The sequence below is a fragment of the Prionailurus bengalensis genome, chromosome A3 (assembly GCF_016509475.1).
Source record: "Prionailurus bengalensis isolate Pbe53 chromosome A3, Fcat_Pben_1.1_paternal_pri, whole genome shotgun sequence".
Lineage (NCBI taxonomy): Eukaryota > Metazoa > Chordata > Mammalia > Carnivora > Felidae > Prionailurus > Prionailurus bengalensis.
The window spans coordinates 27,029,737-27,139,718 of NC_057354.1; the positions used below are offsets into that span (position 1 = coordinate 27,029,737).

Genomic DNA, 109,982 nt, shown 5'->3' on the forward strand with positions numbered 1-109,982 from the left:
AAACTGCAAGATCATGACCTGAGCTGAAGTTGGATGTTCAACTGACTGAGCCATCCAAGAGCCCCTAATTTTGTATACTTTTCACTTAACATTACACCACAAGCATTACCTCATCATCTAAATCTCAGCAAACATGTTTTTAAAAACGTGTTTTCCAGGGAGCCTTGATGGCTTAGTGGCTTAAGTGTCTGACTTTGGCTCAGGTTATGATCTCATAGTTTGTGGGTTCAAGCCCTGCGTGCAGCTGTGTGCCGACAGCTCAGAGCCTGAAGCCTGCTAAGGGTTCTGTGTCTCCCTCTCTCTCTGCCCCTCCCCTGTTCGCACTCTGTTTTTCTCTCTCTCTCAAAAAGAAATAAACATTTAAAAAATTAAAAAAATAATCATCAAAAAAACAGTGTTTTCCAATTAAAACAATGTAGTCATGTTAGATAACACAGAAAAGTATTAAAAAAAAAAAGAGAATCACCCATAATTTGACTACTCAACAATAACTACCTTTTGAACTCTGGTATAATTCCTTCTATTACATCTTGCATGTAACATATATTTTATAAATCACAATTTTTGTAACTTTTAAGTGTTATGTTTGGAGCCTTTTCCCACTATATTAAATATACCTCAGTTAACAATCTTAATGTGGGAATTTAACCCATGCAAACCGTCACCCTATTTATTGCCCTTCTTAGTTTTAATGTTTCTTTCTGGTGTTATAAATAACCTTGCACAAACATCTCTGTGGATAAATCTTTGGATGCATTTCACTTCTTAAATTCAATTCCAATCAAAGATCATTTCTCAATGATCTTCCCAGACTGGCGTTTAAGGCTTTTGGTAAATATTGCAAAATTCCCTTCCCAAAAGGCTCTATCCATCTTTCCAAAATATAAATCTCTTCACGTCCTTTCCTGGCTGGCTCCTCCAGTGTCTATGCAGTGTCCTGAACACGCATTTACACATTTACATTCAGTCTCTGCTACCACCACTCCCTTCTCAGCCATCCCAATTTATTTCTAGAACACACCATTGACTCTCAGGTTAGACCTCCATGCCTTTGCTCAGGCAGTGCCTGCTGCCTAAAATGCCCCTTACCTCCCTTCTCTTCCAGGCAAAATCCTTTTCTCCTTTTAAGGACCAGTTCAATAAAGCCCATGTCTCTGGGCTGGGTTGATCTGCCCTCTGCTGGACCCCCAAAGCACATCATAGACTTCCATGATGATAATTTTCATATTGACACTGGAGGTTTCAAAAAGGAAAGCAGATCACATCCTGCCCCAGTTTAAAACTCTCCCATTGAACACAATAGAAAGTTCAGAAATTGGCCCCATACACTTGGGAATGTAGATTATGATAATACAGACATATCAAATGAGTTGGGATAAGATGATAGTCATGGGGTAACTGGGTAGTTATTTGGAAAAAAAAAAAATTGTGGATTCCTGCCTCACAGCCTATATACCAAAGTGACTTTATGATGGCACAGGATTGAAATATAAAATATGAAGCCAAGTAAAAGCTAGATGAGTACAGATAATTTTTTTTCTAATATTGAATTGAAGAAAGTCTTCCTAAGAATGTCATAGAACCTGGAAGCCACAAAGGAAAAGACTGATACATTAAAATACATACGAAGTAAAAGTTTGTCCATGGTAATAAACTGGAAAAATATTTACAGCTTAGATGTAGAAAAAAAGGATAAAAATTCCTATAAATCAATGAGACAAAACTCAATGGAAAGACCAACTGAAAAAAAGGCCAAATGAAATGAATAGAGAATTCACCACAACAAACTCCCCCCAGAAGAAGACTCATCAATACGAAAAACTGCTCAACTTCACTCTTGGTGAAAAAATAAAAAGAAGAAAGAAAAATAAAAGTGCCTCTTCGTTTTTATCTATCTCAGTGGCCACACACTGCAGTTCAGGATGTGAGGACAAGGCACTCTCATATTTCACTGACAGGAGAGGACAAACTGGTACAATTGATGGGAGAGGACTTTGCCAATATCTATTATAACAAAACAAAAACAAGTTCGTGTACTCACTGGCATTCTACTTCCAGGAATGTACCTAACATAAACTCCCACATACGCAGAATAACGAATGGATGAGTTATACTATTGTTTGTAATAAGAAAGGAATGGAGACTACCCAAATGTACCCAAAGAGAATATTAGGCAAGTAAATTAAGGCAGGTATTTATATAAAGTTGTGTGTTAATTTTAAAAATCGAGGCAGGGGCGCCTGGGTGGCTCAGTCGGTTAAGCGGCTGGCTTCGGCTCAGGTCATGATCTCGCGGTCCGTGAGTTCGAGCCCCACGTCGGGCTCTGTGCTGACCGCTCAGAGCCTGGAGCCTGTTTCAGATTCTGTGTCTCCCTCTCTCTGACCCTCCCCTGTTCATGCTCTGTCTCTCCCTGCCTCAAAAATAAAATGTTAAAAAAAAATTTTTTTTAAATCGAGGCAGACCAAAAATGTAGAGCTCAGCCAGAAGAGCAAGATGTAGAAGTGTCTATAGCAAGCTAGCATTTGTGTAAAAAATCTGTACACATAATTTGCTTGTGAATACAGTGACCATCTCTGAAAGACTACAGAAGAAAGTGATTGATGTGGGGGGAACTGTGGATTGGAAAGCAGACGTGGGAAGAGGACTTACTTTTCTCATTCTATGCTCTCTGTATATTTTTATTTTTTAAAAGGAGTTTTTTTAGTTTATTTATTTATTTTGAGAGAGAGAGAGGGAGGGGCAGTGAGAGAGAGAGAGAGACAGAGGGAGAGAGAGAATCCCAAGCAGGCTCTGCGCTGTCAGTGCCGAGCCTGATGTGGGGCTTGATCCCACAAACCATGAGGTCATGACCTGAGCCGAAATGAAGAGTTGGTTGCTTAACCAACTCAGCCACCCAGGAGCCCTTTGTATATTTCTAATCTTCAGTGTTCCCGTATACCTATTTTTAATTAATTAATTTAACATAAAACACCTCTCAATGTTTAGAGTCAAGTCTAACTCACTTCTATGGTCAACTTTCCAACCTCCTGCCATGCCACATTTCCCCTCCCTCAACTTGCTTCTCCAGTTTCTGGAACATGTCAACATCTTCCTGTTCTGAAGAACATTCTGCATTAAGCTGTTCCCTCTACCGAGGTTGCTGTTCTCTAGTTTCTCACCATGGGTCAGCATTTCCTTATATTTTAAGTCTTGGGTTCTAGGTCTCTTTTCCAAGAGGCCACCCCTGGCCATCCCACATAAGCAATTGTTGAACAAATCCCTCTCTCACTGGGCTGGCAGGGCAGGGTTTACATCCCTGGGTACCCAGTCTAAAGCAGCACACGCCCTTCACTCTATGACAATAACCTGATTTACTTCTTTCATAGCACTAGTCACTATTTGAAATTTCCTTGTTTGTGTATTTTCTTAGTTGTTTACTGTCTCCAGCTCAAGGGTTTAAGTCTTCATGAAAGCGGGGATCATGTCTTGTCTTGTTTCTATCTTCAGCAACCCAAATGATAAACATTTGTTGAATACATTTATGCAGCATATACTATGGACCACACACTGTGCTACAGATTTTACAAACAACAACTCTTTCAATCCTCACAATAACTCAGTGAGGGAGGTTGTGTTTTCACCTATTTCACAGTAAGGAAATTGAGGCACAGAGCAGTTGAATAACTTCCCCAGCTGACAGAGTTGGAATCCCAGACACAACGTTCTTAGTTATAACGCGACGCTTTTTAGATATATAAACACAGATAGAGGACACTGACTAAATGAACGCACCGAAATGTGAACATAAACGTTGACTTTTTTGGGGGTTTTTTTGCGTCTCCATATTCCCCAGATCTGCCGCAAGGGGGCGCTCCCTCCCAGGTCTTGACGCCAGTCCTCAAGGCGCGCACTCCCTTTGCGTCTCGGGCTCGCGCGCGCTGCCGCGGCACCGGAAGTGACTGAGCTTGCAAGTTCCCCCGGTCTCTTCAGGGGAAACTGAGGCCGGCTCGTTCGGAAGAGACAGCACGAGCCGTCAGCCAGGTAGGCCGGCCCGGGTCCGCAGCGCGGAACTTGGCTACGAAGAGCCCTCGCGTCTGGAAACTACCTGGCCGATGAAGGGGGGACGTGGCCCCCCACGGCTCGCGGGGCTCGCAGGTGAGAGCACCGCCTCCCCTGTGCGTGGCAGGCGCTGCGCCCAATGGGAGCCCTCGCCGTCCCGCTTCCGTGCCGACTGGACTTACTGATTGGCTACGCCGGGGCGGACCGCCGGGGGCGAGACCCCTCCTTCTTGAAAGGGCTAGGGGGCGCCCCTGAGGGAGAGCGGTTGCCTGGCAACGGGGCGGTGGCCCGGCGGGTACCCGGCCTAGCGCGCGGGAGAAGCCACCAGGCCGCAGCCCACCCGCCCCGGGCTCCGGAGACGTGCAGCCCCCGGCCCCCAAGGCCTCCCGGGGGCGCCAGGAAGCCACCTTGGGCCTGTCCTCAGGAAAACGTGGTCTCAGCTGGGCGGGGGGTGGGGGGAGACGTTCGAGCAGGCCTCAGGCCCTCTCCCTGACCTGAGGAGAGGCCCGGAGCCTCACCCTCACCCCCTCTTTGTGCAGGGCGCCGGCGGCCATTGTGTCCGTGCGGGGAATGGAGGACCCGGCAATCCCCCACCACCGCCGCTACGTCCAGGGCCTTTGGGGAATTCAAAGAAAATCGGCGGTGTTTCTGGGGGGTCCCCGGCCGTCAGCCTCCCGGAAAGGCCCGGGGATGGCCTTTCCGAAGTCAGACCGCAGATCCGAGGCAGTTTCCCCCTCCTTCTGTCCCTTCTCGAAACCTTGAACCCCATTGAGAAGTACCTTCAGGGTTTCGGAAGCCTTACCCCGGGCTGGTACTTAAATAGAAACGACAACAACAACAAAAAACCTAAACCCCACACCAGCCACCTCCGGGAGAGTTCTCCTGGCTCCCAGTAGGAGGCGGAGAGCCAAGGGGCGTGCAAGAGCGAGGGGGCTGGGCTCTCGGGTGGCAGGAGGCCGCTGCCGAGTGGCCGCCCTCGATCCGGGCGATGGAGGAGGAAGCAAGCGAGGGGGCCGGTTCCTGAGCTTCGTAATTCCTGTATCGCCTTCTGGGCTCCCAGCCTGCCGGGTCGCATGATCCCTCCGGCCAGAGCTCCTTTTTTTGCCAGCCGCCGTGAGGCCGGCTGAGTTGCCGGCATCCCGGCTGCCACCTCTTCTCCCGACCTATGTTACAAAAGATCTTCCGGGGGTTGCACCTGCCTGCGGTCGCCTGAGACGGATTTGAATGTAGGTGGTGCGGGGGTGGGGATGGGGGGCAGACTGCCCGTGCGGGTGACTTTCTGAGGAAGGCATTTCGGAGAAAAAGGGGTGGCTGGAGTAAAAAAAAGAAAAAAGAAAAAAAAGCCTGTGTGATGATTCAGAAAGAGCCCACTGGTGCTTTCAATTTGACTTCATTGAAGTCTCCTGGAAGCTAGACCCAGACCTTCCTAAGGGCCACAAAGAAACCAGTTCTGGTACCTCTAGGGGGAATGGGATATTGTAGGGTAAATGGCATGCATATTAATTTTTTTTTTTCCTGAAGCTCTTTCTCTTCCATCAGAACCTTATCTTGGCTTTGGATCTCAGAAGAGAACCACCAAGCAGAGACCAGACTCAGTGAGTGAGCAGGTGTTTTGGACAATGGACTGGTCGAGCCCATCCCTATTATAAAAATGTCTCAGAGCAACCGGGAGCTGGTGGTTGACTTTCTCTCCTACAAGCTTTCCCAGAAAGGATACAGCTGGAGTCAGTTTAGTGATGTGGAAGAGAACAGAACTGAGGCCCCAGAAGGGACTGAATCAGAGATGGAGACCCCCAGTGCCATCAATGGCAACCCATCCTGGCACTTGGCGGACAGCCCTGCGGTGAATGGAGCCACTGGCCACAGCAGCAGCTTGGATGCCCGGGAGGTGATCCCCATGGCAGCGGTGAAGCAGGCGCTGAGGGAGGCCGGGGATGAGTTTGAACTGAGGTACCGGCGGGCATTCAGCGACCTGACATCCCAGCTTCACATCACCCCAGGGACAGCATATCAGAGCTTTGAGCAGGTAGTGAACGAACTCTTCCGGGATGGGGTGAACTGGGGTCGCATTGTGGCCTTTTTCTCCTTCGGTGGGGCACTGTGCGTGGAAAGCGTAGACAAGGAGATGCAGGTATTGGTGAGTCGGATCGCAACTTGGATGGCCACTTACCTGAACGACCACCTAGAGCCTTGGATCCAGGAGAACGGCGGCTGGGTAAGGACCACGCCCCTTGTGTGTCCCTTTCTCGTGGCTTCTGGTCAGAGAGATCCCTAACAGCCTCTCCCCTGCTTCTCCATACTGTTGTGCCGGGTGATTATTGGAGGTATTGTTTGTTAAGGAGATGTGACCGGCCTCCTTGCACCACAAGAGGTTAGCTGTTCTCAAATACAGATGACCTAGATCTTGAAGGACCAGGCAGCTTTCATTCCGGTCACCCTCACGGCCCCGCTCTTTCATACTTGTGTTCCAGTTTCCCAGCGGAAGAAGACAGCCTGTGTGTTTATTTGGCCCCAAATCTTTGCGAGTGGGAAGTGAGTCCAGTCGGTGCTCCCCTCACCACAGAAAGGGCTGCCGAGTGTAATGCCTGTGAGCCCCTCCATTCTTACTCCCCCCGGGATGGCAGTCCTGTCCTGGGCTTCCCTCCCACAACTCAAGTTCCCCTTTATTTCAGCGTTTGCATACATGTTCCTCTCCTCTCAGAACAGGGCACGGCCAGGCAGAAGTTCCCACTGGCTTGGATGGCTGAGGATGGTCAGATTCTAGGGCAATGTAAGCTGTGCCAGTGGGCTGGCCGTGTTTGCGCTGCTCCCCTATGTTCCTTTGCTCCCAAGTGTGTAACTTTCTGCATGGCTGGCCTGTTTGCCGAGCTCTTGCTGTGTCACGCATTAAGCCCGGGGACTTTGCACCTCGCTGCCTGGGGTCGGTTGGGGAGCTCCAGCTGTTCTGCCTGTTGCTTTCCGGCCAGGGCCCTGGGGCCTCTTCATGGAGCACTGTGTGCTGGCAAAGCAAGAACCCGGTCTTTGGGACATTGAGATTCAGTGACAGACTTCGGGAACAGACTGACCTAGGCTTCAGTGCCAGCCCGGTCACTTAACCAGCTGTGTGACCTTGGACAGGCCAGTTTACCTTGAGCCTCGGTTTCTTCCACTAAAAAAACGTGGCAAGCCCTCTTTGCCTTGTAGGATATTGTAAATCTCGGAGCTAATGTGCGCAGTGACTGGCACCAGCAAGTTTCCATAGTAGTAGTTGTTACTGGTTCCAGACGCACTTTCTAGGCCCAGGAGTCATGCCTCATTCCTTTCTTAGGGAGGAAGAATTCTCTTGCCCATCACCAAATTAGGAGGAGACAGTGGTGAGAGGTTCTTTACCAATGGTCATTATAGGCAGTTTTTGCTCTTCCACAGTGAGATGGGTCCTAATTTCCTTGCTTCTGTCCCTGCGTAGGGGAGGTGCAGGGCTTCTGAGAGGTATTTGGTCCCCTCAGAATACCCAGAAAATTGAGCAGGCTTTGGGAAATAAGTCATCTATTGAAGGAGCTGAGGTGGAAGGGGCCTTGCACCGGGGACTCTGGAATGTCAAGAATGCAAATTATCCATAGGCTGGGCCTAGGGCGTGGCACTTCAGTTTACCTCTGAGCAAGAGACCTCCTAGTTTGCCCTGGAACCCTTCCCCCGTCTTATTTCCCATTTATTTGCAACTTCATTAACTCTTCCTGCTGCTAGTTCTTGTAAAATACAAAGGGGTCAAGTCAGTAGAGGTCAGATGACTGGGGTGGGGTTGGGGAGGTAAAGGTGGAGAGCTCTCCAGCTAAGGCCGACCAGACTTGAAAGCCATTCTGTAAATGAACTCCCTGGGGGGATAAATGATTAAATAGTTCCTGTTGGTTTGTGTGATGACCTCGCCGTTCCCTCCTGCTTTGATTCTCTTTGGGGGCAAATATTTGTTCAGCTGATTCCAGGAGGGATGGGATTCCAGCGCTTTAGACACACCCTCTGAGGCATCTCCTAGTAGACTTGGGCCTTATGCCCACCTTGCCCAACTATTGTCTTTGGCCAATGGTGCTAATACCAGGTGGGTTGTTGCCAGCTATTAACAAAAGACAGTCTGGGAGAGGAGCCTGTTCCGTCGGCCAGCCTCTGCAGAGGGCTACGTGGATCAGAGAATTGCCAGTCGCCCAGTATTGTACGTAGAAAGGTTTTAGACACAGCAGCATAGGGTGAGTTCATCATATCGCCCCTGGATTGAAATTCCATCTCTGTCTCTTTGCTCAAGGATTTTCAGAGCCCGTTAGACAACATACCATATGTTACTTCCTCTTGGTGAACAGAGGGGTCGTGTGCAGAAGAGCAAGTTATGTCAGCACCATTTCTCGGCACACATGCTCCCTGAGGCCAGGACATAAAGAACATTTGGCTGGGGATCCTTTGGCTAGAAGCTACCCACCCATCCTGTTTGAGCTGCACAGACTGGCTGCTGCAGTGGCATCTCAAAACCTTCCTGGAGGCTGTGGTGGATCCACGAGTGTAGGACTTCTGGGCCATTATCACCTTGGGGTATGCTCTAAATTTAGCATCCCTACCGGAAAGGGGAAGGAAATGAACCTTTATGGAGTACATCTTATGTATGAGGCATTGTGTTGGGTCTTTTATTTACGCAACCAAAATTTATTGAGCATCTACCATGAGGCAGGCACTGTGCTGGCCGTAAGCTGCACGTGGTATCTTCCCTCGTGGAAATGACATGCTATTTCTTAGAACCCACACAATAACTTTCCAAGGTAGGGGGGTTTATTCCCAGTTGACATGTGAAACTCCTGATAGCTAAATGACTGGCTCCAGGTATCCCTCAACCAGTTAAGTGACTGAGTGAGAGTTTATACCTAGGTCAGCTTGACTCCAAAGCTTGAAGTCTTTTCCATCCCATATCAGGTTGTCCTGGGAGTAATAAAGTGATCCAGACATGCTGGCACAGAAAGCCAGAGATGCAGTAAGACCAAACAAAACATGCCTGTGGAGGTACTCACTCTGGTCTGTGATGCTGGCATTGTGCAGGTAGAACAGTGCCTTTGTTGGCCATAGCAGGTCCCAGGTAGTCTGATTCTGGCACTGGTAAAACTCAAGTGGGTATTAAAGGTTTTGCCTAGCCAGAGTGACCTTCTTGTTAGTTTTTTCATTGTTAAACCCTCTCAGGCTTAGATAAGAATCATGTGCATGTGGGGAGAAGGTGGCCTGCTTCAGATCTGTCTACTTAATTGTGGGTGGGTTCCAAGGACTGGAATTTCAGTCACAGCCACACCACGGCCTTACTGGAGTCACATGGCAAGATGCTGAACCTGTTTGTCTCTGTTGTCCATCCATCTCTCTCACCTGTAAAATAGAATAATGATAGCCACCTGCCATAGCTTGACTCTAGTAAAGGATCTAGAACAAAAGCCCTTCCTGGGCTTTAATTGTAGGGTGGAAGAAGCACCTCTTTAATGAGTGGGCTCTCTTCCTCAGAAAACTGAACTTTGGCCTCAGAGTTTCTCAAGAAACAAAGCCAGCTCCTGAGATAATCATCTAGATTGGAATATGATGTGACCTTCTCTGTAGGAACAGAGTGTTTCTGGGGCTTTCAATGGGAATGTGGACAGCTTTAGGGTGAGGACCCAGGTAGACTAGGCCATTTTGGGATCGCTGTGCCTGGGAAACCCCTAAGCCTGATGGAAATACCATTGCTGAGAGCAATGAACAGTGTGTGGGGAGAGGAAGCGTAATTTGGCCTTTCCCAGGTTGCATGGCTCTGTGATCTTCTAGTTTCTATAGGTTTCTTCTTGCCTATTCTGGCTTCTTGGCATGGGTATATGCTTAGCTGAAGCACCTCAGTGACCTTTGCAGATCTCAGCAGCTGTTGGCAGTTCTGCGGTTTTCTTGGGGAAACCCCATTAGAAACCCCAAACGTGGAAATTTTTAGTAATCTCATTCAGGTCCCAAAGTGAGGTAGAAATGTCTCAGGGACTCCACCTCAAAACACCCAATTCTCCTGGATGTACATTTGACATTGCTTTTAAAATTCTGTCACCATCACAGAATTTTCCAGACTTCCTGGGACTAATTTCCCCAGTGGCCCCATGGAGCCCTTCAGCCTCTGCTAGAAAATTACCCAGGTGTTTTTTCAGGGGGTCTTGACAGAACCCAGAAGATTTTCTTTTCTTTTGTGTGGACAATCACCACATTTGTTTGGGCTGCAGGAAGCAGCGGTTGTCAGCTGTCCTTTCCCCAGCAGGTATCTGTCCTGAGACCGATGGACTTCAGCAATTTTGCGTACCTACAGCCTTCCATCATGGGGCTTTCTTTCAGCAACCATGGTCTTGTCCGGGTTTAGCCTGGATAGATTTAGGGGTAATTCCCAGTGAGCTGCTCTTCGACAGAAGCATAATCTCCTACTACCTTAATTAGCAGGGCCCTGTCCCCACCCCCAACCTCCAACCTAATTCCACAGAGTCCTCCCTCGGGACTCCCTCTTTTTTCTTTGAAGGAGTCACTCTGCTCCTGGAGCCACTTCTCTTCTGTCCCTATAGCCGACAGTCTGTCTTCCCCGTTCCCAGTTGGCAGACCTGAGTCAGACAATCCCACTGGGTCTTTTTGTTTAGCCTGGGGAAGAGAAGACTCAGGAGAATATGATCACCAGTTTCAAATATCTGGGAAGAGGGCCTAAGCCTTTTTTTATTGGTAAAATACCCAGCAGAACTCGAATAAATGAGAGAAAAAAACAGTGGTAATATTAAATGAGTGTGAAGAAGACATTTCTAACACGATCATATCTCTGCCAGATTTAGGGGTTTTCCTGAAGGTCAAGTCTGCATCTTGCCCAGAGGTCTTGGGCATAGCAGGCACCTAATGAAAGAGATGCCCACTAAATTTCTGAAGAAACACAGCTATCAAACCAGAAACCAGAATAATAGTAATGGAAACTCCTTTACCTGATGGTTCAGTCATTGATTCAAACAGTGTTTATTGAGCTTCTATGCACAGGCTGTCCTAGGTACTAGGGGTACTGCCTTAAGTAAAATGAAGTTTTGCCCTTGTGATGCTCACATTCTAGCGGGGAGAGACGGACAACAAACATATAGTTATGCGTATATGACATATCAAGTGAGAGTAAGCGCTGTGAAGAAAATAAAGCAGGTTGAAGTATAGGGCATGCCTAGCAAGGGAGGTGGGGCTGCAGTTTTAAGAGTGGTTAGGGAAGGCCTCACCAAAAAGTAATATTTGAGCCCAAACCTGAAGAATGTGGCAGGAGAAGAACTAGCAAGAGGGAGAGTGGTTGGGATTGAAGGGGGAGAGGTGGCCAAAAGCCAGATTGCACAGGGCATCACAGGCCACGATGAGGACTTGGCTGTGGTTGAATGAGTGAGAGACCAGAAAAAAGTTTGGAGCATGGGTAAAGTGATCTGAATTCTGCAAGGGCTGCAGCCAGGAACCCTGTGATGAGGTTGGTGCAACTGCCAGGTTAGAAAGAATAGTGGTTTGGATCAGGAGCCGGAAGTGGGAGTTGTAAGAAGGGACTAAGAGCATATGGCCAAGCTTGCGCAAGGCATGTTGATGGAGGCCACATTTTTTAACCACTAGGAGGTCATGAAATCGAGGCTAAATAAGCTAGATGTTCTTCAGCGATAGTTCTGTCCAAATGTGGTATCCTGAATGGTTGTCCTCCATTCTAGCAATATTTCTGTTCGAAATGTTGTCTGGGCCTCGGTCCTAGCTCACCCACATCTAGCTGTGTGACCTTGGGCAAGCTTCTTGAATTCTCTGAACCTTGGGGCAGATGATATCTGCTTCATCAGGTCATGACAAAGACCTTATGAGGCGTGCCCAAGATGTGTAGAGCCTGGCACATGTTGTTAGCATAATGCCTATCATTTTTACCCCAGAACTCAAGTCAGAAACCCATTCAGCATGGATTCTCCTTTTTTGGGCTCCATGCCCCTCCAGCACATCCTCAGGGCAGGGTCCTAGCAGTGTTTTTGTCATGGCAGGAGTCCATGGTGTTTCTGTGCTGTGGTGGTACAAGCACTGGTCATAGAGTCAGGATCCTTGTTCTGTCATTCTGCTCTGACTCACTGTCTTACCTTGGCCAACTCACTTCACCCCCAGGCTCCAGTTTCCCCCCAAATCTGTAGGACAGAGGGTTGAAGTGGACAGTCTAGGTAGGAATCTGGTTGTCACTGGCCTTAAGCCTTGTGGCCAATTCCACCATTAAGGCATATTAATTACATTTGAGGATGGCTCTTTCCTATCAACAGCTACAGCACTTGAGCTATAAAAATTAAGTAATTCCAGTGTCAATACAGGGTACTTTCTCACTGACCCCACAGTAATAATATTCTACATTTATGTAGCACTTTGCAACTTCCAAAGTGCTTTCATATCCACCTTGCCTTTTTGATGCATATAGCCACGCAGCGGGGTGAGCCGGAGGGAAATCAGGCTGAGAGAGGTGAAATGGCTTGCCCAAGGTTACACATCGGGAGGAAGAGGCAGGGTTTGGATTTGTGGATCACTTGACCACTTACTTGCTGTGTGACCGTGGACAAGTCTTTTAACTTGTAAATAGCCGCAATAATAGTGCCTTGTTCTGAAGACTCAGTGAGTTAATCTACTTCTTAATGTTCTCAGAGTAGTGACTATCAGTATCAGCAGCAAACAGCAGCCACGTCCTAGGGCTCCTTCTGGCTTCCCGTTTATTACATATTGATTTTTGCAAATAGTGTTTTTGCAGAAAGAAACTGCCTCTGGGACCTTCTGGTACTTGGTTTCATCCCTGATGAGACTCTCAGGCCAAGCTGGAGCCTTACAGCTAGCTCCAAGCTACAAGGCTTTTTGGGCAGACTCCAGAGCTCCCCTCGGAACTAGAGGTTTTTCTCTCGCTCTTCAGGAAATGCCATTGCAATGACTTCCATGGACTGCTTCCTGTCCCAGCCCTGCAGCCGATTCCTGCTGGTGAGAGTGTAGAAACTGGAAAGTAATGTCCCTAAAGACTCCCCCCTCCCCACAAACTACTTTTTTTGGACGTGTCCCTCCCTTTCCTCTTGTCAGTTACTTTCTTTGCTCCCTCCCCCTTCACCCTTCACCTAGCTTCTCTCCCCAGCCCTTGGTCAACCCTTTAAGATTTGAAAATGCATTTCCAGTTAGTTCTGTCAGAACAGTTCTGTTCTGGGGGCCGGCCAGAACTCCATCTCTCTCCCAGGCTCCATCACTCAGTAGCAGTTTCAGTCTGGGACTCCCCCTAGAGGGACATTAAGCCTGTCACTTGCAGTGCCTTGTGTCATCCATTAACCCTGAGTTTCCCCTGAGGTCCCTACCCCCCCCCCCCATCCCCCTGCACAGGATGGAGACTCCTAAGAGAGATCTTAGAGGTTTGGCACGTATAAATCCTGCCTCTTGGAGACTGATGACGGAGGATGGAGTGAAGTGGAGTCGGCCCCTCCCCCCTTCACCTTTCAAGAGGAAGCTAAAAGGTTGAAAACCTTGTTGGACAATCATCTGAGGAATGGGAGCTAGCTTGGGAGGGGATTGGAACGCACTCAACTATGCCTCAGATCCTTTGTTCCGCTCTTGAAAGGGAAACATTCCCCTCCCTCCTCCCTGGCCACACACACGTGCCTTTGTTCCCCCCGGTCAGGCCAGGCGGAGCCAGGAACACAGTGTCCCTTCCAAGGAGCCTGACTTGTCTCCCCAGAGGCTGGCTTCCTGGTCAGCAGGATTGAGATTTTTGCTCAGGAACCCCCCCCCCCCCCCCAGCCTCTTGTCCTTTCCATGGAAGAGTCTTTCTCTCAGCAGCTGAAAACTTGACTACAGAGCTGTCCAGGGACTTCCCTGGAATTATTCCATGGGATGCCCACATCCCAGGATTAAACAGTCCCTCCCTCTTATTCCACTTGGTGATTAATATTATTGTTAACATTACTATTAATAGCACCTAACATTTATCAAGTGCTTACTCTATGCCAGGCATTGTTCAGAGTGCTTTATATGTATTTATTTATTCCATTCGTCTAGCTGCACTTTGAAGTTGGTACTGTTATTAACCCCATTTTACAAGTGAGGAAACTGAGGTACAGAGAAGTTAAGCAACTTACGCAAGGTAGCACAGGTAGAGGTAGTAAGTGGCAAAGCCTGGGAGAGTAGTTTCCAAGCTCCCACTTTTAAGTACTCGGCCCCTGCCCCGCATTGTACCAGTGTTTAGATGATGGTGGGTATTTATCCAGTGCCACTCACGTGACAGGCCTTTTACCAACATCATCTCTTTGTTACTGTCCCAACAACTTTACCATTATAGGACACTGAGATTTGGAGGGTTTACTTAGCAGGAGGCAGAGTCAGGATTTGAAACCAAGACCATCTTACTCCAAACCCTGTGTTCTTTTTCTCTACCCTTCTTAAAAGCCCTACAAGGTTATCTTCATTCTATGGTTGAGAAAAACTGAGGCTCGGAGAAAAGTGACATGCTCTGGGCCTCATAAGCTAATACCAGGGCGACCTGGGCTTCAAACTCGAGGTGACACTTTTAACACTTTACTGCCTTAGTAGTCTGTAGCGTGATGATAGTAGCTTTTATGTGCGTGTGAACGCTGTGTAATTTGTATACATCATTTCACAGCGAGGTAGGTGAGGTGGGTATGTTTAGACCCATTTCAGGAAGGAAACTAAGGCAAGGACTCTTGTCCCACAGTAAATGGCAGAGTCAGTCTTACAAGTCTTTTTCTGGCTTTTAAGGCCTGAATGCTATATATAATGTCTGCCTTCCCTAAGACTGTTCATTGCTTGAAGCTGTCCTTAGAGTTTTATTTCATTTGTTAAAGCAGCAGGTACTGATGAATGTTTTACATGTGCTAAGTGCTGGGGATACTGTGGGTACTGGGGTGAGTAGACCTGGGTCCCGTCCCTCAGTGGTCTGTTTCCGTGCCCCACACCTGGGGCCTTGCTAGTATCCTTCTGCCATCTGAGTCAGGCTATATGTATCACCCGTCTACCCCCTCTATTGCCAGACACACCAGGCAAGGTTCATTATAGTTAGTGTGTACTGATCACCTTCCACACACCCATAGATAAAACTCCGGACTCAGACTTGAAGCTTAGCTTGATTTCTTGCTCTACTACATAAGTACTAGGCATATCAGTTTCAAGTTCTCACCCTTAAATCTGAGAGAATACCAACTCATCAGAGTAAGGGAGGCTTAAGCAAGAAAGTGAAATTTAAAAGTGCTTTTTAATAATAATAACAGATACTGTGTGTTGAGTGTTTGCTCTGTGCCAAGTGCTACATTTATGCCCTTGATGTTAACCATCTTGTTTGGTCCTCACAACTGTGTCAAGACAGAGAATCCAGAGCTTCAAGAGGCTCTATAGGGGCGCCTGGGTGGCTCAGTCAGTTAAGTGTCTGACTTCAGCTTAGGTCACGATCTCACAGTTCTTGGGTTCGAACCCCGCGTCGGGCTCTGCTGACAGCTCAGAGCCTAGAGCCCGCTTCAGATTCTGTGTCTCCCCCTCTCTCTGCCCCTCCCCAGCTAGCACTCTGTCTCTGTCTCTCAAAAAAGAAAATAAAAATGTTGAAAAATAATAATAATTAAAAAAAAAAAGAGGCTCTATAATATGTCCACACTAACATACCTTACAGGAGGCAGATCTGGGTCTCGCACTCAGATGTATCTGGTGCCAAAGCCTACCCTCAAGCCACTGCGTCATTGCTTCTTTGCAGGTCTGGACTGGCTTATTTTACCCTGAGTTCCTGGCACAGGGCCTGAGGTTGGGTAAGGGCTTGGCCAGCATCTGCTCAATGAACATGAGGTTATTATTAGATGCAGGTTAGGTGACAAAAATGTCTGTGTCCCTAAGGAAGCAAACTCATTTGCAGCAGGAGGAATAGACCCGAAACACTCGGTGAATGGCTCCAGGCAAACTGTGCCAAATCTGTGGTGTCGTTTCCAGAAGCAGAAGAGGGCAGACCCACTGGCTGCATCCCACAGATGCCCTGGAACTCTGCCAAACCAGGCCACTTCCACCATCAGCTATTCAATTGATGACTCGGTCCAGAGGCCTCCACTCCCAGGCTGCATCATCAATATGCGCCTTCTCCCTTGCCAACTGCACTGCCAACCCAGACCCTCTCCTGCGCCAATAGTGGAAAGTGTCAGGAGGGGAAAGATCACCAAAGGCTTGAATAATAGCCTTCTCAGCAGTGTGGCTTTGTGCAATGCAATGCACACTGAATCCTCAGTTTCCCCATCTGTAAAGTGAAGATAAGAGTCATCCCTTAATGAAGATAATAGTAGTAATGTCTTTCTCATGGAATTGCTTTTTCTTCAGCCTGGATCACTCTTCTCCTAGATCTGATCAGGGCTGTCATCTTACCATTTAAGTCTCGACTGAAATTATCACCTCTGGAGAAGGCACCCATGTTTACATGTTTACCGTCTGTCTCCTCCAGTAAAATCTCAGTCCCCTAGAGTGTAGGAGTTTTGTCTCATTTTTTCCTTCATCCCCAGCATCTAGCAGAGTGCTTGGCATGTAGGAGACACTCAGCAAATATTTCTTAAATGAGTGAGTGACCCTGTAGCCCACCTAGCACAGTGCCTGACGCAGTATACTCAGTCAATGTTAGGCATCATTATTACCTATTAGGAAGATGTGGACCATGAAGGCTTTCAGTAGTTGGAAGGAATGTGCAAGGGCATCCTTGGTAGGTAAGAACCACTCGGGCAGATCTGGAGGGTAGAAAGTGATGCGTTTGGGAGGTAGCGAGAGGGCAGACTGGCTGAAGAGGGTCTGGGTTGTGAGTAAAGCTGGTCAGGGAAAAGGGAGCAGTGACTGATGGCAGAAGTCTCTGGGCAGAGGGATAGGGATGGTTGACAGTACAGGTGGGCCCAGTGGGGAGAGGCCCAATACCAGAGGGATGCAGCCAGGTCTCCAGTGACGCCTGGGAAAGAGAATCTCTTGCCAGCTGGGACACAGCAGGGAAAACTGCAGGGAGATAAAAGCCAGAGGCACCTGTGACCTGTGGATCAGGTAGGCTGCCCGGGTTGTTATTTTGGGGCTCTGGGGCAGGTGCAGATTCAAAGGCTTGATTGAAGCCTTTTGGCAACTCTTGTCTCAGTAGGGTAAACATCACCTGTCTCCTGCCACCTGTGGCAACAATGCCAGGAAGGTACCCTAGGAAGGCCCAAAGGGGCCCAACTTTTTTGCTGCCCTCATGGAGCAAGAAATACCCACCATGACAGGCCACTCCTTCCCTGTCGTACAACCCCCTTTCTGAAGGTCTCAGGTGGCAATAAGACACCTCCTGCCCAAGAGGCCTCCATGGTTCTGGCCCATGGAAGGCAGGGGCAGGGCTTTGGGAGCCGTTGACAGCTGGGCCCAGCTGGGGGAAGGGATCAGTTTGGGAGCAGGTGCAGATTTCAGGGAGGGCGGGGCCTGAAGGGAAGTAGGGATCTTGGTAGACTACAAAATTGCCCTCCCCATCCCCCAGCCACAGCTGGCTTCTCTAGGAACCTGATGACCTAGTTACAATGCTTAGAAATTGTTAGCTTAGCTTGCAATTTAGGGCTGTACCAGTCTCTCCTTTCTGAGGCTTCTTAGGTCCAAAAGGTGCCCTGGCATTCCCCCAAGGGGGTTCCATGTGAAGGATATGCACTGTATCACATGTACGGGCTTCTTGTCCAAGAAAGGAAAGAACCAATCAGGTTTCTCCCTTCTTCCTTGATGTGCCCTTCACCCACCCAAGGGAGAAAAGACTCCCCTGCCCCCACCCATGCCCACTTCTTTCTCTCTCTGGGGGGTTGATGGGTGGCAAACAAAGGTCACAAACCTCTTACCTGGAGGTTCTGTAGAGAGGGAGACTCCTATTCCCCTAGAGATAGCTTGAGCACACCTAACCATTTCCTCCTTACCTTCTCATCTGTGTGATGTTAAGGCTGGATGGAAGGGGGTGAAGAAGAATCTTTTGGGGGCTCTGGAGGCTCCAGCCTTGCCAGGCAATAGCTGCTCCTGGTGTTCCTGGTGTCTGCCTCTCCATGGCCTCCTTCAGACAAATTTCATCACTGTTAAGAGGCACAAAATTTGGCAAACCAGTACTGGAGCCTACTTGCCCTATAGTTATCCTTGGACAAATTACTTATCTCCCCTAGCCTTAGTTTCCTCATTTATAAGAAGGAGGTAATAATATATAGTGCTTTTCTTGAAAGACTCTTGGGAGCATGAAAATAACTGGTAAGATACATGGAACACTTAGCATGGGGGCTGGCATATAGTAAATATACTAAGTATGACAGCTACTATTACTGCTATTATTATCAGAGTGTCTTCACAGGTGGTCAAGTTGCTGTGGTCACTATTGGCGCTACTCTCCAAGAGAAAACTTTTAGGTTGAGAGAGTATGTGGATATCCTTTGAACCAAGAGCTTGAAGATTTTAAGATCCTGAAGCTGAGGACAGTGGTCTATAACCTTGTCCTCCACCTCCTCCACAAGTGCCCCAAGTCATGCTCTGTTCACAGTAATCGTGGCTGACCTGGCATTTGGCAATAGGGCGTATTTGATCTTTGCTGAGTACCTCCAGGAAGGCAGGGCCCTCCTCCTCTGCATTATTTACCGCTTTGTCCCTAGAACCTGCCACAGAACCTGGAACATAGAAAGCACTCAATCATTATTTGTTGACTGAGTGGAAGGCTTAGTGAGTTGAATAAAGTATATAGAAGTTGGGGCGCCTGGCTGGCTCCATCTGGAGCGTGTGACTCTTGATCTTGAGGTTATAAGTTTGAGCCCCACGTTGGGTGTAGATAGTACTTAAAAATAAAATATTTTAAATAAAATAAAAATAGAAGTACAGAGAAGCACACCTAGCACATAGTAGGTGTGTGACATGTGTTTGAACGATTAAACAAAGTGTTGTGAGGCCTCTGAGTTTGTCCAGGATGGCTCCACTCCTCGTTTGCTGTGTGGCCATAAGCCTCTTGCCCAACCTCTGCCTGTTGCCTCATCTGTTGCAGAAAGATAACACCCGCCTTGCCTCCCTCGTGGGCTAGCTGTGAGGCCCAGGGAGATGATAGATGAAAAAGCACTTTGAGAACTATAAATATTTGGTCTTGTTGCTGTTCCTTGACGAGGTCACAGCCATAGCTGTGTCATTCATTCATTCATTCATTCGTTCATTCATTCAACCAACAAGCATGTTTTGAGTAGAAGCAATAGCTGGCTCACTTATCTGGCTTCACGAATTTGGACAAGTTACTTTACTTCTTTAAGTCTGAACGTCCATAAAATGGAAACAATACTCTTTTCACAGGATTGTTGGGAGGAAGCCGAAAGCAAGGCCCCCTGAACTTATCGAGGCTGAAAACTGTCTCTCTCGCTGTCATCAACTATGATGAGGCCTAGCACTTGGTGGCTGAGGGTTTAGTGACATTAAGCCATTACTGCCTTCTGTAGTCAAATTACCAGACAAGGCCAGAACTCTTGAGTGTGACTCAAATGGGAAGTAGAAATGAGTGTTCCCTCCTAACCCCAGGATGTCCTCGCCTGCCTAGGCTGGACTGCTGAGTGGGAGATCTGACCCAGCCAGGATCAGTACTGCTTAAACATAAAACCATGAGGCACAGTGGGCCTCACCCCACGCTCACCTCTGATTCAGAACAAGAACATCCCACCCCTTGTTCTACCCACTTCTCCGTCTGCTACTCAGCCAGAAAAATTTCCCTTTGTTCACAGCACCCACATTCATATGAAACCCTAGGGGTTACCATATCAGGGAAATCTTCAGGGAGTCCTCAGAAACAGCCCTTTGGGGCAGGGTCTAGTGAGGGAGCCCAAGTCTAAGTTCAGGGTCTCCTGGGACTGGGTCAAGCAGCAGGTGCAGGCATGAGGCCCCAGGCTGGTGGCTGAGTGACGAAACTGAGAGATGTATAGGGCCAGACAAGAAGCCAACCTAGAGGAAACTGCCTGCCTGTCCATGCAGGTGTGTGGGCACCTGGGGGCAGTTTCTGGTTTGAGTTAGTGGTGGAAGTTGGCTTTCGAAATCAGTACTCCAAACCTCAGTGAGGGAAGCCCGTGGAGCTCCAGGGCAAAGCCTGCAGTTGGCACCCAGTCTGGGCTATAGAGTCCGACACAGCTGAATTTGAATCCAGGCTCCATCACGTACCAGCTGCTTGTCCTTGGGCACATTCCTCCCCTTCTCTGAGCCTCTGAAAAGTGGAAATAAAATAATACCTGTCTCAGTTTTTCATAAGGATGAAATGAGATCATACATGTCAAGCTCAACACAGATGTTAGAGTAATTTTAACAACAGTATTTTTTGTGCAGTTCCACTTAAGTGTTCATATGTATTAATTCTCTGAATTCTCAAAACAGTAGCACTGAGGTAGGTACTCTTACTATTCTCATTTTACAGAGGAGAAAAGTGAGGCATAGGGAAGTTTAAGGAATTTGCCCAAAGACACAGCTACTAAGTGGTGGAGTCATGAATTGAACCCAAGCCTGCTGGCTCCAAAGCCCACGTGTTCTACCTCTGGATAAGGAGGGCCCAGTAAATGTTGCTGCTGTTACTCTTGTATCCTACATTGTAGCTGTCTGTGGTTTTGGCCTATCTGCTGAATTCTGAGCTCAGTGAAGGCAAGAAACCCATCTTAATCACCTTCCATCCCCAAAGACCAACATGGTACTCATAGTACTCATTAATATGTGCTTAATGGCTGAGAATATTCCCCATCTTCATTAATCAATCAGTAGCTCTTTATCGACCATTTCCTGTAGGCTAGATTTGAACTAAATCCTGGGAGGAATGCAAAGTACAACTGTGTCTCTGTAAACGGAAGATTGGGTGTGTGTATGGTTGAGGGGGGAGAGGGGGAAGCATTCCAGAGCACTGTGTCATTGGCAGAAACTTCCACACAGGAGGCAAAAACAATACAGGTGGCTTGGGGATGTTTTGCAAGCTGGGATTCCCACCCCTCCCTGACTGGGCCGCTCCCTCCATCTTCTGCAGAACAAGGTGGCACAGATTCCCTACTACTGCCCTAGGCAGAAACCGCTCCTTCTCTTTGCACCCTCTCCAGTGAGGAGGGTGCATCTTTCTTGCTCATGCAGCTAGTTCATGGGAGCCTAGAATGACAGGGAAAGAATCAGAAGTTTGGAGCTGGGAAGGGACCTTAAAAAAAACACTACTGCCAAACCAGGTGGGGGGGGGGGGCAGGGAGGGAGGGGGGCAGGGTGGCTCAGTTGATTAAGTGTCTGACTCTTGGTTTCAGCTCAGGTCTGATCTCACAGTTTGTGAGTTCGAGTGGAATCTGCCTCTGCACTGACCGCGAGGAGCCTGCTTGGGATTCTCTCTCTTTCTCTGCTCCTCCCCCACTGGTGTGTGTTTGTGTGTGTGCGTGTGTGTGCGCATGCGTGTCCACACTCTTTCCCTTTCAAAATAAATTAAACTGAAAAAAATTTTTAAAAACCAGGTCCAGATCTTACCACATTCTTGCTTGTCAACCTCTACCCACTTAGAATAAAACCCAGAGTCCTTACCAAGTCTGCTAAGACTTGCATGATCTGGTCCTGGCTGCCTCTCCCATCCTCCATCCATTCCTCCACTCCCTCTCTGTACCCTGACCACAGAGGCTTCTTCTGTTCCTTGTTCCCGTCACACTTGTCCCTGCCTTCAGGCCTTTGTAGTTGCTGTTTCCGCTACCTAGAGTGCTCTGCCCTGGTGTGTGCCTTGCTGGTTCTTTCCATTGACTCAGCTCCCAGGTCACCTCCTCCAAGAGGTTCTCTTTGACCTTTTGTCTAAAGTAGCTGAGCTACTTTGTTTAGTCTTTTACCTGCTACATTATCTAGTCTTTTACCTGCTTGTATTTTTTGTCATAGCACTGATCTCTGACATTTTCCTTTTGTGTGTTTACTTGGTTTTTGTTTCTTCCACTGGAATACAAGTGTCATGATTATAAGGACTTTGGTTTGTTCATTATTTTATCTGTAGTTCCTAAAACTCTAAAACTGTTCCTTGCAGGTAGTAAACGTTCAGTGAATGATTTTGGAACAAATGACTAATGACTGAGCAAATGAACAAACTTGAGATGTTGTTTTCATTTTACACATGAGAAAACTGAGGCCCAGAGAAGTGAAGCCAATAAGAATTGAGAGTGTTGTTTCAGCTCATCTTTTGAATGCTAAGGGCCAAGCACTGTGTTAGTGATTTACTTGCATTATCTTTGTTGCTTCTCTTTAATTGTTGTAATGAGTTGTTTGGAACATCATTTTTTGTACACCATTATAGCATTTACAAGAAAACTAGAGGAGCGGCTTGGTCGATTGAGCATTTGACTCTTGATTTCAGCTCAGGTCTTGATCCCAGGGTTGTGGGATCAAGCTCCATGTTGGGCTCCTCACTGAGTGTGGAGCCTGCTTAAGAGTCTCTCTCAGGGCATCTGGGTGGTTCAGTCGGTTAAGCTTCCAACTTCGGCTCAGGTCATCATCTCAGTTTGTGAGTTTGAGCCCCGTGTTGAGCTCTGTGCTGATAGCTCAGAGCCTGGAGTCTGCTTTGGATTCTGTGTCTCCCTCTCTCTCTCTCTGCTCTTCCCCTGCTAATGCTCTGTGTCTCTCTCTCTCTTTCAAAAATAAACATTAAAAAAAATTTTTTTTAATAAAAAAAAAGGTTCTCGTTCTCCTCTCTCTCTCTCTCTCTCTCTCTCCTGCCCCTCTCTCCCACTACTGCTCTTTTTCTTTCTTTCTCTCTCTCTCTCTCAAAAAAAAAAAAGGGAAAAAAACCCTAGACTCTTATTTTTTTTATTGGAACCCCATTCTGTTTTACAAAGAGCTGGAGGCAACTTAGGAAAATTCATGTAACTAGAAGGATTTAGCTAGAGATGTCAGGTGAAAGAAGAGTATGGGTAAGAAAACAAGAGCCAGAACTGAAATAGGGTCCACAGAAATGGATACTTGAGTCTCTTTGAACTGAGCAGTTTTTCTACTGTTGTTATGATTGATTACTAAATTATGCCCAGATTCTTGAAAATGGTTTTTTTATTTTTTAATCCAATCACCAGGCACTTAGCTGGCTCAGTCGGTGGAGCATGCAACTCTTGATCTTGGGGTTACGAGTCTGATCCCCACATTGGGCATGGAGCCTACTTTAAAAATAAAATCCCAGGGGCGCCTGGGTGGCTCAGTCGGTTGAGAGTCCGGCTTTGGCTGAGGTCATGATCTCGCAGTCTGTGAGTTCAAGCCCCACGTCGGGCTCTGTGCTGACAGCTCAGAGCCTGGAGCCTGCTTCAGATTCTGTGTCCCTGTCTCTTTGCCCCTCCCACACTCATGATCTGTCTCTGTCTGTCTCAAAAATAAATAAACATTTTTAAAAAATTATAAATAAATAAATAAAATCCTCTCACACACTTGACCTTGAGATTGTCCCGACTGCATATAATAGTCCAGGATTGTTGGCTTCCTCACCACCTCATCAGCTGGACTCCTGGACTAAGGCAGCATGATCTCTTCCTTCTCATTTACCAAAAGAGCCAGTCCAGCAGGGAGGAGCCTGGCCTTTGCCTCAACCCCAACTTTGTCTCAAAGAGAGCCTTTTCCCTAAAAGATTAATTGAGATATCACCCAATTGAAGACCCAGTTCTTAAGACACTTTGAACCAAATTAAAGAGGGAAGACATCACATGAAAAGAGATGTTGTGAAAGCCACCAGTAAATGCTAAATGCCAAGTAAAAGAAGCACATCACAGCAGAGGGGCCATTAAAGCTGGAGCTTACCGTAGAGAGGGAGAAGAACTGGTGCTCCCTGCAGGGGGTCATGTGAGCTAAGATGTGCCAACTGGGATGGACTCTTGAGAAGAGACCCATGAGCAGCAGTAGTCCAGTTGGGAGTATGTGTGGACTGGCCCCTCTCTTACTAGTTGATAAAGCCAGAAAGGTCAGTTGGAGCCAAATTTGTGGAAGCCTCAAGTGCCAAGAAAAGATTCTGAGGCCCTCCTCGGCAGCCCTGGTATCCCAATAGATGAGTCATTGCCAGGCATAGATGCCCATCCTGGCTGCCTGTCAGTCCACTGATTCCCAGGTAGCAGTGCCAGCATCTGAAATGGGAGCCAGGACCTTGAACGGACAGTGAACAGAAGAGTAAGTGTGGGGCATTTGTCAGGTGAGACTCTGACCGTCCTGGGTGCATTCCTTCATTTTGGTGATTCATCAAATGTTCATTGGGCACCATTTACATGCCAAGCTTTGTGCTAAGTGCTGGGGGTGCTGGGATGAGCAAGACAGTCAAGGACGCTGCTGTCACAGAACTCTTATATTAGTGGGGAAGACAGCTAGCCTGTAAAACAAAATGATTCCAAATAGAAGGTTAAACAATGTAAAGAAAATGAAACTGAGTAATGGAGTATCTAGGGAAGCAACTTTATGCAGGGAGATCAAGGAAAGCCTCTAAGGAGGTGACAGATGACCCGAGTTAACCTAAGTAAAGGGAAAGAGCCAGCCTGGGAAGATTTGAAGCAAAGATTTTGCAAACAGAAAAGCAAGGCAGGGGTGCACTTGGCTCATCCAAGCTTTGGGCCAGTGCAGATACTCAGCTCTGACAGCGGCGTGCCCAGTCTGGGCCTTTGTTTCCTTTTGAAATGTTGTAGATGATGTTCTTCACACCTCCCTCACAGACATCCAAGGGGAATAAGGGTGACTGCCATTTATCGAGCACCTGTCGATAGCCGTGTCGGGTACTCTGTGCATTTTCTCATTTAATTCTGCCACCCAGCCTGTGTGGTACATGGTCTGTTGGCCCCAGTTTCTCTTCCAGTGAGGAAACTGAGGTCTGGAATGGTAACGTTCCACGCCTAGGATCCTGCAGCTTGTACACAGTAGAACCGGGATTCAGATCCAGATTGGTGTGGCTCTAAAACCAGAATTCTTTCCGTTGCCCCACCTTTGGAATGAATGAAGCATTGTTAGTTCAGGATGTGCAGAAAGCCACTTAGCAAAAACAGGGTAGAGGAAGAAGCTTGGGATAAGGGTCTTGAATGATACCTACTATCCTTGCCAACTGAGAGGACTCTTTTTGCTCATCTTGAGGAGGATGCCTCTGGAGCCTGGGGTTACTGTTGGCCTTTGCCAGAGGCATGTTCGGACTTAACCAGCTGAGTATCCCCCAGTTTCCTGCTTTTACCATCTCAGCTGCTGGTCAGGAGGTTTGGGAAGGTGACATCATCTAGCTGAATCAGCTGCTGCTTCTAGACACTTTAACAGGAACCGAAAGTCATTGCTCCTTCCTTTCTGCTCTGCAAGTCTCTTCAGAATGAGGCTAGGGTACAGGTATTCCACCTGTCTGCAGGGGGTTGGGTGGAACAGTGCTCCCACTTTTAGAGAGCTGGAAGGTTCATTTTCTTGGAGAAAGCTGTCCTCAAGGCTTCCCAAGCTAAAGGATCAGTGTTCTTGGGAAATAGAAGGATTCACAGGAGGGTGAATGTTTGTAGTACCTCTATTATTTATTTATTTATGTATTTATTTATTTATTTCTGTGTCGGTGTGGAATTTTTTTCTAATTTTAATTCTTTTTTTTTTTTTTTTTTGAGAGCAAGAGAAAGTATGTGTGGGAACGGGAGGGGCAGAGGGAGAGAGTGAGAATCTTAAGCAGACTCCACACCCAGTGCGGAGCCCAAACAGGGCTCAGTCTCGCAACTCTAAGATCATGACCTGAGCCAGAATCAAGAGTCGGATGCTGGGGTGCCTGGGTGGCTCAGTTGGTTAAGCGTCTGACTTCAGCTCAGGTCATGATCTCACAGTTCGTGAGTTCGAGCCCTGTGTCGGGCTCTGGGCTGACAGCTCAGAGCCTGGAGCCTGCTACAGATTCTATGTCTCCCTCTCTCTCTGCCTCTCCCATGCTCATTGTCTGTCTCTCAATAAATAAATAAACATTCGGGGGAAAAAAAAAAGATGCTTAACCACTGAGCCACCCAGGTGCCCCTCTTCCACCTTCCCTGAGCCCTGTGACCTCGGCAAGAACTCCGGACCCTTCTGATCTCTTTCACCTAAGTCCAAGGTCCAGGCCCAGCACTGTAGGATGGGCAAACAAAATGTTATTTGTGGACTTCAGCCTTCTGGCATTTAGAGTCTGGTCAAGGGGACAAAAACCTTAGATTTCAGAGCAGGGCAGCCGCCACACTAAGATCTGTTGAAATACCTGCCTTCGCCTCTTGACCCAGTGGTCATAACATAAAGGAGAAAGATAAGTGAAATACATTTAAGAAAGGAAAACAATCAAAAGAAAGTAATAAAAAGATGGCTCAGTGCCAGGTAAGTAGGACAACAGATGGCTTCTTTGTGCTGTGACTTCGCCTCTCTCAGCCTCACTGTTTTCACATGTAAAATGGATTTCACCAGGGTTTTGGCTCCTTGGGTCATTAGAATATTACGTAACACATGGAAAGCATTCAGCAGTGCACCCGGCACCCAGGGAGTATTCATTAAATGGTAGCCCTTTAGATAGGTTCTCAAAAGAGAGCCAGCCCATTGGGTTAAAGTCAGGGAAAAGGTGGGCTTAGAACTGGACTTTGGAGCTTGGATACACTTGTGGATGGATGCTGATCATCTGCTGTGTAGTCTTTGACAGTTGACTTTTTACCTCTCGGAGCCTCTGTTTTCTCTGTAAAACATGGGTCCTGTTAGAACTCACTTCACAGGGCTATTGAATTAAAGTGCTATATTAATGGGGCACCTGGGTGGCTCAGTCGGTTGAGCGTCTGACTTCGGCTCAGATCATGATCTTGCAGTTTGTGAGTTCCATCCCCGCGTTAGGCTCTGTGCTGACAGCTCAGAGCCTGGAGCCTGCTTCGGATTCTGTGTCTCCTTCTCTCTCTGCCCATCCCCCGCTTGTGCTCTGTCTCTCTCTGTCTCTCAAAAATAAATACATAAATGTAAAAAAAAAATTTTTTTAAGTGCTATATTAATAGTGGAAACCACTGACTAGAGTCCCTCTCCAGTATGTGCTATTGCTGTTTCTTAATTTGGCAGGGGAACTAGCCTGGGTAAAGACTAGAAATGGGATGTGGGAAGGCCCAGCTATTGCTCATTCCCTCTCTCACCTAGATCAGCTGTCTCTCTGCTTCTGCCCTTGCCTCCCCCCCCCCCCCATCTGATATCTATATAGCAACCAGTGATCTTTTTTTTTTAATGTTTATTTCAGAGAGAGAGAGAATGCACACACGCAAGTGGGGAAGGGGCAGAGAGAGAGGGAGACGCAGAATCCAAAGCAAGCTTTATTTAGGCTCTGAGCTGTCAGCACAGAGCCAGATGTGGGGCTTGAACTCACGAACCATAAGATCATGACCTGAGCCGAAGTCAGACGCTCAACCGACTGAGCCACCCAGGCTCCCCACAACCAGTGATCTTTCTAAAATAGAAATCAGGTCCTGTCATTCTTCACTTCAAGACCCTCCAATGACTCATCATTCGTGAGAGTAAAAACTGAAGTGTATACAGTGCAGGGACAGATGGAGGACAGTCCCCCAGAAATAAGTGGCCTAGGCTTATTCCTTCTCTGAAGCAGCCCTGCTCCTGTGTCCCTGTGTGTGTGCGTGTGTGCAGGCACAAGTGAATGACACAGTGATGATGCTATGCACCCAGGACATTTCATAATAGGGCAGGACATTGACCACTGCCTTGGGACTCTTGAAGGTCATCAGGGCTGAGAAAGCTAAGGGCACTCCTCCCCTCCGAATCTGAGTCATTTCCTGAGAGATGTTGGTCATTCATTCATTTGTTCATTAACAAGTATTTACTGAATGCCTGCCATGCATTAGGCACTGAGCTATAGGTTCAGTACACAGAGCGAACAAACCAGAGCCTCTGTTTTCACTGTACAAGCAATGGCAGAAGCAAGAGACTAATAAGAAATTGGGCAGGTGAGCATGGACAGCAGCAAGAGACCAGTAAGAAGCTGGCTGGGTGACAGTAGGAGTTTGTATCAGGATGGAGGTGTGGCAAAAGTAGTGAGTAGGGAAGTCAGAGCTTCAGTATAATTTGAAGGTCGGGCCAACTGGGTTTGTTGATGATTGGATAAGAGGTGTGAGAGAGGAGTCCCAGGTTTTTGGCCTGAGCAACTGGAAGGAGCTTGCTGCCATTTAATGAGAAGGGGAAGATGTCATGGCCAGTGGAGTTAGACTGCCTGCATTCAAGTCCTAGGTTGCTTGCTGTTTGACTTTTGGCAAGTGTTTGACTTCACCAAGCCTCAGTTTCCTCAAATGTAAACCTGTCTCGGCTTTAGGCAGTTGGATGCTGCGAAAACTTCATGTTTCTGAAGGGTTTAGGACAGTGCTGGCATACACTAAGTCCTCAGTAAGATTTAGCTCTGATTATTATTATTGTGCAGGGCAGGGAATCCCGTGACCGAGCAGGCAGCAGGTCCCACCCCACCTCCGCCACCCCCTCAAGGAGCCCACCCTCCAAGAGGCAGCTCAGACACCATCTGTCCAGCAGAGAAAAGCCACAGGGAGACAGCTTTCAGGGGGCATTAGATAGATGAGCCCTTCCCAAGAAACTTAATCTCATTCTCAGCAGGTGCTAATCCCAGCAGCCTCCCTTGGTATCTGAGCCCAGCCCACCCAGTTCCTTTTCCACCCCCACCGTGAGTCCCAGACCCTCTTCCCCTTCTCACCAGCCCCAACTGCCACCAACACACTTCCTTACCAGATGGAGAGGCTCCAATAGGAGGAAACTGCCATCTATCTGACTGAACCGAGTCCCTGACATGTATCAGGTCACCAAGGGCTTCAGGTGCCACCTGTCCAGAGCCCCATCCGCCTCCCTCCCCAGGTGCCAGTTCCTGGGCGTGGTGCTTGATCCAGGCGGATTCAGCCTGGAGCCAGCTGGAGCCGGGGACTCCCATTGTGCCCCAGCTGCTGCCTGCCCTCCTACCCACAGGCCAAGAAATTGGCTTAACCCTTTGGACACCACACATGTAGTGAGAATTAGTGGTTGCAGTTCTGACTGAGAATTGCATTATTTTCCAGCACACCATTTTTGTTTGTTTAAGAAACTTATTGTAAATACAACAGTGTATGTAATGTGTATATAAGGTTTCAAGAATAGGAAAAATGATCACCTGTAAACTCATCACCCAGTTTAAGAACTCAAACGTTGGGGCACCTGTGTGGCTCTGTCGGTTAAGCATCTCCTGATTGTGGCTCAGGTCATGATCTCATGGTTCTTGAGTTCGAGCCCTGTGTTGGACTCTGCACTCACAGTGCAGAGTCTGCTTGGGATTCTCTCTCTCTGCCCCTCCCCCCCTCACATGCACGTGCTGTCTCTCTCTCAAAAAATAAACTTTAAAAAATTTTAAATATTTTTAAATAATGGAAAAAAAGAACTCAAACATTCATGAACACCTTGGAGCTCCCTTGTGTTGCTGTCTCTAGTCACAGCCACCTCCTCCCATTCTCCTGAGAGTTGTATTTACCATTCCCTTGCGTTTAAAAAAAAAAAACAGTTTTACTATATAGAGAGTATTTTGCATGCTATTAAGTTTCATTTAAACATACTATGTGTGTATTCATCTGTAGTTCGCTTTTTTTAATTCAACGTTGTAAGATCCATCAGTGTTAAGTGTACAGCTGCAGTTGGTTCGCTTTCATATCCCCTTGTATGATTATGTGTCTGGGTATCCATTCTACTGTCAGTGGTTATTTGGGCTGTTCCCTTGTTTTTGCTATTTCAAATGCGGTTTTGAATGCCCTGTGTATGTCTCCTCCACATGCAGATGTTCTCCAGTGTGGTGGTTCAGAGACTAGACTGCCCATCAGAATCACCTGGAGGCCTTGTTAAAACACAAGTTGCTGCCCCCCCCCCCCCCGCCCAGTGTTTGGTTCCGTGAGTCGGGGTTGGGATCCTGGACCACACTTTGAGAATCATTGCTGTAGGGAATGCACCCAGCAGTGGAATTGCTTGATGGAAGGTCATGCCTGGATTGCTTTCCTAGCTCTGTGTTGGTGAGAGTTTACACTGCCACCAGCAGCATGTGAGTTTCCATTGCTTTACATCTTTGTTAATACTTGATATGGTCAGACTTTAAAATTTTTGTAGAGCTGGTGGGTATGAGATGGTATCTTGTGGTTTTAATTTGCATTCCTCAGATTACAAGTGGGGTGGAGAAGCTTTCCTTACTTCTATTGACCATTCATGTTTCCTTTTTTTGTATAATACCTGCTTAAGTCTTTGCTCTGTTTCTTTTGATTGGCTTTTTTAGGGATTTGTAGGAACTCTCTATATATTCTAAATACTAATCTTTTGCCTACATGTGTAGGCTCTCAGTTTATAGTTTGTCTTTTCAGTTTCTATATGTGTCTTTTGATTATTAGACTTTCTTAATTTAATGCAGCTTAGTCTTCTATGATTTATACTTTTATGTTTTGTTGAAGAAGTCTTCCCTTAACCTGTGGTCCTAAAGACATGTGCTTATATTTTCTTCTAAAAGTTTTAAAGTTTTGCTTTTCACATTTAAGTCCTTAGTAGATCTAGAATTGACTCTTTTGTCACCTTAAAGTTTTTGCTGGCGGGATACCTTTATTTCTGTGGGTTTTAAATGTCTACAGATCTGAATTATTTATAACTTGAGTTGTACCTGGAGCTTATTATGTACACTGCATTAAAATTTCATATTGAACAAAGGTGCCCTCTTTGGAAAAGAGTTTTGATCACATTTAAAGCCCTTCCAAGATTTTTTTGATTTTTCAGATCTTAGATATAATGGTATTGCGTTTTTTTTTTTTCTTTTTAATATTCCTTCTTTTTTAGAAATACATACTGACCTATGTCTGGACTTTGCTACAAAATAATACCAGGGTGAAAGAGAGTGTTTGGGAGCAGATGAAATCACATTGGTATTGAGTTGATCATTGTTGAAGCTGAGTGAGTGGTGGGTACATGGTGGTTCGTTTTATCATTCTACTTTTGTACGTGTATAAATATTCTCATAATGAAATATCCAAGGACTATTTTCAGAGTTACTTATGGAGTAAAGCATCTTTTCTTATACTTTATCAGGCATTTGTATTTCTTCCAGAGCCAGTTGGGTCTCCCATATACTACCAGGAGTCCCCAGTAGTGTTCTCAGCAGGAAAGCAGGAGATTAGTTGTTAAGAAAAACAGGAGGGACTGGGAATAAAGGTGGGATGCACCAAGAGCCCACTCCCTCCAGGACTAGTTTCCCTCCCTTCCTTTTTTTCTTCCGGAGCTATTAGGGATAATTTTTTATTTTAACCAGAGCCTTCTTTCCCTGTTATTCTACCTGGATAGCCTTAACCCGGGGGATAAAGGAGCATCCTCACTGCTGGTCCTCCCCCATCTTAATAGGACCCTGAGACAAAGGGTCAGAGATGGTGGCAACCCTAGTGCAGTTAATCACATAGTAGCAATGCTGTTTGGCATCCTAGGATGCAAATACCTGAGTTGTCATTTTTCTTCTCATAGTGTAATAACTGGCCAAAGCGTCAGTCTCTGGGGAGCCCCAAATGCATGTCGTGGGAGAATCAAATTTTTTTCTCTCCCACTCTTTAATTTTGATGTATTTTCTTGGAATGGGTAATATATTCAAGTGTTTCAAAATTCAAAAGGAACAAATGCCTCCCTCCCACCCCTGGCTCCTAGCTGCCCAGTTCCCTTGCTAGGAGAATAGACTCAGTAGACACAAGCAAATGCCCGTATGTTTCACCCAGTTTTTACACAGATAGTCGTGTGCTATGCACACGGTACCTTGATTTTCTCACTTAGCAGTGTCTCAGAGGTCATTCCATATCAGTCTATCGAGAGCTTTCTCATTCTTTTTAATAGCTGCATAGTATTCTGTACATGATACTATCTTCAACTTTATTTATTTAATGTTTATTTTTGAGAGAGCAAATCCATGCGCTTGAGCACGGGAGGTTCGGAGGAGGGTGGGCAGCAGATCCTCACTGACAGCAGCAAGCACAATGAGGGGGTCGAACTCACGAACCTTAGAGATGATGACCTGAGCCAAAGTCAGTGGCTCAACTGACTGAGCCACACAGGTGCCCCTCTACTCTATTTAACTAGTTCCCATTAGTGGGCACTTTTTTGCAGTCTCTTGCAATTATAATAGCGATACTCAGTAAATAGCCCTGTCGTATTTGTCATTTGGCCCATCCATGTATGAATATGGGGTTATCTGTGGGGGATAAATTCCTAAGAAGTGGAATTGCAAGGTCAAAGGATAGGTGCACCTATGATTTGATAGATATTGCCAACGTGGGAATATGGCAGTGGTGCCAGTTTACAGGAGCATCTTTTCTCTATGCACCCCTTCCACTGAGGCTGGGTTTGATTCAGCACGTTTATTGAGTGCCTTACAGTGCTGGGTCCTGGATACAAAGATAATACTTTCATGTATCAAGTAAAATGGTTACTATGTGTCAAGCACAGGCAAATACAGCCACAAGGAAGCCAACAAGGAAGGTTTTTAAATGAGAAAACTAAATAAAGCTCAGAAAGGTTAGATAATGTGCCATGGTCACTGGCCCAAGCTAGTAAGTAGCAGAGCAGAGTTTAACCCCAGGTTTAAATCCTCTAATACCTATGCTCTTAAAGAACACCCTTGACTGCCTCTCAGGAGGAATAACATACGGTCTTAGAGTCTAACACAGGTGAGAAATTGGGCTCAGAGAGAATAACTGGCCAAAAGAACACACAGCCAGGAAACTATGGAGTCCCCAAGGGGGAACCCCCATATGTCCATTTGAGGCCTATGGTCTGTCTGTACTGAGCTGCCTCCCTTCCTTCCATGGAAAGAATGTCCAATCTCATTAGGATTCCATGAAGAGAACGTTCTCCATCCAGTTGCTATAGAGAGCCATGAATCACCGGTTCTCTATGTGCATGTGTTGACCATTAGAGGTACCTATAGACAAAACCCATCTATGATTAATATACTAATGACAATATAGTTGCTGCTGTTTATTGAGTACCTATTGTGTGTAATATGCTATATAAAAGGTACCCTGTGTTGTATTTTTAACTCTCACAATAATCTTGCTTGGGAAACATTATTGTCCCCATTGTCCAGATTGGAAAACTGAGAATAAGACAAGTTAAGTAATAATCCCAAGGTCAAATGCTAATAAGAACAGAATGCAGATCCAATCCGTTAGACTCACAATCACTCATGTCCATGGTCTCCCTTGGCTCTCTCTTCCTCTTCCACTTGTCCATATCATTTGGTGCTCTCTCGGGAGGGTGAGTCTGGCTCACACTGAATGCTTTAGAGAAGAGGGCCCTTTAGCTTCCATTCACCCTCTCCCCCCCCACCCAACTCCTACCCCAGTATAGGGTACTTAGCATAGGGTAGCCAAAGAGCAGGCTGCCACGTGATGCCTGAGGTTTGATGATGGCCCCCCCCCCCCCATACTGGCTTAGAAAGGACCCATCTCCCAATTGTGTAGCAGGTGTTCTTTGAACACCTGTCATGTACTGCTCCAGTGGGAGAGAAGTATAAAGTACAGGCCTGGTTCTCAATAACTTAAATCATAAGACTGCAAATACCAAAGTAAATGGAACAGACTAAAAGGATCAGAAGGGTTCACAGGAAAGAGGAAGCATAACATAATTATAATAATAGCAAACAGTCATGGAAGACTATCGGGGGTAGGGCTTCTGCCCATTTTATAAACACTCAGAGTTTGAGTGATAAGCCCAGAGTCGCACAGCAAATAAGTGTCAGAGCTAGGACTCTGAACCCTCCACGGCCTCTGAGGGGAGGGCATTGTGGGCTCTGTGCTGGGTGGCCAGGTAATGGGGGTCTGGAAGGGTGGGCCTGATGTGGATGAGAAGGGAGGTCAAGATGGAGGATGAAGGCTGAGAAATAGGGCTGTTATATTCCTAAGATATTATGGCTTGCACTTTAAGCTCTCCTTTTGAATGTGGGGAAACCCAGGCTTGGGTCATAAAGTAACGGAGCAGGATCATTAACTAAGGTTTGTCTAGTGTTTCTTTGTGTCCATACATTATCTCATTGAGCCTCTCTCTGACTATGCTAGGAAGCAGAGAAGGTCTTACCATGGAGAGAACTGGGGTCTTCTGACTTTAAATCCCAAGTCCTTTCCACCATCCATGCCACCTCCACATTTCTATAGTGAGAGAACATAGCCTCAGCAATCAGACACACCTGGGTTTGAATCCCTACCTCCTCCATTCTGTCTCTAGGATCCTAAGGTTTGCAAATTGGGGCAATTCCAAGTAAAGAACAAGCCCCGAGGGAGGCAGGCAGATGGCTAAGGGATGAATGACACAAAGGAGACACAATAATGCTAAAGTTCTTGTAGTGCTTTTTCTCAGTGCACTTGCAAGTATTTGGTTTACATATGAAGAAAGTGAAGTGACTTGCCCAAGATCACAGTGAGTTAATGAAAGGCAACCTGGGGATTAGAACTCAGGTCTCTTGTCTCCTAAGAGAGCTTTTCCCTTATGCGACACTGCATCTCTGAGGGGGCCCACGGGGAAGGCCTAGGAATAGAATCACGGCCTTGAAACTACTAGAGCCAGAGAGATCATCTGGTCCATTGTCTACACTTGATAGATGACAGAAGTGAGGCCCAGGGTGCTCAGTTGACATGTCTGCAGCCAGATGGAACCACCGCAGAGCAGGAGTAAACCCATGTGTCCTGACTCTAAAGTCCCAGGCCCGTTTTACATTACCATGCAAAACTTCCAAATTGCTTCTTTTCTGTGCAGATCGAAAAGCCTCCCTCCAATGCCAATAATTGACAGTTGGAACAACTGTTTAGTTTGGGGAGTTCTTTTCCAAATAGAATCTCATTCCCTCTCTCTATCTGTGTGTCTCTTTCTCTCAATTCTTAGGGTAATATACTAGAATAGGAGGGAAAAAAAAAAAGCTTCAGTGGAAGATTTGGTAGAAAAAAGATGAACATTTGATAGAGTCTCCGAAATCTAGGGAGGTCCTCAAAGCCAGGAAATAATTTAGAGGCCAGCCCCATCATCTTTCCCAGCCAGCTTACCACTTGCCCTGCCCTCCTCACAACAGGCCTTCAGAAGGCCCAGCCTTCCCTTGGCAGCTGCATCTGGTGAACACCAACGGAAATCCCTGGTATTTTTCTTTGCATGCAACCAACCATGGAGATGTAGGTCAAGCATTGCTGGCCTGGCAGTTACAACAGCAATAGCTTTGCTCCCTGCAGCTGCAGCCATGTTTGCTAAGCCCCATGAGGATGGGAAAAGGATGTTCCCCTCCACACAGATAGTGAATCCTCAAGGGCCTGTGTGGGTGGAGCCGGCTGGGACTTAGGAGGGTGCTGGAGAAGACCATCTGGAATGTGGGGACTAGGAGGGTAGCTCTCTGTCTCTCTCCCCCTGAACGTCTGCTGTGTGTGCCTAGTGGCAGGATTGGCAGTGCCTCTTCTCCGCTCAGCTTATCATCAGGGATAGAGGAGGCTGGGAAGGTCCCATCCAACTCCCTGAGCTCAGCTGGGCCCCAGGCCTGCACCTGAACCCCCACGCCTGTCTGGTGTTTACAGGATTGAAGCTGCCACCCTTTGGGACCCAGCCTGTTTTCATTTCTTGCTCTCAGCTGTCTGGTCTCCATGGACCTCACCTACAGGTTTGTGCGTGCCCGTCCCCCACAATGCAGCCTCATGAGATTGCTGTAGCCTGGCACACTTCTCTTTGGTCTTTGTTCTCTCCAGCAGAGCCTCCAGTTCTGTGCCTGGTCCAGAGGATAACTTTTCCGGCCCCTCACACAGGCTCTGTTGCTTCAACCTAGCTGTACCTTTCCCAAGACTCAGTTGCTTTGTGTACATTCTTGGGGGGGGTGGGGCTGTGGTTTTAAGGCACTAAGGGGTTTACCTGTGTGGTTCTTCTGGACTGATCTCCAACTGGCTGGCTGCCTCTGTCCTGAGCTTTCTCCTGCTCTGGACCTCCTGTGTCTCTTTTGTAAAGGTGTGAGCCCAAGATCGATAGATACATGTATCACTGACCTTCAAGGTAACTTATAGGTGATAAGCAAATGGACATTCTTTTAATAATGTTTTTATTTTATGTTGATTTCCAGTGCGGCAAATGATATTGGTGTTCCAGTTATAGTAGTAATAACTTAAGTTGCCTTTTCATTTCGTTTATTCACTTGGCAAATATTTACTGAGTATCTATTCTGTGCCAAGCACCATTCTAGCTACTGGGAATATCTGCCTTCATGGAGTTTATATTCTAAAAAGATAGAGAGGTGGTAGGGAATGGAGGGTGGCGAGGCAGCATTTGGGGCTTGGGGGGTTGTTTGGTTTGTTTTTTTTTTTTTCTTTTGGTTTCTGTTTCTTTTAAATAAAGAGTGATTGGGAAGGACTTTTCTGAGGAGGAGACACATGGACAGAGATCTACATGATTTGAGGGAATAAACCATGTATCGATCTGTGATACATTGAATTGCTTTCAATCTGTGGTAAGAACATTCCAGACAGAGGGAACAAGTACAGAGGCCCCAAGTTGAGAAGGGTGTGCTTGGCGTGTTTGAGGAAGAGCAGAGGAGGTAAGTGTGGCTAGAACGGAGTGAGCAGAGGTAGAAGGTAACGGTTTGTGCGAGCCACCACGGGACACTCTGGCTCCTCCTCTAGGTGACATGGGAAGGCAGTGGAGTGTTTTGACCAGACAGACTGTGGACGCTCTGGTAAAGGACCATAGCCAGGGGGTAAGAAGCTGGGAGACCAGTAAGGAGGTTGTTACAGGCAGAAAATGGTGTTGGTCTGGACCAAATGACAGTGGTGGAGTTAATGAGAAGTGGTAGGATTCTGGATAAATTCTGAATATAGTTTCGAAGAAATTTGCTGACAGATCAGTACTAGGGAGGATATTTAGGAATGCCTCCAAGGTGTCCCACGCTTCAGTACCTGGAAGAGTGAAACAGCTACCGTTTACTGAAAAGGAGAAAGATTGTAGGGGCGCCTGGCTGGCTCAGTCGGTGGAGCATGCAGCTCTTGATCTCAGGACTGTGAGTTTGGGCCCCACGTTGGGTGTAGAGATGACTTAAAAAAAAATCTTTTTAAAAAATAAGTAATAAGTAAATAAATAAAAAGGGAAAAGATTACAGAAAGAACGGCTTTTTGGGGGGGAAGAGTAGGGATTGAGAGTTTTCAATACATTTATTTAAAGTTTTTAAAAGTGAGTCAATTGATAGGAATGTCAATAATAACAGTGATACACGGAGAAGGCCAAAACAGTGATGGCGAAATTGTGGGTAGACTGGACCAGATGTGTCTGCCCTTTCAGCTCTAAAATGCTGCTTTGGTGATTTCAGACCTCACGGTCTGCCATTCATGAAGAATGGGAACTTGAGACTCCGTCTAGAATGTCATCAATGCAGAAGGAATGACAGGAGATGAATCCCTTGGGTCAGGCTCACCCCTTGGAACGACTTGGGAAGTTCTCACACACATCCTGGCCCGAGGCACTGCCCATTCACTCACTCACCTACTGAGCACCTTCTGTCTAGTACGCCCTGGACCCAGCACAGGTCTGCTGCCCCTGCTCTCCTAATGTAAAGCGAGCTCCCTTTACCTCCACCCCAGCCTGGGCCTGGCTACTCCATGGCCCTGCAGGTCCCTAGTAGCTGGGTGATTGATGTGTCTGCTGAAAGTGGGCGGCCACAGTGTAGGCAGACCCTGTCCTTCCTTTGTCTCTGTCCAGCCCCTGCCTTCCTCCTGTCATTGCCATCCAGCCCTCAGGGCCTGGAGAGCAAACTGCTTTGCCTCCATGAGAGCAGAAATGATTTTGTCTCTTTCTTCATCCCGTAGCGTTCCCAGAGTTATCAAGCTGGAAAAACATCCTCAAAGGCCTCTTTCCCTGCCTGTTGTAGGTGAGAAACAAGGCCAGAGAGACTAGCAACTCCCCTAGCCCACAAAATCCATCAGCAAATCCTTTCAGCTCTACTTTGGTTTTTTTTTTTTTTTGTTTTTTGTTTTTTTTTAGTTAGTTTGTTGTTGTTGTTTTTTAAGTAAGCTCTACATCCAGTTGGGGCTTGAACTCATGACCTTGAGATTAAGAGTCGCATGCTCTACCAACTAAGCCAGCCAAGTGCCCATCAGTTCTACTTTTAAAAATAAACTCTGAATCTGACTGCTTCTCACCGGCTTCCCTGGCACCATCCTGGCCAAACCACTATCATATTTCTCTTGGATGACTACATCACCTTCTCACCAGACCTCTTGCTTCCACCCTTGCCCCTGGAGGTCTTTACCCAGCAGCCAGAGGGACTCCATTAAAACCAAAGTTAGGTTGTGTCCCTGCAGTGTTCCCTTGTCACTCAAAGGACAAGACCACGTTCTTGAATTGCATTCAAGGCCCTGCACAGTCTGACCCTTGCCTACTGCCAGACACCATTGTTACCGTTCTCCCTCATTCATTTTCCTTAGCCATACTGGTGTCTCCTGTTTCAAGAGTGCCCAGGTATGTTCCTGCCTCAGGGCCTTTGCGTTTGCTGTTCCCATTGCTTTCCTCACATCCTTGTGATGCCTGTACCCTCACTTCATTCAGGGCTCTGATCAACTGTTACCTCCTCAAGAAGCTTTCCCTGACTATGGGTTCTAATTCTCCTGTCTTCCATGTTTCTGTCTAACCCTTGTTTCTCATTTATTTTTCTTCTTAGCACTTGCTACCATCTGACACATTTATTTATTGCCTGTCTCTTCCCATTAAATTGTAAACTCACGCAGGTAGGAATTTTCATCTGATTTAGTCACTGCTTTATCCCCAGTACTTAGCATAGTGCCTGGCATTTAGTGAGCACTTAATAAAGATTTATGGAGTGAATGAATGTCCAGAGCCAGCAGGACAGCTTGTCTGGTCCTTCCTGCAACCTCACAGCTCAACCCACAAAGGGGTCATGATCTGTCTTAGAAAACTCAGATAAGGGGCGCCTGGATGGCTTAGTTGGTTAAGAGGCCGATTCTTGATTTCGACTCAGGTTAGGATCTCAAGCCCTGCATCGGGCTCTGTGGGCTCTGCACTCAGAGTGTGGAGTCTGCTTCAGATCCTCTGTCTCCCGCTCTCTGCCCCTCCCCTGTTCATGGTCGTGCTCGTGCACTCTCCCTCCCTCTCCCTCTCTCTCTCCCTCTCTCTCTCTCTCTCTCTCTCTCTCTCAAAAAAAAAAAAATAAATAAACGTTAAAAAAGAAAAGAAAACTCATATAAGAGTGCTGCCAGAGCTACTTGGCATCACTTTTGTTTCCAAGATAGTGGCCAGATAAAGGGAGGGACTGGCCTTGCAGCGGATGGGTTGATGGTTGGGGGGGGGGGGGGGCTCTAAGCAGCCACAGCACACCTCTCCCTTTCCCATCCACGAGGCACCAGGGAGCATGCCACTTCTCTTCCGTGTCCTCAAAATAATTTCTGATTCATATGACCTAAGAGTAGCAGATCTTCACTAAATAGCAGGCAGCTATGTGGGGTTAAAGGGGGAAGGAAGGAAGAGCTTAGTAACATCCCTGTGCATCTGCCCCATTGCACTCGCAAATTTAATATGCCCTGGAGTCAGACCCCCTCGTTCAGCAACTGGTGATCTCAGACAAAGCCTTGTCACCTCTCCGAGTCTTAGCTGCTTCGTTAGTAACATAAGGACAACACCTACTTTGCAAGATTTTGAGAATTCAGGCAGGAACTCGGTAAATATTAGCTGTTGTTATGTATTTGTTTGTAGCTGTAAATAATGAGATGGACCATGAGAAACACAAATGAGGCCCCTCTTTTGAAACAGCTAACTTTCATTGAGTTCTGTGGACCATTTACTTCTTGCTGCCAAGCCTGTGATGTTAAGTACAGTGCTCTCAGGGAGGAACCCTGGTTTGGGAAGGTAATGGGTCTTGCCTTAGGTCCCGCAAGTAGGCAGTCATAGAGCTGAAGGCAAAACCCACACTGTCCAACTCCAAGGGTCAGGAGGCCTTGCAGGGGAGTCCCTTTACCTCCTCTGGGTCTCGGTCTTCCATCTGTTCAGGGAGGGAGTTGAAGTATACAGCTCTGTAAGCCACAGATCATGACACATGAATTCTTGAGTGATCCACATGTCACATCAGGTGGGACAGCAAGTTGCTTTGGGGCCTCCTGGTGGTGGTGCTCTTCTGCAGTTTATGGGTGCTCTGGGTGTTGACTGTGAACAGTAAACCTCCTGGTGGCCCCCACCCCGTGTCACCCCGCTGCAGAGGCAGTAGTCCGGCTCTCCTGGCACTATTTCAGGCATCTTGCTATTCTGTACCTTGATGCAACCCATGGACTGGGGTGAGAATGAACTGAGAAGACCAGAAGGAACCAGAATGTAGGAAATGCAACTCAGCGGGAGCCTTCAGCTCTGAGTTTTTGGTTTCAAGCAGTGTATATGTGAGCATTCATATGTATAGGGGGGAGGGAAGGGTGTTGCTGGGATTTCTCCCATCCTCAAATCCTCGGAGCTGTTGGCCTTCTGCTGTGGAATTCCAAACATTTCCGATCAGATAAAGGTGGCTGAAAATACCCTGACTTGTTTGGACTAGTCAGAGGTAGTGCTAGGGTGAAGAAAGAGGTTGAGGCCACAGGGACAAAGCCCGGCAAGATCTGGCCTCTCTGAGGAGCTTGCCCTGGGTCACAGATGTGCCCATTGCCCTTTTCCCCTAGAATCCTACAGGTTAGAGGGCAAGACTCAGCAGGCTCTGAGGTGGAGGAAGATCAGACTCATTTATGGCAACAAGTCCTTCTACTCCAGAATGTTGCCTCTCACCTTCCACACTAATTATTGGGTCGTCTGAATACCCGTCAGAGAGAACTCAGGTAGTTACTAACCCATCCGTGTGTGAGCTACTTTCATCCTCTTCATGCTGTAGCACCAGTAGGAGCCCTTGAGGATGATCCCCCCCTTCATTTTACAGATGGGGAAAGTCCCAGACTTTCCCAGTATCCCAGACAGGGGAAGAGACTCAACCCAAGCGAGCCATTGATAGAGCTGGAACACAAAACCCACACCTACTGACTCTTGGCCTGGTGTCTCTTCACAGCACACAGCGTTGATCAGCACCAGACAAGGTAGTGGGGATAGCTTTGGGTGGAAATAAGAGGGGGGTGGCTGCTTTGGACCCTGGAGTACTTTGAGGCATAGATCCCAGAAGAAGGAGTTTTAGGGAAAGGGTTGGCCCCAGAGACCAAGCCCCTATTCTTTGTAGGTTGCTAACCCCGGTCCCTCCTGCCTGTTGCCTCAACACAATTCAGATGATGTCTTTTCCAGAACCTTCCCATAAACTTCCATCATCCTTCCTGAGCCTGGAAGAACTTGGTTATCTAGGGAGTTCTGGTCACCCTGCCCAATCACCTGGTGTCTCGGGGCTTCCTTCTAGTTTCACCAGGCAGTGAGGATGGGGATAAAGAGAGAGGGAGCTGGCCTTTTCTTCCCTACCCTCTTCACTGTCCACCAATCAGCCATACTCATCAGCACCTTCTCTGGGACCAGGCTGGGCTAGGCCTGAAAGAGCTCATGGTAAAAAATGAACAGCTCAAAGCAAAATAAGTCAGCCAGAGAGAGACAAATACCGTATGATTTCACTCATATTTGGAATTTAAGAAACAATCAGAGGGGAAAAAGAGGCAAACCAAGAATCAGACTCTTAACTATAGAGAACACACTGATGGTTGGGGGGGGGGGGATGGGGGAACTGGGTAATGGGGGTTAAGGAGTGCACTTGTAATGAGCGCTGGGTATTGTATAGCTGAAACTAATATTGCACTGTAAACTAACTGGAATTTAAATTAAAAAATGAACAGCACAACAAATTGGTAAGAGAGCTGAAGGAGACTTAGAGTCAGAAAGCAGGAGGCCTCCTTGAAGAAGGAACCTGTAGGTGAAGACTTAAGAGATAGGTAGGAGAGACCTTGGCAGAGAGACCAGCATAGGCACAGGTCCTGAGGCTGAAGAGAACATGGTGTGTGAAGAATGAAGCAGCCTAGCCCTGGACAAAGCTGAGGAAATCCTGCAGGGTCTTGCAGACCACAGAGAAGGCTCTAACACTCAAGCTGAGCCCTGGTCTAATAATAAGACCAGTAGTAATAGCCAACATGTACTCAAAGTTTGCTCTGCACCATGCCGAATTCTAAGAGCCATATGTGTATTACTGTTAAATCTTCACAGTGTTCTTGTGAAATAAGCACATCTTTAATCTCCATTTTATAGACAATGTCCAAAGCTAACACCTCTCAAGTCTAATTGCAAGACTTAGTGGGTAAGGTGCTGGCAGCCCAACTTGGTAGAGAAATAGAAGAAATAGAAATAGAGCCTTGGCCTCACCCAGATAACACTGCCACTTTACCAATGAGGAAATTCTACTCAGAGAGGAGCACAACCTGGTCCAGGACCCAGAACAAGGCCAGCAAAGCTTCCTCTGCCAGCCCCTGGTGATTTCTTGGACAGCCCTCGGGACAGAGCTAGAGGAGAGAGGACCATATCTGATGCCAGCCAGTGGGGGGAGATAGAGGAAAAGAGGCAAAGAGAGCTTTCCAAAAGTGAAGTGCTCCATGAGTATATAAGCAGAGATGCCCTAGAGATGACTGCGAACTCCCACGAGGATGGGCCATCGGGAGTGAAACACACCTACCACATGATCTTGATGTTCCACCTTTCTGAACCTGTCTGGGAAATCAGGATGTTAGGGATGAGCTTCAGCATCACATGAGAGGTTGGGTAGGTATGTTATGAGGTCATTTTTGAGTCTCCGACTCTTTTTCAAGGGTGAACCTTATCTCCCAGGACACTGGAAGAAGAATGAAAAGCTATAGCCATCCACTCATGAGACAGCAGGGGGTTAGCAGGGGTGGGATGAGAGACAGCAAAGTGAGGGAGGTCTTGGATTTCCAGGGAACGAATGCATATGAACATGCAGCAGCCTCCCAGGAGCCATTCAGTGCTTGGGCTCTAGAGCCAGACTGCCGCATGCAAGCCCTAACTCTGCCATATGAGCCGTACGTCCTTGGCAGGGTCCCTTGACCTCTGAGCCCATTTCCTCATCTGTAACATGGAAAGTAACAATAGCACTTCATGGGGTTATTGCTAGGATTAAGTGAATTCATATACATGATGAAGCTCTTAGCACCATGCCTGGTACACAGTAAGTTCTCAGTTAAATATCAGTCATCCCAGGGAAGGAGGTTGTAAGCCTCTAAATGAGCATCTGTGCCCCCAGTAAACGTCTCTGCCTCTAAGACTAGCATCCTGGTTCTGAGCTGAGGAGGTGGAGAGCCCACGCTTGCACTGCTAGGCCCGATAGCTTTCTCAATTCCCCAGCGGAGGTGTTATCTCCTCCCGGCACAACCACTTCCTTTTCTGAGAAATGAGCACATCTGTCAGGCTTAGCTTCTGAGAACTAATGGTGAGGGAGGAGGCGGGGGAGGAGAGGCTGGCAGCTGACAGGGGCAGAACTGGAGAAAGATTAACGTGAAGTTTGCTGCAAGGATGCCTCCAGATATTCCCTGAAGCCCAGATGGCTTGAGCCCCCTCTCCCCCCCCCCCCATGACACACTGTTGTGCCAGTAACACCGAGGTCACCTTGCTTTTTAGTAAGTGCTAAGTGCTTTCATCCCCTTTTCTCACCACCACTGTCTTGGGAGGTCAAAACAGGAGAAACTGAGGCTCTGAAGTACAGAGGTTTGCTATGGTGCCCACAACTGGGCTGGCTAGACTGGGGTCACCCTAGCATAATCTGGTCACTCGTCTCTGCCTCTGCCCTGAGCTGCCTCTCTGAATTGCCCACTCCCAGTAGAGGAGAAAGGCCGTGTTTCTTTCACATTGCTGACCCCAGCGGCTCCCCCGGGAAAGCCAAGGGAAGTGGATTCCAACCACAAACCTCACTTCTTCCGAGTCTCCGCCTGCAACTCCCTGCCAAGAGAGTGATAAGGCCTCTCCTTTTGCCCCATCCCCCCTTCCTGCCATCTCCCTGGGATCTCCTAACAAGGCCTCATTTATCTATTCAGCAGGCATGTATCAGCCTCTCCTTCAGGGAAACTGAGGCTAGCAGCAGAAAGTGACTCTGCAAGGGATCCCTGGCCTGCCCATGCTGGGCCGTGATGAGGCCAAGGGAAGGTACAGTGCTGATGTCTCTGGCACTTTCTCTGGGCTGCTAGGAGCCCCTTCCTCTTCTCCACCTACCTCTTTCCCAAAATAACCAAGCAGGAAGGAAGTGGTGGGCCTGGGCCTTCCAGAGTCACCCTAGAGGAAGGAAGGGCCCGTCTGGCACAAGCACTTGTTCCCCACTGAAGCCAGGACGGAAGGGTTTCACTTTCCCTCCTGGTCTTCGTCACATCCTTTTCCTGTGGCACCCAGTTCCCCTCAGCTGGCTGGGGGCCAGAGCTCATTCATTCAGCTGGTGGCCTTGGGCAACCTTCCCCCTCCGAGAGGGACTCAGGACTATAGCCCTGGCCCAGAAATGGGGTTGCTGCTGCACATGCTGGAACTTGCAACCAACTTCTCCACATACCCACTTTGGGCAGGTCTCTCGGTGTCTCTGAGCCTCGGTTTACCTGGCTGTAGATTGAGGTCCTCCTTCAGTAATACAAGTGCATGCACCTGGACCATGATGGGGCTTGAAAAGTATTGTCCTTTTGAAAGTAAGCATAGTCGGGGCGCCTGGGTGGCGCAGTCGGTTAAGCGTCCGACTTCAGCCAGGTCACGATCTCGCGGTCCGTGAGTTCGAGCCCCGCGTCGGGCTCTGGGCTGATGGCTCAGAGCCTGGAGCCTGTTTCCGATTCTCTGTCTCCCTCTCTCTCTCTGCCCCTCCCCCGTTCACGCTCTGTCTCTCTCTGTCCCAAAAATAAATAAACATTGAAAGTAAGCATAGTCTTGTATGGAGGTTGGGAGCAAAGATACTGGAGCCAGACTGCTAGTGCAGGCCACCCAGCCACTGTGTGACCTTGGGCAAGTCACAGATCATCTGAGGGCCACAGGGCCATCAGCTGTATGATGAATTAACAACAGTACCCACTGCCTGACAGTGTGGGGACAATTCAGTGAACTGATCCACAAAAAGGACCAGGAGGAGTGCCTTCTTGCAGGGTAAGTGCTCAGGAATCATCTCCCACCACTGCCACTGTGTAGGTCAGGTTCTCTGTGGGCAGGGGCAGCAGGGACTGAAGAAGGCAGAATCAGATATCAGAATGAGCAAGAGGCCAGAACTCTGACAAGTCCCAGGTGAACTCTGAAGCCTCCGTTTTCACATCCGTAGATGTGGCTATTGATAAATAGTACGAGGATTAAACGAAAGTAATCATTTGTTCATCTAATGATGTGTACATCATGTGTATATATATATGTGTGTATATATATAATCTATGTGTATATATATAATAGATTCATTTAGAATGGCACCTGCTGTGTTCCAGGTACAGCATCAGGTTCTAGAGGTACAAGGGATAAAACCACACACAATCTAGTGGAAGAGACAGGACAAAACATAGTCACTCAACTGTATGTGATTGTGCGTGTAATCAGGGAGTATGCCCCAGTCTGGGTGAAGTGCTTTAGCTCAGTGCCTGGTACAGCTAACATTCAAATGTGTAATAAAGGTCAGCTGCCATATTAGCAGTTGTTATTATTTTATTGTTATTTAACAAGTGAGGACTGGGCTGCTCAAAGTCACACCGCTGTGAAGAAGGATGGAAACGTGGGAGGTGAGAGAGAAGGGTGAGCATCAGAGGATTGATCAGTCTCAGGTGGGTGCTGCACTTCAGCCCCTGGCAGGGTGGATGGGCCGCTGCCTGAGGGGCATTGTGCCAGCCTTTTTCCTCACTTCACCAGGGTTGCAGATGGCTGCAGGGTAACCTGCATTGTTCAGTTGGCCTCTGGGCAGAGATCTAGCTTTAGTCCGTCTGTGCCTGTCTGGATGGGCCTGGCTTCAGACATATGTCAGACTTGAGCCCGCTGACTGAGGGGGGAACTGACACACAAATGGGGCTCAGCCTAGGGACACCTTGCCTCTCGTTCTTGCCTCAGGGCCTTTGCACTTGTTGCTTCTGCTGAAACAGGCTCTTTTTTTACCCCAGGTTTTCTATCCTCTCTTGGCTACTTCCACCTTGCCATTCAGCTCTCAGCTCAAACCTCACTTCCCCAGGGAGACCTTCTCTGACCACTCCACCTATATCAGTCCCCCAGCTATTCTCTGTCACCACCCCATGACTTACTGTCTTCAAAACCCCATCATCTCTGAAATTGTCTTGCTTCTTACCCTGTCTGCTTTCTACCAGGACAGTGTTTCTCAACCTTTTTTCCTATTGCCATCCGCCTCAGGCATCTTTTTCGACATTCTTTTTTTTTTTTTTTTTTTTTTTTTTTTTTTTTTTTTAATTTTTTTTTTTTTTTTAACGTTTATTTATTTTTGAGACAGAGAGAGACAGAGCATGAACGGGGGAGGGGCAGAGAGAGAGGGAGACACAGAACCGGAAACAGGCTCCAGGCTCTGAGCCTATCAGCCCAGAGCCCGATGCGGGGCTCGAACTCACGGACCGCGAGATCGTGACCTGGCTGAAGTCGGTCACTTAACCGACTGCGCCACCCAGGCGCCCCTCGACATTCTTGTCCTTGTTGCCTTCCTGTGACATTTGAATACCACAGCTGTACTCCGTATCTCTTTATGTGCTGTGGCCCCGTGGAAAGCCACAAACCACTGTAATATCCAAGAATTTTTTGCTTTGCCCCACTGGGAGTGATAGCCCTCCCGTTGAGAACACACAGACTAGAACAGAAGCTCCATAAAAGCAGAGATCTTCTTTGTCTTGTTCACTGCTGTGTCTCCCGTACTGGGGTTGGAGCATGGTTAGCACACAAGAAATAGTTACGGTGTGGGGCGCCTGGCTGGCTCAGTGGGTAGAGAGAGCATGCACTCTTGATCTCAGGATCGGGAGTTCAAGACCCACATTGAGTGTAGAGCTTACTTTAAAAAGAGAAGAAAGAAAGGGGCGCCTGGGTGGCTCAGTCGGTTAAGCGTCCGACTTCGGCTCAGGTCATGATCTCGCGGTCCGTGAGTTTGAGCCCTGCGTCGGGCTCTGTGCTGACAGCTCGGGGCCTGGAGCCTGCTTCGGATTCTGTGTCTCCCTCTCTCTCTGACCCTCCCCCACTCATGCTCTGTCTCTCTCTGTCTCAAAAATAAATAAACGTTAAAAAAAAATTAAAAAAAAAAAGAAAGACATATTTATGGTGTAAATGAAAGTCCAAAAACCCTGGAAGCACAAAGGAGACCTTTGTCATGGAGTCTCGTAAGCTGAGTAGCGGTTGGCTGAGGAAGATGATACGGGGAGGGTGACCAGTTAAGAGGACACACAGGGGTGAAAAGCACCCTGGAGTATGTTGGGTGGAGCCCTTCCATGTATGTGGCCAGGACTGTTGGAGGCAGGATCTTGAAAGTGGTCCCAGCTTTGGCTTCTCCTGGGGACCCTGGTTCTTGGCTCACTGCTCTAAAGGGCCCTGATGCCAAGTCGGGAGACACCAGTTCCTAGTCCAGGCTCTACCACAAACTAGCCGTGTGAAACTATAGAATGGGCAGGTGCATTGGTCTTACTAACTTGTGGGGGATCTGGCTGGCGGGGGAGTCCATGATCCTCCCATGGAAGTCATTAGCCATTGCCTATCCCCGGTGGCCCTGAAAACTCCTTTACGAATCCCATGGCAGCGGTCACAGCTACAAAGAGAAAACTTCCCCCACGTTGCTGTCACCTCAGCTGAGAATGCAGACAGCCTCATGCCCGGGTCTCTTGAAAGCCTCTGTGACATCAGAGACTTCCCTGCCACTCACCCTTGCATCTCACCCTCCTGCCCACCATGCCAGCTCTGGCTGAAACTAGTGGGAGCCATTGAGGAGCACCGGGGCTTATCTCTGCTTTTCCAGAACCAGGCTGCTCTGCAATGCTGCTTGTTTATCCAGGGCAACCGCCCACTGAGAAAATGGCTGTGTTTGTTTCCAAGTGTGTCGTGTGAACCTTGAGCTAAATATACCCACACCACTGTCTCCCCAGCACCCGCCCTGCAATGGCACACCCCATTTTGCTCATGCTCTGTCTGCAAAAGCAGTCCCCAGAATCCGTGGCCCCTGGAAATCCTACTCCCCCTCCCCAGGAGAAGGAGCTCCTAATGAAGGTTGTCCTGGCCAGGAATGCATGAGTCGGGGGGTTGGGCAGGTCAGAGTCTTGTTCTCTATGGCACCGAAACGAGAATGTTCCCTCCACCCTGGAATGACTGTTCCTGGACAGTGAGTGCTTTGTGCCCTTGCAGGGACAGGGCCTGTTTACTCCAACCCAGCCCCAGAGAGGAAAGTTTCCCGTGGCTGCCAGCCCTCTACTTTAGGAAAGTTCCCATCGAGAGAGCCAGGCCTCTCCCACTTTGGCTGCAACCCCAGTGTCCCTGGTTTCTTAAGAGACATTGGGCCCCTTGGGAGAGCCAGTTCCTTCTGGCCTTGGCCTCACTTCTCCCATGCCCCCGATAGCCCAGTCGTCTTCCCCCATCACAGATCCATCTTTTTTTGTGACTCCACTTGGGCCTACTTCACTTAGGACCAGAAAAATTACAACTCCTGTAAGAATTTCTTTGTCCGCCAACAACCCATGAGGCTAGCCGGGATGAGGGGGGAGAGACGGAAGCATATCCACACGGCGATGCCTGGGCAGCGACAAGGCCAGAGAATTAGGAGGCTGGCTGCTGCCACACCACTGCCCTTCTCTCTCCAGACCCAGGGCTCCTCCTCAACTCCACCGCCTCTTTCTAGAATCCCATTTTAGCGCTACTGACAGGACACGTCATCCCAGCCCCCCACATAGGGAAGTGTCCTGCTATAGCCATGCTTCCTTTGGAGCTGAGTGTCCCTGCGTCCTGGTCCTGGCTCTGCCACCTGTTAGCCGGCTGACCCCAGGCAAGGTCTTCCCTCTCCAGTGTGAAATGGGGCTCAAATCTAGCTGATGAAGGTGAAATGGGTAACTACGTGGCACTTAGTAGACTTGTAGTACCTTCATTCTACTCGTGTTTATGGAGCACCAACACGTGCCAGACACTGTTCCAGGCACTGGGTATATAGAGACAAGACAGGGGCTCTGCCCTCGTCAAGCCACACCTAGTGCAAGAGACGAAACAAAGTGTTGAATCTGTTCATTATGCACCGTTATGAGAAGTGCTGGGGAGAAAAACAAAACAGGGTAAGAGGACAGGTAGAGAGGAGGATGGGTACCATTTTAGATGAGGTGGCCAAGGCAGGCCTCTCTGAGGAGATGACATTTGAGCAGAGTCGGCAGTGAAATGAGGGAGTGAGGTGGGTGGTGATCTGGGGTCAAGTGCTCCAGGCAGTGAGAACAGCAAGCTCCCAAGCAGATGTTGGAGGAAAAGCAAGGAGACCCGTGTGGCGAGTGTGCAGCAGGGAGGGAGGAGCAGGTTCCGCGAGACCTCGCTGGCCGTGGTGAGGAGTGAGGGCTTTATTCCAGGTGTGATAGGAAGCCTTGTGAAGGCTGAGAGCTTGGGATGAGATGGGAAGGAGTGACATGGCCTGAATGGAGGGACTTTTTCTAGTGGTTTTCCCCCCATACATCGTAAACTATCTGGTAGGGGCTGCAGCTTCGGTGTCTCTGCTGTTTCCCTGATGGCTTAATAAACACTCAGGAGTCTTTGAGTCATCTTGGCAGTTTGGTGCACAGGGCACTCTGCTAGGTACCAGGATGTGAGCAAAAATGACACTGGCTTTCTAAGTGCAAGGGAAAGCTGTTGGAGGACTTTAAACCCAGGCGTGCCGTGATCTGATCTATGTTTTTAAAAATCCTCTGTGTGGAGCATGGACTGAGGGCGCTTGTCAAGACCAGAAGGAAGGCCAGGCACACATCACAGTGAGCAAACTGGCCTGGTGGAACTTGGAACCAACTGGTCTGAGGGAGCAGCCACCACTCGGCCAGTTGGGACCAGGTGGAAATGGGGGCCCACCTTCTTGGTGGAGAGGAGGAACATGGGCCCTGGGACCAGCAGGTGATCCATTCACACTCTAGACACACACCTCCCTAGGCCCAGAGGCTCCTGGTCTGTAAATGGGAAGAGAGGGTCTGTACTGCAGCATTGTTGGGAGGATTAGAGGACAAATAGGGAGCAAAGCCGCCTCACTAACGGGTACTGCAAACCCCCTCTCCCTGCCCCACAGGCTGGCTCCGCCCTGGGCTGGGTAATTTAACCCACAGCCCTACCTTCCCCATATCATGTGCTTCCCTCCTGACTGGCCTCAGGGCTGAAGGCTGTTGCTCACCTCCTCCTGGGCCCAGAGTCACGCCCCCTGGGGGCAGGCCGAAAGACATGGACAGGGCCTCCTAGATCCTGTCCCAGTCCTGCGTCATCATTGCTGCCCCTCTACTCTGCCCCGCTCTGTCTACCCATCACTCATCCTGGCCAGAGGCTCCCTCCAGCGGGAGAAGGAGCCTTTGGCTCATAATCCCCAGACTTGACCTGCCCCTGAATCACTGGGAATTTAGCCCCATCTCCTCTCCCTCCCTGTCCCCTCCCTGTGTCACAGCAGTGGGAAGGCTACTCACAGACTCAACTCCATGCTCCTCCTCTGCTTCCAGACCACACATGAGCCAGCTCTCGCTCACCACTTTACCCTCTTCTCCCCTGTCCCCTTCTTTCCTGCCCTCTGCTCCAGCCACCTAGCCTCCTGTCACCTCCCTGCCCCTACCTATCTCTTTCCCGCAGGTTCTCCAGTACCACTTTTTAGCCAGCTCACCTTGGACAAAGCTCCTTCCCAGCTTTGCACCTGTTATCTCAAGAATAATGTGTGTTGGTCATCCCCAGCTGGGCATCAGGAAGAAGGGCTGCCTTTAACCCTGTATCTGGCCCAGAGGAGGCACGGATGGCTATAGTTTTTCAAATCACCATTGCAGCAGATGGCCCCCTTCTCCTACCCCCCATGTTACTGTCAAAGGACTCAAATAGCACCTTCTCTTCTTCTCCCTGCAGGACACTTTTGTGGAACTCTACGGGAACAATGCAGCGGCCGAGAGCCGGAAGGGCCAGGAGCGCTTCAACCGCTGGTTCCTGACAGGCATGACTGTGGCTGGCGTGGTTCTGCTGGGCTCACTCTTCAGTCGGAAATGACCAGACACTGACCACCCACTTACCCTCCCTGCCCTACCCTGCCCCCACCACATCCCTTTATCCAGCAACCATTGCCACCAGGAGAACCACTACATGCAGCCTGTGGCCACCTACCCATCACAGGGTTGGGCCTAGACCTGGTCCCCTGCAATTAGTTTTCTAGAAATCTACCATGCTTCTGTGAAAGCCGCCTTCCCCACACCTCTGTTCTCCTGGCCTCAGAACCCACAGAGTTTCCCCAAAATCTGCCCCATGGAAGCTGGCAGGTGTGGGGGTATATGTGGTTGGGGGCTGGAGGGCCCTGCCTGTTTGGTGGAACCCCCCAACCCCTTAGCCTCCCTGAGAATGCTTTCTTGCCAGGGAGCTGGAAAGTTTTCTGACCCTTTTCCCCAGGAGAGACTAGATTGCCTTCGTTTTGATGTTTGTGGCCTCAGAATTGATCATTCCCTATCCCTTCCAGGATCTAGGTCCCCTTCCTATCATCCCCACCTTCCCAAGAGCCACTTAGGGGCCACTTTTGACTAATTAGGGATTCAAGCTGCTTGGGATAAAGAAACAAGGACCAGGACCCCCTCTCCACCTCTGGCCTGGCCAAAGTCCCTGACCCCAATCCCAGTGTCCTCCAGAGGCCTCTGGCTAGAGGCCAGCCCCACCCAGGGTGGGGGGCTGTAGCTGCAGGAAGCACCCCATGCCAAAGCTAGGGTGGCCCTTGCAGTTTAGCACCACCCTAGTTCCTTTCCCCTTCCTTTCCCTTGGCTCCCATGACCATTACTAAGGGACCAACTGGGCCCGAGGCAGGTGCCCCAGAGCTGTTTATGGCCTCAGCTGCCTCACTTCCTGCGAGATCAGCCTGTGGCATCTTTGCCTTGGGCTGCTGCCCACAGAGTTCAGGGGTTCGGGGGCCTCGGCCCAGACGTGAAGGGGAGCTACAGGGAGCAGCTGTGGGAGCCCTAGAGTCTTCCCTACCTCAGGCAGGAAGGGCAGGAAGGAGACCCTGATGCACGAGGTGCAGGTGGGGGTGGCTGGAAGGGCCAGTCCTACCTGGTCAAACAGGTGTGTGCCCCACCCCCATTCAGCCTGGGTCACCAGGCTGCCAAGGTCAGAGTGGCCTGGCCAGGAGTCCTTCAGGCCTCCCTCTACTCCACCCATGGCCTGTCTCATCCCCGGGGGTCCCGGCCTACCCCTAGCCATCCCGGGCTCTCTGCTGTACATATTCGAGACTAGTTTTTATTCCTTGTGAAGATGATATACTATTTTTGTTAAGCGTGTCTGTATTTATGTGTGAGGAGCTGCTGGCTTGCTGTGCGTGTGCACGTGGAGAGCTGGTGCCCGGAGACTGAACGGCCTGATGCTCCCTCCCCTGCCCTGGTCTGGGGAAGCCAGCTGGGGGTCCTGGCTCCTTAGGGGCAACTGTCCCCCCCCCCCAACTCAGCCCCCACCCCACACTTGTTCCAGCTCTTTGAAATAGTCTGTGTGAAGGTGAAAGTGCAGTTCAGTAATAAACTGTGTTGACTCAGTGAGCAAAGGACCTGGGCTCTTGTGTGCCCCGGGCTGGGGAAGGAGGGGATGTGCGGCTGGCTGCTGGGCAGGGGTGCTGCAGGGGAGCTCCCTCTGGGCCTGAATCTCTCCACCTGCCATTGATGGGGTTTTTATTGAGTGCCTGCTGTATGCCAAGCCACTGGGGCTGTGCGTGAACAGGAGGGACACAGTCCCTGCCCCCAGGAACTGACATTCTAGGGGAAGAAACAGCCACTTGGCAAGTATTTACTGAGGCCTGCCTGGCACAGGCACAATCCTAGAGCCCTGGGGATTCTGCAGTGAACAAGGCCCTTCCTTTATGGAACTCCCATTCTTGGGAAAACAGACCAATACAAGGATGGGTCTGGCTGCTGGAGGGCAAAGGTGGAATCTGGGTGACCATGAGGAAGAATGGCAAGACTAATGAAGGACCTAGTGGGGCAGGAGGTAGGAAGGAGTCAGACTTGAGGTAACATTTTAATGGTAGATCCCACAGGATTTACTGATGGATTAGAAATCGGTCAAGAAAGAGGAATCAAGGGTGATTGGGGAGTTTTTGGAATGGTGACACCATTATAATTACAAAAGTGAAGCACATTTCTGAGGCCAGTGCAACTTAAGAGGCTCATAGTGAGTGCCCCAACAGTATTTAATGTGGAGCCTGAGCTTGTCTGGGAGTCAGGAGTCAGGGAAGACTCCCTAGAAGACGAGGTAATGAGATCTAGGGCTGGAAGAATGTAGGAGTTAACTAAAAGAATGGGGGAAGCAAGAAGAGTGGTCCTGGTGAAGAAGAAGCAAGTGCACAGGGTGAATAAGTTTTCTTCAGGCTGAAGGAAAATGGGTGTGTCGAGTTGAGAAGGCCTCCTGGGTCAAGGTGATGCCAGAGCGGTGGGATGAGGGGGCTGCACTTGATCCTGAGGGCAGTGAGAGCCAGAGGGAAGTGGTCAGGGAATGATATGCCCCCGTAGGGCCCCAAAACACCCTCTGGCAGCTGTGTGGAGAAGGTTCTGGAAGGGAGCAGAGTAGAAACCTGGAGACCAGTGAAGGAGCCATGGTTTGATTAAGGCTCTGGTTCTCAGGGTGGGCAAGTCAGGTGTGTTTCCTGGGTCACCCTTCCTGGGCTTGTGACTTTGGGCAAGCTACCTACCTTCTCTGTGCTCCAACTTGCACCTCCGTAAATGGGATTGATGGCAGTACCCATCTCACACGACTGTGGTCCAGATTGAATGAAATAACCCAAAAGAGCTTGGGGGAGGCTGGTTGAGGGAGTGGGGAGGGTGCGGCAGCGATGACCCCACCATGGGGCGGGCTTCCTATACAGTTCCACCTGTAGCAGCCGAGGTCCCGAAAGGGTCTGGGAAAACGAGGACCCTATGGGCGGGCGCTCCAGCCGGGGACGGAGCTGGAGGCGGGAACCTGCCTCGGACGCTCCGCCCCTCACGCCTTCAGGAGCAGGCTTGGCTGCCCCCTGGTGGTCGAGGCTGGTGAGACCTGAGGCCACGCCCACTCCCTCTGCCCTTCCGTAGCGCCCATGACCTCTGTCTCCCACCTGGCCAGATTTCCCCGGTGTCCTGCGTCCTCCATCCGGCTCACCAGAAGGACCTCTACACTTCCAATCGTTGGGTGTTAGATTCAGAGCTTGCCACTGCTGTCCCTGTGCTCAGGGTCATCATTCTCTTTAGTTCAACACCAAAGTCTCCAGCATTTCCCCCACCCCTATCCCCACAATGTGTCCCTTGCCCCTGCTCTTTTACCTTAGCCACTCAGGCCCCTCTTCAGATTTTTGATCCTTCTGGAAACATCTTTTCACATACAGGCAAATACATGGATACAAATATACTTTTATCCTCCCTGCCTTTTTTTACACAAATGGTAACAGACCTACACTGCCTTGCATTTTCTCCCTAAGTAATGTCTTATACACGTTTACATACTCATACAGGAATCCCCGTGTACTCATCATACAGGTTCAACAGTTATCAGTACTCATGACAGCTTCATGATTTATTCTAGCTGTGTAGTATTTTAACCAGACCTCTATCTAACTCAGTGATTTCCAACTTTATACATGCTATGGCATGTGCATAAAATACTGAAATTGCACACTGAGGAAAAGCTGGAAGGAGTTTCAGACTGTCCATGTGGGTCCGGGGAAGGGGACGGAATTCATTTCTATATACTATATTTATAATGAGAAAAATGAAATATATTTCATAATGAACTTTGAAACAGCAATATACCTATTTTAAAATTTATTCCTTAAGAGACACAAATATTTTATCAAAGTTTATTTATTTTTGGGACAGAGAGAGACAGAGCATGAACGGGGGAGGGGCAGAGAGAGAGGGAGACACAGAATTGGAAACAGGCTCCAGGCTCTGAGCCATCAGCCCAGAGCCTGACGCGGGGCTCGAACTCGCAGACCGCGAGATCGTGACCTGGCTGAAGTCGGACGCTTAACCGACTGCGCCACCCAGGCGCCCCGAGACACAAATATTTTATATGAGCTTTTATAATCAAAATGGTTCACACAATTTCCAATCAAGGCTTATTAATGATGATCCCTTCAAATTCTTGGTAGTTGACATCAACAAGAGACTTCATAGCTGCAAGTAGGTGCTAAAAGAAAAAATTTAACCATCCCAAAGCTTACAATTGAAATTATATTTAAACATTCCAACAGCTCTTCCCTTTATTTAATTGACAAATATAATATATTCAAGTGGATTTCAAATCCAAATGAACTTTTTCATTTCAGGTATTTAAAAATATATATTTTTTAACGTTTTATTTATTTTTGAGACAGGGAGAGACAGAGCATGAACAGGGGAAGGTCAGAGAGAGAGGGAGACACAGAATCTGAAACAGACTCCAGGCTCTGAGCTGTCAGCACAGAACCCGACGCGGGGCTCGAACTCACGGACTGTGAGATCATGACCTGAGCCGAAGCCGGCCGCTTAACCGACTGAGCCACCCAGATGCTCCTCATTCAGGTATTTTAAAGTAATGATGAGTTCCAGAACACAGGAAATGACATAAAGCTTTCCAGTCTTTTTTTTTTTTTTTTTTTTGAGAAGATTGTGACTTATTAACACTAGGCAAGGCTGCACAGCACACAGGAAGAGAGGAAAGGAGGCAGGGAAAGAGGGAGAAAGGAAGGAAAGAAGGCAGGGACAGACTTTGTGGTAAAACCATTTAAATTTCATAAGAACTCATGGGCTGTTTGCACGGAATTGTTCAAGCTAAGTGTTCATGTATGAGCCCTCAGGAATGGGGCAGTTTCAATAATTTAGGAGGGAATTAATACTTCATATGACCAGAATTCTAACATTAGAGCATGGATATTTATTAAAAATCAAATAAGACAGGGACACCTGGGTGACTTAGTTGGTTAAACGTCTGAGTCTTGATTTTAGCTCAGGTCACGATCTCATGGTCCAGTTTGTGGGATTGAGCCCTGTGTTGGGCTCAGTGTTGACAGTGCAGAGCCTGCTTGGGATTCTCTCTGTTCCTTTCTCTGCCCCTCCCCCACTTGCTCTTTCTGTCTCTCAAAATAAACATTTGAAAAAATCAAATAAGACAAATCTATCGGGATAATATTTGCCAATCTTAAAATTTGAGGAAGTCACTCTTAAAACATCGATACTTAAAAGTATCAAGGTGTCTGGCTGGCTCTTGATCTTGATCTCGGGGTTGTGAGTTCAAGCCCCACATTGGGTGTAGAAATTACTTAAAGATAAAATATTAAAAAACAAAACACTGAGGTACCAAGAATATAAGCATAAGAAAGAAAAAGTTCTGAAAATAAAATAAAGGGGAATATAAACAATGCAGTGGCTAGCCAACAAGCCTAGTCAGGAAGGCTCAGCTCAAATTGCACTGATGTAAAAAACAGTGCCCCCTACCCCGCCCCTGCAAAGCAGAACAACTATTCAGTGCCCCCCACCCCGCCCCCTGCAAAACAAAACAAAACAAAACACCTGTTCGCTGTCCTAAGTGCCTTGTAAAAATAATAGCAATAAATAAAAATAATGATAAAGCCCTTATTTACAAACCATTCATGTGGCAGGACATCTCTCTGCAGCTGGTTGACCATCCCTTCTAGACACATCAGTCTCACCTGGACTTCATGCCAAGCTCCTGGGGCACCTGGAAAACAAATTTCTCCGGTGGCTCCACAGACTTTGTGTGAAGGTCCTTGTGGAGGATGGGTGGCCACGTGCCCCGTGGCTGATCCCTGCAGTAGACATCCAGGAAAAAGAGCCCAACCTTCGCCGTGCTCAACGCATCCTGGTGGAGTGGTGAGGGCCAGAGGAGACATAGGCTGTGTAGCAGTTAGGAGCAGGGCTCTGAAACCATACTTCCTAGGATAGCCCGGTGCCCTTAACCTCCCTGTGCCTCAGTTTCTTCACCTGTAAAATGGAGATGATAATAATGGGTGGTTATGCAGATTTAGTGCAGGTTTTATGCTTGTGAAGTGCTTAAGAATGGCATCTGGCACCATAAATGTACGTGCTTTTAGGCTAAGCTGTCAGACCACCCCCTTCCATCATCCCCTACCACTGCTCTAAGGACCCCTGAGGGGATTAGTCTTGGGACTCCAACTGCCCAAGCTCTGTGTCTTCTTATGGATATCCACTAAACACGAAGTCTAAAGTAAGGATTCAGGTGTAAGCAGTTTAAGTGGTGATCCTAGAACAGCAGGGACAGCAAGGCAGGGCAGGCCAACACAGGGTACAATGGCACGTAAATTGCCACTTGAGACAATGGGGCTCTTTTCCAGGGCATCCTTTGAAAAACATGTAGAACGTTCTAGGGACAAGAACCTCAATGTATTCATTGAACGACTCCCATCCCTCATTGGCTGAGGGCTGCTCCCGTGTATTTCTCCCCAGCATTTGGCACTTCCTGCCTGCCCCAGGCTTGGGCCCGGCATAAACCGATGGTCAAAAGGACAAGGCAAGGCGCCCGTTCCTTGAATGAGAGCTGTCCACCAAATTTACACGTGACTTCTGAGGACGGGCTTAAGGGCACATGGCCGGGGCAAAAACATGTCTGCCACAGCTCACGAAACTATGTAGCACACCAGCTGGGAAACTCTCCTGGAGGGAGGAACAATTTGGTAGTTCTCAACTCTTGCTAATCCAAACAGTACTGCAATCAACAGCCTGGTGTATCCGTCATTTTGCACATACACATGTACACCCACGGGATGTTCATAGAAGTAGAATCACTGGGCCAAAGGATATATGCATGTGTTATTTTGATGGAGACAGCCAAAGCTGTCATCCCGTGGAACTGCGTGTCCCCTGCACCCTTGCCAACATCCGCGTGAACACTCTTTGATCTTTTGTCAATCTGGCTGAGGAAAAAAAAAAAAACAGTACCCTATACTTTAAAATTTCATTTTCAAAACTCTTAATTGAGGTTGGCGTCTTTTAATAATTTGAAAGCCATCTGTGTCCCTGATAAGTTAATGAATCCACACAATGACCGGCAGGGGCTGCAAATGGCACCCAAGGACGCTGCCATCGTGCGCCTCCCGGTCAGAGAACACAGCACGCCCCTGAAATGTTCTTGTCGAAAGTCGGCTCTGCGTGTGACCGAAGCTTCTAAATGTAACCACCACGGATGGAAAATACAGGGGCACAAGAAGTGCTACACGGAACGCAATCGGTAAAATGCAGCCTGGCAGAAACTCCTCCAGACAAGTGACCCTGCTTCTATCTATACTCGCACTTTTAGGAAAATGAAGCAGATCTGCTTTTTCCTTTTTCACCTAATTAAGCTAAAAACCCTGGACATTGCATATAAAACAAGCATAAGAAAACTGAAGTGAAGAGAAGGCAGACAGGCCAGGGACCTCAGGACCCCAGGAATGACCCAGTGGCAAGTCCTATGGGTTTTCTTTTTGTCTCAGAGATCCCAGACTTGGAGCCAAAGAAGCTGGAGCTGGCTTTTTTGGCTGCCCAAAAAAAGCCAATGGGCACAGAAAAGACAACACAGCCCCAACAAAAGCCTACTTTGTCTAGTCAAGGGATTAGGAAAGGAACAAGCCAGCAGGGTAGAACATTTCTAGACAGTAAGAGCTCCACTCCAGCCAAACACCATGGGAAAAACAGTGGCCTTATCCACATCAGCGAAGGCCAAGTGGGGATTTGGTGACTCCGTCCAACCTCATGAGTCAAGGTGCCCAGACACTCCCATCAGTGTGGGATGTCGTAAGGCCAAGGGAGCCAGGACTTAAATGTCTGCTGGCCAGTAACGAGCCCTCCTCGCCTGCCTCCTCCTTCCCACACGTCGATGCAGACACACTAGGAGCCCACGATTCCACCCCCACCTGGCAACAACGAAAGTGGGTAAAGGGATGTGAAGAGGGTAAAGTTTCTACCCTTCACTCAAAGTGCTGGTAGACTGTGTTATGTGCACGTGATGTTATACCTACGGCAACCACCATCACGGTTTGTGGGTTCGAGCCCTGCGTCTGGCAGGCTCCGCTCTCCGTCTCTCTCTCTGCTCTTCCCCTGCTCACGCTGTCTCCAAAGTAAGTAAATAAACTTAAAACAAAACAAAACAAAACAAAAAACCTCACTTCAAATGTATAGGCAGATGGAGGAAAAAAGGATAAAAAAGATCACGCAAGCAGCAAAAACTGATGGAAAAGAGAAACAGACAAATCCACAATTAACAATACACTTCTCTCAACAACTGACAGAACGACTAGACAGAAAATCACCAGCAATATAGAAGAACTCTCTACAGCACCATCAACAATGGAATCCAGTTGACATTCAGAGAACGTGGCATTCAACAACAGAATACTCACTCTTTCCAAGTGCCCGCTGAATATATCTCAGTATAGACCATATTCTGGACATAAAACAAAAAACAAACCCCAACAAATTTAAAAGAATGGGAATCACACGATGCGTTCTCTGACCTCAGGAGACTCAAACTGGAAATTAACAACAGGAAGATGAGACGAAATCTCCAAACACTCAGAGAGCTAAACAACGCATTTCTAAATCATGCACGAGTCAAAGAAGAAGACTCTAGGGAAATTTAAAAACACATTGAATTGAATGAGATGAGCGCATGACATATCAAAACTTGCAGGACACGGCAAGGGCAGTGCTGAGAGGGAAGTGTGTACCAGAAATGCACACATCAGAACCGAGAAAAAGTCGGGGCGCCTGGGTGGCTCAGTCGGTTGAGCGTCCGGCTTCGGCTCAGGTCGTGATCTCACGGTTCGTGAGTTCGAGCCCCGCGTCGGGCTCTGTGCTGACAGCTCGGAGCCTGGAGCCTGCTTCACATTCTGTGTCTCCCTCTCTCTCTGTGCCACAATCCCCCCGCCCCCGCCCACTCATGCTCTGTCTCTCTGTCAAAAATAAACATTAAAAAAAAATTTTTTTTAAAGAACAGAGAAAAAGTCTCAATTCAACAATCTAAGCTCCCACCTCAAGAAACTAGAAAAAGAGCAAAGTAAACTCAAAGCAAGAAGGAGGAAGGAAATGATAAAGAGTACAAATCAGTGAAATTTGAAGACATATAAAGAAATAAAGAACTCTGATAAAGGTAACTACATAGATATAAAAGAAGCATTATTATATTTTGGGGTTATAACTTTCTTTGTCTCCTACATGATTTAAAATACAAAGGGATAGGGGTGCCTGGGTGCCTCAGTCAGGTAAGCGTCCAAGTCTTGATTTCAGCTCAGGTCATGATCTCATGGTTCGCAAGTTCAAACCCCACGTCAGGCTTTGTGCTGGCGGTTCGGAGCCTGCTTGGGATTGTCTCTCTCTGCCCCTCCCCCTTCCCTCTCTAAATAAATAAACTTTTAAAAAATTATTTTAAAAAGCGTGTATTTTAAAAACACGAAACACAAATGGATTAAAAAAAAGGGAGGGCATCTGGCTGGCTCAGTAGGAGGAGCAGATAACTCTTGATCTCAGGGCTGTGAGTTCAAACCCCATGCTGGGTATAGAGATTACTTAAATAAATAAATATTTAAAAAATAACATACAAATGCCTAAAAACTTAGAACTCCATGTTAATGGGCACACAATGTATAAAGATACAATTTGTGACAAAATAATAGAAAAATATTAGAATGATAGAATAATTAGAATAACGGAAAGGGGGAGCATGGAGCGGTTTTTATATGTTACTCAAATTAAATGGGTATCAATGCGAGATTGTTCTGAATTTCCTATGTTAATTGAAATCCCCATGGTGACGGTGAAGAGAATATTTTAAAAATATACACAAAAGGAAATGAGAAGAAATCGACAATGTAAGCATCACTAGAAACCAACCAGCCCTACCAGACATCTATAGAACACCCCACCCGACAACAGCAGAATACATATTCTTCCATACACATGAAAACGTGCTACAGGGTAGGCTGTGTGTTCAAGCACAAAACAAGTATCAATAAACTTATCTTATTTTTTTATGTTTATTTTATTTATTTGAATGTTTATTTTATTTTTGAGACAGCGAGACAGAGTGCAAGTGGGGGAGGGGCAGAAGAGAGGGAGATACAGAATCTGAAGCCGGCTCCAGGCTCCAAGCCGTCAGCACAGAGCCCGACGCAGGGCTCGAACTCACAAACCGTGAGATCATGACCTGAGCCGAAGTCAGACGCTCAACCGACTGAGCCACCCAGGCGCCCCAATGTTTATTTTTGAGAGAGAGAGCATGAGCGGGGGAGGGACAGAGAGAGAGAGACAGAGGGAGACACAGAATCCAAAACAGGCCTCAGACTCTGACCTGTCAGCACAGAGCCTGATGTGGGGCCCAAACTCGGGAATGGCAAGGTCATGATCTGAGCTGAAGTCGGATGCTCAACTGAGGTGCCCCAATATTTTTTAATTTGAGAGAGAGAGAGAGTGAATCTTAAGCAGAATCCACACTCACTGCAAAGCCCAGAGCAGGGCTCAATCCCATGCCCTTGAGATCTTGACCTGGGCCAAAATCAAGAGTCGATGCTCAACTGAGCCATCCAGGTGCCTTTTTTTTTTTTTTTAAGTAGGCTCCACACCCAATATGGGTCTTGAACTCACAATCCTGAGATCAAGACCCGAGCTGAGATCAACCAACTTAGCCACCCCAGCACCCCAGGTTTGTTTTTTGGTTTTTTTTTACATTTACTTATTTATTTTGAGAGAGACAGACAGAGAATCTGCACTGACAGTGTGGAGCCCGACTCGGGGCTTGAACTCACAAACCGTGAGATGATGTCCCAAGCCGAGCCAAAGTCAAGAGTGTGACATTTAACTGACTGAGCCCCCCAGGCACCCCCCAGGTTTTTTTTTTTTTAACATATTAAGGAAATCAGCCCTCTGTCTCTCATACAGATAAATACTTGTTAGTTCCTTATCTGTCTTTGCAGTCTCTCTCTTTCTTTGTTTTACTGATAATTTTACTATTACAGGACATTTTGACCTCATGGTTGTGTTTATCCCAAGGCTATTTTGACTATGAGTTTTGACTCCAAATATTTTTATCAGAATTACACTCATTCTAACACATCAAGAAAGGGCTTTTTTTTTTTTTTTTAAGAGAGAGCTTTCTTGAGCAAGCTGCCTGAAGTCAATTTTATTCCTCAATCAGTTATTTTATGACCAAAGTCAAATTCTTTCCAATGTTTGCCATTTTAAATTTAATTTTACAAAATTATGTTTTGCATTGCAATCAACTTGACCTTGTGGAGTAAATGCTGCCAACAAGATGTGATTCTCCCCTCAGTCATTTTTACCCACATTTCATTCCTTTTTTTTTTTTTTTTTTTTTTAACATTTGTTCATTTTTGAGAGACAAAGAGAGACAGAGCACAAGTGGGGCTGGGGCAGAGAGAGAGACACACACAGAATCCAAAGCAGGCTCCAAGCTCTGAGCTGTCAGAACAGAGCCCGCTGCGGGGCTCGAACTCATGCACCATGAGATCATGACCTGAGCTGAAGTCGGATGCTTAACCAACTGAGCCACTCAGGCGCCCCATCCACATCTGATTTCAAGGGTTTTCTGCCATTATGCATTGTCTGCTAGTATCCATTATTTCTATTTGGTCCGATTAAAAAAAAAAATTTTTTTAATGTTTTATTTTATTATTTGAGAGACAGAGAAAGACAGAGCATGATCAGGGGAGGGGCAGAGAGAGAGACAGAGGGAGGCACAGAATCCGAAGCAGGCTCCAGGCTCTGAGCCGTCAGCACAGAGCCCGATGCGGGGCTTGAACCCACGAACCGTGAGATCATGACCTGATCCGAAGTTGGACGCTCAGCCCACTGAGCCACCCAGGCGCCCCTCACCAGAATTCTCAGGTCTAAATTTGACAATCTAAATGTCAAAATGTTACTGTTTGAAGTTTTGTCAACATCCAAGTTACTGTGGGTCAGTTTTAGCTTTTATCAACATGATTGTGTGTTGGTTACTTCTCCCCATCTGTGAGAGGGGGTGGTATTTGCTCACAGTTTCGCTCCACCCCACGCTCGCCACGTGTACTCCGACGGAGGCTATCTCTCTGCCCGTTGATGTTGGGCTTGGCTGTGGGTGGCAGACTATATAGTCCAAAGGTGGCCACAACCATATTTCCCATCTCACGTGCATCTTGCATCTTACACTGTGACCATCGGGTAGGGAAGTCCACGTCCGCTCCCCCTTGAACTCGGGTGGAGCTTTGCGAGTGCCTTGACCAACAGGGTTCGGCAGAAGTGATGCTATGTGTCTTCCGAGGCTAGATCGTGAGAGTGCAATACCCTTTCTTCTTGTTCTCTTGGAGTGCTCTCTTGGGACCCGCCCACCAGGCTCTGAGGGAGCCCAAACTAGCCCTCACAGAGAGACCACCCGGGCAGGCCACAAAAGAAGGATGTCCCGTTGACAGAGCAGGCCGGCTCGGCCAGCTGACAGCCAGCGTCAACCACCAGAGTGAAAACACCTCCAGAACATTCTGGCCACTGCCTCTGGAGTGTTCCCAGCCGCGACCTCAAACATTCTAGAACAGAGGCAAACAGTAACCGCTGTGCCCTGCCTGAATTGCTGACCCACAGAATTGGCGAGCAGAATAAAATGGCTGCTTTGTGCCACTACGTTTTGGGGTGGTTTGGAAGGTAGCAACGGTAACCGGAACACCAGAGGACTTGCTTGGACCAGTGGAAGGTGGTGCTGATTCTGTGGAGCCCGGCCTTTAAGAGCATCACGTGTCCCTAACCATTCCCCTGCCCCCTCGGCAGTCTCTGACTTCTTCCAAGAGACAAAAATGCCCTCAGTGCCCACAGCTCCCAGAACAAGGAGACACATGGAATCACTTTGAACCCAACTCTTGTGGGTTGAGTCACGTCTCCTCTGAATTCGTTATGTTGAAGCCCTAACTTCAGAATGTGAGGGTATTTGGAGATAGGAATTTTAAAGAGGTAACGAAGTTAAAATGAGGTCATTAGGAAAGGCCTTAACCCAAGCTGACGGGCGTGTCTGTAAGCAGAGGAAATCTGGACATACAAAGAGACACCAGGGACGTGCATGCAGAAAGGAAAGAACATGTGAGGATGTAGCAGGAAGGTGGCTTTGCAAGCCAAAGAGAGACGCAACGGGAGAGACCAATCCTGCCAACATCTTGGACTTGGAGCCTCCGGAACTGTGAGAAAATACAGTTTTCTGTCGTTTAAGCCACTCTGTAGTATTTTGTCACGGCAGCCTGTGATGTTGTGATCTATACTAAGAAATCTACCTGTTTGGCTCCTGGCACAGAGCTTCTGAAACCCTTGGAATTTCCTGAAGTGGTGAGAGCCACGAAGGTGTCTCTTGTTATGTCAATGATGTGATTTTTTTTTTTTTTTTTTTTTGGACCCCATCTTGGGGCGGGTTGCCCAGAGAACAAACCACAGGATTAGAGGGTTGGACTTTCAGTTCCCACACACCCCGCCCCCAACCCCATCCCACTCCTGGGGAGGGAGAGGGAGCCCCCCCGGAGGTTGAATCAATCCCCAATGGCCAATTATTTCATCGATCATGGCTATGTAATGAAGCCTCCATAAACCCCCAGAAGGACAGGGTTCGGAGAGCTGCTGGACTGGTGAGCACGTGGAGATGTGATGACAGCAATGCCCGGACAGGACATGGCAGCTCTATGCCTTTCCCCATGCTCTCTTCCATCTGGCTCTTCCTGAGTTATGTCCTTTTATAAGAAACTGGTAATCCAGTGAGTAAGTGGGTTTCCCGAGTTCCGTGAGGTGTGCTGGTAAATTGATCAAACTCAAGGAAGGGGTCGTGGGATCCTCCGACTTACAGCCAGTCCGTCAAAAGTGCAGGTAACAACCTGGGCTTGGCCTTGGGGGGGGGGGGGGGGGCGTCTTAAAGTAGGGGGCGGGGCAGTCTCACGGACCGAACCCTTAACCTGTGGAAGCTGATGCTATTTCCAAGTACACAGTGTCCGAATTGAGTTGAATTTTCATACACCCACCTGGAGTCCAGGGAATTGTTTAGTGGGTCCAAGAACCTAAAAGACGCCCCAGAAAACCAAAGTACTAACCCGCAGTCCGGAACTAAACCTGGCTGATCCCAGCAGAGCCTCAGCCAACCCACAAGCCCATGAAAGTAGAAATAAATGCTCAACGTTGTGAGTCACCAAGTTTTGGGGGTTGTTACACAGCATTACTGCAGGCGAAAAAACTGACGAGTTTAACATCTGATTTGTTTGCCTTGGCCGAGGGGCTGGGTCAGAACAATGAGGTCAAAATGTACTGCTGACCATTTCTGTAGCTAACACCCCATGAGCCTCCAGCTGGCTGTGTCTGTATCAGTCCTGCCCAGCTGGCTGGGGGATCTGGAGGGCAGGGCTCCTGTCGGCTCTGTCTCTGGATCCCTAGCATCTCTCATGCTAAGGCAGTGGCTAATACAATGGGTCTCTCATACCACACAGAGCCCAGGACCAGGCAGTTGCCTTTCAGATAAAAACCAAATCGATGTGCAAGACTCCCCATACTCTGGCCCCAACACACTCCCCCAGCTCTATCTTTCCCTGCTTTCCCCCACATGTGTCTCTTCGGTAGGGGCAGCAGGGCCTACAAAGTCCTGTGTGAGTCTCCTACTCCCCCACCCGTCCTAGTCCAGATCTTCCTTCTCTTCTGTGTGATAGCCCAACGGGCTTCCTTTATTTCCTTTATCATGCCGTGGTCCTCACTACCACAGGGCCTTTGCACATGCTTTTCTCTGCCTAGAATGCTGTTCTACCACCCCTGTTACCTAGTTATGAGTCACCTTCCATATCACAAGTCTGAGGACACTTCCTCAGGGAAGCCGCCTCCGACTTCTCTAGATGAGTGCAGTTTCCCTCTGTTGGTCAGTTCAACCAGGTACCGCCTCTTCTTAGCATTCATTTGCACTATAACTTATTAAAGTGGCCGTCTGGCTAATGTCTGTCTCCCCATTGCAGCATGTCAGATTCATAAGGACCCGGAATTCATGACACTTGAATGAGGTCTCATTTGCTCTGTACCCCCCTGGCACACAGTGGATGCAAATAACTATTTGGTGATTGAATAAATATTGTTGTCCTGACTGCCCTGTTAAATGCCTCCAATGGCATCGAGGGTGTCCATGGAGATGTGCTGTTCGGGTCTCTCTTTGAGAGAACCTGCTGTAAGGTGGGTGGTATGACCACTTCCTGCCACTGCTCTTTCAGAAGTGCTGCAGTGCTCGCGCACGCTGAGGCTACTGTCCCCCAGGGCTGCTCCCTGCTGAGGACGGAGCACAGGGGTGTTATTAGGGAGGAGTCCCTTTCGGCCAACACAGGACTCCCCTAATGGATATTTTTTGCTCTGGGGCTCCCCACTGGCCTGGCCGAGACTGTCACAAAGATGCTGCGCGGCTATCGACCTCTCGCTTCTCGGCTCCAAATTCACCCTTCAGTACCTGCTCTGCCATAATGATCTGGACTTGGCATTTCCTCCTTTACAGTGAGACGCTAAGCTTTTTGCCAGGAGAGGGTGCTGGAGGGGACATTTCAGGAGGAAAGGCTTCTCTTTCTGGTTCTGGGATGTGTGTGTGTGTGTGTGTGTGTGCACGTGCACAGCCGTGTGATTAGTCAGCAGTGTGTGAGGATGCCCGGCCATGATCTGCCACAGCCATGAGCTCAGTGTTCACAGTCTCTCAGCACCTTGCAGCCCTCGGACCTAAGGACCATCTTCTTGCAACGCTCCTAATGCAGATACCACACGCTCCAAGCCTCACATCTGCAAAGGTGCCCCAATCCCACCTGCCCACCAGCCTCGGCTCCCTCCGGCCTCCGAGGGTTGCTTCTTGCCCACCCCCTGACTGTGGATCAGCTCTGGTCCGGGTGACCCAGCAAAGTTCCTTGCGCTGCCGTGGGCTTCAACCACACCTGCTCCAATGAGGTCTAAACCCCAGCTTGGGGAAGGCACTCCACTTCCAAGTTCAACCCTCCCTGGGTGCTCTCCGTAGGATAGCTGTCACTGCTCTCTTTACATCTTTGTAGAGTCGCTTGCTTGCTTATGCTGACGACTTCCTATTAAACAGCGCCATTTACAACAGCACAGTAGAGTCTGAGGCTCTCCCTCCCCTGCCCTCCTTCCTCCCTCCCCTCCTCCCACAGAGCTCAGACCTGCACCACTGCGCCGCTGTCTGAGGGTTCTCGACACCTGCTCCCGCTCCCTCTCTTCTCTATCCTTCACAGACATCAGCCCCTTAACTCTCCACGTTTAATTCCTTCTTGGCATTTGCTTCTCGGAGGTCTTCACACTTAGAATAAAACCCCACGGGGGCGCCTGGCTGGCTTCCCCCAGGCAAGTCAGTAGAGCACATGACTTGATCTCAGGGTCGTGAGTTCAAGCCCCACGGTGGGCACGGAGAAATAAATAAATAAATAAATAAGACTAAAACCCTGTGAGACCCCATATAATCTGCTCTCTGCCCCAAGCCCAACCCTGTTCCCCAGCACACACCTTCCTGCTATTCTCTAAGTCATTCCGCTATAGCCCCTGTGGCCTCTGTGAGGTCCCCCACACGGACCAGAATCCCACCTTGGAGTCTTTGCCCTTGCTCTTCTGTCTTTTTATTTTATTTTTTTAAGATTTTATTTTGGGGGCGTTTGGGCGGCTCAGTTGGTTAAGCGTCTAGCTTTGGCTCAGGTCACGATCTCACAGTTCGTGGGTTCGAGCCCCGTGTCGGGCTCTGTGCTGACAGCTCACAGCCTGGAGCCTGCTTCAGATTCTGTGTCTCCCTCTCTCTCTGCCCCTCCCCCACTCATGCTCTGTCTCTCTCTCTCTCTCTCTCTCTCTCAGAAATAAACAAACATTAAAAAAATTTTTTTTAAGATTTTCAGTGATCTCTACACCCAACGTGGGGCTCAAACTCACAACCCTGAGATCAAGAGTCACACGCTCCACTGACTGAGCCAGTCAAGTGCCCCGCTTTTCTGCCTTTGATACAAGGTTTGTTCCCTCATGTCATTCAGACCTCTTCTCAGATGCCACCTCCTCTAAAAGGCCTCCACTTACCACCTCCAGTCTCCTTTTAACTCTGTCCCTTTACCCTACTTTGTTTTGTTTCTTCATTTCTGCGTAACATACTGTATGTTATACTTACACATTCATTTTTGTGTCTCCCAATGCTGCCACTATGCGGCCAGAGACTTTGTCTTATGCACTGTTGGGCCCCCATGGCCTGGATTAATACCTGGCACACAGTAGGTGCTCAATAAATATTTGTTAATTGACTGAATAAAGGAGTGTATTTGCCTTTGCTCAAGCCACTCCCTCCACCTGGAAAACCTTCCCTTCCCCTTCCTCCCTTTCCTAATGCCATATACCTGTTAAGACTAAGCCCTAGTCCCTACTCTTCCATGAAGCCCTCCCTGACTACCTGGGCTCTGGGCCCCCGGAAGGTGGCTTATTCCTGTCCTTCCCTCACTACACTGCTTGACTTTAGATGTAATGAAGGGTTTGTGGCAAGTAAAGAGGTGGAGATTGAAGGCAGAAGAGAACAGGCCAGCTTTATTGGGATTAAGAGGAAGAAAGGGCCGTCCACAGGCCCTGGGCCAGGGTGGAGCTGCAGGGACAGCAGCCAGGATGCCATGTCACTTCTTCCACTCCTTCTTCTCATAGTCCCACCGGGAGGCCAGCCCTTGCACGGGGTTGCCCTTCATGTCCAGGATGCGCTGGAGCTGCTGGGCCTTCCACTCATCCGTCAGGGTGACGGGCTTCTTAGGGAACACTGCGGGGAAGGCACGGGTGGGGACAAGGGCATTTTAGATGCCTCGAGGTGTGCATCAGGGAAGGTCTGGGGGCAGAGCTCCCTACACAGCTCATACCTTACTTCCTGGTCCATTTGTCCCTGAGGCTGACCCGGCCTGCCTGAGTCACTGGTACTTTCTACCCCAGTGTGTGGTAAAGAAGGAAAATATCTTTATGGGCACCTATTAGCCCCAAACACTGGGCTAGGATAAATTTTTTCCCAAAGGCTCTCTCATTTCATCCTCAAGCAAAGCGGGAATTCACATCACACTCTCGCAGAAGAAGAAAGAAGGTGAGGCCATCAGAGGTGAGGTCAGCTGGCACAGAGACTGCCAGCTCTTCCCCAACATCCCCTCCTTTCTTCCAGAGTAGTGCCTCTCCAACCCGAGTGGGCAGCAGAATCACTCTGGAGAGCTTGTTAAAACACAATTGCTGGGCTCCACCCTCAAAGTGTCTGACTTGGTAGATCCAGACTGGGGCTGAGAATGTGCATTTCTAAAAGTTCCCAAGTGATGGTGTTGGTCCAGGGTCTCATACTCTGAGAATCACTCTTCAGTAGTAATAGACAGCTGGGCATGTGACGGCCTCGCTGAAAACTACATTTCCCAGCTTCCCTTGTGGCTAGACCCAGTCATGTGATCGCCTCTAGCCAACGGGTGGTGAGCAGAAGTGGCGTGCGCAACTTCTGGACCTTAAAGAGGTCTCTCTTCTCTCTTCTTGGGTGGAATGTAGGCTTTAATGGCTGGAGCTGGGGCAGCCACCTTATCAAGAAGAAAGCTTCACGTTAAGGATGGCAGAGCAGTATGACAGAAGGAGCCTGACACTGCAGTCTCGATACTCCCCCAGGCCTTTTTTGTGAGAGAGGAACAAAACCTGTATCTTGTTTAAGCTCTTGTATGTTTGTGACTCTTTGTTACAGAAAAATCCATGGCTAATAACAGCAATCAGTAACATTACCATTCATGATTATGTGCCAGACGCTGGCTTTCGGCTCTCTCATTAAATCCTCACAAACCCTGTGATGTGGGCACTGTTATTTTCATTTCACAGACAAGGGAATTGAGGTCCAGAGAGGCAGAGCCCCTACATCCCAACCGAGGCAGCCGTGCTCTGCCCTTCACCCTACACCTCTTTGGGGGACTTTTCAAAACTCTTCAGACGAGTTGCCTTATAAGAGTTTGGCTGGTGGCTCTGACCACAAGGGCGTGGCCCCGGGTGGTAGCAAGGGGGGGGGAGGGTTGTTGCCACTCACCATAGATCCGCTGCCACCAAATCATCAGAGCTGTGAATCCAAAAAAGAAGAAGACGCAGCCCATCACTGTCTTCCACTCATTGGAGCGACGGTTCATCTCCGCGAAGGTCTCATGGAACTGGAGCCGGTACACTGGAGGCAGATGAGGGGTGAGGAGGTAGGGGTCTCGGGTGCATGGATTCCGAGGACCCTGGACCAAGTCTTGGCCTCAGGGATTCCCAGCCGCCCCCTCCCTGAAACAGGTGTTGTCCATTCAGCAAATTCTTATTGAACATCGACCGTATGCAAAGCATGGCCAGAAGCAGGATCCAAATGTGAGTCCTTTGGGGGCACCTCTGGTGGGCAGGACTTGGGATTGCACATCCCTCCGGTTTCCCGGGGTCAGGCCCCTGCTCTCCCACCCACCTGCCTCTCTGCTCCTTCCCCCCACACCACTCAGCGATGCCCACACTTTCCTGCTCCTACATCCCTCCCCATGCTATTCCCACTACCAGGCAGCACCCTCGTCCTTATCATTCAAGGCCAGCCAGAATGTGCCCTCCTCTGAAAGGCCCGCCAGGATTCCATGTCTCTCTCCTTCCGGTCCTCACAACCCCTTGGACACACACACCTCGCCCTAGCCGCAGAATTCATATTACAGTTATCTGGGTTTGTGTCAGTTCCCCCACTGGCCTGAGAGCACCCTGAGGGCAGGAACCATCTGGGTGATTCACTCCTGTATCCCCGGCATCACCTCGCATCTGACTGTGCACAAACAGTTGAATGAATAAGAGAATAGATGAACAAAGGGATAAACTTCACCCCTCAGGTATGAGTTCAGGCGTTCAGGGGTTTCTGGCTGTCTTGAGTGGGGGCCCTTCTTTTCAAAGTCATCCCCCCCCAGCCCGCTCTCTCCAGCCAGCCCCCCCCTCCCCCCGATACCTACAGGCCACCTTCTCCTCATGGGTCAGCTGGGTCCAGCTGCCCTTCTCTTTCTCCTTCAGGGCCCGCTGCTCAGCGTTGAGCTCTGTGCAGAAGGGCTCATCGGGCATGGGGTAGGAGCGCTGGGCATGGTAGTTAGTGTAGGGGGGCATCTTCTCCTTGCTGTGGGCTGCAGGTACAACAGAAGAGCTACATTCAGGCTGCACCTGGGACATCCCAGCTCTAACCATAATATTAAAAAAGAGGGCTGCACCGGGGCGTCTGGGTGGCTCAGTTGGTTAAGCATCCCACTTCGGCTCAGGTCATGATCTCATGGCTCGCCAGTTCGAGCCCCGCATCGGGCTTTCCGCGGTCGCCACGGAGCCCGCTTCGGCTCCTCTGTTTCCACCCCTGCCCCCTCTCTGCCCCTCCCCTGCTTGCTCTCCCTCTCTCTCAAAAATAAATAAACATTAAAAAAAAAAAAAAGAGGGCTGCATTTATTGAGCACTTACTGTGTGCCAGGAGCCACTCTAAGGCCTTCAGGTGAATTGACTCATTTACTCCGCGTCACTCTGAGCCAGGCGAGACTGTTATCTGTCTACTTTACAGACAGAGAAACTGAACAGCTAAGTGACTTGCTGTAACTCACAGAGCGAAAAGGAGCAAGGCAGCCCCTCTGGGTTCAAACCTTGTGCTCTCTGGGAAGAGGCGAGGTGAGGAGGGCATGGCAGGCAAAGGCAATGGTGGGACGAAGGCTGAGTGAGATGAGCCTGACGTGGCGGATGTACTCCTGCTCTGCAAACTGTAAAGCGCCATACGCGTGCCTTTGACCACCGGTCAAGGGCACGGCTTTGCAGTCAGCTGCGTTTGAACTCCAGTTCCACCCACCCCAGCTCCAGCGAGCCCCTTGACCTCACTGTGCTTCAGTGTCCTCATCTGGAAAGCGGGGACAGTAAGCTCCCGCCGCACGCTGTCGTGGGCAGCCTCAAGATAATATACTTGAAAGGGTTAGCGCCGCGCCTAGCAGCAGACGCTCGGTCAATTCCACTGCTAGAGGGCCGTTTTACGACTGGCTTCCTTCCTAGAAGCTTTCCCTGGTGGCTAAGCGTCAAGGGCTCCGTGTGGGTGTCCAGGGTGTCCAGAGCAAGGCTGGGCACCAGGAGGGTCTCGATCAAGCTTCTGTTTATTGTCACCAGAGGTGCCCACATGGAGGGCATTGGTACCACCTTGCCAGGACAGTGCTGGAACTGCTTTGGGCTCTTTTAATACCTAGGCCTCCGGGCCTCAGTTTGTTCATCTGAAAAATGGAGATAACAGCCCAGCATCCACCTCACACGGTTGTTATGAAGACTGAGTGTTTTAGTCTGTGTGAAATGTTGATCACAGCTTGGGGCACATAGTAAGGGCTCAGTGAACGTTATCCGTTATTCTCCGGAGGGTCAAGAAGGCCCTTCTGCTATGTGGTTGAAGTCTCTCCTGCTTTAGGCCTCTTTTTTCTGAATAGGGTCTGGAAAGGAGGTCCAAGGTCCCATCAGCACACTCCACCTCAGGACACAAAGGCCCTAGGAGCCCAAGGTGTGGGGGGGTCAGGCCCCGAGGAAGCTTGGGGTGGAAGGGGACCCTGTCAAATGTGAGCTCCAGATCCTGGAGCATCCAGGCCCAAGGGGTGGGATTGTGGAAAACAGTCTAGGGCAGACCCAGGGCAGCTGGCAAGCAGGAGCCCACCCCTAGCCTTGGAGTTGGACAGGGGTGGGGTGTGCGGGTCTTACCAGCGCTTCCCGGGCTGTGCATCTGCCGCATCCTGGGTCCTCCTTTCCTCAGCACCAAGCTCCAGACAGCTCTGAAGAACATCTGTGTGTGTGTGTGTGTGTGTGTGTGTGTGTGTGTGAGTCCTGCCCCACATTGCCCTCTGCCCCTACCCTCAGGGCCCAGATACAGAAACCCTTTTTCACAGGTGGTGGTGGGGTCCGTCTGTGGATTTCGAGGTCACCCTCATGCCCCTGACCCTTCTACTTTTGTCTGCGATCCTGGTGGGGGGAGATGGGGGTCCTAGACACTTGGAGCCCCCCTCGGGAGACCTCAGTGAACCATCTGAGAAGTGGGAGGAGGCCTAACTCCCGGAGGCAGGGTCCCAGCGGTTTGGCGCTGTGGGCCAGGGTTCTGGTCCCAGCTCCAGCTCAGCCAGGCCATGTTGGGAAACCTCCCTGGGCTGTTTGCTCTCCCTCCCTGAGGAAACTGGGTGGGAGTCCAGGTAGGGAGGGAGCAGGGCCTGGGGCTACCTCTCTTCCTCACAGGGCCATCTGCCAAGGTCTCTGCACAGACGGTCTGGCCCCCACCCCTTCCTCCCTAATTGGCTGCCTACGTGCTCACAAAGCCTGCTCTGCGGTGGATCTGGTGGGGGAAGGGGACAGGCTGAGCCCAAGCCCCCACCCCCCAGGGAAGTCTCAGAGTCTGGCTCCCATGGGGGTGGGGAGGGGCTTTAGAGGAGGACAAGGACCAAAGTGGGTCAGAGGGAGGAAGAGGAGCACACGTTTTGGGGAGAGGAAGGAGGTATCTCACTTCTGGAAAGAAAAAGTACCCCCCCTTCCCGCATCTGGGGAGAGAGAGGGGCACCCAATAGAGAGAAGGAGGGGGTGTACCATGTGTGGTGAGAGGGGGCCCCCGCATCTGGGAAGGAAGGGCTCCTGTCTGTAAGTGGGGAGCCCCACATTTGAAGAGAGGGAAGGAGTCATCTACATTTGGGGAAAGAGATGGTGCCCCACATTTGGAGAGAGGGTAATTCCCAAGGAGTCCTCAACTCTCAGCTGCCAGGACCCGTCCCCCCCCCCCCCAACCATCCCCCGCTCCTGACCCTACTCGATGGCAGGGACCACACGGATCCTCACCGGTGGCGAAAGCAGGGGTCCAAGCCGCCGCATCCCTCACCCGCCAGCCTTGGGCAGCCAGGCTCTCCCACCCACTCACTCACCTCCCTGCTCAGCGCAGCGAGCTAGGTCAGCCCAACAAGTAACGGAGAATGGGCGGCAGAGGGACCAGAGCGCGGGCGCCCGCCCCCAGGCCCGCCCTACAGCCTTTCCCAAGGCCAACCCCTGCGTGGGAACGTCCTGCCTCAGCGGGGCGTGGGAGCGCCCAGCCCGCGTCCCTGGAGACACCCGGGCCCCCCAGCCCGGGGAGGGGGGCCGCAGAGTGAGTCCCCGCCTCGATTTCCCCGCCCCCGGGGGTCCTGCCTCTGGAGACAGCTGACAGCGCCCAGGACCCAGCTGGCGGGGTGTCCTGGGCCGGCCCAGCCCTCTGACTCTGGTAGTCCCAGGAGCTGAATCGCCCTCCCTCCGCACCTTTGCTCATTGCCTTCTTTGCACTTGGAATGCTCTCTTAGTGACTTTGCCCAGACCCAGTCTTGCCAACTTTCCAGCCCAGGCTCAATGCTTCCTGCTCCAGCAAGCCCACAAACATCTAGAATCTGGGAGCTGGTCTGTGGTGTACCTACCACCCTGCTCCCATGCCGCCAATTACCCTGTGGGGGTGAATAAAAGCCTCCCTCTGGTGTTCAAATCTTAGCTGTGTGGCCCTTAACAAGTGGCCTAACCTCTTAGGCCTCCTAGGACGAACCTCTGAGTACCTGTCTTATGTTCTAGAAAAGGGAGCTAATGATAGTACCTATCTGACATGGCTGTTGTAAAGGTTAGATAAGTCAACAGAAAAGCATCAGGTACATTTACTCAAGAATTATTTATTAAGGGGGGGCCTGGGTGGCTCAGTTGATCAAGCGTCCAACTTTGGCTCAGGTCATGATCTCAGGGGTTGTTGAGTTCTAGTTCCAGGTTGGGCTCTGCCCTGACAGCTCTGGGCCTGCTTCGGATTCTGTGTCTCCCTCTCTCTCTCTGCCCCTCCCCTGCTCTCTCTCTCTCTCTCAAAAATAAATAAATACGCAGTTAGGGGAAAAAAGAATTATTTATGAAGATCCATTACAGCTGGCATTTATTGAGTGCCCCCAAGGTAAATGCTTGGGGATATAGAGCCAAACAAATCCAAAAACAGTGCCTGGCCTTTTAGGGCTCACAATCCAGTTCCAAGCAGAAAGTCCTGTGCAAAGGCCCAGAGGCAGAAAAACACAGGTGTATTCAAAGAACAGAGAGAGGCCATCTTGGCCAGAGTGTGACAGGTAGAGGGGAGAGTTGGAGAGGGGCTAGACTCCCAAGTAGGGCCTCAGAGGCCATGCTATGGATCTTAGATTTTATTTTAAAGATGGGAAGCCACCAGAGGTAAGTAGGGGAGTGATATTGTTAAATGGAGTGGAGCATGAGTTTAGGAAATGTGGCGTGGGATTGTTAGAATACTAATGGTGGACTGATGAATGAAAGCTGGGGATCCCTTCTGTGGCCTGGGATCAGAGCTTTCTATGTCTCTCGGCTCTGGGCCTATGAAGTGTGTCCAGTGCCCACCCATCCATCAGGGTTCCTCTAGCCAGTGAGGCCACAGGGACCTGCTCTAGCCAGTGTCTGGAGGGAGGGGCTTAATCCCCAGGGGGTAGATGAACCTAGAAGGGCAGAGACTCAGGGAAGGTGCTAGAGAGACCCTCGGGTGGGCAGGATGCACATTTCCATTCTGAACTTCAGCAGCAACAGACTCAAAGCTGTGAGAAGGCAGTGTGGGACTCTCCTGGATCTCCATGAGAGGAAACCCTCAGCTCCCAGGATTAGCCCTGGTTACTCCTGGGAGCTGTCCCACCCTCTTCTCCATGACCAAGGGAATTCCAGGTTTGAGCGACCCCTAAGAGGACCACCTTACCTCTTTGATGCTGACCAGGGTGTCCTGAAGAGTAGCCCTACGGACAAAGGATCAGGGAACACCCTCCTTCAGGCAACCTGGGGAGAGCATGCCTTAAGTCCTGTCAGAACTTTCCAGGGGCAGGCAGATGCCTGCTGCGCTGGAGAGAATGGCTGGTGTGTAGGCTTTGCTGCTGCCGTGCTGGTAGCCAAGCTGTGCCATTTCTGGGCCTCAGTTTCCCCATCTCTCACAGGATTTTACAAGGAAAGGCCTTTGGGGAATGTTCTGCCCTGCCCTCTCCCCCACCCCAGCTTCTGTCCGAACTCTAGGCACCAGATGTGGGGCAATGCCGTGATGAGGAACATCTGTAGGAGAAACCGGCTTGGGATGAGTAAATGGAGGCAGGCTTCCGGTGGCCCAAGACTGGTATAAGGCAGCACAACCGCCTGCAGGGTGATGGCCCCGAACCTGGAAATAGGTTCCCCCATAAGGTAGGTCACCCAGGGGCCCCCGGGGCCAACGAGCAGGAGTCTTCCCTGGGAACCTTGGAGGGCACTGGAGGGGAGGGCCTCGGATGGGGCTTTACAGGCTAGTTACTGCGATGGACCCTACACGGGAATGCAGGGTGGGGTTGCAGAAACTGCAGGAAAGGGAGATGAGCGGAATCTGCCCCTTTCCCCCTGGCCCCACCGCTCCGACCCTTCAGTGGGAGCCTACAGAAAGGGGCAGCCCTTACTCGTTTTATCAGATCCAGGGAGCTCCCGAGATTCTGCCAAGATAAAAAGACCTGAGCCACGTCCCCAGCATCCTGCTGGTAGGACCCCCAACCCCTCTTCCCCTACAGACTATTCAGGCTTCGGACAGGACCATTCCCAGAGGGAATACTGAGGAGGACCTAGGCTTCGCGAAGGACCCGAAGACGAAAGTAGGAAAAGGCGTTGGACAAAGCGCCGGGGCCCCCTGCCCCCAGCCCCTCGGGAGCCCCGGGAGCCTGTTGAACCAGCCGAGATCTGGGACTGGAGGAGCGGGACGGGGGAGATAGGGAGGTGGGTGTCGGGGAGAGAGGGGCGGGGCAATGCAGGGGTGGGTGGAGCTTATTCTTAGGGGCGGGGACTGTAGTGTTAGAACTGGGACTGGAAACGGAAAACCTAGGGGCCCTAAGCAAGGGGGGCTAGTTGGGCGGGCCTGGTGAGCAGAGGGGGCGTGGCCAGGATCGCGGGCAAGGCCTATCCCGCTCTGCCGCAGAAAGGCGGGCTAATTAATGGCAAGGGCCTGTGATTTCGGAATCCGCCGACCCACAGCTCCAGGGGCCAATCCAGAAAACGCTTCGGCAACTGTGGGCCGAAGGGCCAGGTCAGAACAAACGCCGAAACAGAGCTGCCACAGAGAAGACCGCTAATGACAGTTTTTCCGGTCCTGGGGACGACGCCTTGCCTGGATTTCGCTGGGACGGGAAGGGACTGTTGGCCTGGAAGGTGGAGGAAACCCCCTTTGGGCGGGTCTGACCACTCTGCACAGCTCCCGTCCCAGGGCAGAAGTTCCCGGAGGAGGGGGCGGTGCTGAAGGTGGGGTCCGGCTGGTGGCAGCAACGGCGACCGGTCCCCCCACTTTGCACACGAAATGAGCGAAGCTAGCGGTGTTCGGCGGAAGGGGAATTTTTTGCAGAGCTGCAGAGGCGATGTTTGAGAACGACCCCTCTGGCTGTCACTCATGCCCCCTTAGCCCCGCCCCGGAGGCGTCAATCCTCTCGCCCCGCCTACAAGCAGTCCTCACTCCGGGTCCCGCCACGTGCCCTGTCACTCATACTACACCACCTACGTCCCGCGTCTCCTCCCTCCTTCCCCGGCCTCGGGCTGCCGGTCATCCCTCCTCGGCCCCTCGGACAGTCTTCGTGTCCCCCTCCTGCTGGGCTCCACCTGGCTGTCCCCCGCGCCGTCTGCAGCCCGACCCCGTCCTGTCAGTCATCCCTGGCCCCGCCCAGCCCCGCTGGCCTTGGGGCTTACCCGGCCGCTGGCCTCGCCCCTACCCTGAGAGGCTCCTCCTCTATCACTCAGCCCCTGGCCGCCCGGGCCCTGTCCGTCTCTCCGGCCCTGCCTTCACAAGCCACACTAGACCCTTGCCCTGGCCCCAGGCTTGCTCTTTCAGTTCTCTCTGGCCCCCCGCACGGCGACCGCCTCCGCTCCCTGACCCTGACCGCGCTGTCGTCCTGCCGGCCGCTTCACGTGCCCAGCCCCGCCCCTCCCCGTCAGTCACTTAAGCCCCGCCCACAAGGCACCGCCCCTCCCCGCCTTCTCCGTAGGCCTGTTCCCGAGGTCCCGCCCACTCTGTCACTCCCCTCCCGCCCCCTGCCAGCTCCAGCCTCTCCCGGCCCGCCCCCCGTCCCCGCCACCACGCCCCGGCTCAGGTCCCGCCCACGCCACGCAGTCGGTAAGGGTGCTGGGCGGAGTCGCACGCTGACAGCTGCTGCCGCGGTGGCAGGGGAGCCGGAGGCGGTCCCCCGACGCGGCGAGCTCCGACCGCGGGAAGGGCGGCCACTCGCCACCAGCTAGAGAAGGGGCGTGGCAGTTCGTCAGAACTCGCTGCAGTGAAACCCCGGGGCCCGGGTCCTCGTCACCACCCCCTCTCCTGGGCAGATGTATACAAACGACAACCTAGCTAGTATCAGGGGCGGTGAAGCTACCCTCCTGCCCCCCGCCACCCGGGAAGCCCACGTCTAGGATTCTAGTCCCAGCTCCACTCTCTGCTGGTTTCCTTCCCTCTTCCCTGCCTCCCCTCCCGCACCCCCCCCCCCATGGCTTCGGTTTCCACATCTTTACAGTATCGGTCAGACTCAAGCTCTGTTTATGGGTGTGGGGGTGAATGCCATGGTCTGAGCAGAGATTCTCCCAGAGGCGCCCGCACCGGTGACGTATCGGCCAAGCTATGGATAGGGCTATGGGTGGGGTGGGCGCCACCTCAGAGGAGAGCAGCAGCGTCACCACCAGGAGACAGTCCAACTTGGTAAAGGGGTAAGGCGGTGGGATCCTGGAGGTGCAGCGGGTCAAGTCGGCCCTGGGGTAGGCCCAGATCTCTCCAGATACTGCTCTGGGGCTCCACACTAACTCGGAACTGTTTACAGCTACCGCTCCAAATCTTCCAGGGCTTTCTGCTCCACAGGCCAAAGGGGGTGCACAGAGCAGGGGGAGGGACCTGGCCAGGCCCCAAGACCTGGGACACAACTGGCTCATGGACATGGCCATATGGCCCCCTGATGTGGCGGCGCAGGCATTTGTGGGGACCTCATGGCTTCCTTGAACCTTCATTAGCACCCGCTGGCCTCCCGATAAGCTACTTAGCCTGATATTCCGGGTCCCCCTGGCAAGCTCTCCAACACAACTCCTTCATCACCTCTCCTCTCCTCCCCTCCCTCCCCCCTCCCCCCCCCCCCCCCCCCCCCCCCCCCCCCCCCCCCCCCCCCATGCTGCCCTTTAGCTCTTGAAACACACTCTGCCCTTGCCTGTGGCCGGGCCTTTGTCACCGCTCTCCCCTCTGCTGAAATGCTCTTCTCTCTAGAGCAAGACTGATTTATTCCCACTCACATGTTTCCGTGTGAGAAAGCTTTACTGGCCCAACACCCGCAGACCTAGGCCTTGGTCTACAAACAAATTTGTCACTATTTGTGACCTCAACAAAAGCTCCAATTCCACATGCTTTTTTTTCCCCAATGTGACCTTGACACTCCTCCCATCAGGTGGTGGGATCGATGTCCCCATTCCTTGAACCTGGGTGTACCTTTGCAACAGCCTTAAACATAGAACATGGTGAAAATGACGCTGTGTGACCTGCAAAGCTAGATCATAAAAATGCCACGTACTGAATTGGGACACTATTTTAGAACGCAGCCACGCTGTGCCAAAGCCACCTTAGCCCATGTGGAGAGGCCATATGGACATTGTGGAAGGTGCCCTTCCTCATCCGTCTACATCTATTTTCTTCCCAGCAATTTTTATTTTCCAAAAATGACACACAGAAACCCCCAGCCTTGGTGGCCTGCGTGCGCTCCACACCGGGCCTGTTCCCTCACGTCCCCCGCTTCCAGGACCGGGATGCAGTGGGATCTGGTGGGGCAACGGACTGAATGCTTGTATCCTCTTAAAATTCATATGTTAAATCTAATCCCCCAATGTGATGGCATTTGGAGGTGAAGCCTTTGGGAAGTGATCAGGTCATGAGGGTGGAACTCTCATGAAAGGAAGTAGGGCCCTTATCAAAGAGACCCCAGAGAGCTTCCTCATCCCCTCTGCCGTGAGGTTGCAATGAGAGGCTGGCTGTCCATGAACAGGGAAGCCAGCTCTCACCAAACATGGTAGCTGCCAGCACCTTGATCTTGGACTTCCAACTTCCCGCACTCTGAGAAATGAAGTTCTGTTGTGTGTAAGCCATGCAGCCTGTGGTATTTTGTGATAGCAGCCCAAGTGGGCTCAGACCGGGTGTTAGAATGGTGCCTCGGGGCGCCTGGGTGGCTCAGTCGGTTAAGTGTCAGACTCTTGATTTTGGTTCAGGGCATGATCTCGTGGTTTGTGAGTTTGAGCCCCACACTGGGCTCTGATATGACAGCGTGGAGTCTGCTTGGGATTCTCTCTCTCTCCGCTCCCTGCCCCTCCCCTGCTTGTGCTCTCTGTCTCAAAATCAATAAATAAACTGAAAAAAAAAAAAAAAAAGATTGATGCGTCGCTCCTTTTTGTTGGTGCTTTTGTCGATGCAACTTTAAAACGTTTCCAATTGACAGTCACTGCTATTATGTAGAAATGCGATTGATTTTTGCATGTTGGCCTCATATCCTCTGATCCTGGTAAATTCATCTATTGGCTGCGTTAGTTGGCTGGGGCGGCCGTAACGAAGTGCCACAGACTGGGTGGCTTCAACAAAAGAAATATATTGTCTCACAGTTCTGGAAGCTGGAAATCCAAAATCAGGGCGCCTGCAGATTTGCTTCCTTCTGACATCGGTGAGGAAAGGCCTCCTTGGCTTACAGCTGGCGGTCTTCTTCCTGTGCCTCTTACTATCGTCCATGGCGTCTCTGTGCCCAAACTTCCCCTTTTCATAAGGAGACCAGTCATACTGATCTTTCCAAGAACAAGCTTTTGGTTTCATTGTTTTCCTGTGTCCAGTATCATCGATTTCTGTTATTTCTTTCTACTTGGTTTGGGCTTAAGTTGCTTTTCCTTCTAGTTTCTGAAGGTGGAAGCTTGTATCATTGATTTGAGACTTTTCTTCTTTTCTCACAGAAGAATGCACTCTTAACCCTGTTTTAGCTGCCTGGTGCAAATTTGATACGTTGTATTTTCTTTTTAATTTGGCTCAAAACATTTTCTAACTTCTCTCCAAACCTCTTCTCTAACCCACCGTTTATTTAAAAGTGCATGGTTCAGGGGTACTTGGGTGTCTCAGTCAGTTGAGCGTCCGACTTTGGCTCAGGTCATGATCTCATCATGCGTGGGTTCTAGACCCGCATCATGTTCTCTGTTGTCAGCACGGAGCCCACTACAGATCCTCTGTCTCCCTCTCTCTCTGCCCCTCCCTTGATCATGGGCTCTCTCTCTCTCAAAAATAAGTAAACATTAACGACAAAAAAAAAAAAAAAAGTGTGTTGTTTCACAACATAAAATATTTGGATTTTTCCAAATATTCGGATTTTTCTCTCCAGGTATCTTTCAGTTCCTGACTTCTTTAAATGTTTTTTTTTTTTTTAACGTTTTATTTATTTTTGAGACAGGGAGAGACAGAGCATGAACAGGGAAGGGTCAGAGAGAGGGAGACACAGAATCTGAAACAGGCTCCAGGCTCTGAGCTGTCAGCACAGAGCCCGACGCGGGGCTCGAACTCACGGACCGAGAGATCATGACCTGAGCCAAAGTTGGCTGCTCAACCGACTGAGCCACCCAGGCGCCCCTTTAAATGTTTTTTTAATGTTGATTTATTTTGGTGAGAGAGAGACAGAGCGTGAGTAGGGACGGGCAGAGAGAGAGGGAGACACAGAATCCGAAACAGGCTCCAGGCTCCGAGCTGTCAGCACAGAGCCTGACGTGGGGCTGATCTCATGAACCGCAAGATCGTGACCTGAACCGAAGTCGGACGCCCAACCCACTGAGCCACTCGGGTGTCCTTCCCAGTTCCTGATTTCTGATTTAATTGCTCTATGACCAGAGAACATACTTTGTATCATTTACGTTTTCAAACATGTGTTCAACATAAGAGGCCCCAAAGAGGGTCTATCGTGGTGAATGTTCCATGAGTACTTGAAAAGAACGTGTTCTGTGCTACTGTTAGGTTGCGTTCTCTAGAAATGTCAGGTCAAGTTCATTGATAGTGTTGTTCAGGTCTTTCATATTTTTGCTAAATTGCTATTTTATCAGTTACTGAATGAGGAGTGGTGGCATCCACAAGTATAACTGTGACTTTATTTCCTTTTTCTTTTTTCAGATCTACCAGTTTTTGCCTTATATATTTAGAAGCTTTGTTGATAAGCCCAGGCACTCAGGATTGCCATGGCTTGATGAACTAACTCTTTGTTCATTGCACAATGTCCTTCTTTATCCCTTGTGATTTTTCTTGTTTTGAATTCTACTTTGTCTATTATTAATATAGCCATGCCAACTTTTGAATTTTTATTTACGTTTATTTTTGTAATGTTTATTTATTTTGAGAGAGAGAGCACAAGTAGGGAAGGGGCAGAGAGAGAGGGAGAGAGAACCCCGAGCAGACCCCATACTGCCAGTGCAGAGCCCGATGTGGGGCTTGAACCCACGAACCGTGAGATCATGACCTGAGCTGAAACCAAGTCAGACATTTACTCAACTGAGCCACCCAAGTGCCCCTAATTTTAATTTTTTTTAATGTTTATTTATTTATTTTGAGAGAGAGAGTATGGGGGAGGGCAGAGAGAGAGAGAGAGAGAGAGAAGAGAGAGAGAACCCCTATCAGTCTCCATGCTGTCAGCACAGATCCTGACTTGGGGCTCAATCTCACAAACCATGAGATCATGATCTGAGCTGAAATCAAGCGCTGGATGCCCAACCGACTGAGCCACCCAGGTGCCCCCCAACTTTTTTTTTAAATTTGTGGTTCCATGGTATATTTTTTATATCCTTCTTTTAATCTGCCTGCATAATTATATTTAAAGTGGGCCCCTTGTGAACAGAAAATAGTTGGGTCTTGCTTCTTTTTTCAACTTTAATCCAACAGTTGCTCTCTTTTAATTGGTGCATTTATGTAATAATTAGTATATTTATATAATTATTGAAATGCAAATTTAGGCCTGCTAAATTGTGATTCTTTTTAAATGTTTATTTATTTATTTTTGAGAGAGAGAGAGAGAGAGAGGAAGAGGGGCAAGGAGAGGGAGAGAGAGAATCCCAAGCAGGCTCCATTCTCAGCAAAGAGCCCAATGGGACGGGTCTTGATCTCACAAACCGTGAGATTGTGACCTGAACCAAAATCAAGAGTCCGACGCTTAACCAACTGTGCCAGCCAGGTGCCCCTAAAGTATTCTCTTTGTTCTGGCTGCTTTCAAGGTTGTTTTTCCTTTCTGTTGGTTTTCAGCAATTTGGTTATCGGCATCCGGACTCAAAGTTGTCTTTGAGTTTACCCTGTTTGGAACTCACTAAACTTCTTGAATCTGTAAATTTATATTTTTCGCCAAATTGGGGAAAATTGAAGTCATCATTTAAAAAATTTTTTCTGCACCAATAAGGGACCCCAGTGGCATAAATATTAGGTTTTTTTAAACTTTTTAAATGTTTATTTATTTTTGAGGGAGAGAGAGACAGAGAGTGTGTGCAAGCTGGGAAAGGGCAGATAGAGAAGGAAACACAGAATCCGAAGCAGGCTCCAGGCTCTGAGCTGTCAGCACAGAGCCCGACGCGGGGCTCGAACCCACAGACTGGGAGATCATGACCTGAGCCGAAGTTGGACACAACCAACCGACTGAGCCACCCAGGCACCCCAATATTAGAGCTTTTGATATTGTCCTACACGTCCCTAAGTCTCTGTTCGGTTTAAAAAATATTTTTCTTGGGGTGCCTGGCCGGCTCGGTGGGTGGAGAAGGTGCCTCTGGATCTCGGGGTTGTGAGTTTGAGCTCCACGGTGGGTGTAAAGATTACTTAAAAATAAATTTAAAAAAAATGTTTTTCTCTCTGTCCTTTAGATTGGATAACTTCTACTGATCTCACTTCAGGTTCACTAAGTCTTTCCTTTGTCACCTCCCCTCTACTATTAAGACCATCTAGCGAATTTTTAAGCTCTGAGATATTATATTTCTCCTAAAATCTTCATTTGGTGATTTAGGTTTTTTTTTTCTTTCATTCTCTCTTTCTTTTTAGTATAACAGTGATTTATTTTCTTTCTTTCTTTCTTTCTTCCTTTCTTTCTTTCTTTCATTCTTTCTTTCTTTTTAGTATAACAGTGATTTATTTATTTATTTATTTTGTTTGTTTGTTTGTTTTTTGAGAGAGAGTAAAGCGGAGGAGGGGCGGAGAGGGGGGACAGAAGATCTGAAGTGGGCTCTGTACCGACAGCAGTGAGCCTGATGTGAGGCTTGAACTCACGAACCATGAGATCATGAGCCGAAGTCTGATGTTCAATCAACTGTGCCACCCAGGTGCCCCAACAGTGATTTTTAAAAAATCATTTCATTAAGATGTAGGAACGCGTGGGTGGCTCAGGCAGTTGAGCATCCAACTCTTGATTTCGGCTCTGGTTGTGATCCCAAGGTTGTGGGATCTCCCCTGGAGTTGGGCTCTGCACTGGGCGTGGGGCCTGCTTGGGAGTCTCTCCCTCTCTGTCTCTCTTTCTCCCTCTCTTTCTCTCTCTCTCCCTCTTCCCTGTTCCCCTGCTTGCACACACACACACACACACACACACACACACTCTCTCTCTCTCTCTCTCTTTAAAATTAAAAAAAAATTTAAATAATTTTATTAAGTTGTAATTGGCATATGAAAAGCTGTAAATATTTAATGTATACCACTTGATGAGTTTGGTTAAAAATAAAATAAAATAAAAATAAAAACTTAAAAAAAATGAAGTACTCTTAGCGTTCTAACTGCTGGTTCCCTCTCCCAATTCCTTGCCACTGGGCCTGCCCTCAAGGCAAAGCAGCAAGAGAAAATAGAGAAGAAAGGAGATTTGGAGGATTTCCCACACTGTTTGCACCACAGGGACCCCATTTTCCATGTTCTTTTCCTTTAGAGGGTCAACGGGATTGGGGACAGCAGAACAGACTGGGGCTGCCCTGGGGCAGAACCGGGTGCAAACATGATTAAACACAAACAATGAGGAGGAGGACTCTCCTCACCCTCCAGCTCACAATGGGGGGCGTTTTCCAGCTTCTCTGGCCAGAATGTTAGGCTTTCCTTCTTATTATATTCTTATTTTATTTCATTTCATTTTGAGAAACAGCGCAGGAGCAGGGGAGAGAGGCAGAGGAAGAGACAGAATTTCAAGCAGGCTACATGCCTGGTGCAGAACCCAACCTGGGTATTTATTTGTTTATTTTCCAACGTGGGTTTTGTTTTTTAATTTTTTTTAAACGTTTATTGGGGCGCCTGGGTGGCTCAGTCGGTTGGGCTTCCGACTTAGGCTCAGGTCATGATCTCGTGGTTCCTGAGTTCAAGCCCCGCGTCGGGCTCTGTGCTGACAGCTCAGAGCCTGGAGCCCGTTTCAGATTCTGTGTCTCCCTCTCTCTCTGACCCTCCCCCATTCATGTTCTGTCTCTCTCTGTCTCAAAAATAAATAAACGTTAAAAAAAATAAAATGAACAAACATTTATTTATTGAGAGACAGAGAGACACAGAGCATGCGCAGGGGAGGGGTAGAGAGGTAGAATCCGAAGCAGGTTCCAGGCTCGGAGCAATCAGCACAGAGCCCGAGGCGGGGCTCGAACTCACAAACTGAGAGATCGTGACCTGAGCCAAAGTCGGTCACCCAACCAACTGAGCCACCCAGGCGCCCCTCCAACGTGGGTTTTGATCCCACGACCCTGGGATCATGACCGGAGCCAAAATCAAGTCAAGTCGGGCGCTCAACCGACTGAGTCACCCAGGTGCCCCCAGAATGTCAGGCTTTTCCATTGGCATTTTTGCTGCACTGGTCAACTGTACAGTTTCTGATTCAGAGCACTCTGGGTCAAAGCAAGAAGATACAAGAAGAACATTTACCAGGAAACGCACCGATGCCATACTAGTTGGTCTTCACATTTGGACTTTTCACCCCAATCTGCTATTATTTACAGACTCCTTCCATAAGTGGCTGCTTTTTGTGTTTGCCCAGAGTTTTCAGTGGTAATCCGTGGGAGGCAGGGGCTGTCGTGGTGGGCCTGCTCCAGTTTAGCCTTCATTATCTCCTTCTCTTTCTTAATTTTAATGTCAGTTTTTTCCCTTTGAGATACTTTATTTATTTTTGAAGATGTTATTTTTTGGGGCACCTGGGGGACTCAGTCGGTTGAGCGTCCAACTTCCGCTCAAGTCAGGATCTCACTGCTGCTTGTGGGTTCCAGCCCCGCAGCTGTGCTGACAGCTCATAGCCTGGATCCTGCTTCGGATCCTGTCTCCCTCTCTCTCTGCCCCTCCACCACTCGCGCTCTGTCTCTCTCCCTCTCCCTCTCAAAAATAAACATTAAAAAAATTTTTTTTGGGGGGGGGCGCCTGGGTGGCGCAGTTGGTTAAGCGTCCGACTTGAGCCAGGTCACGATCTCGCGGTCCGTGAGTTCGAGCCCCGCGTCGGGCTCTGGGCTGATGGCTCAGAGCCTGGAGCCTGTTTCTGATTCTGTGTCTCCCTCTCTCTCTGCCCCTTCCCCGTTCATGCTCTGTCTCTCTCTGTCCCAAAAAATAAAATAAAAATAAACGTTGAAAAAAAAAATTTTTTTTTCTTTGAAGATTTTATTTGTAAGTAATCTCTGCCCTCAATGTGGGGCTTGAACTCCCAACCCGGAGATCAAGCGTCACATGCTCCACGGACTGAGCCAGCCAGGCGCCCCTCCCTTTGAGATAATTTTTAAACTTACAGAAGTAACAAAAATAAAACAAGTTACAGAGAGTTCACCCAGCTTTCCCATTTGTCAATATCTTGCATGATAGAGCCCTTATCAAAACGAAGAAATTAACCTTGGCCCACTACTACTGACTAAAGGACAGAGATTGTTTGGATTTCACCAGTTTGCACTCCTTTTCTGTTCTGGGACCCAGTCCAGTCCTCATGTCTCCTTACACTCCTTCAGTCTATGACAGGGCCTCAGTCTTTCCTTCTCTTTCATGACCTTGACACTTTTGAAGAGGCCCAGGCAGCTATTTTGTAGAATATCTGTCAGTTGGGGGTTGTCTGAAGTTTTCTCATGATCAAGTTGAAGCTCTGCACTATTGGGAAAAATATCACAGAAGCGACGTCACGCCTTTCTCAGTGCGTCTTATGGGGGGACGGGGGGGGGGGTGGGGGGAACCTGAGGCTGGTGACCCTCACCTTGATCACTTGTCTGAAGTGTTATCTGCTGGGTTTCTCTGCTATAAAACTACTGTTTTACTCTGCATGATGATTAAATGTGTTAAGGGAGATACTTTGAAATTATGAAAATAGCCTGTGTCTGCTTAAAGTTTAATGCATTGAATTTAGCATCCTTTAGTCGGTCATTCTCTCTTTTTTTTTAATGTTTATTTACTTTTGAGAGAGAGAGAGAGAGAGAGAGAGAGGGCGCGCGCGCGCGCGAGTGGGAGAGGGGCAGAGAGATTCAGACACTGAATTCAAAGCAGGCTCCAGGCTTTGAGCTATTAGCACAGAGCCCCACACCGGGCTGGAACCCACTAGCTGTGAGATCATGACCTGAGCTGAAGTCAGATACTTAACTGACTGAGCCACCCGGGCGCCCCCTAGGGGATCTTTCTCTTTATAGTAATGGGGCACCTGGTTGACTCCGTCTGAAAAGCATGTGACTCTTGATCTCGGGGTTGTGAGTTCAAGCCCCGCATTTGGGTGTAGGGATTACTTAAAAAAAAATCTTAAAACAATAAATAAATAAAATGGGGTACTTATGAACCTGATCCCACTGGGCTGTGGAGATATTGAAATGAGGTACCACAGCAAAAGAGCCAGCACAGGGCATGACGCATAGTAGGTATCTTGGGATGGGGACTGTCATGGTTTGAGGACTGAACTGTGGGAGAGAGGGCTCTAAGTGCAGGTTGGGAGGTGACAATGTGGGAAAAAGAGGTGCTCCGAAGGCACTGGGTGGGGCTGATCGCAGATGAATCCCTGCAATTGTCTGTGATCAAGAAGCTGGGCACAGAGTGGGGTTTATGGAGGCCAGGACCAGCCTGGGACAGTGCCCAACTGGGCCAGCTTTCTGGAGGCAGTGTCCTGAGATAAAGGAGGCCTCCTTAGGCGAAGTCTGGAGGACAGAACGTCATGGAGAGGCCGTGGCAGGTAGCACTTACCGAAGGGTGCCGAGGCCCCGGTGAGCTTGTGACCAGAGCCACTCTCTGTACCCCCTTCCAGGGCTAGGGACTGGGCCGCCAGGGGATGGCAGCAGCCAGAAATCTTCCCAATACCGAGCTATCTGCAAGATTATCCCAGAAACGCTCCTCAGCAGGGTGAATGGAGCTGGGCCCGAGTATGGTGTGCCTACGTCTATTCACCCATCGTCTCATTTATTCAACAGGTTGTTATTGAGCACCAACGGTGTGCCAGGCTCTGTGCTCCACAGGGTGCACACAGCCCAGAACAAAGCAGCCCGTGGAGCACCTCTTCTGGAGAAAGGAGACACGGCGGACAAGGAAACAAACAAGATTGTTCCGGGGATAAATTGTTCTGCAACCAACTACCCCAAAACTTAGCTAAAACAACACCCATTTTATTTCTTTATTTATTATAGATATCCTAACTTTTATTTATTTATTTATTTACTTACTTACTTATTTACTTACTTTAAATTTACATCCAAGTTCGCATATAGTGCAATAATGACTTCGGGAGTGGAATCCGGTGATTCACCCCTACATATAACACCCAGTGCTCCTCCCAGCAAGTGTCCTCCCTAATGCCCCTTGCCCATTTAGCCCATCCCCCCACCCACAGCCCCTCCAGCACCCCTCTGTTTGTTCTCTGTATTTAAGAGCCTCTTTTGTTTTGTCCCCTTCCTTGTTTGGGTATTATTTTTGCTTCCCTTCCCTCATGTTCATCTGTTTTGTACCTTAAATGCCACATATGCGTAAGTCATATGATACTCGTCTTTCTCTGACTAATTTCGCTTAGCCTAATACCCTCCAGTTCCATGCACGTTATTGCAAATGGCAAGACTTCATCCTTTTTGATCGCCGAGTAATACTCCATTGTATATATATACACCACATCTTCCTTATCCATTCATCTGTCGATGGACATTTGGGCTCCTTCCATACTTTGGCTATTGTCGCTAAACAACAGCCATCTTATTACATGTCATAGATTCTATGGGTCAGGAATTCTGGGAGGGGTTGGTTGGGTCGTTTTTCTGTTCCCTGTGGCATCAGCTGGGGTCTCTCAGGAGGGCTCAGCTGGCTGACAGGCTAGTCTGAAGGATCCAGTGTAGCTTCACCCCCACATGAGTGGCTGGAAGGCTGAGCTCAGCTGGAAGTGTCATCTGGACTGACTACACAGGGCCTTGCCAGCGTGACAGTCTCATGGCAGGCTCACAGGACGGCTACTTCCTCCAGACTGAGCGCCCCGGGAAAACCTGGCAGAAGGCTGCATGACTTTTCATGATCTAGCCTTGGAAAACAGAGCATCGCTTTTGCTGTAATCGGTTGGTTAAAATAGTCACAAAAGCCCATCCAGGTTCACATAGAGCCACCTTCTGATGGGAGGAAGTGTCAAAGAATTTGTGAGGCGTGTGTGTGTGTGTGTGTGCGCGCGGTTATTTTTAAAAACCGCCATGAGGATCAGAAGCCTCTAAGTGCATGAGAGGTTAAGCAACTTCCCCCAAGGACAATGACAGATGTGAATGGGGAGGACCTCTCTGAAGAGGCAACAGCGGGCTTAGCCCTGAAAGACAAAAGGATTTGTGGGGCACAGAATCTCAGGCAGCAGGCACAGCATGTGCAAAGGCCCCCCGGGGTCAGGAATGAATGACTGGAAGGGGACCAGAGGACAGCAGGGTAGATGAGGGGGAGTGCAGGAGAAGGAGGACTCAGGTGGGAACCACACCTTACTGTGCCTCGGAAGCCGTGGGAAAGAAATGAGGATTCTTTTTAAAGATTTTACTTTTTTTTAAATTTTTTTTTTTCAAAGTTTATTCATTTTTGGGACAGAGAGAGAGACAGAACATGAACGGGGGAGGGGCAGAGAGAGAGGGAGACACAGAATGGGAAACAGGCTCCAGGCTCTGAGCCATCAGCCCAGAGCCCGACGCGGGGCTCAAACTCCCGGACCGCGAGATCGTGACCTGGCTGAAGTCGGACGCTTAACCGACTGCGCCACCCAGGCGCCCCCGCAGGAAAGTTTTAAGCAGGCAAGCAACAGGCCCTACCTATGTTCTAGAATGGTCCTTCTGACGGCTGTGTGGAGAACATGGGGCAGACACTGGGAGAAGCAGGGAGAACCAGTGGGGAGGCTACTGCAATGTGCAGACGAGACATGATGGCAACCGGGGGGGGGGGGGGGGGGGGGGGGGATGGGCAGAGGTGCGTGGATTTGGGGACCATTCAGGGGTTAAATTGGCAGGACTTGGAGATCCGGTGAATGTGAGTCTGTTTGTCCGTGGGACGCTCTCCAAGGAGCAGTCGGTGCTTCCACTTCGTCCAGAATTCTAAAACCAGCCGCGAGGACAATTTTGAAGGTTAAATAGGAGCGCCTGGCTGGTTCGGTTGGAAAAGCATGCGACTCTTGAGCTTGGGTCGTCAGTCTGGGCCCCCAGTGGGGTGTAGAGATTATTTATATAAATAATCTTTTTAATAAATAAATAAATAAATAAGCTTGCTACTCCTTAAAATGGGAAGGAAATGTCCCCCAAATTACTCCGGGGCCATGATAGGAGACCAAGGCTGTGGGACTCTGGGCAAATCACTCTTCACTTCTCTGGGTCTCCCTTTCTACAATAAGTGTGTTGGGTTCAGTGATACCTTGGGGACCTCCCAGTTCTGACTCCTCTGTTTAATTGACATAGAAGAACTCTTGGGGCGCCTGGGTGGCTCAGTCGGTTGAGCGTCCGACCTCGACTCAGGTCATGATCTCACGGTTTGTGGGTTCGAGCCCCCCATCAGGCTCTGTGCTGACCCCTTGCTCAGAGCCTGGAGCCTGCTTCTGTGTCTCCTTCTCTCTCTGCCCCTCCCCTGCACGCGCTTTGCCTCACTCTGTTTCTCAAAAATAAATAAATGTAAAAAAAAATTTTTTTTTTTAATTAACATAGACTCTAGTCCAACCTGGTAACTTTGAAACTGTGCGCGTGCCCTCCCTCCTCACACGTTCACTGGGAGACGCACGCAAAGACGTTCAGAGCAACACCACTAGACAATAGCAAAACTCACGAAACAACCCAAAGGTTCATCCACAAGAGATCAGATAAATAAATCACATCGTGGAGGACTATGCAGCTAAGTCTACACCCACCAACATGGATGATTCTTGTGTAATTTATGAGCACGTGACAAAACATTGCACGTAGTATGATTCTATTTACATAAAAGGCAAAAACCAGGTAAGATTAAGTAATAACGTATTTCAGGATGCAAATTGGTGCACGTGTGGAAAAAATAAAAGAACAAATGACTAATTAACACCAAGTTGAATCGTGACAATGTGTTGCAGGGAGGGTTGGGGTTTGTATCTAGAGGGGCACACAAGGGCCTCAAAAGAATAAGTCTGTTAGGGTGCCCGGGGGGCTCAGTTGGTTAGTAGTCTGACTTCAGCTCAGGTCATGATCTTCTGGATCGTAAGTTCAAGCCCTGCATCGGACTCTCCACTCTCAGCGCAGAGCCCGCTTTGGATCTTCTGTCCTCTCTCTGCTCCTCCCTGGCTTGTGCATATGCTCGCTCTCTCTCCTTCAAAAATAAATGAACATTAAAAAAAGAAACTAATCTTTCATTTCTTAAAAAAAAATGTGTTTTTTTTTTTAATATTTAGAGAGGGACCAGGGGTAGGGGCAGAGAGAGAGGGAGATACAGAATCCGAAGCAGGCTCTAGGCTCTGAGCTTATCAGCAACAGAGCCCAACGCGGGTCTTGAACCCACCGTGGGTGGGTTCGTGCCCTGAGCCTAAGTCGGAGCCTAAGTGGGATGCTTAACCACCTGAGCCACCCAGGCACCCCATCCTAATCTTTCATTTCTTAAGCAGAGTGGCTGGTACTTGAGTGCTCATTATTACCTTCAAACTGTATACATTGGCCAATATCTGTTTTTCTGTATATATAGTACATTTCACAGTTTTTGAAACATTTCAAGGATTTGTCCAAGATCTGCTTTTATAGATGAAGTAATGAGGCCTCAGAGGGGGTTGTCACAGAGCAAGGAAGAAAAAGGGGATGAAAGAGTTGGGGAAAGGGTAGCTAATGCCCTGATAGGAGCAAGGGCTGAAGGCGGATATATCTGGATTCCAAGCCTGCGGCGTACCTGTACACAAACATTCACAGACACAGAAATGCTCTTGCAAAGTGCGCACAGCTCTAGCCACCTGCAGTTTCCAGATAGTCCGCCAGAGGCCGCCAAGGCACCAGCTTTCGCCGCCCGCGGTACGGCTCCGACGGCCCTGCTTGGTTTCTCACCGGCGCTGGCGCACTTCTGGATCTTCCCGCCAGGGGGCGCAAGTGGACCGAGGAAGGCCGGAGCCAGCAGGGCGCCCGCGTTTGCTGGGGCGCGGAGTTGTTCAGCGGCGTGCGGGAGTGCTCTCATCTACCCAACTTTCCCTACCACTGGCAGAACTTGGGGGCTGTAGCTGAAGAAACGAATAACACCCGTAGAATTGATTCTGCTGCGCCTCTTGCACCCTTGCCTTCAAGCTTGGATCCTGTGGCGCCACCCCCTTTGTGATTATTTTAAAGTTTATTTATTTTGAGAGAGTGTGCGAATGGAGGAGTGCCAGAGATAGAATCCCAAGCAGGCTTTTGCACTGGCTGAGCGGAGCCCACGCGGGGCTCGAACTCATCGTGAACCCGAGATCATGACCCGAGACAAAGCCAAGTATCTGTGGCTTAAGGGACTGAGCACCCAGGTGCCCCTCCCCCTTTGCATATCCAGGGGAGAATCTAGGTTTCATGGAACCTAGATTTTTGCAACCTAGGCACAGTGGTTTGCAAATTTTACAAAACACACACACACACACACACACCATGAACATGTTTCTAGGACTCTTTCCAGGCAAGAAGACTTGAAGTTTAAGCTTCAGTAATTTCATGAAGCTGCCTCTACTTATACCTATGCATACTTATTTCCTGTCTTCCTCCACTAGAACGTAAGTTTCAAGAGGGCAAGGATTTTTTATCTAAATTGTTAGTTCCTGCAGCCCTGTTAGTTCCTAGTACATGGTAGGAGCATTATAACTATTTGTTGAATAAACCAGTTGAGGCTGGCACAGTTTTCCAGGTGGAGATGACAATAGCCTAGCCTGGGGCTTGAGGAGTGGATGGGATCAGGATGATGTCACTGAAACCTCTGAACAATGACTGGAACACCCATTTTAAAGCTGAGGATGTCGAGGGCCTGGAAGGTGCAGCAAGTGTGCGGTGACAAGTGGCATGGGGCCTAGAAGCTGAGTCTGCCTCTTCTTGCCCCTCTTGGCCTGCAGGCACTGCCCCATTCCCCTGTCCCCAGCTGCCCCTTGCACAAGCCCCTGATGCAACCCTGTACTAGCCCAAGGCACCCACCTTGGGGGCAGCGCTGGGAAAGAGATTTTGCAAGAGCTGGGGCAGGAAGCACCAGCCAGGGCGGGTCTGGGAAGATAAGGGCTCCCCCTCCAAGCATGTGCGCCTCCAGGCCTTCTGGTTTCCTCTTCCCTTCCCTTCCCTTTCCCGGACCCTGGCCTGGCCATGACTCACCTCCTTTCTCTCCGGCAGGCAGCCGTGCTGGGATCATAGGCCCGCCCGTCCCAGGAAAGCCTTGCTCTGTATGACCTCTGGCGGTGGAAAGCCCTATCTGGCCAGAAGTTCCTGGACCTCAAATTGGAGTAGCTGGCACAAATAAAGGTTATATGGCTGAGCTTTTCAGTCTCAGGAGACAAAAATGTGGGGGGTACCAGGGTACCTCTTTATTAAGCCAACTCTGAGCCCTGGGCAACTCAAACAGGCAGGTGCAAGGTTGGTTGGTTGTGTGTGAAGCACCCTTACTTCTGCAGAGGGAAGAGTGTGCATCCAGAGGTAAGGGCCTGGTGATCCCTCAGCCTCGGAAGGAGCAGACATTTCCACAGATTGGTTGGTCTCTACCTGCTTCGAGACCTGGGTCTAGCTATGTGACCTGCCTCTCACAACCGGCTCCCACAGAAGAACCTGCACCCACAGCACCTCTTAGAGGTCAAGAAAGCCTGGGCCATTTCCATCTTTTGGGGCTATAATTCGATTTTTTTTTAATTAAGAAATGCCAAAACACGGGTTGCAAAAATTGTGATTTGCGTTACGTGTCTTGCATTTTTCCAGCTTACACATTTCAAACAAAAATATATAATGACCAGGTGTGATTTCGACCGGAACTATGATGAAACGGCCCAACCGGATGTCCTATGGGAACCTGAAACCCCTCATTAGCCTTGTTTGGACCAACCTGATTTCTGAAAAGCCCTCTAAGTCAGTGTCCTGTCACCTCTCTGATTGATGCCTCCACTTTACTCAGCTGAAAAGTAGAAATAGCAATAAGCCCGTAAAGCACCAACATACACTAAGTGTCCACTATGAGCCAGTCACGATGCTAAGCTTTTTATATACTCGGGTTCACCTGATCCTTGGTGGCAAGGTTCTGGATCCCCTTTTTCAGATGAGAAAATGGAGGCTGAAACAGGTGAAGTGATGAGCGGCAAGGCTGAGCCCCAGGCTGATCCAGCAGCCTCCCAACTGAAATGTTAGCCTATTATTATCGTTGTTGCTGTTGTTTTGATTGAAATGAGCATGATAGCACTTCTCTGGTACAGCTGTGAGGAGGGCTAGATGACGTAAATTTTAAAAGACCTTGGTATGATATCTGGCACATAATAAGTGCCCTATAGATGTTTGTTAAATTTAAAAAAAAAAAACAACAACAAAACTTCGAGTCTCAGATCCACAGCCATGGACAGGCAGGGTCTAACGCCCAAGACACCGTCCTGGTGTTTCTCTGTGGTTTCTGTGCCTGCTCCTCCCTGCACCCTGTCCGGGAGGGGGGTTAAGGAGTTAATGGTTTCCCAAGCAGCACTGAAAGGAGCAGGGTTTTGCATCTGACACCCACCCCCCCTCCAACACACCCCACAGAGCAGGGTTTTGTGCATACACAGAGCAGGTTTTTGCGTGCTACACACACACACACACACACACACACACACACACACAGTCACGACGGCCCCTGGTCGTGTCCCCCCACCCCGCCCCCGCCCTGCGAGGCGAGCCTGATGCAAGCCCGGCGCCCGCCCGTTCCCAGGCCCGGCTGCAGCTGCGGGCGGAGGGGCAGGGCGGGGGCGGCGCTGTTTGTCTAGCGCGGCCGTGCCAAGGGCGGCGGGCCCCAGACAGCCAGGCGCCTCCGTACACCTGGGGATGCTCAGGTTAAATAGCTCCGCATTCCTCGGGCCCAGCTGATGGAAACGCTCCCAGGCCGCCGCCGAGCCGGCCTCCAGATGGGCTGGGCCCCGGCCAAAGGGGAAAAGAGGGAAACGTGGAAGCCAGAGTGTGCCTGAATGGCGGGGGAGGTGGCCGAGGCCCCCGCCACAGCCCCTTCCTCCCCTGGAGGAAGGCCCTCCCGTGTGGGAGGACACGCCCACGTGCCCGTGGGTGGGCTTGCGGGGGGGGGGGGCGCACACGGGAGGGAGTGGGTGCACACGTGTGCCTCTGAGGACACTCCAAGGACACACAGGCGACAGTTAATAATGATAATTTATAACTACCAAACACTGCGTGCGAAGCGCTCCATTCCATTTATTCTCTACAACAATTCTGAGAAGTCGATGCCACAAAACAGCAGCGGGGTGGGGTGTTGAGCGGGGAGTAGCAAAGGACATGATTTACCTCCAAATGCCGTGTTCTTTTTTTTTTTTTTTTTTAATTTTTTTTTCAACGTTTATTTATTTTTGGGACAGAGAGAGACAGAGCATGAACGGGGGAGGGGCAGAGAGAGAGGGAGACACAGAATCGGAAACAGGCTCCAGGCTCTGAGCCATCAGCCCAGAGCCCGACGCGGGGCTCGAACCCACGGACCGCGAGATCGTGACCTGGCTGAAGTCGGACGCTTAACCGACTGCGCCACCCAGGCGCCCCCCCCCCCCCCCCCCCCGTGTTCTTTGATTAAGTCCATAACGTGCTCCGGGTGGGAAGGTACCTGGCTCAATGTTAGTGCTCAATGGGTGATAATCTTTCATTGGCTGCTGATGCTGTTCATCCCTTCTGAGCCTGTTTCTTGTAAATTGGAATGCAGCCGTTAGCCCCACAGGGATCCATGGGATCCGCTATGTAAAGAGTGGAGCATGGAACAGGTTCGTGGTACTAGGTGCTGTTTACTTTATTCTATTTATTGGAAAATGTATTAATAGGCCTTACCCTCTGGGGGACAAGTTCTTTGCCCTGGCAGGGGGCTTGGTTGTTCCCCCGGAACCCACGTGGTAGGGATACTTGAGGGGTGGTGCCCCAGGGCCTAATAATTGCTCCCAGGGTGGGTACTTGAACTCCTGAGGGAGGGTTTGCCGGAACACAGCTGCCCACACCTCCACCCCAGACCAGTGGAGGCCTAGGAATGCCAGCCGGCCTACGGAACAATTACACACTTAGAAACCCACAGTGCGGTTCCACATCTCTGGGACACACAAACCCATCCATCAAGCCAGACCCATGCAGAGATGCCCATGATGCATTTAGGCAGAACACACAAGCCCAAATGGCTGGCGGCTGCACACACTTATCTGTAGAACACATGTGCTCACATTTGCCCTCCTGCACGCACCCCCGTGCACATCCTTATCCACACTCCCAGGCCTGTACCCCAACAGATGACCCAGCCCCGTGGGGGAGAATTACTAGTTGGCTCTTGTCTCACACACACACACACACACACACACACACACACAGGGCCACCCCGTGTACAAACTCACACATGTCCAGGCAGATAGTCCCTTGCGAGTGACACCTTTTTCCTGCTCCGGAGCTAGGGACGGACTCGCCCACTCCTTGGCCCACACGGGAACCCTGGGGGAGGGAGAGACGTTTGTCTGAGCTGTTGGCATACCCAGGCCAGGGTGAGGGGGCCAAGTCCGGACCCAGAGCAGGTGGCTCAGCAGCTGTGCCCAGGCTGGCCCTGCCAACTTGCTCACCCACTTGGACAAGCCAGGAGCCCCAGGGCAGCCTGCTACAATCCAGGGCTAGGCGGCCCAACAGGGAGACACCTCCTACTGGGAAATGGGGTGACAGAAGTCCTACCTCAGAGGGGCTCTGGGAAAGTCTTCCCTTTAGATCTCCCCTTCCTCTACCTCGGGTGAAGAGGGAGGTGGCCCAGTGACCTGGTTCTCCAACTTACACGGTTTGTTTGAATACTCAACCCGGAGGGGGACTTAGTAGGTTGATCTGCATTTTAACCTCCCCAGGTGACCCAGGTGGCCCAATGACCACTTGGCAAGACTCTAGAAGTCTAGAGGATTTAATTTTATGACACTGGGGAGCAGGGAAATGGCCAGTGATGGGAAAAGAACGGACTTTAAAGACACCGGAAAACACTCAGTTCAGGTCGGTAAAAGCGACAGTCCAGATGTGGCCTTCTAGTCCCCCTCCCCCCTCCCAGCACCAGCTGGGAATGGGGTCAGGGGTCAACCCCCTCCCTCAAGGCCCTCCCCTGAGTCCAAGAAGTCACTGCAACTGTACCGCAGTCTAAAGTATTTGTTTAATAACAACAACAACGAAAACAAAAACACCCCACAGAACTATTGTAAAACAATATTCTCGGTGATCATTGTAATATACAATACAAAGCAATTAATTTCCTCAGAAATCTGAGAAGCACCAAACGTGACCATTTTTTAAAATGTTTGCTTTTCAAAAAATAGAAACACACGGGGGGCCGTCCCCCAAGTCTCTGGTGGCTGGTTGGTGTAGAGGGGAGGGTCGGCCTGCCCTCTCAGTCCGCCAACCCTGGGCTGCATTCAGCAAGCGCCCCACGGTCGCTGATCTCAATCTTGTTCCTCCCCACCTCCGGCGAGGCGCTCGGTAGGATCAGAGAGCACGAATTCCTCTCGCTCCCTGGAGGGCTGGGGTCTGCCAGTCCTTGAGGGAGGCGCTTCAGCGACACAAAATGCGATCGTCCGCTGGAACACAAGCCGCCTGTGGGAACGAGAGAGAAGAGGTGAGACGGGCAGGTTGGAAGGGACGAGGCTGCAAGCCCTTCCCCAAGAGAAGCGTTAAGGGAGCGCTCTCTCCGATCTCGCGTAGGCAAGTAAGTGCCCGAAAGGAGGGCGACGACCTCGGGCCAAGTTTCCCCCCACCCCGGGCCTCAGTTTCCCCATCTGCAGAAGGACAATGCTCTCGTGCTCCAGTTCGGACCTCACCTCGGCCGCCAGAGCGCTGATCTCGCCGTTGAGGGTGCTCAGCGGAGCCCGGGCGGGGAGCCCCCGGCCCCCGGGGGTCCCGACTTGGGATTCCGAGTTCAGCTCCAACTCCAGGTCCCAGATGTAGTCGATGACGTGCTGGAGGATCTCCACCCGGCTCACCTTACGGTTCTGGGGGAGGGTGGGCACCAGCTCCTTGAGGCGCGAGTAGCAGCCGTTCATGTCGTAGAGCAGCACATTCACCTGCTGCTCGTCGAGCAGGGCAGGCAGGCGCGCCCCGGCGCCCCCCGCGCAGCGCGAGATGGCCACGCTCTGCTCGGACAGACAGCGCACCACCTCGCCCGCGCCGCCTGCGGTCTTGCCGGCCTTCAGCGCGCAGCTGGGGCCCGCGGCGGCCGCGGCGCTGCCAGTGGCGACTTTCATGATTCTGGCGTCGGAGTAAGAGGGAAACGAAGCGCACAGAGGACGCCGGGCGAAGGTAAAGAGAGACCCCGGAGCAGGGAAGAGACGGTTGTAGAAGGCGAGGTCTGAGCCCCGCAGCCCACATTTTATAGAGACGCCGGGCTCTCCCCCGCCAACCCAACACACCCCACTAGAGGCGGGCTCAGGGGGTTCAAAAGCAGCCAATGGGAGATCTCAAGGCGTGGCCTCGAGCGCCTCTGGGTTCCGCCTCCTGCTCTGCTTGTGCACCCTCGCGGCCTTGGAAAGGGAACCCGAGTCTCAGCAGCAGAGAGAGTGGGAGGGCACGGGGCGGGGTGGCTAGTGGAGGCGAGGGCTACCTTGGGCTCCTCGCGGAGGAGGCTTTGCCGACAGGAAAATGACTTTAACAATCCGTTTTCTCAGGTTCATTTTCTCACCTCTCAGCTCCCTTTTATAGATGGGAGAAACTGAGGCCCCCGTGGGGAAGGGGCTGGCTCTGGGTTATCTAGAGAGCCCTTGACTAGGGCCTGGGCTTCTGGGAGCCTGATCTCCCGGCTCTTTGGACCAAAACTTAAAGCGGGCCCCCCTTCACACACTGCTTCCCAGAGCTGGTCTCCCTTACCCAATTTCCAGAGAAAGTTGCTGGTTAATGTTTCTGGGACCTTTTTTTTTTTTTAATACCCAGGCTCCTCGGGCTGGGAGCAATTAATTCGAGAAAGTCTTCCTCTGGCATTGGGGGCTGGTCCTCCGGGACACGAATTAGATAGAAGGAGCCCCGAGGGGTCTGCATCCCCTGATTCTACCCTAAGTTTGCATCGCCCTGCAAAAATTACCCATATCTGCATCAACTAGTTATTTTTGAATTTTTCTCCCTTTTTTGGCTGTTTCCTGTCCCCTCCCTCCCCCCCACCCCCAAGACCTCCGATCAGGGTCTCCCTCCCACGGCGCGGCAGCTGCGGAGCTCGAGTCTCCCCCCCCCCCCCCACCTCCCGGGCGGGTCTGTGTCAGCGTCTGAACAAGCGGCTCAGACCGTTAGACGCCAGGCCTGTGACGTCACCCATTCATAAAACCGGGACGGGCTGTCAGGCTGGCGCCGCGCGGGCGGTCGCCATGGAGACTGCAAACCCGGCTAGAGCGCTCCCCCACTGAGCCCCGCTCGGCCAGTCACCTGCGGACCTCGGGCAGGCGGGAAGGCTGGGAATGCGCTCCTCGCGGGCGCGGTCGCTGGGAAGGGTCACCTTACCTCCCGGCTCCACACCTGGGAATCGCCCCACCAGGCCCACACCTCAGATCACTGGGACGTTTCTTCACCTCCTTATCCACCCCAGCTTCCCCTCCCGTCTGGGGAGAGTTCTGATCCCAACTCTGAAGCTGGGTGAAGTTGGTGGTCTTCGGCCCTCTCTGATTCCTAATACAGTATCTGCCTGGTATTTTGATAATAATGACAAAGGTGACGGCTTATTGAACTCTGAGTTCGAGTCGGGCACTGTGTACTTCACCGTGTGTGAGGCGTTTGCCCTTATCGTCTTCTGTAACCCTGGCCCCAGCTCTCAAGTGGGGCTCTGTTGTTTTTTTGGAAAGGAAGAAACTGAGGCTCAAAAAGCCTCCCAAGAGCCATGGCTATTGTAATGGCTGCATTATTATAAGAGGGGCACTTTATTGTAATGCAATCCCTTCCTGCCGGGGTAGGCAGTCTGCTCCAGAGGCCTAGATTGGCCAGAGGCGGGGACATGGTGGATTACAATAGCCACCCAAGGGCACACAGCTTTAGCAGGACTAAAATACTGTGCCCACCAAAGACAGAATTGATATTATGGTCCCTCCCCACCCCCCACCAGCAATTAATTCACTGGGCATCGGCCGGTTTGCTTTTCCCACAGAAGTCTAGGGGAAGGGCCAGTAAACCCTGGCTTCTGCCTCCACGTGGGGAAACCAGGAAAACTGATCAGTGAGACCAGCTTCAAAGGAGAGACACATTATTAATTAATTAACTGGATTCCTCATCCCCTTTACCACCCCTCCCCCCAACTCTCCAAAGTCCCTAAGCCTTGTTTAGCAATCTTCTAATGACCAGAGAGAACTTTTTGGTGTGCGAAACAATTCCTGAAGAATTGGAAGGACAATGACTGGCCAGAGGAAATTACAGTATTATTTCATTACCTAGTGTTTATTAATTGACGGATCAATTCTACCTGCTGGCATTAATTCCAGAGAAACCTACACTCACAGACACAAAGATATCTGCTCAAGGATGTTCACTGAGGTGCTATTGGCAAGAGGGGAATTTGAAATAACCTAAATGTCCACCAACGGGGGCATTATGTAAACTATGAATGGAACATATACACTATGAATGGAACATCAGTGCTGTGGAATGGCCATGCAGCAGACAGGAAGTATGGCTGAGAGATACCTTGATTCTGCTGTTGGGAAAGCAAGTGTGAGACTGGGGGTCAAGGTAGGACCTCTTGCATGTAAAAAAGCAAATATATTGCTCCCAAGTACAAGTGTATCTGGAAATGAATGTTTAAAAAGAGAGGAAATAGGGGTTACCTGGCTGAGTCAGGTCACCAGTCAGCGGAGCATGTGACTCTTGATCTTGGGGTTGTAAATTCAAGCCCCATGTTGGGTGTAGAGATCACTTAACAATAAAATCCTTAAAAAATATAAAAATAAAAATAAAAAAGAGAGGAAATCAAGCTCCAGGAAGAATTTCAAACACAGTGCTGTGTGATTTCTCCTATATCAAGTTCTAGAATAGGCACAACTAATCTATGGTGAAAGAAATCAGAATGATGGCTGCTTATGGGAGGTTGCCAAGGAAGAGGTGTGAGGGAACTTTCTGGAGTGATGGAAATGTTCTATATGATGATGAGGTGTGGGGTACACAGTGCATGAATTAGTCAAAACACGCTGAATTGTATACTTTGTGCATTTCATTGTATTTAAATTGCACCTCACCAGGGGCGCCTGGCTGGCTCAGTCAGTGGAATATGGGACTCTTGATCTCAGGATCCAGCCCCAGTGTGGGGGTAGATATTACTTAAAAAAAATTCTTTTTAGGGGGTGCCTGGATGGCTCAGTTGGTTAAGCGTCTGACTTCTGCTCAGGTCATGAACTCACGGTTCTTGAATTTGAGCCCTGCGTGGGGCTCTGTGCTGACAGCTCAGAGCCTGGAGCCTGCTTTGGAGTCTGTCTCTCTCTGTCTCTCTCTCTCTCTCTCTCTGTCCTTCCCCCGCTCATACTGTCTGTCTCTCAAAAAATGAATAAATGTCTAAAAAGTTTAATTTTTTAAATTAATAAATAAATTGCACCTCAACAAAAAATGTTAGAAAGAAAAAAAAAAGATAAATAAACATCAAATTCCTGACATGACTCACCACTGTGAAGAGGAGTAAGGGAAGGAGAACAATATGAAGTAGGAATTTCACTTTTACCTTCACATAGGTGTTTCATTCTTAGATTTGTCCTTAAACAGTGTTATTGAAGTGTAATTGACACATGCAAACTGCAAATATTTAACTGGTACATTTTTTTTAAATTTCTTTTTAAAAGTTTATTTATTTTGAGAGAGTGAGGGAGTGCAAGAGAACGAGTCGGGGAGGGGCAGAGAGAGAAGGAGAGAGAGAGAATCCCAGGCAGGCTCCAAGCTATCAGCGCAGAGCCCAAGAGCCCAATGTGGAGCTTGAACTCATGGACGGTGAGACCAGGACCTGCGCCCAAGTCAGACACTTAACCGACTAAACCACCCAGGCGCCCCTAACGTGTACACTTTGATAACTTTCGACACAAATACTGCCCCTTGTAATCCTTCCCTCCCTCCTCTTCCACCTAGTGCCCAGGCAACCACTAGCTTTCTCTATAGATTAGTTTACATTTTCTGGAAAATTCTATATAAATGGAGTATAGGATATACTGTGTATATACTCTTTTCTCAAAAAAAATTTTTTTTAAATAAATAATAAGTAAAGGCTTTTCAGCCTCATTTCTTCAACTCAACATAATTAGTTGGAGATTCATCCATGGTCATTCTTCGTTATTGCTCAGAAGTAGCGGTGTGTGGATATGCCCCAATTTGCTTATCCATTCGCCTCCCTCGGACGTTTGGGTTGTTTGGAGTTTGGGGGTAGGACACATAAAGCTGCTGTACGTTTGTGTACAAGTGAGTCTATGAATCTTTGCTTTCATTTCTCTTAGGCAAATACTTAGTGAAATGACTGGGTCACAAAGCAGGAATGTATGTAACTTTACAAGAAGCTCCTAAACTGTGTTCTGGAGTGAGTGTACCATTTACATTCCTATCAGGGGTGCTGAGAGTCCTGTTCTTCTGCGTCCTCTCAAAGAGGTGGTATGCTCAGTCTTTCTCAGCCATTCTAATAGGTGGGTGGTAGAAGCTCACAGCGGTTTTAATTTGCATTTTCCTAATGACTAAGGATGTTGAGTATCTTTTCATGTGTTTATATGCCATCCATATATCTTCTTAGGGTCATTCACTTCTTTTGCTCATTAAAAAGCCCATTATTTTAGATAATTGTAGACTCACCTGTAGTCATAAGAAATAATACAGAGAGGGGCACCTGGGTGGCTCAGTTGGTTAAGCATCTGACTTCGGCTCAGGTTACGATCTCACGGTTCATGGGTTCGAGCCCTGCATCGTGCTGACAGCTCAAAGCCTGGAGCCTGCTTCGGATTCTGTGTCTCCCTCTCTCTCTCAAAAATGAATAAACGTTAAAAAAAAAGGTTTTTTTAAATAATAAAATTAAAAGAAATAATACAGAGAAGTCTCTTCTAGCCTTCACCCAGTTTCCTAAGGGTATCATCTGGCAATACGAAATCACAACCACATCTCACCAGGTTTACACACATTCATTTGTAGGCGTGTTTTTAGTGCTATGCGATGTTATTACATGTGCAGATTCACACGACCACTACCACAGTGAAGACAGAACAGTTCCATCACAGAGACCCCCATGCTACCTGTCAATCTTTTGCCTACTTCTTTTTTCTTTTCTTTTTTTTTTTTTAAGTTTATTTCAGGGAGGCTCCCTAGAGGAGGTGACTTATCCTCTGGGCATTCTGTATAGGAAAGGCACAAGAAGAAATGGGCTGAATGACCTGTGAGGGCACTGGTGTCTGGACACATGTAAAACTTTGACAATTTGAGGAGTCTGTTGGCTGTGGACTAGTTGAAAGGGCCAGGGCTCAGGCTCCATCAGCTCAGGCTCCAAATCCTTGCTATACCGTGTGACCTGGAGGAACACCCTTCACCTCTCAGAGCCTTCTGCTTCCCCACTGGCAAAATGGTAAGTTCAAAGACGAGGAAACTGAGGTCCTGTGGCTTGGTCACGGTAGAGCCGGGATTTGAAGGTACAAGTCTCCCTAAGTTACTAAGAGGAGTCACTGAGATTAGGCTGGCAAAGTGCCTGCCATGGTCTTGGGACACAGTAGATGCTAACTAAACAGCCGATGGTAGTAGCAACTGGTCAATTCCAGGCCAGGCCCTTAGGACCCATTTGGTTACAGTTCTGCTTCTGGGGGTTTTTAGTGGGCTCTGTAAGACAGGCTTCCACACCCCCTGAAACATTCTCTTCACAGCACTCCCTTCAGACTTTCCAACTGAAATAAGGACATCCTCCTATACGCACACTGATCCCAGGCCTAGGGGTAAAAGTTGGCTTCATTTCATTCCAGAAAATCTTCAGTAGTCCCAGGCATTGGTTATCATCTCTTACAGTTTTTTTTTTTAATTTTTTTTTAAAGGTTTATGTTTTTGAGACAATGCGAGAGACAGAGTGCAAGCAGTGGAGGGGCAGACAGAGGGAGACACAGAATCCAAAGCGGGCTCCAAGCTCCGAGTTATCAGCCCAGAGCCCGACGTGGGGCTCGAGCTCACGAACCGTGAGATCATGACCTGAGCCAAAGTCGGACGCTCAACCGACAGAGCCACTCAGGGGCCCCTCTTACAGTTTTAAGGCCTGACAAGGAATTTAAACAAAGACTCCCTGTGTATCTGGTTGCCAAATGGGCATTTTTCTCACCCTCTCCTTGGCGCTATTAATTGAGGGAGCATTTCCCTCCCAGTCCTACCTACTGGTCAGCTGAGATTGACAGACTCCTCTTGGTGGCGAGGAAATTTGGAGGACTCATTAAATGAACTCCCGTAGTCCCAGCCCAGGGTTCGTGCTCGTGGTCTCTTTGGAAGCCCTTTACACGCACCTGGCACCATCTGATTTGTCGAATGAAGGAAAAAACAACCCATGACAGAAGTAGTAATATTGTGTTCCCTTTATAACTGAGGCCACCGAGGCGCAGAGAAGTTGAGTGATTTGCTTCAGATCAGCTGGGACATGGCACTGAATCTCAGGGCACTGGCTTCTGAGGCATTGGGCGTGTGGGGCCGAAAGACTTGTGTGCATGTATGTCTACACTGCAGAGCGCATCCTTTTTGACACGGGTTCGTGCCCGGCACGTTCACCGCTGCCCCTCTCGGAGTCTTGGCCTTGTAGGCTCCAGGGCGGGCCAGCCTGTGCCACGTGACCTGCTCTGGCCCTGGCCCGGCAGCTGTTCCCCAGATGTGCCCACAGCATGGTCTTCCAGCCGCCAGGCCGGCGCCTCTGGGCTGGGACTGCCGGAGCTGCGGGGGAGAGACCTTTGGCTCTGGCAGTCCCCGCCCCCTCCCTTGTAACAGGAGACGACAAGCCCCCCCCCCACCCCAACTCTACCCCCAGAACCGTGCCTCAGCCAACATTGCTTCTCTGCCCATCACACTGAGGATAAAATCCAAACCTCTCCCCAGCCTGCAGGCCCGGCTCACCGCTTCAAACCTCGCTGCTTTCCCCGCCCTTCCTCTCACTGACCACAGGGCCTCTTCTGCTATACTAGCAGGTCCTACCTCAGGGCCTTTGCCCTTGCTGTTCCCTCTGCCTAGAACACTGATCCGGATCGGCACCAGACTTCTCCTTCTTCAAGTCTCAGGTTAAATGCCACCTCCTCAGAGGCCCACTTAGAACCTCCTATGGGTATTCAACTTTCTTTCACATTCCTCTGGTCTTAATTATGCATAGAATTTATTACCATCTGAAATGATCTTTGTTTTCTTGGGTGTTGCCCATCTTCCTAGCTCCATGCTCTCCCTCCCAACTCTATCCCCAGGAGGTACAGTTGTGAGCCCTAGGAGGGCCCTGGGAGGGTAGGAAGCATGGCTCCTTTGGTCACTGCTGTTTGCCTAGAGCTAAGCACAGGCCCTGGCCCAGAGTGGGTAAGTGAGTTGCTCGAAGTCCCACAGCACAGGGGATGCCTGGCTGGCTCAGTCGGCTGAACATGCAATTCTTGATCTCAGGGTCTCATGGTCATGAGTTTGAGCCCCGTGTTGGACATAGAGATTACTTTTATTTAAAAAAAATTTTTGGGGGCGCCTGGGTGGCGCAGTCGGTTAAGCGTCCGACTTCAGCCAGGTCACGATCTCGCGGTCTGTGAGTTCAAGCCCCGCGTCGGGCTCTGGGCTGATGGCTCAGAGCCTGGAGCCTGTTTCCCATTCTGTGTCTCCCTCTCTCTCTGCCCCTCCCCCGTTCATGCTTTGTCTCTCTGTCTCAAAAATAAATAAACGTTAAAAAAAAAAAAAATTAAAAAAAAATTTTTGTTTATTTATTTATTTTTGAGAGAGACAGAGACAGTATGAGTGGGGGAGGGACTGAGAGAGAGAGAGAGAGAGAGAGAGAGAGAGAATCCCAAGCAGGCTCTGTGCTGGCAGCACAGAGCCCAACACGGGGCTCAAACTCACGAAACTGCAAGATCATGATCTGAGCCAAAATCGAGACTCATAAGCTTAACTGAGCCACCCAGGTGCCCCATAGAGATTACTTAAAAAAACATACAATTGGGGCTCCTGGGTGGCTCAGTCAGTTAAGCATCTGATTTCAGCTCAGGTCATGATCTCACGGTTCATGGGTTCAAGCCCTGCATCGGGCTCTGCGCTGACAGTGTAGACCCTGCTTGGGATTCTGTCTCCCTCTCTCTCTGTCCCTCCCCCTCTTGAGCTTTCTCTCTCTCTCTCTCTCTCTCAAGATAAATAAATAAACTTTATTTTATTATTTACTTATTTATTTTAAATATTTATTTATTTTGGGGAGAGTGCAAGTGGAGGAGGGGCAGAGAGAGGGAGACAGGATCTGAGAGGGCTCTGTGCTGGTAGGTTGACAGCAGTGAGCCCGATCTGGGGTTCGAACCCACGAACTGTGAGATAATGACCTGAGCTAAAGTTGGACGCTCAACCAACTGAGCCACCCAGGTGCCCCAATAAATAAACTTAAACAAAAACAAACCAGCTGTGAAGTTGCACTCTCCATCAGTGAGGTCAAAGTCGCACAGCATGGTACTTAGAATAGAGTAACATCTGTTGAATCAATGAATTGTTACCTTATGGCCCTCAGTTTCCTCATGTGCCAAATGGGGACAAAATATAAACTTAACCTACAGATACGACACTTCAGTACTTAGCACCTATGGTAAGCTCTCAGAAATGGGAACCAGAGGTGCCTGGGTGGCCCAGTCGGTGGAGCGTCTGACTTCGGCTCAGGTCATGATCTCGCGGTTTGTGAGTTCGAGCCCTGCATTGGGCTCTGTGCTGACAGCTCAGAGCCTGGAGCCTGCTTTGGCTTCTGTGTCTCCCTCTCTCTCTGACCCTCCCCTGCTAGTGATCTCTCTCTCTGTCTCTCTGTGTCTCTCAAAAATAGATAAACGTTAAAAAAAAAAAGGAAAAGAGGGGTGCCTGGGTGGCTCAGTCAGTTAAGCGTCTGAGTTCAGCTCAGGTCATGATCTCACAGTTTGTGAGTTTGAGCCCCGAGTCAGGCTCTGTGCTGATGTCTCAGAGCCTGGAGCCTGCTTCGGCTTCTGTGTCTCCCTCTCTCTCTGCCCCTCCCCTGCTTGAGCTCTGTCTCTCTCTCTCTCTCTCAAAAATAAATAAACATTTAAAAACATTAAAAAAGGGGCGCCTGGGTGGCGCAGTCGGTTAAGCGTCCGACTTCAGCCAGGTCACGATCTCGCGGTCCGTGGGTTCGAGCCCCGCGTCGGGCTCTGGGCTGATGGCTCAGAGCCTGGAGCCTGTTTCCGATTCTGTGTCTCCCTCTCTCTCTGCCCCTCCCCCGTTCATGCTCTGTCTCGCTCTGTCCCAAAAATAAATAAAAAACGTTGAAAAAAAATTAAAAAAAAAACATTAAAAAAAAAAAAGAAAGAAAAGAAAAAGAAAAGAAATGGGAACCAGAATACACCTGTGTGTCCTTCTAGGGATTTCACTGTTCCACCCCCCACACCCAGCAGGGGCCCTGGAGGGGCAGATGAGGGTGTGGAGGCTTCAAGTTCTCTGTCCTTAACAGCCGTGAAACCTCTGCCCAGTCCCTTTCTCATTCTGGACCTCAGTTTCCCCATCTGCAAAATGGGGACTATTACCGACCCTCCGCCCTAGGGGTTCTGTGCTGGACTCCTGGGTCATTTCAGGGAGTGCAGGGGTTCAGGCTTAGGTCCACCTTTTGCCTCTCATCCTGTTTTCCAAAGAGGCCCCAGAACAATGGACAGGGAGGCTGGAGCCCGCCAGTCTGGGCCCCTCCCTGGGTCCCCTGCAGATGGAGGGGGTGGGGCCTTCCTGTGGCCTGACAAAGGACCACTGCTGTCCTGGGGTCTCAGGGGCCAAGAGGAAGGGCAGTCAGGCCCAGGGAGCTCCACACTCAGCACAGGCCAAAGCCACACGGCTGCACAAACACGGTGCTACCCACACCCACAGAGCGACTACAAACACGCCTATCTGCACACCAGACAGAGCACTTGTGTGTAACTGCCACATCCGATGGACAGCAGCATCTCACGACACACAAGAGCAGCCCGTCAGCACGCACGACACAGCTACGCACCCTCTGTCCACGCTGACCTCAAGCCACACCATCGGAAGCCAACTCCGCACAACTAACACACCAGCAAGAGTTCGGAGACCAAGGAGGCAATGCATCAACACACCTGACCTTCACACCTCCCAGAACCTCACCACAGCCACACGCCACAGTAAGGCCCCCAACAAACACAGCACACACAGGCACACGCCCTCCTCTGCGCCACACGTCCACCAGACACGACCGGCGCTGGCCCCACGGGTGCCCACCGACGGTGCCCGCAGCCTTAGAGAAAATGACATGCAAATTGACAGAGCAACTCCCCGCCCCCGTGCCCCTCCTCCCGACGGCAGTGCACATCCCTGAGACACACTCACCGCCACCGGTTGGTTCAAGCAACCACACTGCCTCCTCTCCTCTCAGCCGTTTCGGGTGCGGACGTCACCCCCGCAACACACACGCGGTTCAGAATCCCGAGAAAACCCCGGGGACACGCACCATTCGACCACACCCGCGCGGACCCCAGGAACTCCTGCCAGGGAATGCAGGCCTGGGGCCTCTCGTCCTGCGGGAGCTGGTCTGAGCTCGGCGGCCGGAGGCCGATGGCACCAGCCAGGAGCACCCCAACTCGGGGCCCTCTGCAGAGCCCCGGCAGAGACGACTGGCCCTGGGCAAGCTCAGTGTAGGACCAGAGGTGGGATAAGGGAGACCCGGCAAGAGGCCTCCAGTGGGTCTCCAGTGGTGTTTCCTCATATGCCCTCTGGGGGGCGGGGGGGATGGACGGGAGGCCCCAAAGTCTCCCCTCCCGGAAGCCGCACCTCTTCTACCTCTACCCGGAGCTGGCCAAGCCCTCCCTTGACTCACCTGCCTTCCCTACACCTGGCTCCTCCCCCTGCCTGGGGGCCCGGAACCTGGAACCAGCTGAGGGTGCATCTCTCAAGACCTGCCCAGGACCTGCCCACCCAGAAGAGCCTGGAGCAGTCCCCACCCTCTCTGCTCACCCCAACCCTAGTACCCTGTCACTAGGGGGTGGCACCTCCGCTGCGCCCTTGCCTCAGGTCACAGGAGTGGCTCTACTCTTCAGATACTGTGACTCACGACGATCTCTTAAGTCTTGAAAAAGGCTTATTATTTTTTGCTGA

General features: G+C 49.6%; 3 protein-coding genes across 12 annotated transcripts; 1 reads left to right on the plus strand and 2 right to left on the minus strand.

Annotated features, from left to right (window-relative positions):
* Positions 1–3,904: 3,904 nt before the first annotated feature.
* BCL2L1 (BCL2 like 1) lies at positions 3,905–52,682 on the plus strand. 6 transcript variants are annotated; one of them, XM_043602638.1, is made up of 3 exons: positions 3,905–4,020; positions 5,560–6,253; positions 51,025–52,682. In XM_043602638.1, exons 2-3 carry the CDS (start codon positions 5,690–5,692, stop codon positions 51,160–51,162), a joined length of 702 nt encoding a protein of 233 aa, XP_043458573.1. In that variant the 5' UTR covers positions 3,905–4,020; positions 5,560–5,689; the 3' UTR covers positions 51,163–52,682. The 6 variants fall into 6 exon arrangements, with proteins under 6 accessions (XP_043458573.1, XP_043458575.1, XP_043458577.1 ...); XM_043602640.1 differs by having other exon boundaries at positions 3,910–4,134; XM_043602642.1 differs by having other exon boundaries at positions 3,910–4,020; positions 5,578–6,253.
* A 15,981-nt stretch (positions 52,683–68,663) lies between these two features.
* LOC122496408 lies at positions 68,664–74,289 on the minus strand. Of its 5 annotated transcripts, none has more exons than XM_043602644.1 (5): positions 74,051–74,289; positions 72,852–72,933; positions 71,108–71,272; positions 70,183–70,314; positions 68,664–68,910 (listed from the first exon to the last, which is right to left on the minus strand). In XM_043602644.1, the coding sequence occupies exons 2-5, from the start codon at positions 72,931–72,933 to the stop codon at positions 68,774–68,776; spliced, it is 516 nt and encodes a 171-aa protein (XP_043458579.1). In that variant the 5' UTR covers positions 74,051–74,289; the 3' UTR covers positions 68,664–68,773. The 5 variants fall into 5 exon arrangements, with proteins under 5 accessions (XP_043458579.1, XP_043458578.1, XP_043458582.1 ...); XM_043602643.1 differs by having other exon boundaries at positions 73,968–74,089; XM_043602647.1 differs by lacking the exon at positions 74,051–74,289 and adding an exon at positions 71,595–71,680.
* Positions 74,290–97,862: 23,573 nt separating this feature from the next.
* ID1 (inhibitor of DNA binding 1, HLH protein) lies at positions 97,863–99,798 on the minus strand. The gene is made up of 2 exons (XM_043602648.1): positions 98,543–99,798; positions 97,863–98,318 (listed from the first exon to the last, which is right to left on the minus strand). Exons 1-2 carry the CDS (start codon positions 98,963–98,965, stop codon positions 98,277–98,279), a joined length of 465 nt encoding a protein of 154 aa, XP_043458583.1. The 5' UTR covers positions 98,966–99,798; the 3' UTR covers positions 97,863–98,276.
* Between the last annotated feature and the right edge of the window lie 10,184 nt (positions 99,799–109,982).

Bases quoted from the DNA above. Each gene is read 5' to 3' on its own strand.
- BCL2L1 (XM_043602638.1), top strand. From the start codon at position 5,690: ATGTCTCAGAGCAACCGGGAGCTGGTGGTTGACTTTCTCTCCTACAAG. The intron at 6,254-51,024 runs GTAAGGACCACG...TTCTCCCTGCAG, and splicing joins TCCAGGAGAACGGCGGCTGG to GACACTTTTGTGGAACTCTA.
- ID1 (XM_043602648.1), bottom strand. From the start codon at position 98,965: ATGAAAGTCGCCACTGGCAGCGCCGCGGCCGCCGCGGGCCCCAGCTGC. The intron at 98,319-98,542 runs GTGAGGTCCGAA...TCGTTCCCACAG, and splicing joins TCAGCGCTCTGGCGGCCGAG to GCGGCTTGTGTTCCAGCGGA.
- LOC122496408 (XM_043602643.1), bottom strand. From the start codon at position 74,000: ATGCGGCGGCTTGGACCCCTGCTTTCGCCACCG. The intron at 71,273-72,851 runs GTAAGACCCGCA...TTGTACCTGCAG, and splicing joins GCACAGCCCGGGAAGCGCTG to CCCACAGCAAGGAGAAGATG. The intron at 70,315-71,107 runs GTAGGTATCGGG...ATCTGCCTCCAG, and splicing joins CCATGAGGAGAAGGTGGCCT to TGTACCGGCTCCAGTTCCAT.